Below are 112801 nucleotides of genomic sequence, written 5' to 3' on the forward strand. Positions count from 1 at the left end.
CAGGGGAAAGGTCAGGTCGCCTTGGGATCTGGCCTAGCACTGAGTGCAGAGGAAGAGAAGCTTCTGAGATCGAGAGGCAGCGGCCACAGGAGGAGGAGGAAAGACGGGGAAAACCAAAGTTCAGGAGAGCATTTGCAGGAGGGGCGCCCCGGATCAGACTCGAGTCCCGCCGCGTGGGGACGGAGCGTACAGCGGCCCATGCGAGGGACAGACACAAAGGCCCTGGGAGCTGCAGGTCAGGCCGCTGGACAGCGCGGCCGCGGACTTAACGCCCCTGCAAGGGGCTTGGGGGGAACTCTCCGAACGAGAGGACCACTGAAGGCCACCCTGGCAGCAGAGGCGGAACAGACAGACGTGGGTCTGCCCGTCCCAAGAGCGGCCAGGGGCCAGCCCCACGCTGCCGGGGGGGCGGGACATGTCGGCTGTCCATCAGTGCCTGCGGCCAATCCGCAGGCGGCCCCGCCCCCGCCCCTCTCAGGAGAGGGCGCGCGGAGAACCCGCTGCCACCGCCGGTGTGAGGCGGCCCGGCCTGGCTCCCTTCGCCGGGAAGCCCGCCCAGGTAACTGGGTTTGGCCAGGCATGCCCGGAGGACGCGCCACCTCCTCGCGTCCCGTCCTGGTCGCTGCATGGGCGGTGTTCGGGACGCGGGGGCTGCGTCTGTGTGGGACCGCGGGCTGGCGGACGCCCGTGCGAGTACGCCTGACTGACGCGCCGGCTGCGGGGCCTGCGGCCTGTGGGCGGGGCTGCCGTGCGTGACAGGGCCGCTCGTGGCCGCCGGGCTGTGTCCGGGGCCGCGTGAGAAAGCTCTGCGGGACTGAGGGCTGGGTGGGTCGACCGGGAACGGCGCGCGCTCCCGCCACCATCGCGCCTCCGTCCCCGCCTGCGGCCTGTCTGGGGGTCGTGGGGCGCAGGCGCAGCGGGCCGGCGGGCGGGGGTCCTCCCCACGGGTGCGCGGGCGCCTTTGTTCCCGACGCGCGAGCGGGGCGGGGCCTCAGGGCCGCCCCGCCCCGCCGCGCTCAGGCCCCGCCCCGTGTCCGCCTGCAGGAGCCGCCGCCGGCTCCCGCTCGTCGGCCGCCTCAGCCTCAGCCCCAACCTCAGCCGCCGTCGTTGCGCCTGCTCCCGGGCCGTCCCGGCCTGTGCCGTCGCCGCACCCAGCGTCGGAGCCATGGCGGGCGCCGCGTCCCCCTGCGCCAACGGCTGCGGGCCCGGCGCGCCCTCGGACGCCGAGGTGCTGCACCTCTGCCGCAGCCTCGAGGTGGGCACCGTCATGACTTTGTTCTACTCCAAGAAGTCGCAGCGACCCGAGCGGAAGACCTTCCAGGTCAAGCTGGAGACGCGCCAGATCACGTGGAGCCGGGGCGCCGACAAGATAGAGGGGGCCAGTAAGTGCGCCCCCTTCCTGCCTGGGCCCGCCGCGCGCTGGGGTCGTGGGAGCCCGGCCCAACTGCCTGCGCCCCGGCCGGCCGCCCCAGCGACTTGGGCAAACTTTCGGGCCTTCCCCCACCCCCTCCGGACCCCGCCCCCGCTTCGTCCCGGGTGGTCACTGGGGGCGGGGGGCATCCGGGTCCTCGGTCACCTGACAGGACACCCCCTCCCCCAGCTGGGGGGAGTGTTCCAGGAGCTTTGCCCTGAGGCCTAAAAATCATCGCGGGCTGGAGATCTGCGGTGCAGGCATCGGGCCCCCCCAGATTCTGGGAGTGGTGGCGGCCCCAACCCAGCACGGGAACCTGGGGCCTGACCAGACGTTCCCCGCCCACCACTCTTTTTCCAGAAAGAGCAGTCTGTGAAACTCCGGGCCCCCAGGCTGGGCTCTTGTTTGCAAAGGAACCTTTGGGTTCCCTAAGTAGAACTTAGGCAGATGTTGGGTAGGGCTGGTCTTGGAGCAGAGCCGGGCCTACTCATCTCCCTCTGGGGGAGAGGGAGGAAGGTGGTCTTGTTTGGTTTGGAGAAGCCTGAGAGAAGGCAGTGGCTGTTTTTTTGTTTTTAATGCTACTTTTGTCCCAAAGCTGAGTTTTGGAGGCCTATGTGGGTGGGCAGACACTCAGTGCCAGAACAGGGACTCCCCTTGCCCTGGGAAGCACGTTCCCGGGAGATGGGCCCCATAAAGGCCTGCCCTAGCGCCTTGGAGTCAGGTACTCTTCTCAGGAGTGCAGCTAGTTTGGAGTCTAGCCCTTTGTCCTCTGTCCGGTGGCTTCAGGGAGCGGGAGCGGCTTCTCTTGGTTTCCTGCCTTTTCGCCTTTCCAGGCCTGAGCTTGGCTGCTTTTGTGCTGGTCTCTAGTGGAAGAAGGTAGTTGGGGGATGTTGAAAAACCCCAGATCTTTGAGAGTTGTTCCACTTAGCGCGTGCCTGTGCTGTGGTCGGATGGGCACTCTGCTTTGCCCTCCATTCCCCCGCTTCTCAGTGTGAAGAGATGGTGTGTCTGCAACTCCAGACTAGGTTGCTTCTTGCAGGGACCCCCGGAGACTGGGGTTAGAGAGACCCGGGCTCAGAACCAGGTCTGTGTGAAGGAGGGGGATCAGGAAGTGACACCCCAACGGAGGGTCCTACAAACCTTCGTGGGTATGGTGTGCATGTGTGTAGATGGTTGAGGAGATTGGGAGGAAGGAAGGTCTTGTGGTGAGGCAGCCAGCCATCCTCAGCTACAAACTCCAGATCTGACACAGATCTAACGCAGCTGCTCAATTTAGAAATGGCAGCCGCCTTCCTCAGTGCCCCCACTGACCCCGTCAGCCACTGGGAGAACATTTTAGTGACTTGAGAGCCTGTGGATTCCAAAGTAGAGGAAGGACAGGCACTGCAAAGAGCTGAGATAACCCTGGGAACATCACTCAGGCATCAGACTCCAGGCATGGTCCCCTTCCTTGCTGTCTATGCTGTGTTGAGTTGGTGGCACTGGCTGGAAGTTCTCAGAGGTCTCCTGGGTAACAGACTGCATTTTAAATCACGCATATTAGCAGGCAATAAATGTAGCACAGTGGTTGATGGCAAGTCTGGATTCGAAGCCCATGTATTTGTTGTATGTTTCCCAGCCAGTTACTTACCTTCTCTGAGCCTTGATATCCTCATCTGTAAAATGGGGGTAATAATATATCCACTATATATGGTTGCTCCAGGATCAAATGAGACAATTCATGTAAAAACATCTAGCATTGTCTGACACATAAATGTTTAATAAATGTGAGCTGTTATTAGTAATAACATTAACAATAGACCATGGCTGCCCTTGAAGACCCTCAACTGGGAATGGTGAGGGGGTGAGGTGTGGCTGGAGGTGAGGGTGAAGGTGCAGGAAGGAAGGAGGACGGTGACCAAATTCACATTTCACTTAGATTGCTACTCAGAAAAAGGCAGGAAACGGTTTTGTTTTGCCTCAACCCATGTGCCCACTCACCCACCCACCATGTAAAACAGTGTTTCTGTAGAGAAAGTGTTTGGAGTTGTGCACATTTGACTCCTGGATGTGACCTTTCTTGTTTGTAAGTTGGGGCCTGAACAGAAAAGGGGTGCAGAGAGGGGATGATCTATCATGCCTCAGGTCTTTGGGGGATGGAGGCAGGCCTACAGAGGACCTGATAACCCCCTACCCAGGAGTGAGCAGGTGGGTCAGCCAGAGGTGTACACATTCAGTGATCTCATCAGTTAGCTAGGATTTGACAGGCCTGGAGGGTAGGCAGAGGATGTAGGAGGACCCTGGGTCTTGAATTTTGGGGACTCAAATTGAAAGGAGCCTGGATGAAAAGTCTGGTTGATGCCTGTGTGTTCAGACTTTACTAATGGAGGCTTCCACTGAAGCCTGCCCTGTTTCTGTCCATTCATGGGCTCTCCTTGTTGGTAGGTTCTGATTCCTGTGGCCTCTGAGGAGGTTGGACTGCCAGCCGGGTTTTCTGCCACCTGGACTCTTGCCCAAGTGCCTCAGGTATCTGGCCTTTCCTGCTGAACCTACCAGGGTACCAGCAGTGCCTGAAGCCCGACCAAATAGAGAGACACTGTGCTACCTTCAGGGTGTCAGTGGACCTGAGGGAGAGACAGTGTGGTTTAAGGAGCACTCATATGTAAGACCTACTTCTGCCCTGACTCTGTGCCCTCTCGCATCAGCACTTGTGAAATGGAGGTGACACCTGCTGATTTCTAGGGTGGTCATTTGGCTCAAAGGCGGGGTGGGGAAGTGCTTAGGTGTTGACAAGTTTGGTTGTCCTGGTGATATGACAGGAACCAGGTTGGTGTTTGGCCTTTTATGTTGCAGATACTGACATAAATGAATAAAATGCAGTTATGTAGAGTTCCAGCTGAGTGCAATCGAGACCTTTCCTTTCGTCCCATTTTACAGATGAGGAAATGGAAATGGAGAATCGTTTGTGCCCAAGGTGTTGTAAGTGTCAGTGTGTGCCAGGGCCTCAGCTGGGGCCAGCTCACTAGTCAGTAGCTGACTAGCAACCCCAAGACCATGTTCCCTGTGATCCACGTGGCTCCTCTGTGAGACACCTTTGTGCTCAGGCCATGCATTACAGGGCAAAGACCGCTTTGGCTTTGGTATCCCAAGACAGCCTCAACCTCTCTAGGCTCTGGCTCCACACTTTTTCTTCTGGTGTCTTCTGAGTTGAGATGGTTCAGACTGGTGTTTAATGAGGTTGTCCATTTGAGGGTCTTTGTGGGCCCAGTAAACACTGGTGTAGACACTGGAGGTACTCTGTGAATACTGACTGAGCATGTCCTTGGGGACTTCTAGGGCCCAGTCTTCTGTCTTTGGCTGATTCTTCACTAGATACTTTTCTAGATGCCAGGCCCTCTCAGATGAATGAATATGGGTGCTTGCTTTTAGGGAAACGAAAACAGGCAATGACAATTGTGAGCAGTACCTTTGATGAAGTGGGTGAGGGTGGTGGAAGAAAACAGCTAACTGCCTTGATGAGGCAGGCGGGCTCAGAAGGGAGGTAGTAGTGGAACCAGCTGGCTGGGGCTTGACCCCTGTGGCTGGGGAGCAGACCACACCAGGAGGTCTGCTCTGAGGGCTAGGTCCACAGCACGGGAGAGGGCAAGGCCCAGGCCGGTGTCATCAAGGGTTTTCTTTGTACTGACTGTTACTCCCAGTGGGAGAGGGGCAAGAGCACATGTCCGGATCTCCAGAGCTAGCCATCCCTGCCTGTGTGTTTCCTGTCTGAATGTAGTTTTTTCCAAGGGAAGTCAGACCTTTTAGTGTTTCCTCAGCACCCCAGGCTTGCCCTGGTGTGTGGGTTTCCAGGCCCCCCGCCCAACTGGGATCCTCTGTTTCCTGTGAACCTAGGAAAAGGGCCTGCTTCACAGATAACTGGAGGAGCTGAGCACACCCAGTCCTGGGACCCACAAGACCTCCAGCTTCTCTCCGGCCTCTGCGTGTATGTGTACACAGATGCACAGGATTCAGTTGGAGTTTAGAGATCTTGGCTACCAGCTTTGCTCTGGGTAGCTTCTTGGAATGAGGCACATTTATTAATATTTGCAATAAGTATTATTATACCTCCAATTTGCCCAGTGCTAGGCACCAAGGATTCAAAAGTTTATTAAGACATGGTTTGTGCCATTGAGGAACTCTTGGAAGAGACAGATGTAGAGGCATGTGATTATAACCCTGTGTGTTACATACCATAATATAAAAGCCTCTACCAAGAACTGTGAGGAGCTCTGCCAGGAAGGCATTAAAGGAGAGGTGACCTTTGAGGTGGGCCTTGAATTACTGAGGCACCTGCCTGTGCCGAGGCTGAGGAACTGGGAATCACTCCCTGCAGGGGTAGGGAACAGAGTTGGTGAGGTAGAGAGGAGGCTGGGACTGGTTGGAGACAGCTGTAGCCCTGGTGTGCCGTGCCCAGCAGATTACACTCAGTCCTGGAGGCAGCGGGAGTCAGCAGAGGCTATAGTGGGACTGATTTGCCTCTGTCTGGGAGACCACAGTGGCAGTGGTTTGTCAGGCAGGTGTTGGGGAAGGAGGCCAGTGAGCTTCTCCAGTTTGCAGGAGAGAACTGATGAGGGCCCAGACAAGACCTTCTTGCTGATGCAGGGTGGGGATGCCATGGTGGTGGATGGGAGAAGGGCTGGGTCTTAAGGGGTGAGACAGAGCTTAGTAGTTAAGCATTTGGGCCCTAGACTCTGCTTGAATTAAAATCCTGTTGTGCAGCTTACTTGCTTTGTGACCTTAAAGCATATGGCTTTACTTCTCTGGGCTGCTTATCTGTAAAAGGGATAGTATCAAATGGCGTTTATTTTATAAGGTTTTTGTGAGGATTTGATGAGATAAAGTGCTTAGCATGATGTGTGGCACAGTGTAAGTGCTTACTATGTAGGAGCCCTGACAGGACAGAGTTGAGGATTAAGTTCCCAGGAGGACCTAGTGGGGAGGAGAGCAAATGCACCTGTTGTCCTAAGGGACTGGTGCCTGGCCACCAAGCCCTTTGATTCAGAGGCAAGGAGGCCTGCCCATCCTCTCTTGTCGCTCTCAGCAATCCCTCTATTGTCAGGGCTCTTTCCCACTGCTGGTTTTGCAGGGAGACAGGGCAGTTGGCTGGAAGCAGCTGCTTTGGGTGGTAACCCTTTCTGTGGAGTGAAGGTATGATACTGTCCTATTTCTAAGTGCCTAGCCCAGGACGCTATCTGGAGAGACCTTGTCTTCCAGGAAGTGCTCTAATGCCACAGCCTTGATGTGGTAGGGCCTGCCTCTGCTGTCACTGTTCTGTGTCAGTCTCCGTTAACTCACAGCATCTCTTCTCACTGTGCCTTTTCCTGTGGGACGTTGCTTCAAGGAGACCACAGATGATAAGTTGGAGGGAGGGAGTGAGGCCTGAGATTGCAAAGGCCTGGTATTAGAAGACTGATTTTTTCCCTTTTCCACTTGCTTTGTTAGAACTAGAGAAGTCGGGCCGGGCGCGGTGGCTCAAGCCTGTAATCCCAGCACTTTGGGAGGCCGAGACGGGTGGATCACGAGGTCAGGAGATCGAGACCATCCTGGCTAACACGGTGAAACCCCGTCTCTACTAAAAAATACAAAAATCTAGCCGGGCGAAGTGGCGGGCGCCTGTAGTCCCAGCTACTCGGGAGGCTGAGGCAGGAGAATGGCGTGAACCTGGGAGGCGGAGCTTGCAGTGAGCTGAGATCCGGCCACTGCACTCCAGCCCGGGAGACAGAGCGAGACTCCGTCTCAAAAAAAAAAAAAAAAAAAAAAAAAAAAAAAAAAGAACTAGAGAAGTCGCTGCAGACTTTGAGGAGAGTCCTAGGAGAGATGAGTGTGGGACAGGAGGATGGGAATGTTCTGGTGCCCGTTGTAGAGTGCTTTCTTTAGAGGAGCATGGGAACAGTGCTTCCTTGGAGGGAATCTCTCAGAGCAGCATGTTTACAGGTGGCAGGACTCAAGGTGGGGCCATGGGTGAGGATTGGCTGCGGGCTGCCATTGACCACATAGTCCCACCTTGCTGGTAATTGAGCTTAAGTGCCTGGAGATTTGTGGCTAGAACTGGTCAGATTTGGGTTCAGGTCTCAGCTCTTACTGTGACCTTGGGCAGATTACTTTTCCCTGTCTGAAATTGATCTTTAGCTGTAAAAGTAATTTCTCCTCACAGAGCTGTATATTAATGATAAGGGAGATTGTATATGAGAGTAAGAGATTTTATGTGAAAAGTACCCAGCACAACGTTTGTCACTTTGTGACCACTTAACAGTATTCATGGCCGGGCGCGGTGGCTCAAGCCTGTAATCCCAGCACTTTGGGAGGCCGAGACGGGCGGATCACGAGGTCAGGAGATCGAGACCATTCTGGCTAACACGGTGAAACCCCGTCTCTACTAAAAAATACAAAAAACTAGCCAGGCGAGGTGGCAGGCGCCTGTAGTCCCAGCTACTCGGGAGGCTGAGGCAGGAGAATGGCGTGAACCCGGGAGGCGGAGCTTGCAGTGAGCTGAGATCCAGCCACTGCACTCCAGCCTGGGCCACAGAGCGAGACTCTGTCTCAAAAAAAAAAAAAACAAACAGTATTCATTTCCTTTACTCTCACCTTCGTTAACTACAGAGCTCCAGTTCTTCACCACTAAGCTCGGCCACAAGTGGCTGCTCCAACAACCTGGGCTAGGAGTCTGTTTCCTACTTGCTTTCTGTGTTCCTTCCCTGAGTCTGTACACAGAGGACTGGGGCATCAAAAAACTCTGGAATTTGAACAGTATATTGGGAGTTCATGGAACATTTTCTCACCTGTTGTGTTGTTTGAACTTCACAGTAGCTCCATGAGTCCATGGAGGACAGGAGTTACTATCTCTCTCTTACAGAGGAGAAAACCAAGGTCCTGAGGGTAAGGTCACATAGCAAGTTCATGGTAGATCCTAGGATTTCTGATTCCTGCTATAGTATTCAGTTTATTCTCCCATTCTGGTGCAAGTGACAATAAGATGGACTGTTCTATAGGAACAGAGGGTTATTTTTTTTTTGTTTTGTTTTTCTTCCCTCTGGCCACATGTGTTTGACCAGCCTAGGCTTCCATCTGTGGACAAGCTGGACTCAATTTCAAAACCCGTCCTGCACTCATCCTTGCCACAACCCTGGTGTCAAGATGCTTGGCCCACCCAGACCTTTCCCACACTCCTACGTGAGGGTGAATGTAGCCTCTGTTTAGGGATGGGGTACAGAAAAGCCTCACCCTCTTGACTTGCTGGTTCGTGGTGACACTTCGAACATGGGAACCTGGGGCTCCGTGCCCCAGATGTCCAGAGAAGGGCTTTTCCAGGATTCTGTATGACAACTCAAGAGCGTGCATTCATTCATATGTTCCTTAATTTGTCATACATTTATTGTGGGCCTTGCTACTGTGTTTTGGGCATGCTGAGTTGGATGTGATTACTCCAGCCTCTGACTTTTTCATGGTGGCAGTAGATCTCTAGCCTGGTTTGTGTTTCATCTCACCATAGCTACTCTCCTTAAAAAAACAAAAAACTAGCTTTCTTGGGCCTCAGTGGCTCATTGAATAAGTGAGACACTACTTGTGCTTCCCTGGCTTTAGACTCTGGCATTTGCTAACTGTGCCAAGCACTGTGTAGACCAGAAGTAGACATAAGGTTAGGGTAGATACAGCCAGAAAGGAGATAAATAGCCAGACAGATAAAATACTTACAGGATTCGGTGAGTTCTATGAAGGAAATAAGCAAGAAGCTGCTCTGTCAGGGTAGGTGAGGGTGTGCTGTGATAACAAAAGGTGCCCACATATCAATGGCTGGCAACAAGGAACGTTAATTTCCCCTATTTGCTATGTGTGCTGACCTACACCACCATCCCTGGAGAGTGGCCTCAGTGATTATGGGTGAGGCCTCTTGCACAGAGCCTGAACACCCTGGGCAAACTAGGCTGGAGAGGGATTTGGAGTATGGAGGTTTAGAAGGAATTAATTTCTATGACTTAGGATGCATGTGGTGAGTGTGGCTTTGCTGTTATAGAGTAGAGTGCTGCATGTGTGAGTCAAGAGACTGCCTTGGCTGACATCTTTGAAATAGGTATCTTTGTGTGGCCCTTGCCTAATTGTCATCTCTCTGCCATAGCTGCCCCCCCTTCCCCACCGACCCATGCCCCTACTTGAGCTGCCCGCTGAGCCTACTCTGTTGTGGCCACAGTATCCTGCTGCCGCCCAGAGTTTGAGTTTCTCGCTACTTCTGCCACTCATCACAGCTGCTTCCCAGAGCTCTGCTGGGTGTGCTGGAGTCTCCAGAGAAAGTGGGGAATATGGGTGCCTAGAGACCTCTAGCGGGTGTTTTCAGCCCCTGGAGAGTAGAGAAAGAAGTGTGAGAAGGGGTTCGTCCCCGAATATTCTGTAGTTTCGGGGAAGAAGCAGTGGGGACAATGGAGTTGGTTGCCTTAAGAGAGGCTATGGTCCCAAGAGATGGGACTTGGAGAGTCTCTACTTGCATTCCTGGCTAAGCCCTTAATATTCTCCCACCCCTCCTTGCAAGACTAGTTCCTTTTGAGGTAGTGTTTGGCTAGCTTTTGAGAGGCTGCAGTGGCTATGTGCCCAGGCTTAAGTCCTAGCTTTCTCCCCACTCTTTACCTCCTAGGAACCGGGCCCATCCTGGGGGAGGCAGGGAGGAGCTCCTTTTTATAGTCCACATGTAGGCTTTGTGTATAGGCCCTGCTGCTTCCTTCCGGCCCTGGCCCTTCCTGGTGTTGGCCGGTGGCCCTGGCTTCAGCAAGACTCAGGATGCAGAGTAAACGGGGCAGAGCGTGCTCCTGCAGAAGACTGGCATCCCTTTTTACTGAGCCCAGACCTGGCACAGAGGAGGCTGGAGTTGGGAAGCAAGAAAAGGAGGTGACCCAGTCCTTGATCCTGAGAAACTTGTGATCTGGACCATGCAGAAAACCACTAATGCCCAGGGCTGGCAGGAGACAGCTGTGCCTAAAGTGCTGTAGGCTGAGCCTGAGGGCCAAGACAGAATCGCCTTTCTCCCTGTAGCAGCCCTTTCTACCCCCTGGGGTCCCTACACCTGCCAGCTGGCACACAGGTGTTGGGTAAAGGATCTGTACAAAGGCTGTAAGGGGCCTGGGTGCAAGGCAGCAAAGCTTGGGTATGGTGGAGAGTGGGCGGTCTCACTGATGTTCTGAGCCCTGACATTGAACAGCTGGCCAGACTGGTGAGGGGTTGGGCCATGGCGAGTTTGGCCACTTGTTTGTGTGTGTTTAGTTCTTCCTCGGCACAGGTGGGGAGTTCACTTTGGGGTTGGCTTCCTGTTTTCTTGGACACCTGGGGATATGGTTGAGTTAAAATGTCCTGAGGGAAATGATTGTTGAGGGCATGGGCCTGGGTTATAGTGTCCTTGGCTTGGCCTTGCCCGTGGTAGGAGTCGGGTATTGACCACACTGGGTTCTGGCTGTGTAGGTGTGGGAGTGTGCTGGGAGAATTCCAACCCCACCTTGACTTCAGCATAAGACCCAGAGAGGGTGGGCCTGAGTTCACAGGGTGACTAACCCTAGGAAGGAGTAAAGGAGAGCTCTAATTGGCCATAGGTCCCACAGGTTTCTCAGCTTACTTGGGGGCAGGAGGTGAGCTAAGGAATACAACTCCATTCCCTCAGTTGGGAGGTTGGGCAGCAATGGGGGCAGGGGTGATGGTCCTTCTCTGAGGTGCTGAAGACCCACTTTATGGTCACTCTGTCCTGCCTGATAGTCCACCAGCTGTTTGGAGGCAGCTTCCCTCTTCCTGCCCTAGTCACTTCCTCCCCCTTCAACAGTAATTGAGTATAATGTGCCTGTGTTAGCTTGTTCATCCTAACTAGGACTGTGGCCTTTTCTTGGGAGTTTTTAGCATATCCACCAAGGAGGTTAGAAAAGGTAACATGTCACTTTGTTAAGAATTTTGCTGAGGGCCTTTTGAGGCCAGCAGTGAAACACAGAGCATTCCCTCCAGTGAGAACAGAATGTCTCTTGCCAGACTGATTCCAAGAGGATGGCCTGGTTCTGGCCTGAGAACTGGTCTACACTGGAAGCATGAAGCTCCATACAATCATGTGTGCTAGTAAAGGTTGGGAAAGCAGCTGTCCTAAGCAGGTAAAACCATAGGGTATTCAACTTCAACTTGGGAGAAAGAAATCCAAGGTAGTCTTCTCTCTCAATAGGGGAGATGAGCTCAAAGAATTTAAGCTGGGCTGGGCACGGTAGCCCACACCTGTAATCCTAGCACTTTGGGAGGCTGAGGCAGGTGGATCACGAGGTCAGGAGCTCAAGACCAGCCTGGCCAAGGTGGTGAAACCCCATCTCTACTAAAAATACAAAAATTAGCCAGGCGTGGTAGCTACTTCGGAAGCTGAGGCAGGATAATTGCTTGAACCCAGGAGGCAGAGGTTGTAATGAGCCAAGATGGCGCCACTGCACTCTAGCCTGGGCGACAGAGCAAGACTCTGTCTCTTAAAAAAAAAAAAAAAAAAAAGAATTTAAGCTGGGCTTTCTGGGCAGGCAGTGAGTGAATGAGATCCCTGGCACCTTGGAGTGAGGTCAGAGACTAGATCACTCACTGGGGCCCTATTTTCCAGGAAGCAAAAAGGGGACAGGAGAGTGGCTTGGCTTGGGCTGGCATGGCCTAAAGGGAGTGCAGCCAGTTGCTGTGGCGGCTGCGTCAAGCAGCTCTAAAACAGGAGAGCCTAGTGGATTCTGTTGAATGAAGCAGGATGTCTCAGCAAGCAGGCCTCTGACCTGATGACTTCCAGTCATTATTTAGCACGTCTCTAACCCCACAGATTTACTCTGTTGGAGGCTTAAGGACTAAACCCACATTTACCGTCCAAGAGGTGGCAGTAACACAGAAACCAAAGAGGCAGAAGCCAAGGTTGGGGTGGTGAGACATCATGGGATTCAGGGAGTGGCAGAGGGGAAGGCCTCGATTCTCCCTCTCCCGCTCATCTCCCTACCTCAGCCCCTATTGCTCTGACGCTTCCTCCACCACTATGAGTCCTAGGCCCCTATTGTTTCCTTGTAGGAGGGAGACCCCAGATTTTTATTTCTTCTCCCAACCCATTCCATTTCCTCTCCCTTGTGAGAGGGCTCTACACAGACAGGGCAGCAGAGAGAGACTTGGAGATATGCTGGGCTGTGGTCAGTAGGGCCTCATTTATCTAGTGAGCAGGAACAGGTTGTATAGCAATGATGCTTTCATTATATTTTTCTTGAATAAGGTCCCCAAAACCTTATTAAGTTCCTGGTAGGCATGGGGCATTGAAGATGACAGACATGGTGCAGTCTCTCAAGGAGTTTGCACTCTAATAGAGAAGACAATCAGACGGCCTTAAAATACATGTACGGCCACTCCCGTAATGTATACCGTGAAGCAGGAGTGCACCACGCAACCTGGAGTCCTCTCCGTCTTCCCCTTCTATCTGTGCTGGCCCTGCTTGGCCACTTCCAACAAGGATTCTGAGGCATTACAGAGCACATGTCTAGGGTACAGGCAGTCTTGGCTTTGAAGTATTGTTGGCTTTGCCACTCACCAACTGCCACCTTAGGTAAGTTAATTAACCTCTTTGTGCTCAGTTTCCTCACTCGGGAATCGGGGATCCTCATACCTACTTCATAGTGTTATTTGCAAGAATAAAATATAAGGCAGTTTTTATCCTTGTAAGGCAATCTTATCGAAAGCTTTACACAGTGTCTGTGCAAAGTAAATATGCAAGAAATGAGTGTTAGGATGCCAGATGCTGCTGTTGCTCATCGTCTCTTCCCACCCAGCAGAGGTAGTAACTACTTCATCCTCTACTTCTCAGCTTCTCATAGTATTTGTCTGTGGACTCTGTTTAACTTAAGGTATCTAACATAATACTCATATCTAATTTTTCCTTCCACATTCAAGCTCCTTGAGGTAGTTGTATTCCAAGTACCTAGTTTAATGTCTCTCATGTAGGTGCTTAGAATATATGGTTAATTTTGAATAATAAAGCCAGTAAGACGTGTCAGAGGGCTGGAATGGGGGTTGGTGAAAGAGAAGGAGATGCGAAGGATCAGTCTGAAGTTTGGAGTTTGGGTACCTGTTGAATGGTGATGCTCTTAGCTGACCCAGGGGGTATGGCAGGAGGCCTGAGTTCTGGTGAGAGAAGACAGTGTTTGGTTTTGAGGGGTTGCCTTTGAGGTGTTTCAAGATAAAGAGTGGAGATAGCAAGTAGGCAGCTGAATTGAAGGATCTGAAGCTTAAGAGGAGAGGACTAGGCTAGAGACCTGTTTGTGAATTATTTGTACATAGGAGGTAATTAAGGGTGTGGGCATGGCTGACACTGGAAGAGGAAGAAGGCAGAGCACTGGAAGAGAGTACCTTGGCGTGAACCTTAACCAAAGCCATTGCTAAATGCAGGTAAGCCTGTAGCTCACAAAGAATCATGACAACCAGGCAAGGTTGTGCAGGAGAAATCAAGGACAGAGCTTCAAGGAGAGAGGGTGTGATCACCCGTGTTGATTGCTCTGAGGGATCAGGAAGGAGGATCATAGATAAGTGACCGATGGGTCAGGCACAGTTCTTCATGCCTGTAATCCCAGCTCTTTGGGAGGCCAAGACCGGCGAGTCATTTGAGCCCAGGAGTTCAAAAACAGCCTGGGCAACATGGCAAAACACCATCTCTGCAAAAAATATAATTAGCCTTGTGTCCTGGTTTGCCTGTAGTCCCAGCTATCCAAGAGGCCCAGGTGGGAGGATCATCTGCATCTGGGGAGGTAGAGGCTACAGTGAGCCCGGGTGGTGCCACTGCACTCCAGCCTGGACAACAGAGTGACTTATGGACCAGGCATGGTGGCTTACACCTGTAATCCTTGCACTTTGGGAGGCCGAGGCTAGAGGATCATTTGAGGCCAGGAGTTTGAGGCAAGCTTGAGGAACATAGCGAGACCCTACGTCTATAAAATATAAAAAAAAAATTTAAAAGTGACTTATACCCAGTGCTCTGGTTCTCCAAGTAGCCTGAGTATACTATGTGGGGGAGCAATTTGTGAGGGACTTTTTTGGTCCTGGGCATTCCTGAGACATGGCCCTGGTGGGTCCCCAGTCTCTCTCCTGTAGCCAGGAGCCTGGCATACACAGGCCGTCTAGAAAGAACTTAGGCAGCATCAGTCTGCAAGGGAGGCAGAGTTTGGAGCACACTAAACTACTGACCCAGAAGGCTGACCCATGACTGCCTGGAGAATCTCTGGGCTTGTGCAGAAAAGTTGGGGAAAGCCACTTTTCCCTACTGTGGCAGTCAAGGTTGGTATAGGCCATCTTCCCTCCCTTCTCATCCATGATACTCTGAATGCCCTGTTTGTGAAACGTAGTGGACTCCTGCACCACTGTCTTATTTTCCATGAACCCCTCTGCCCAATGTGTGCTTGTCAGCCCTCCAGACTTACCTTTTACAGAGCACTCCAAGACTTTGCTACACACACACTGGGCTCCACAGACACGTCCCTGTTGTTCTACTTTTTGCATTACCTCATAGTTATCTGCTTCCCCATCTGTTTCCTCCATCAGGCAGGGGTTTTCTCAAAGGCAGGAACTCAAATGCCTTATTGATCTCTGTTTCCCTAGGACCCAGCCCAGGGCCTGACATGAAGTAGATAGATGCCTGATAAATATTTGATCAGATGATGGAATGACTGGATAAGCCAAATAGATCACTGTTGAGTGCTCTTCCAGCTTTGATTTAGCTGGGTGGGACCTCCTTTCCCTTCCTTCCTTTAGATTCTGTTAATATCTCTGAAATAGGTAAGATTAATTTAGAGTCCTAGGGAAGAGGGCTGCCTGCCTGGATGATACAAAGGCTGGCTATGGCTGCTCTGTGTGTCTCTGTATACCTAGTGTCGGAGATAGCAGCTGCTGTGGGGACACTGCAGAGTGTCCCAGTTCTGCCATGACTCACCATATGACCATGACAAGACCCTTTGGACCCTCTGTTTCCTCATTGTTTCAAAGAGATTTGTCTAGAATCTAGACGAAGCTTGTCCAACTCGCTGCCCACGGGTCTGGTTTGAAGGCAGCTGCCGCACAGGAGTGGGAAGGACAGTAAGCCCCACCCACCATCACCTTCCTTCCCTTTGCCATATAACCCTGTGACCCTGGAAGTCCCTGAACCCAGATCCTTGTTTGTAAATTGGAAATGGATAGCTACCCACCCCTCCACTTTGGCCTTCCTTTGGTGGCAGCCAGATGTGCTCAGGGAAACCTCAGATTTGTGAGTATGTTTCTACTGAGAGGCAGAAGGAGGAATATTATAGTCTCAGGAAGAGAGAGGAATGAGAGGGAGAGGAGAACTCTCACTCTTCCCACAGGCTTTGGGCATACACAGCCAGCTTGGGAATTGCTGACCATCCTGTGGCCTGGCTACTACTGCATCAGGCTTTCTTCCCACCTGTGTCCAGGTTCTATCTTTGTCTCTTCTTTGGCTACCTCCATCCTTTTCCTTCAGAGCTGCAAAAACCTTGCTAAAGCCGTATAGTCCTGATGGGTGCAGAGCCCCTGTGCCTCTGGCTCCCTGTGAAGGGGGACCTGTAGTGCAGTGTCTGCCTACCCCACAGGGAGTTGTATAGGAACTTGAGGAGGGGTGACTGAGGTAGGGGGCCAGAAGTGGCCCAGATGATAGTCACTTCTGCTGGAACTTTTCTTTGTCCATCTTGCAGCATCCTCTGGTGGAGAAGGCTTAGCTCCATTAATGCTCTCCTAGGTCTGGGCTGTGTATTTTCTTTGGTACGGGAGTGGGGAACTGGGAGGGGCTCATCTGTTTGCCACATGCTACATGTGGAGAGGGTGATTGGTGAGAGGTCATTTTGGAGAAGATCTGCACACCTCTTCTGACCCCTGGGACCGCTCTCCTAAATCTCCTGGTGGTCTTGGCTTAGGGCCCAGCAGGGCGTGAGTGCTCAGCATCCTGCTGCTTTTACTGTTCTGTTTTTCCCAAAGCTCTGTTGGCTTCCCATGGTTCCCACTGGCTATAGGAATCTTTGTGTAGGGACCTCCCAGTGTTTCCAGACTGTATGCCACCCAGGGGTCACATTGCCCTCAACTGTGCCTCCTCCTTCTTTTTCTGTTCCCATTGTTACCTCACTGACCACTGCATTTTCAGTATTTGTTGTAGCCCCACAGCCTCTGTGGCCCACTGTGCCACCTCTTCCAGGAAGTCATCCTTGATACCATCTTTCTGGTACCATGTTTGAGCATCTGTGGCCTTTGCTGCCTGTTAGATAATTAGCTCTGGAATCTAACTCCCATGTGTTTACTCCTGCTCTTAAGTACTCTAAACATTTTGAGGCCTCTCTAGGCCCTGGGTTTGTGTTGGACTGGTAGGGAATGGAGAGAAGAGTCAAATGTGGTTTCTTCCTTGGAGAAGCTCATAGGCCAGTGGCCTAAGACACCAGGGAAGCACCAGTAGGTGTGACAAGTGGTGACACACAAGGGAGGAGGGGGCACCTAGTGTGCCCCTGGCCTGGGCCTGGTGGGGGCTTAAGTGAGGAGGTGGGAGTGGCTTGTGCACAGACTGAGGCAGGAGGGAGTATGGGGAGACATGGGCTGGGGTCTATGTTGTGTTAATTGAACTTGGACCCTTTTGAGTAGGGCTGGGCTTTTGCTGCCTTCCTCCAGTGCTCTCTGCAGAGTGGGGCACACAGGCCTTGAGGGGTTCTGGGGTCCACAGCCCACAGGTAGGGGCAGTAAAAACCCCCAGAAGGGAAGGAACCTGTCCAGGAAATCTTCGCTTACCTCTTTCAAGCTCCTTAGATTTTAAAGAGACCTTTCATACTTACTATGAGTTGCAGTTTTTTTAAGTTATAAAATTTCTTTACTCCATGCTTGTTTAAATGGATAATTTTTGCTACCATTTACATCAATTAGCTTATACACTTCGCGTTTTGTGTTTTTGTTTTGTGTTTTTAGAGAAAGGGTCTTCGTTGGCCAGGCTGGAGTATAGTACTGTGATCATAGCTCATAGAGCTTCCTACTCTTCTGCAGCCTCAAACTCTTGGGCTCAAGTGATCTTTCCCACCACCTCCCAAGTAGCTGGGAGTACAGGCATGTGCTACCATGTCTAGCTAAGTTTTTTTAATTTTTATTTTTTGCAGAGGTGGGGTCTTCCTCTGTTATCCAGACTGGTCTTGAACTCCTGGCCTCAAGCAGTCTTCTTGCGTCAGCCTTCTAAAGTGAGCGTATGCACTTTATAAAGGGTAAACCCTCTCTTAAATATTTCAGACAGGGCATGGTGGCTCATGCTTCTAGTCCCAGCACTTTGGGAGGCCAAGGCAGGTGAATCACTGAAGTTCAGGAGTTTGAGAGCAGCTGGCCAACATGGTGCTCTACTAAAAATACAAAAATCAGCTGGGCAAGGAGGCATGCTCCTGTAATCCAAGCTACTTGGGAGGCTGAGGTACAAGAATGACTTGAACCCCGGAGGCGGAGGTTGCAGTGAGCCGAGATTGCACCACTGCACTCCAGCCTGGGCAACAGGGTGAGACACCCAGACCCAGAGAAATATTTCAGTTAAAGCTTGTTTCGTGTTCAGAAATTTGGGGTACTTTTTGTTATGGTTTTCTTGGCCATATCTTCATCAGTTGGTGGGTTTAGTTTTCAGTATGTCCTCCTGTCCCTTTCTGATTAAATCACTTTTGTATCTCTAACCTCGTTGGCATCTCACTGTAGTCCAGTGAAGGAGGTGCCAGGAGTGGTGATTCTGTTTTGCAAATGAAGAAAATGAGGCTCAGAGAGATGGGTCCAGGCCTCCTGCCCACCTTGCCAGTGCTTTTGCTCATAATACCTCTCTACACCCTTTTTGCCTGATGAGTGGTTAACAAGCTTATAAATTTGGGGAACCTCTGTGGGGCTATTTGAAAGTGGATTTTTTGAGCACAGGGGACACTAGGACACAGGTTCCAACAAGAAGATTAGGTCTAATTTAGGGTCTTAGATTTGATGGTTGGGCTCCCTCTCCCCCTTCTAGGGTCTGCCATGTGCCTTTCCCCTAGGGCAGGATTGGCTGGCTCTCACTGGCTGTGCTCTGAGGAGCCCTGCGTTTGCTCTTCTCTTTCTCTTCCCTAGGGTTTCCACTGTCCTTGAACTCTGTCTGGACAACAGGAATACTGCCCTTATGCACATCCCTGTGGTGGCCAGACAGGGTGATTATCCCACTTTACTGGAGGGGAGCTGGTGACAGGCCTGCAACTTGGCCTGATGTCTCGGGGGAGTTGGGGTGGGAGTCAAAGACAGGAAGCAGCCTTACCTTCAGAAGAGCCAGGCGCACAGATGGGTCCTCTGTGGTTATTGTCTTCTCCCTTTCCCAGGTTCCAGACTGGCTGCCCACCATATAGCTTGTCCCTTTGACAGCACCCTGTCTCCCCAGTCAGTGGATTGGGTGCTGTCCCAGGATGGGGGTTTACTCTCCTGCAGAGGCAGGTTCTCAGCTGGCCCTGAGGGTTGTATAGCTTCACAGCTCCCAGAGTGCTTGGGCATAGGGTGGCTCAGGTGAGGAAACAGGCTCCTTTTAAAGGGAAAGCAACTGCCATTACTGGCATGTCCAAAAGGTGGATGCTCTCCAGGACTGCATGGCCCAGAAGCTCCACTCTGAGTAACTGCTGGTCTCTAATATCTGTGGTATTAGGCCAGGAGTCTGTCCCTGGGCTGAGAAGGGAGGGGAGAAGAGGGAAGAGATGGAAAAGGAACATTGACCTTCCCAGTCTTCCTGGCCTCATCATATAAGCTTTTATTTTACAAATTCAGTCTTGTGGCATTTTGCCTCAATGCTTAGAGCTGGCCCCAGGTGCCAGGCAGCAGGCACATTTCCTTCTGCCCAGAAAACAAAACACAAATGAATTTGAGGTTGGGCGTGGTAGGGCAGGCCAAGGCTGACCTTCCTATGTGGGTATCTGTGAGGTAGTGTGCCTACAAGTAAGGGTCTGTTGTGTGTCTACTCCCACGAAATCCTTCATCTTATGATGAAACAGAGAGGACTGCAGACTTGCCAAGGCCTCGCTATATGCTTGGAGCCAGGATTTGAAACTTGATCTTTGGGGGTGCACATGCCTCAGACTATTGGTGAGTGTGCAGGTGGGGCACTGCAGGCTCAGGAAGCAGCATGTCTGCATATGCTTATCTGTACACAAGTCCATAAGAGTCCCCCTTCTCCCCATACATTGCCCCCATCCCTGCCAGACTTCTTTTTGAGCTGGGGAAATAGCTGCTTGTATTCTTCTCTTCATGGACCAGCTTTATTTCACCTAAGTTTGGGTTTGCACCTAGTGGGGCCCTGGCAAGTGGCCTTATTTGTCCCTACTATTGTCAGCTTTTGTAGGCTCCATGTCAATGGCACTAGGCACACAGACAGGTGGGCTGTCTCCAGACTTCTCTATTACCAGCACTTCCCAGCATGGCCCCCACAGCAACCATGTGAGGGAAGAGGAATTTCCAGTTTCCTGATGGGGAAACTGAGGCCGAAAGAGTGAGGGACTGCCAGGGCCTTATACCTAGAGCTTAAGAGCTATGTGGTTCTCCTCACTAAGCTGGGAAGGGGATGGTCAGGGAAGGCTTCTTCAAAGAGCAGGAGAAGGCAGATCTTCACCAGGGCAGGGAACAGAGCAAGGCCCCCAGAATTCTGCCTCGGGCACTGGGAAGCCTGGCTTGTGAGAAGGTTCTCAGTCCTCTGAGCCGACATGTGATATACAGGCCAGGCACAGGTGTGTGTGGTCCCTCACTACTTCAGAGCCCCTCAAGAAAGACAGTCTGTTTCTTCATGAGAGTTTGTGGGCAATTAAATATAAGGGACTAAATCCCCCTCACTGCCCCAAGCAGCTTATCTTGTCACTGTCTACCATAGCTGCTTTTGAAATGGTAATGACCAGGCGGCATTCACTGTGGGCTTGGGGACATGGTGCCATTCCTGAAGCCTGGGCAGCTGTCGCTATGGGCCTGGGGACCTGGTGCTGGGCAAAGTGAATATGCTCCAGCCCTGATGGGCTGTGCTGGCTGGGCTATGCCCTCTTGGGTCACGGTGAGCCTGGGCATTAGGCCTTTGTCGTCATGCTACACATCAGGCCTTTGGGCTGCTACTTGGGGGATCCTGCCCTTGTTCTCGAAGAGTTCCTCCTTCTCACTGCCCCATCTTCTTCATAGTGAGGGCCTCTTAGTACCCCTGGCTTTTCTTTTCCCCCAGAGTTCCCCTGAATGATGTTCTCTCATGGTTCTGAGTTGGGGAGGAGTGCTAGGTCATGGATTTCTGGATATAAGGTGTGACTCTCCTACTCCCCTAAGTAGTACTCCCCTTCTCAAGCTCCCAAGTTCTGGGAAGGTCTCTTTTCCTGCCCTCCTGACTAATGGCAGGGAGGTCTAACCCAGACTGTGCCAGACTGGATCAGTCTCTCTCTCACCTGCAACCAGGGCAGAGGCCATTCCTCTCTGGGGAGTCTCGTGAATTCCTGGGGACCAGCCCTGGCTCTCTCAGGAAAGAAGATGCTGCCATATTTGTTCTGGGAGGCAGGAGGATGAGGGGTGAGGTTGGGAGGTAGCACAGGATGTGGCTTTCAAGAACCTAGTAGAGCATCTCACTGTGCTGCCAGGACCAGGCTGGTGCCTCCTTATGAAAGATAGTACAAGGGACCAGGTGTGGCCAACAGGAACTTGGGAGCGTTGGATGCCTGACCTGGAGCTGCACTGTGCCCACCTGGTCCCTATCTCAGGCACCTGTTCTGCCTTCAACTGATCTCAATGGAAATATGCGCAGGAGTACAGGCCTGTTGACTGTGTGTGTGTGTGTGTGTGTGTGTGTGTACAGTCACACTCACCTTTGCAAGAAGGTGTGGGAGGGGGATGACAGCCGCTCCACACCGGAAAGAGCAGACTGGTTTCTCTTTCAAAAGGCAGAGTTTGTGGTTGTTCTGCAGTTTCTGATCTAGCCATTTCCCCTGATGGAAGCTCCTCCTTCTGTCCTTGGAAGCCCTGTGTTCTCGGTTAGGTCTTTTATGGCCCAGTTCTCCCTGCCTCTATTTCTACCTGAGTATAACTATTCATTTTTTTTTTTTTACTATCCCTATTTGATTTTCCCTCCCTCTGCCCGTGTACCTGCTTTTTTCATTTCTTCTTTCAGTCATTAAGCAAGCCCTGGAGGGGTCCTACCTGGCCTTAAGTGTATGAGCAATGTATGTACATGTTTGTATACAAGAGGCATCAAGTGTATGAGTACCACAGGAAGAAACTTCTCAGTTGGGCCCTTGGTGAAAGAGAAGGGAGCCTGGGAGGTGGACATTTCCAGACTAGGAATCAAGATGAAATAGGGATAGGAAGCAACAGCTATTCTTGCCCTAGGTATGGCTTAGTGCGGATGGAGCAGAGAGGGTGAGAGGGCAAAAGCTGGGGAGGTAAATTCCTGAGCCCTGTCACAAAGAGCCCTCAAGGCCATAGAAGGTGTTTGTTCTCCTTAGACTGGCAATGGGCAGCCTCGGGAGGGGCTTAAATGAGGTCTAAGGGGGTCAGAATAATGTTTTATGAAGAGCCAGAAGACTGGGGAAGGATGGCTGATTGGTGAGAACTGGGGGCAGGGAAAACAGCAGGAAAGGCAGGACTCTCAGCTGGAGGACAGGCTGGAGGGGTTTGCTGAGGGGACAGGTGGTTCCCGGTAGAACCAGGAATGTGTCAGGGATCTAGGGTTAGGGCCAGAAGCAATGCCCACTGTTCCTGGTGGGATAGATGTGGAGTTCTGTGGCAGTTGCTAGAGGGACAGGACAAGAAGAGAACATCTGGGGGAGTTGGGCTGTTAGGACATTCCAGCTAGGTTGGTGTGCAGTTTGGGCTGGAAGGGCTCCTGGGGTGGGGGCTGGCCAGACAAATGCTGGCACTGCATCTGGCTCCAAAGTTACCAGGCCAGTCTGGGTTTAGAGCATTTAAAGAGGCTTCAGAGCTTAGGGAATACTCAAAGAAAGTCATCGCTGTTGGCTAAGCCAAGCTTTTTTCCTTTGACCTAATCTACCTTAAATTGGTGACTTCTGGGCTGGAATGTCTGCCCTCCAGCCAGCGGGCAGCCCCTCCCTGTGCTGGAGAGTGTGTCAGAGCCTGTGTACCTTTGCTGAGGGAGCAGAGGAGTCCATTGGATGGGCTCCCTCCATGTCCCATGTGCAGCGCTGAGTGTTTCTAGCTGTTATAACTTTTGATCTTACCAACATCTTTCTGATGCTATTGTATGCTACTCTCTTACGTTACTCTCTTCACAAGTGTAGCATTGAGGTCAGAGCGGCTGTCACTTCATTGAGATCACATAGATGTGAGGTGGAGCTAGGATTTTAGTTCAGCCAGTCTCGCCCAGAGCTTGTGCATGTTTTTTCTACCACCCTGCCTTCTAGAGAAACTCAGTCAAACCCTTTGTTTACAGGTGGTAAAACTGAGACTGTGAGAAGTTAAATGAGTTAACTCGTCATTGTCTCAAGTTTTAGTGGCTGAGGCAGGTCATCAGCTATTCAAGCCCCTGTACCTCTCTGACTATGCCCTGTGAAGGCCAAGGGAGCATGCAAGGGCCTTGGATAGCTAAGATAAGGAAATGGTCCCAGGCAAAACGGTGGTCTCAGTCCAGGATGACTGTTGCTCTTGGACAGCCGATGCCTTGGTCAGGGGATGGGGTGGGGATTAGGTCCTTTGCTGAGACTTGTGTGGGGATGTCTTAAGCAATTAGGCATTTCAGGGATGCACCAGTCCTCTGGGCCTGAGCCTACTTCCCAGGGATCCCGAGGCCCATCTTGACTTACCCAGCCCTGCCTCTGGGACTTTATGATTTGATTGGTGTGTACCTCGTCTCAGGAAGTGGTCCTCATGAAATAGGGCCTTGGGTCCCTATTTCTCCTTCTGGAGTCCCCCTCTTTCGCAGGTCAGAATGTCTCAGGGAACAAAGATAGGGAAGGGACACCCCACAGAACTGCCTTTGCCCCATATAGGCCTCTCTGACGTCTCAGCCCTTACTTAGCAAAGGCCTATCCCTAGACTCAACCCAGCCCTCTTATTACTCAGAGTGACTGAGTGGTCTTGGCTCTGCCTCTGGGGTTCTTCCCTGAAAGACAGCGTAAGAATGAGGAAACCGGCCGGGCGCGGTGGCTCAAGCCTGTAATCCCAGTACTTTGGGAGGCCGAGATAGGCGGATCACGAGGTCAGGAGATCGAGACCATCCTGGCTAATACAGTGAAACCCCATCTCTACTAAAAAGTACAAAAAACTAGCTGGGCGAGGTGGCAGGCACCTGTAGTCCCACCTACTCAGGAGGCTGAGGCATGAGAATGGCGTAAACCCGGGAGGCGGAGCTTGCAGTGAGCTGAGATCCGGAGGCCACTGCACCCCAGCCTGGGTGACAGAGCGAGACTCTGTCTCAGAAAAAAAAAAAAAAAAAGAATGAGGAAACTAGGCTGCCCTCCTTTCGGTATTGACTCTGGGAGAGCCCAGCTTGATCTGGGCCTCTTTGCTACCTTCCTAGTTGATATTCGTGAAATCAAGGAGATCCGCCCAGGGAAGACCTCACGGGACTTTGATCGCTATCAAGAGGACCCCGCTTTCCGGCCGGACCAGTCACACTGCTTTGTCATTCTCTATGGAATGGAATTCCGCCTGAAGACGCTGAGCCTGCAAGGTGGGAGTCAAGGGGGTGGAGAAGGTAGGGGATAGTTAGGGGAATGCCTGCTCATTCCTGCCCAGTGGGAGGTATGTGCCCTCGGTGCAGCTGTTGATACCTTGCTTACAGCCACATCTGAGGATGAAGTGAACATGTGGATCAAGGGCTTAACTTGGCTGATGGAGGATACTTTGCAGGCACCCACACCCCTGCAGATTGAGAGGTAAGAACTACTCCTGAAGGGGTTAGGGCTGGGAGCATTAGGGACCAGGGGGACAGGAACAGCAGTCCCTTTGTGTGCCCAGGCATCTCCCAGGCCTGGCCGTAGATGGAGTAGTGGCCCTCACCTCAGGCTTCTTTCTCCAGGTGGCTCCGGAAGCAGTTTTACTCAGTGGATCGGAATCGTGAGGATCGGTAAGTACTGAGCCGTGGCTCTAGCCCAGCAGGGTGGGGATGGGCATCCAGAACCTTAGCCAGGCCTCTAATTAGCTGCCTGGAGAGCCAGAGGACCCAGGGGACCTTAAGCGGGGCCAGGGTGGTGGGCAGAAGGTTCTGCCACATGTAGCTTTCTGCACAAAGTCCTCTGGTGGCCTTGGTGTGAGCTAGTGAGAGGAGCCAGCCACATGCTGTGTGCCCTGCCGCTGTGGGCAGAGACTGGATATGTAGAACTGCCTTTGGGTGTCCTGGAGGTGAGGGTGGCCAGTAGTGTGTGAAGGGTGCCCTGAGGCTTATGGCTCTGAGGCCTGGTGTGGCAGCCAGGGGGGCCAAAGAGAGAAGGGGGAGCAAAGACCAGATGGTGTGGGTGCTGCACCGTGGTGAGATCCTTTGACCTGAAAGAAATGGGAAGCCATGGAAGGATTCTGAAGAGAGGAGTGATGTAACCTGATGGGTTACTCAGGATCACTCTGGCTGCTGTGTGAAGAGCTCAGTTAGGAGCTGTTTCCACACTCCAGGTGAAAAATTAGAATGCTTGGATCATGATGGTAATGGTAGGAAGTGGCTGGATTTTGGCCATGTTGTATTTTGAAGATAGAGCCAGAAAGAATATCCTTAACAGATTGATTTTGGGGTTTGAGAGGCATTGAGGATAATAGTATGCTCTTTGGCTCGAGCAGCTGGAAAACAGAGTCGCCATTGACTGAGATGAGAAGATCATGGGACGAGCCCATTTGGAGGGAAGCTCAGGGGTTCACTTTGAGGCATGTTAAGTTTTCTGATGCCTATTAGCTGTTCAGGGAGAGATGTTGAGTAGGCAGGTGGTTAGACTGAGTTTAGGTACATACACAGTGGGGGCTGCAGATTTTAACTTGGGAGTATGTAGATAAGACTGAAAGCCACAGGGCTGGGTGAGATCACCTAGGGGGCAAGCAGACCAAGAAAAGGGCAGGGTCCAGTGGCTGACCCCAGACCACCCCCATATTAGAGATTGGAGGGGTTGGGGACAAATAGTACGGTAAGAGGAGAACCCCCAGAGTGCTGAGTTCTGGCAGCCCAAGGAAGAAGACAGTGGTGAAATCTGACCGTTGACCCTTGGGTTTAACATGGTGAGAAGAGCAGTGTCAGCCAAGTGGTGAGGGGCTCAAGGGAATGAAAGGGAGCAATATGACTCTTGCAAGGAGCTTTGCTGTGGCGGGGAGCAAAGAAGAGGGCAGTACTTGGAGAGCTAAGCAGGGGCAAGACAGGTGTTTTTGGTGGAAGAAGTACCAGGCTGTTCGTATGCTGATGGGAAAGAGACCACAGAGGGCAAGGTTGGTGATGCAGGCAGTTGCAACCAGAAGGCCTCTGTTTCCTCACTGGAAAACAAGGACCCTGATAGCACCTACCTCCTGGGTGACTGAGGATCAGAGGAGGTGGCACCTGTACAGAGCCAGCCCTCCCTCCGCAGCGTTTGATCCACTCAGTGTGGCGCTCAGCCCCCTTGGGGAATTTTGGTGCCTCCTCCCAGGCTCTTGGGGCTCAGAGGAGGTGACCCCACCCTCCCCTCCCCTCCTTGACACCACCTTCCAGGAGAGAAAGCCCCCCTTCCCCCTTCTTGTCCATCCTGTTGCCAGGTCCAGCATTGTCCCCAGCTTCACATCCTGGGCAGGACACCCCTGGAGAGCAGGGGCGCTTGTTCTCTGAGCTTCTTTCCTGGAGCCAGGCCCTGTCTAGCCCGAGGAGGTGCCCAGTTGCCAGTCATTGTATTTGGTGGAGCATGCACCTCCTCCTCCCTCCCCTTCATGGGTTAGTGGGTTCTGAGGACCAAACTCCAGCATCCCAGTGGGCAGCAGGTAGGGACCCGCTGCCATGCTGCCCCCAGCAGGCAAGTTGTGAGTGAGCCCTGCCTTCAGTCTTGGATGGGCTGACTGCCACCTTGGCACAGGCCTGAGCAGTGCCAGTGGGAGGGGAGGCCTGGGGAGTGGTTTTTCTTCCTCCCATGCCTGACCCACTTTACTGAATCTGTTCACATCTTCCTTGCCAGAATTACAGGCTTTTTTTTTTTTTTTGCTCAGATGAGGAACTGAGGTCCAAAGAAAGGAAGGGACTAACCTTGGTCACCCCATGGGTTCTGATCCAGTCTCGCCCTCAGGACTCCAGGTTCCCAGAATAGTGTTGTTTACCTGTCCAGCCCCAGGTGGGCTCGACCCACAGGTCAGAGGTCATGAGAAGCTGGATGAGACCACTGGGGATGTCCCTGTTTTCTCAGTATATCAGCCAAGGACCTAAAGAACATGCTGTCCCAGGTCAACTACCGGGTCCCCAACATGCGCTTCCTCCGAGAGCGGCTGACGGTAAGTGCCCCCCCAGGGCTGTCTGTAGTTGGGGGCAGGGGAAGCCAAGAGCCCTGCAGCTGGGGCCCTGACTGCCTGACTGGCACCCCCGCTCTATACCATGCAGGACCTGGAGCAGCGCAGCGGGGACATCACTTACGGGCAGTTTGCTCAGCTGTACCGCAGCCTCATGTACAGCGCCCAGAAGACGGTGCATGAGCCACCTGCCCTCCCTCAACCCCTGCCCCTGCTCCTCCACCCCACCCCCCAGCTCTGCCTGCCTCAGCCCTGCTGCCCTGCTTAGGGGCTTTTGGGTGCCATTTCTCCAGTTCTTCTCCTCTTGAGGCCTACCCCCATCTGCTGCTCTAGCCTGTCTTCTTACTAGCCCCTTTCCCACATGGCCTCCCAGGGGCTCTTGCCCTGACCAGGTTCTGTTTTCTGCAGATGGACCTCCCCTTCTTGGAAGCCAGTACTCTGAGGTTTGGTTTGGAGTGGGGAGGTGGGGTTTTCCCTGGGCCCCCTTCATCTCGCCACTGGGCGATTTCTGATCCAGGTGGGAGGTAGTGGGAGTAGGGAACCATGCTGGACCATTCTGGGAAGCTGTGCTGCCTGGGAGTTGGGTTCTGCCTTCCATGGGGCACCTTGTTGTCTGTTGACCATGCTAGCTAGCTTACCTTCTCTCCCTGCAGGGCTGGGGAGCGGCCGGAGCTTTGCCGAGTGTCCCTTCCTGAGTTCCAGCAGTTCCTTCTTGACTACCAGGGGGTATGGCTGGGCTGATATTGGCCCAGGCTGTCAGGTTGTTGGGGGTGCTGGGCTCATCAATGACTGGAGGCTTCTCTCATTCCCTGCCCTCCCCACCCCAATCAGGAGCTGTGGGCTGTTGATCGCCTCCAGGTGCAGGAGTTCATGCTCAGCTTCCTCCGAGACCCCTTGCGAGAGATCGAGGAGCCATACTTCTTCCTGGATGAGGTGATTCCGACATTTCACCCATTTTTTGTCAAGAGAATGGGTAGAGGTGACCAGAACCCCACCTGGGCTTCAGGAGCTAGACGCTTCTTAGGGATGCCACCTTGTTCCTACCTATTATGCATCTTGCCCACCCCCAGTTGGGACAGAGCACTCTCTCTCTCCTACCCCCAACCCACCATCTTGGGTTGGACCGGGCAGGGACTCACTTTCTCTTCCCTTCCACATGTTCCTGGACAGTTTGTCACCTTCCTGTTCTCCAAAGAGAATAGTGTGTGGAACTCGCAGCTGGATGCAATATGCCCGGACACCATGAACAACCCCCTTTCCCACTATTGGATCTCTTCCTCACACAACACGTGAGTGTGGCTCCTTCGGGCCCACCCAGCTTCTTCCCAGGAGGGCCCATCTGACCATACATGCCTCTCCTTGCCTATCCAGGTACCTGACCGGGGACCAGTTCTCCAGTGAGTCCTCCTTGGAAGCCTATGCTCGCTGCCTGCGGATGGGCTGTCGCTGCATTGAGTGTGCGTGGGGTCCGGGGCTGGGGGAGGGAAGATGGGAGGCCTGCCCGCTTGACCATGATGATGTTGCTCCCCAGTGGACTGCTGGGACGGCCCAGATGGGATGCCAGTTATTTACCATGGGCACACCCTTACCACCAAGATCAAGTTCTCAGATGTCCTGCAAACCATCAAGGAGCATGCCTTTGTGGCCTCAGAGTGAGTCAGAGGCTGGAGGACCCAGGGGTTAACTTGGCTCTAGCTCTCTCATTCTAGAGGGACAGAGGGCAGCAAGACTCCTCGAATACCCTGTCCCCTCTCCCTCAGCCTTTCATCTTTGTCCTTCCTCTTGGCCTCTCCTCGTCACCTGCTTCCTGTTTGAGCTGTTGCTTCCCAAGTTACACTTTCTGTTTCCTACATGTTGAGCCCACTTTCTTTTTCATGGGCCCTTTAGACTATACAACACATGCTCTTCTCATCTTCAGGAAACATGCCCTGCTTTCTTTAGGCCAGTGTCCTGCCAACTCCTTTGCCCTCACAGCCCAAGAGATTGTCTTCCCTATATCCCATTCCTTCAATTCTGTTTACTGCTTAAACTGTGGTCACTGGTCTCCCTTAGCTCCCCAGGGCTCTAACAGCTAACTTTGGAGGCTTCTCCTCTCTCCTGGCCTCTTTGGTGGCCTGATTTTTCTTCCACTGCTGAGCAGCCTCCATAATTGGGCCAGCTCGGGACTGCATCAGTGGCCACCCTTTGGTTTCCACTGCTGCCACAGCTGTAGAACCCCCGCTGCCCCGCCAGTGGCTATGGCCTGGGATAGTTTTTATAGACAAGCCCCCAGGCCCTTGGCTCCCAACACCTCACTGTGAGGGGCTACTTAGACCCCAGAGAATTGCAGAATCTGTTTCACTGTGCTTGTCCCCCACCCCGCAGGTACCCAGTCATCCTGTCCATTGAGGACCACTGCAGCATTGCCCAGCAGAGGAACATGGCCCAGCACTTCAAGAAGGTGCTAGGGGACACACTCCTCACCAAGCCCGTGGAGATCTCCGCTGATGGGCTCCCCTCACCCAACCAGCTTAAGAGGAAGATCCTCATCAAGGTGGGGGTGGTGGGCTTATTGGGGAAGCCCCACACTTCTCAGTGCCTTGCCCAGGCCATGGCTTCAGCTATTGGGCCTAAGCCTGGGTGAGGAGGTGGGGTGATGACTGGAGTCTGCATTGCCCTGTTCTGGTTGCCCCTCCAGCACAAGAAGCTGGCGGAGGGCAGTGCCTACGAGGAGGTGCCTACATCCATGATGTACTCTGAGAACGACATCAGCAACTCCATCAAGAATGGCATCCTCTACCTGGAGGACCCTGTGAACCACGTGAGGACTGGGCCGGGCTGGGGGTGGTGGGCCAGTGGGTGTGAGGACCCTGGCTCACAAGTCCCTCTTTGGTCCGTTCCAGGAATGGTATCCCCACTACTTCGTTCTGACCAGCAGCAAGATCTACTACTCTGAGGAGACCAGCAGTGACCAGGGCAACGAGGATGAGGAGGAGCCCAAGGAGGTGAGGAACCAGCTCAGGTCTGGGGCTGGGCCAGGTCAGGCCTGGGCCAGGGTCCCAGTGTCTTTGCTGTTGCCTTCCCCTGACAGGTCAGCAGCAGCACAGAGCTGCACTCCAATGAGAAGTGGTTCCATGGGAAGCTAGGGGCAGGGCGTGACGGGCGGCACATCGCTGAGCGCCTGCTCACTGAGTACTGCATCGAGACCGGGGCCCCTGACGGCTCCTTCCTCGTGCGAGAGAGTGAGACCTTCGTGGGCGACTACACGCTCTCTTTCTGGTAACACTTCCCATGCAGATTCACATGTTCAGTCAGCGTGTGTACACAGACATGACATCACCCAGAGATAATCAGTTAACATTTGAGCCTTTGATCCAGGACAATAATTATGCTTTACATGGAACATAAATTTCTCTCTCTCTCTCTCTCTCTCTCTCTCTCACCCCCCCACCATACCCCTCCCTTTTCGGTTCATTTGAAGCCTTTCAGTGCGACTGCCCACACCTGAGCTCCTCAGGAGATTGGCCTCCCTCCTTGAGGCTTGGTGCCTCATTTGGGGTGGAACTTGGTCTTTGGGGCCCTGGCCTATTTCTCCCAGCCTCCCTCACGTTGTGTCTTCCACAGGCGGAATGGGAAAGTCCAGCACTGCCGTATCCACTCACGGCAAGATGCTGGGACCCCCAAGTTCTTCTTGACAGACAACCTCGTCTTTGACTCCCTCTATGACCTCATCACACACTACCAGCAGGTGCCTCTGCGCTGCAATGAGTTTGAGATGCGACTTTCAGAGCCTGTCCCACAGACCAATGCCCACGAGAGCAAAGAGTGAGGGAGGGACCTGGGGGTGGGCAGGGCAGGGCAATGGGTGGTGCTGGCTGGGCCTGACTCTGCCTGTCCTCAGGTGGTACCACGCGAGCCTGACCAGAGCACAGGCTGAGCACATGCTGATGCGTGTCCCTCGTGATGGGGCCTTCCTGGTGCGGAAGCGGAATGAGCCCAACTCATATGCCATCTCTTTCCGGTGAGGGGTGTGGCCCTGGGTTGTGGGACCTTGCTTGGGTCTGAGTTGCCCTGACCCTGTGTGACTGTTTTGTCCTTGTGAAGGGCTGAAGGCAAGATCAAGCATTGCCGTGTCCAGCAAGAGGGCCAGACTGTGATGCTAGGGAACTCGGAGTTCGACAGCCTTGTTGACCTCATCAGCTACTATGAGAAGCACCCGCTATACCGCAAGATGAAACTGCGCTATCCCATCAACGAGGAGGCGCTGGAGAAGATTGGCACAGCTGTGAGGGGCTGTGGTAGACGGGGCATGGCAGGGGAGGCAGGAGAGACCCAGAATCTTAGCAGTCACTGGATAATCTGGATATGTGTAACAGCAAGGCCTAGGGTGTTGTAGGAGTTCATAGGAAGGCCCCTGAGTCCAGCTGGGAGCCAGTGTGGGTACCAGGAGGGTGTCTGGAGGAGGGGACACCTGAGCAGTGTCTACAAGGATGGGGACAGGCACATAAGCAGTGGGTTCCCCATGAGCCAGGGTGAGGAGTGAGGAGGTTCTGGGGCTCACGCTGGGAGAGGTGCACCCAGTGGAAGCTCATCAGCCTGGGCTTGGCCTGGACTCTGTCCTAGGGCAGGTAAGAAGAGGCTACCCAAGAGTAGTTGTGGAGCCTCCTCATGGATGGTATGGAGGGCAGAGCCACAGGAGGTGAGACCACTGAGGGAAAAAGTCAGGACTCATAAGGGCCCTGGACAGAAGAAAGGGGTCTAGGACCAGGAGATCAGTTGAGAGACTTCTGTCCTCAGTAGACAGGGCTGGCTGGGGAGAGGCCTGTTGTCCACTGGCACCAGGGGCTCAGGTGATGGAGAGGAGTGGCAGGAGGAGTGTGGGGAGTGGAAAGGCTCTTCCTGACTTTGGGCTCAGCAGTGAACCAATGAGCCACTGAACTAAAGCACTGAATATGGGTAGTCTGTGAAGGGCCCACCTGCACATAGCTCAGAAGTACTTGGGAGTTTGGGCATTTTGGACCTGAGAGATTTTAGAATCCTGGACTGGGCCTCACGTATAAGAATGTGAAGAAAAGAAAGGGTGAGACCCGACCTGAGGCCTCTGAAGCCTTCTCCACTGAGGTTGAAGGATCCCTGTGGACCAGGTGCTAGTGGTGGTGGCCGCCTTGGTGGCCTGATGAGGAAGGCCAGGTAGAAGTTTGCTGCACTGGGGGAAAGGGAAGCTGCTGCGGAAACCAGTAGCTGCTTTCTACCTCTAGGCTCTGGGGCATTAACATATCCCATTGTGTCCTGTTTCCAGGAGCCTGACTACGGGGCCCTGTATGAGGGACGCAACCCTGGCTTCTATGTAGAGGCAAACCCTATGCCAACTTTCAAGGTACAGCTCAGGCCTTTGGGCACAGGAAGCTGGGGAGGGTCCCCAGCTGCTTAGCTGCTTGGGGCTTCATTCCTGTGTTCTGGGCCATCTGTGGTCTTTATGGAGAAGTGGTGGTTGTGGTTTTCCGAGGCCCAAGAGGTTGTGAGAGATGTGTGGTTGGTGAGCGACCGCAGGTCTTCCACGGCCAACCCACTCCCTAGCCCCTACGCTTTAGGTCAGCAGTGACCCTTTAAAACTCCTGTGGATGATCCCCGTTTCCTCCCTGGGCAGCAGTGGGGTAGGAGCTTGGAGGCACACTGGCCACTCATTCCCCAGCCTCATGGAGCTCTGTCACACAGTTTCTTTTTCGTTTTGCCTTTTTCTCTAAAAAGGCCTGGGCCCTGTTTTTCACCCCCTCCCCTCCACAGCCAGGGGATCTGGAAGGAGGTTTTTCTTTCTACTTCACAGATGAGTGGTGGGGTCCCATCCAGGCCCCATATGCTTCCAGGTCCCAGGGAGGCATTCAGGGCAATTGTAGGCCCTGCCTTCCTGGCCTGCCAGCCCTGACTCCTGGAAGCAGACTCAGGGTTCTCCCTGTGGCCCAGGGTGGGGCTTAAGGTTCCACCTGGGTCCTGAGGTACTTCACTGGCAGAGGCCCTGCCTCTCTGATCATATCTGTCCTGGAGCCTCCCTGCAGGGCAGTAACAAGAACTATAACTGGGGCCTGTTGATGGCAGTGTCATCTCCCACTGGCCTGACCCCAGGCTGGGAAGCCCAGGCACACGTGTGTGTGCACGTGAAGCCCCAGGTCAGCAGTGGCAGGGAGAGCCTTTCTGCTCTGACTGGTGCTTCTCACCTCTGCAGTGTGCAGTCAAAGCCCTCTTTGACTACAAGGCCCAGAGGGAGGATGAGCTGACCTTCACCAAGAGCGCCATCATCCAGAATGTGGAGAAGCAAGAGGGAGGCTGGTGAGCCAGTGGTGTGGTAGGCCTAGAGTCCAAGGGCCCCAGCAGAGCTGGGGCCCCAAAGACATGCATTTGTGATGTGCTTGTCTCCTGTGTGCACCAGCAGTGCCTGCCTCAGCCTGGCTTAGGCATGGGAGCCCCTACCGAAGGATACCCTCCTCATGGGAGTTTGGGGTGGTTGCTGGAGGTCAGCACCCTATGGCTCCCACAGGTGGCGAGGGGACTATGGAGGGAAGAAGCAGCTGTGGTTCCCATCAAACTACGTGGAAGAGATGGTCAACCCCGTGGCCCTGGAGCCAGAGAGGGAGGTAAGACCAGAACCACCTGAGGAACAGCATTCCCTATCCCCAGATTCTCCTTGGCATGCCCCCATCACACAGTCCCAAGCACGCACATGCATGCACAGACACCTGTCACATGGACTGGTCACACAGCCCATGTGGCCATGCTCGTAGTCTCCCATATACCTGTGCTGCGTTTGGCAGTCACAGGTACACCCACAAGATGTATTTGTCCCATGCACACAGATATCCCCTCACAAACCTGCAGTAGCCATGCTGACCATTGGGTGGGCTTTGCTTTCCACAGCACTTGGACGAGAACAGCCCCCTAGGGGACTTGCTGCGGGGGGTCTTGGATGTGCCGGCTTGTCAGATTGGTGAGCTCCTGTCCGTTTCTCTTGCCCACTGTTCCCTAGGGTGAGGTTCTTTGTATCTCTCTCCTGCTACTAGGGAGGAAGCTGATGGCTGAACCCCAAAGGCTGCCCTCACTCCAAGCTCTCCCCATGCTCTGGACATCCCCTTGACACCCTGGGCTCCCTTTGTCACCCTCAGCTTTGACCCCTGCATGTTTACCCCATGCCAGGCACTGGGGAACCCGCCAGAATCGGCAAGGATGATGCTCCTGGTTGGCTGACGTCCCCAGGCCTAATGGGTTGCACCACAGGGATGTAACAGAGGCTTGGAGATGGGGTGGAGAGGGAGACATGGCTTGAGGGAAGCAGCATGAGTCAGAGCTAAGTTGGAACACTGGCTCCACAACAACCAGCAGTGACTTATTTGAGTTGCAGCATCGTCATCTGTAAAATGGGCCTGCAGAGCAGTCCTTCCCCTCATGGGGTGTGGGAAGGAGGAAATGGGATGAGATAGAACTCATTTGAGCCAGTGCCTGCGGTGTGAAGTGGGGTGGAGCGGGTGAGATGTCTGTTCCCAGCTTTTATCTGCTCTCGCCCTCCCAGCCATCCGTCCTGAGGGCAAGAACAACCGGCTCTTCGTCTTCTCCATCAGCATGGCGTCGGTGGCCCACTGGTCCCTGGATGTTGCTGCCGACTCACAGGAGGAGCTGCAGGACTGGGTGAAAAAGATCCGTGAAGTGGCCCAGACCGCAGATGCCAGGGTGAGATCCTGCTGGAGCCTGGTGGGGGGCAGTGTGTGGGCCTGTCAGGCAGCTAAGGCCTCCAGCTCCCAGCACAAGCCCCCTCAGAGCAGTGGGGCAGCCAGTGGCCTATGCTAGATAGGCCACAGCCCCTGCCTTAGCTAGGGATGGAGAAGAAACAGACACATGAGATGCAATGTGGTATGTTTAGGTCATGTTGAGGTTGAGATACTGATGGGTTGTTCAAGTGGGTCTGCTTAGTGGGCAGTTGGATACACAAGACCAGAGCTAAGAGGTGAAGTCCTGGGCTGGAAGCAGGAGTAGAGTGGGGGCTGAGGCATAGAAGGGATGAGGTGGTGTCGAATAGGAAGAGAACTTGGGATGGATTGAGAAGCTCAATATGAGAAGGCATGGGCAAGAAAAGGAGCCCAGGAAAGGCAGGTCAGACAGACTGCAGGCCACTGGTGAGGGAGGGGGTCTGCTGTGTTGAGGGCTACAGAGGTAAAGACAGGCACGATAAGAACTTGTAAGTGCCCTTTGGATTCAGCAGCAGCAAATAGCCCTGGTGAGACTTTTGAGCTGCATCAGCAGCATGGCTGGGGTTGGATGGCAGTGGGCAGTGGGGAGTCTGGAATGGCAAAGGCAGAGCCTTTGTAGGGCCTGTCCTTGAGGGAGAGGACAGGTGGCTGGGGTTTGAGCAGGCTTTCATGCAGATAGCTGTGAAAGGAGCAAGCAGGGTGTAGGAGGAGACGGAGCCCAGGCTTAGCTGGTAGGACCAGCCTTCTGGGGAAGGGTGGCCTCTTCCACTGAGCCTGGGGGAACAGAGAAGTATTCTCAAGGGTTAGGGAATTCCTACTTGGTGGCCCTTTCACCAAGTGCATTTGGTAGATGGGTCTGTAGCTGCTTTGGAGAGGGCAACTGCAAGCCAAACAGAGAAGGGATAGGGTGCTTGCCAGGCTGTCCCCTAGAAGAAAAGGAGCTGGCATACCAGGTGGTTGAAGGACTGGATCCGGGGGTCTAGCTGAAAAAGGAAGAGTCTGAATATAAGTCACTGAGGCCGGGTACGGTGGCTCACACCTATAATCCCAGCACTTTGGGAGGCCGAGGTAGGCAGATCACAAGGTCAGGAGTTTGAGACCATCCTAATATGGTGAAACCCTGTCTCTACTGAAAATACAAAAATTAGCTGGGCATGGTGGCGGGCACCTGTAATCCCAGCTACTCGGGAGGCTGAGGCAGGAGAATCGCTTGAACCCAGGAGGTGGAGGTTGCAGTGAGCCAAGATCATGCCACTGAACTCCAGCCTGGGCAACAGAGCAAGACTCCGTCTCAAAAAAAAAAAAAAAAAGCCACTGAAAGAAGAAAGTCCTCCAGGGGTGAGAGGATAGGATGGGGTGCTTGTGAGTAGGCTTCTGTAGAGATTTGGCATGGAGATTTGCCACGAAGAGTGGGTGGTTATATTGGAGTTGGGGGAGCTGAGGCAGTGAGGATCATCCTTAGGACACAGATGGAGACCAAGCCAGGGGCCTACATCCCCAGTGCAGTCACAGGTGACACAGAAGAATCATTTTTACCCTGGGATGAGGCTGAGTAATGAATGGTCAGGAAGTGTCACTTGGGAGTGTGGCCAATTCCAGGATCCCTGGAAGGCCACTGGGAACATGGGTGGTGATGAGGAGTCTGTATCCCCCACCCCTCTAAGAAGGTTGGAGGGCAAATGTGTCCTCTGGGACAGAAAAGAGGAAAGATGATTCCAGGATGAGGCTGAGGACAGAGCTCCTCATTTACCGTTGGGTGTGGTGTCTGGAATGTACAGGGGAGGGTGGGAGATGGGCCCAGAACACCTGCAGTGTGGGCACACCCAAGGTTGGCAGGGGCTTCCTTTTCCTGGGCAGGGCTGTAGCCTGGGGCTACAGGGCCTTGTGTGTGTCACCAGCTCACTGAAGGGAAGATAATGGAACGGAGGAAGAAGATCGCCCTGGAGCTCTCTGAACTTGTTGTCTACTGCCGGCCTGTTCCCTTCGATGAAGAGAGTAAGGGCCAGGGCCCAGGCGGGGTGTGCGTGTGCCTAGAGGGCCTGGTGGATGCAAAAGGAGTATTTAGTTATCCCCCCAACACTTCCTGGGTGGGCGGGCTCTGTAAGTGTTCTCCCTGTTTGGCCCAGAGATTGGCACAGAACGTGCTTGCTACCGGGACATGTCATCCTTCCCGGAAACCAAGGCTGAGAAATACGTGAACAAGGCCAAAGGCAAGAAGTTCCTTCAGTACAATCGACTGCAGCTCTCCCGCATCTACCCCAAGGGCCAGCGACTGGATTCCTCCAACTACGATCCTTTGCCCATGTGGATCTGTGGCAGTCAGCTGGTGGCCCTCAACTTCCAGACCCCTGGTGAGGAAGTCCCCTGTGAGGAGGGTGGGGAGGGGTCCAGCTGTGGGGCAGCTGGACTGGAATACACCATAACCTGCCTCTTCCAGACAAGCCTATGCAGATGAACCAGGCTCTCTTCATGACGGGCAGGCACTGTGGCTACGTGCTGCAGCCAAGCACCATGCGGGATGAGGCCTTCGACCCCTTTGACAAGAGCAGCCTCCGCGGGCTGGAGCCATGTGCCATCTCTGTTGAGGTGGGTGCTGCTCATCTGGGCTTCAGGGTGGGAAAGGGGCTGGTTGCCGTTGGAATCTGTTTATGTTGGGTTCCCCAAAAGTGGGCATTTTCAGGCATCAAGGTGGTCAGGGTGGATGGGGCCACCCTGAAAGGGTGAAGATAGCTTGCACTCACTCTATGCATTTAGGACGTGCAGAGCCATGGGGTGACTTGTTCTGATGAGATCTTTTTTCCCCTAAGGGGAGGTCATTTAAAAGATTTCTGTGTTAAATAGACATGGATTTAACATGAAGTGGATTGCAAAACTCACATGGAAATTTTGGCTAAAGCTCAGACTTCAAATAAACTTTGGGCAGCAGCTGCTCTGGACAGCTTAGGTCCCCGATGTCAGGAGAGACTCCATGGGCAGTGTCCTGGGGGCCCAGCAGAGGGCGCACCGCCTCCACTTCACAAATCCTGCCTGAGCCTCCGCAGTCGGGGATTGGAGGGAGCAGGAAGGACAATCCCAGGCCCTTCTGTCTGCCTACAGGTGCTGGGTGCCCGACATTTGCCAAAGAATGGCCGAGGCATTGTGTGCCCTTTTGTGGAGATTGAGGTGGCTGGAGCTGAGTATGACAGCACCAAGCAGAAGACAGAGTTTGTGGGTCAGTCTGTCCTCCCATTCTCCTGGGGCACTGCAAGCCCCTCCCCACCAGTCATCCCATCCTCTCCCAGGGTGACCTGAAGCCTTTTGTCTTTGCCTTCATAGTGGACAATGGACTCAACCCTGTATGGCCGGCCAAGCCCTTCCACTTCCAGATCAGTAACCCTGAATTTGCCTTTCTGCGCTTTGTGGTGTATGAGGAAGACATGTTTAGTGACCAGAATTTCCTGGCTCAGGCTACTTTCCCGGTAAAAGGCCTGAAGACAGGTGAGGACCATTCCTGGAGGCAGTGCCCCTGCAATCTTGCTGGCAGGATGGGGCTGGGCCCCTTGCTGTCCCTCGTGGGCTGAGGGCCAGGCTTTTCCTCCTTATAGGATACAGAGCAGTGCCTTTGAAGAACAACTACAGTGAGGACCTGGAGTTGGCCTCCCTGCTGATCAAGATTGACATTTTCCCTGCCAAGGTATCTGCAGCAGGGGTGGGCTGGCATGGGGTGGGTGGGAGGAGAGCCAGACAGCAGCCTCGTGAAGTGCAGAGGAGTCATTGACCCTCTTGTGCACCTGCCTTCGTTGAAGCAGGAGAATGGTGACCTCAGTCCCTTCAGTGGTACGTCCCTGCGGGAGCGGGGCTCAGATGCCTCAGGCCAGCTGTTTCACGGCCGAGCCCGGGAAGGCTCCTTTGAATCCCGCTACCAGCAGCCATTTGAGGACTTCCGCATCTCCCAGGAGCATCTTGCAGACCATTTTGACAGTCGAGAACGAAGGTGAGGGAGATGGAGGGGTGCCAGAGCCAGGAAGGCAGTGGCTAGGTCCTACTTCTTCAGTGTTTCTTTCTCCTGGGTAGAAAAGTTGTAATATTGTCTGGCTTTGGGCTGCCTGATTGGGCTACAAGGCCCTGCCTGCCAGCAAGGACACTCTTCTCTTCTGTCCAGGGCCCCAAGAAGGACTCGGGTCAATGGAGACAACCGCCTCTAGTTGTACCCTAGCCTCGTTGGAGAGCAGCAGGTGCTGTGCGCCTCGTAGAATGCCGCGAACTGGGTTCTTTGGAAGCAGCCCCCTGTGGCGGCCTTCCGGGTCTCGCAACCTGAAGCCTGGATTCCAGCAGTGAATGCTAGACAGAAACCAAGCCATTAATGAGATGTATTACTGTTTTGGGCCTCCATGTCCCAGCTCTGGATGAAGGCAAAAACTGTACTGTGTTTCGCGTTAAGCACACGCATCTGGCCCTGACTTCTGGAGATGGAGCCTTCCATCTTGTGGGGCCAGGACCATGGCCGAAGCCCCTTGGAGAGAGAGGCTGCCTCAGCCAGTGGCACAGGAGACTCCAAGGAGCTACTGACATTCCTAAGAGTGGAGGAGGAGGAGGAGCCTTGCTGGGCCAGGGAAACAAAGTTTACATTGTCCTGTAGCTTTAAAACCACAGCTGGGCAGGGTGAGAGGCTAGATGCCCCTGCAGTTTGGCCCTGGAGCCAGGGTAGAGGAATGTAGGGCCTGCATGGAGAAGGGCTCTGCCCTGCCTGAGGAGGAGGACACAGCACAAGGGCACATTGCCCATGGCTGGGAACATGACCCAGCCTGAAAGATACAGGGGATCATGTTAAAAATAGCAGTATTATTTTTCTTCTCAATGGTATTGTAACTAAGTTATTTACTCCTCCTGCTCCTCACCCTTGTAGGGAAACCTTGGAGTAGAGCCTTGGCGAGGAGAGTGGCAGGTGGGCTGCCTGCTGTGTTAAGAGGGCTTAGTTTGTGTAACGCACTGTCAGGAATGGGGGGCGGCGGGGGGGAAGAGAAGAAATAGCAGAGCCTATTTTGGTGAGGTTGTTTTTAAGTCAAAGAAGACTCAGTATGCTTTCCCTGAGGAATGAAAAAGCGACTGAGGAGTTGCCTGCCTCCTGGGTGGGTGGGGTACAGGCAGTTGGGTGCTGAATGAAGCTGCCATCCTTATTGCAGCTTCTAACCAGTAAAAAAGATCCAGGGATGGAGATGGGAAGGTTAAAAAGGCAGCCCGCACCTCAGGACAGAGGCCGGGGTCCAGGCCCGTGGGCGCAAAGGTGCCTCATAGCATAGCCAGCATTCAGCACACATAAACCTACTGCCCACATTTGGGCTCAGGGTTGGCCATTTGCTAGTTCTGCTGCCCTCTTAAGATCTGACTGCCAAATAAATCATCCTCATGTCCTTTTTCCTTTGACTTGTCTGCTCTTTGGGGGGCTCAGGAAAGCCTGTTGCGCGGGGACATGCTCAGTAGAAACAATCGCTGGATGATTCTGCAATAGAAGCAGGTGGGAAGTTTCTGGAAACTTCTCAGGTTAAGCAGCCCTTCCCTCCTTTGGGCTAACAGGAGTTGTGGGTCCACTCTCTCCCGCTCATCCTCTGAGGGTGTGTCTGAGCAGAGTACATCCTGCCTGGGTTCTTTGTGGCCAGCCAGCTTTGTTGGTGGGCCGGAAACCACGAGAGCCCCTTTCCAGTTCCACAGAAACCTTGACTTCCAAAAATACTGCATTCAGTTAACACTGCCAGGTGCCATTCTGGTTGTCTCCAGGACTTGGCAGCTGAAATCTCTGTGCCCAGAACACAGTTGAAAGGCCCTTCTCTTCCTGAGGCGCTGGTTTTCATAGTGGGCTGTGCTGGGATGGAACAAAAATGATGCCACACAAAAAATTTTAGATAGAGCCGGTTCCATGGATGACATGAACATGCCAGTATCAAACAGCGATGGTGCTCAGGTTCGTGTGTGACTTCCTCCTACAGCTTCACAGTCCCAGCTGGGAGAGGAGGGTGGCTTTTTCCCCTTCACCTGCCCTCATGATCCGTGCTTCCTCTCTAGATGTTTATGGCCTGGAGAGAAAGGTGTCCTATCAGAGAAGGAAGAGGACTGTGCAGGCCCTTCTGTTAGGCCCACCTGCGTTGGTTAGGACATCCTTGGCCTGTTGGTGTTGACCCTTTTAATTTTCATCAATACATCTATTTGCTGAACAAGTGTCTTTCTGGAACACAACCTGGGGAACGGACAGCTCTGCCTTTCTTAAGGCAGCTTTGCAGACCTGAGACTCACCTCTCTTGGGCTCTGTAAGACATTGCCTTTGCCTCTCACTGCAAATGTTTTGATTGTTCTTCCTAGTGGAAAACGTGCCACTTCTCAAGCAAATTTAAAGATCATTTTCACTTCAAGACTCCTCCAGACAGATCTGACAAACGTTGATTGACCCAGAAGGCGGAGTGTTGGTGGGGAAGACCCTCACTTGGGGCCGAATGCTTTGGCATCAGGAGTTGTTTGCCCCGTCCCATGCTTGTAGGCCATGTGCCTACAGTGCGACAGCTCAGATTTATGACCTGCGGAGTCTCAACCCTAACAGCACATGAGCACCACTTGGGAAGTGTCTGAAAAATGCTGGTACCTAGGGCCTTAGCATAGGTATTGTTCAAAACCTCCCAAGGTGATTTAAATGAGTTAGAGGGTTGAAAAACACTGATTTTGGCAGGGCAAACTAAAAGAGCAGGCAGGGTTGGGAGAGGGAAGTCAGTGGTACCAAAAGGCAGATGGGCTCCCTTGCGGGCTCCTTGCTCTCCTGTCATCACCGGTAGAACTTTCTGGCTGACACACCAGAGACAAGTAGACTGGGTTCAAAGTGACAGACCTTCACTTTCAACAGCGTTGGCCCAGCAGACATGTACACATACAGGGCAGAGCCTACAAGGTCAGGGGCATTCTGCCCCCTGCCACAGGAAAAAGGCTGCCCTGCGGGAAGATGGCAGGAGCCGTTTCTGACCTCAGTTGAGTATGGCCATGAGCAGAAAAGGCAGGGGTCTCCCTCCTGACCAAGCACAGCTTGAACATCACCTGAGAGCTGGGCCTGGACCTAGAAACTTGTCTTTCAACTTGAGCCCATCACTCACCATATGAGTTCTGTTGAGGGCGGGTAGAAAGCCAAGTAGGTTTAGGTTATCCCACCAGACTAACTCGGTGAATGAAAAGGTCGTGCCTTCTTCACATTTTAATTAAATGGATCAAGCACAGTCTCAGCCTGCGACTCCTGTCTTCTCTGGGTACTTTAGTAATTCCCAGGGGACCTGTGCTTAGGGGTTACCTAGGCATTCTGTTCTCTGCCTGGAGGAACCCCACAGCAACCCCCTGGCTGGCCGCTCCTGTGAATCACCCACAGTGTCCCAAGTGAGTCACTGCCTGAGTCTACCCACTACGGCATTCGGCTGATTGGCTCTGCCAGTTGCATGCCAGTTTGGTTTAGTTTCCAAGGACCTGGCTTTTGGGGTTCAACACACACTGCTTCCCCATGACATAAGCTGGACTCCTATTCTGGTGTCCAGAATCACCGCCTGGCTCCACTGTAGGTGATTTCATTTCAAAGGACCCTTTTTCCTTCTGCGCCAGGCCTTCAGGGCCACCCCAACAAAATTCAATGGCTTTGGGTCTTAAAAGTATGGGCTTCAGTTTTGTTCCTCCAGAAGGCCCCTGGGTCCTTATGCATATTCACGAACACTCAACCCCGCGCCAGCAAATGACAGGCTCTGCTTTTCAGCACTCACAGGAACAGAAAAAGACTCGCTAGTGTCCTCTCACCAGATGACACCAGCTTTGACTGTTTGCCTTTGTCTATTTAGCATGATTTCTAACATATAACCGTTTTCTCATGTAGAAGCCAGTGCAGTGAACTCAGCAGTGCAGAAAACAGTGAGTTGGAACTTCTCTAGTGAGCCGAGGGAAACTGCCCCACCCATCCACTGGAGTTTAAGATCCACAGAAGTGGGCAAGAAGAAGTGAAATGTTTTTGACTTTTTTCCTGACTCCCCCACAAAATAAGTCAGCAGATGTGAAATATATTTATGTTTTTATTTAGGAATAATCAAAAGGTTCGAAGTACCATTGAGGCCCATTTCAAATTGTACAAGCAATTTGTCCCTGTTCCCCTCCTTTATCCAAATCCAGATACAAAATCTAGGAAATGTGCAATTTGCATCTTAGAAATAGCAGCATCCCCACAGGGGACCTCATGAGGCCTGGAGATTCAGCCCCGAGAGGGAAACCCCACTCCTGCCTCGGCACGACCACAGTCCAAACCAAAGTTGGGTTCATTTTTTTGTGAAAACATTTACCCAGGGTAAAGAATTCCCATTCTACCAAGGCTTCCGTGATAGAGTATGCCGTTTTCGCGGTTTGGTCGGTCACCTGGCCATGACAGGAGAGGGGACCCTCTTGCAGAGTTTGGCTAAAGTTTCATTGTGCCTCAGAACAAACAAACAACAGGGCAGTTGCCTCTTGTTTAGCACCAAGATGATCACCTTTTCAGCCATCTCTCCTGACAGCAGACTGCTCAACAGTCACTCCCCAGTCTTACACAGGGAACAAGGCTTTGTGCTGAAGACTAAAATGCAAATGGGTGCTAGAAAACCAGGAATCAAGACCTTGCCAGGAGGCATCCACAGGCCTTTGGCAACCTCCCTGACTTCCACAAAGGCTGCGCTCAGTACAACTCTCAATGAACAATGGCCAGCAGGGGAGAGAAGAAGGTAGGCGTGTTTTCTCTTTAATAACAATTATGGCACAATCTGACCCTCCTAACACTTCTGAACAAAGCAACTGCTCAGAAGCGCAGCGGGAACCCTCTACACAGGGGTGACTGCTTCTCCCCTGGCCCTGACCCAGTCTAACAGGGAACAACCCAGTTGCTGTGCTGGGTCCCTGATGGGGCCAGCGCCCGTTCCTCACTCCTGCTGACAAGTCTCATGTGGGGCTCTGGCCCTGTTTCAAGCAAACTGCAAGAATGAGACAAAACTGTATGGGCAGGAACCAGGGATGAGTGACAAGATCTCCCTAAACAAATTATAGGATTCATAGGTACCATGTGGTAGATTTTTCTTTTAAATGTATTTCTACTCGGGTTTGACTCTTGGGAAAGACCAAGCACTTGTAGCTCTCTGAATTCAGTGACTAAACAACCTGACATTTCACCTTTAACTCCAGTTACATTCATCTTGTTTTTTTCTTTTTTTTTTTTTTGAGATGGAGTCTCGCTCTGTCGCCCAGGCTGAGTGCAGTGGCACGATCTCAGCTCACTGCAACCTCTGCCTCCTGGGTTCAAACGATTCTCCTGCCTCAGCATCCTGAGTAGCTGGGATTACAGGCGCCCGCCACCATGGCAGGCTAATTTTTGTATATTTAATAGAAACGGGGTTTCACCATGCTGGACAGGCTGGTCTTGAACTCCTGACCTCAGGTGATCCGCCCACCTCGGCCTCCCAAAGTGCTGGGATTACAGGTGTGATCCTGTAATCCCACTGCACCTGGCCAAGTCACATTAATTTTGAATCATCCACTTATGGAAAGGAACAGAAGTTAAAAAATATTAACCAAGAAAAACTATTCATTAACACATACAGGTGCTCATCTGTGTGCGCGCGCGCACACACACACACACACACACACACACAATTTCAAGCCAGTCTCCTGAAGGAAGAGACACTAATGGCAGGTGAATGCTCAGGCTCCTCTCAGTACCCTGGGGCTCACCACCTATCCAAGTGGACAGCAGGGAAGGTGCCGAGTCCCCACCAGAGCAGCTGCCTTCCTCCCTTCTCCCTTTGCTCGGCACCTGCCAGAGCAGCCACAAAAGCCAGGTTCTGAGGGCTGTGGAAGCTTGGGACCAGGAATGACAGGCTAGTAACTACGTTCTTCACCATCCTCAAAGTCCTGTGAACCCAGACAGGACTCGCAAAAACTGAGGAAGGGGGTGCTTTTCCCTGTCCTTGTCCCTATGATAACCAGGGTCTGCCTAGTCTCATCCCCCAGCCTCTGGGTCCCTCCCCTGCTCTAGACTTCAGGGCAGTTAGAATGGATGACTCCTGCTGGATCTAGGGCTAAATAGAAACTTCTCTGTCATATCTTCAGTCTGATGAAGGACTGGGCCCCCATTCAAAGAGGTCAGATTTGTGGGTAGGCAAGAGCTCAGGAATGAAGAACCAAAAAGGAGGCTCTCAACCCCTCTCCAAGGCCAGATATTCTATGTACTCCCATTAACTTCACAACTAAGTGCAGATGCTCAGTGAATTCAAAGACAACTTGGTTAGCCCTGCCCTACCCTTCCTGGTGTCACCTGGCACTGGAACCCACAGAATGCAGCAGAAACCTGTTGGTTCCATTTGCACTCAGAGCAAACCAAGCAGCACCTTGATTGCCACGTTTCATCCAGCCACTCTGTCAAAATCAAAACTGGTTGTCTCACCAGCCCTGGTGTGGCATGGCCCAACCATGTCCCTGCCCCATTTAAATGGCCAGAGAAAACTACATGGTGAGTAGATTAGGTTGAAGCCTTGCTTGGGGAAGGGACTTGAGCACAGAAGAAAGGCTTGAGCTCCACAACTCCCTGCTTGCTCAGACATTGGAGCCTTTCAGAGATCAAGTACTCCCCAAGCTACACAAGAACGGCCCCCTGTGGTCTGGGCAGGCTGGCTGAGTGAGAGAGGTCTGTGCTCTCAGGAAAAAGGAGAGAAGGAAGCTGGGTCAAGAGACCCTGAAGGGGAGGGTCCATGTCTGGAGTGCGGGGAACTGAGCCCTGCTGGCTCCTTGACCTGGGTGGGCTGCTGGCTTTGCCCTGGAAGAGTTGACTATGTGGGCCTTCATGTGTCTACAGGATTTTTCTTCGCCAGCATATAACTACCTTGAGAATCGATGTGATATGTGAAAATTTAAGCTTAATACAAAAGCACGTCTTCTGCAAATGGTGAGTCAAACTGGTGAAATCTCCCAGGTAAACTCTGAGCAAGAAAAAAGAGGACATGACTTTAGGAAAATCCCAAACTAGGTTTGGTTTTAAAATTTTCTTCTTGGCTGGCTCTCCTCTCCTGCAAGTTGCCTTTATCCACTTGGGGTGTGATATCTGAACTGAAAAAGCTGCACCAGTCTGAGGATACTGGTCCAAGAAGAGACAAGACCAGAGACTATGAGGCTCAAGCATCCACACAGCATCCAACCAGAAAGGCCAGTGTCCTTCCTCTATAAAAGGCAGCCAGGGACAGATGTCCCAGAGCCAGGAGGGGGAGGGAGAGAACACAGCACCTGCCACTAGGCCACCCACTGAGCAGGATAAAACCCACAAGGACCACATCTCAGGCTAGAGAATATACGAATTTCCTGGTGGGGCAGCCTCCCAAGGCCAGCTGGAGATGAGCCCACTAGTACATGTGGGAGCCCACAAGGCACTACCCAATGTTCTGTCCAACTTCCTCCTTGTGCTACTAGAGAGCAGAGTGTGGGGTCCTTGTCAAGGTGCTTTGGTCCACCTGAACAGCCGCCTGTCACTCAGCCAAGAGAAAGGAGCTTTAAGTTGTACAATCACTGCCAGACCTCAAGGCCCTGGCAAGCCATCCAACTAGGGCATTTTCAGGAACCCAAGATTCTCAGAAATGATACTCCTCCCCTCCCCAAATAAAAAAGCTTCTTTATAGTCAAAAACGAAAACAAGTAATCAAAATATACAAAGCACATGTATCAAATTTAAATTTCCTTTATCAGAATGATGATCTGGTTCACCTATGAGAACTGGATCTACAACCCCATGTAAAAAACAGGTACAGGACATCAGCAACAACAAAAAAAAACAATAAAAGATGATTTTACTATCTCTGACGAGTCCAACTGCATACAAAGAAAACGGATAAGATTAGCCACTTTTTATAGGCTTTTTCTTCAGGAGAGACTAACCTCACCCACCTCTCAACTCTGCAGCCCACAAATGCCTTCTACTGAAGGCAACAACAAAAGTTAACCCTTGGCAGTGTGCAAAACCACAATGAGCTGTCCTGTGACAGGGCTACATACCTGGCTGCTGCCATCCCACATCCCCCACTGCCACTGGGCTAGCATGGGTGTGTCTCTGTGCACGATTGGCTGCATTCAGGGTTTTGCCCCCAAACCCTTGAGTACCTCCTACAATGTCCCTTTAAGCACCTGCGTGGTGATGCCTCCCTCATCATCGCTTTTGATCACCTTTCAAGGATAAGGTCCAGACCATACTCACTCACTCTCATCCAAGAGCAGAGGAAGAAGGATCTGTCCAGACTGCTGGGCTCCTTAACATGGGCATTCTTGCCTTTTGTGGTGTAGCCCTGGCTGCTGGGCAGGGCTAACATCTGTAAGAAAAACATACCAGGGCAGGCAGCACTGCACTTTTCCACCTGAAAGATGAGCTAGTGCCCATGGCTGGGTCACTCTAGGTCCTGCATGAACTTGTCCACCAACTGTGTTTTGCTGTTTGGGTTGTAAGTTAACTGTGAATACAAGTAACCAAGAAAATCCTCTCCATAGACCAACTTCAGCCAGTGCATGCAGGGCTCTGGAGGTGATGCCAGCAGGATCTGGAGGTGAGGCACTGGGTGGTTTCTTAGACACCTGGAGATGGCTTCGGCCTGGGCCACCCCAGACGCCTAGTGCACTGGTGCACCTCCAACACAGGCTGCTTCCCCAATACCCATGTGCCACCAAGTTTCTCAACTGCACATGCCAGATGCACATTTTATGAGAATCAAATGAGTATTTATACTGTGTGTGTGTATATATATATATAAATTAATCTGCATGTATATAAACATTAAAAGGAGAAATTCCAAGTGTCTGTTCTCTGAAGGAAAGCAATCACTCGCCATTCTTGGCAATTCCTCAAAGGTTTTTGAGACCAAAAATCTTCACTCCCCAAATTAAGAATACAAAAATAGGCTGCGAAACTTGCCAAGTATTCACAAGTCCCTGTTTGAGACAAATAAGATGTGGTCCCTACTGGGACAGGGAGGGCAGAAGATGACACTTTAGAAGAACACGATTTTGGTTTCCAAAGCCAGCCCTCTCCTAGAAGGCAGAGGGGCCACCGCCACGCTTGTCCTTGGAGCCACATGAGCACGGTGCCCTGCCAGGTCCAGTTCCCTGGGTGGGGGAGGACAGTCCCTGAACCACCATCAGTGCTTCTTGCCCAAAGCCCTTGCCCTCTCTCTAGGGTCTTCTAGCATTGTCACCCAGTCCAGCCCAGGAGGCATCTGTGCCCACGAGGCCTGGTACCTGTGGCTTGGCACTCTGGGAAGCAGGTGGTTTCTAAGACGTGAGTGGAGCTACAGGTGGACAGGTCTTTAGTTCGCCCCTCTTTACCAGCTACTCTCAGAGCAACCGGTCTTGGGGAAATTGAGGATTTACCATTTAGTACAGCTCTGTAAGCAAGTTTTCTAATTTTCAAAGGCACCCTTTCCTGTAATTTTCTCAATTCAAAAAAGGACATGAGGGTTAGGCTAAAGTAGAGTTCTTGTTTCCAAGTTTGGGGATATAAATATAGAACTTTAAAAGCATCCTCACAAGGACCAGTGATGCCCAGCACCCTCGGGCGGGCATCCAGCACACCGGCCAGACCAGGGTGGGAGCCAGGGGCATTCTGGGTGTTCTGCCAGGGATCCCTGCCTGCAAGTCTTTGTGCTAAAGACCACCCTATCTCTGATAATTCCAAGAAGTCAACAAATCCCTCCAGCCTTCACCCTTACTAATGGGCCAGTGTGTTATTCCTTCCCAAACCATAGGAGGCTCTGAAATGAGTGTGGAGAAAGGGCTCTGAAAACTGCAGAGGTCAAATCTACAGGCTGTGGCTACAGACTTCCACTTACATCCCTACCCCATTTCTTTTTTCCATATTTCTCTCACTCCAAACATGTCTAGATAAAAAAAAAAAAAAATCCAGGCACATAGGTCAGCACATTAGGCTTAACAACAAATGTTTCTTTAGTTGATCTGATAACTGAAAAGTTATGGTCCACGATTCAAACTCCCATGAAAAAGCAGAATTACAGTAACAACTAAAGAGAGCGGTAAAGCATCCAACACTACTCACATTACCAGTCCATTTTCTGAGCTGACGGGTTACAGCAGGTTCTGAGTAGCCCACAGGCAAAGCAAGCCTGGCATGAAAGGTAGCCAGTCACCATTTAATGCAGCAGAGATCTCTTCAAAGGTATTGCTTCATTGAGGAACACAAAGGGGGCACAAAGGGATTCCAGATATAGCTTTGTGTCTATAACCTCCCTGTCTGACTGTGGAAGGTGAGGGGCATCTGTGACCCAGCAATCCCCAGAGAACAGACACAGGTCATTTTTAGAGATGACATAAATGACAATGCACTGCTTGGCTAACCAAAGTTTCTACGTAATGACAGTGTTGATAATCTGATGTTTTATTTAACATATAGAGGTGGATGTATATGTTAAAAGCTTGATTCTGTGTCTATGAATATGACTATGAAATCTGAACTATTTTATCCATTGGAAGGTAAAGGAAAGGTCCTACATTGTGGGAGGAAGAACTGATGAGAACCCCATCTTGCTTGCTGCTTGCTTGGTGGTGGACAGGCCGAGGGTAGCGGCAGGCTCTGGGCTGTCAGCGAGGACTCCGGAAGCTCTCCCAGGTGCTCAGCAACCAGGCATGGGAACAGCATGTGGCAGCAGAGAGTTGGGCTTGGCTCTTCCACATGGCAGGCGGTTTCCCAGACTGGCCAGTCCTTCACATTAATCAGACCAAATTCAGTCTGTTTCTGAGAAGAAAACACATGCCTATCACTCCATGGCAGCTGCCACCTGTGTAGCCCCCAGGGCAGCCTGGTCCTTGCTATACCAGGGTGGCGTCACTGGCTTTGAGGACGTCTTAATTCCATGAGCAATGCCCTTCTGCCACCCACTCCCCCACCCTCCAGCCTGAGGGAATGTGGGTTAAGGAAAGGATGCTGGCTCAACCTTGTAAGGCCATCAGACTCTGACAGACCCCGCTAAACCCTAGGCCTAGCAGCTGGAGCAGCGGTTTGGCCTCTCCAGGCCCACTAAATCCCCCTAGCTCCCCAGGCTTCCGCCACCACCGTGTCTCTGGAGTCCTGTCCTAAAATGCTTCATCCTGCCCTCTCCTTCCAGGCTCTCCAGAACATACTGTTCTAATATAACAGCAGCTGGGTCTAGTTCTGATATGTATTCTACATATGTCTTCACTTCAACCCTAAAGTCAAAGTCAAAGTCAAAGGCCGATATCCGAGAGGTCCATCATCTGTGATTCATACAGAAGTGGTCTTTAATTGCAGCTGGCTGAGAAAGCCATGAGAAACCAGGTACAGATAAGCAGACCAGCCCTTCCTGTACCCACAGTTACCTGTCTCAGACAGAAGAGGACAATGCCAATGGCATGGCCACCCCCTGCCATTCCTGCTCTGTCCCACAAAGGACAGCAACATGTCACTTTGTGTTGGATTTAGTAGCTGAGGGGAGCCAATGCTTGTGATTCAAATCCACTCATCACATTTCCATGTTGACTTTAAGAAAAAAACCATGGTAAAATATAAACAACATAAAATTTACCATTACAACAATTTTAAGTGTACAATTCAGTAGCATTAAGTATATTTACAATGTCATGAAACCATCATTCTATTTCCAGAAATTTTTCATCATCCTAAACAGAAATTATATATCCATTAAACAGTAACTCCCCATGTCCTCCTCCCCATAGCCCCTGGTAACCTCTATTCTACCTTCTATCTCTATGAATCTACCTGTTTTAGATACCTCACGTAAGATGAATGGTACAATATTTGTCTTTTTGTGTCTTGATAATTCACTTAGCAAAAATGTTTTCAAGGTCCATCCATGTTGTAGGATGTATCAGAATTTTATTCCTATTTTGGCTGAATAATATCCTACTATATGTATACATACCACATTTTGTTTATTCATCTGGTGGTAAGTATTTGAGTTGTTTCCACCTTGTGGCTACTGTGAATAATGCCACTAAGAGCACTGGTGTACATGCATATGTGAGTCCCTGTTTTCAGTCCTTGGGGTGTATATCTAGGAGTGAAATTGCTGGATCATATGGTAATATTCTATATTCACCTTCTTAAAGAACCACAAAGTTGTTTCCCAAGGGGCTGTACCATTTTATATTCCCACCAGCAATGCACAAGGGATCCAGTTTCTCCACATCCTCCCAACACACGTTTTCTCTGAGTGTGCGTTTGTAACAGCCATCTTAAGTGTGAAGTAGCATCACACTGTGGTTTTTATTTGCATTTCCCTAATGCCTAATGTTTGTCTTTTCATGTACTTATTGGCCATTTGTATATTTTCCTATGAGAAATGTCTATTTAAATCATTTGCCCATTTTTGAATTGATTTTGTTGTTCAGTTTTAATTCTATACATATTCTGAATATAAATCTCTTATCAGATGTATGATTTTCAGTTATTTTCTCCCATTCTGTGGGTTCTTTTCTTTCTTTTAACAGTGTTCTTTGAAACACAAAAATTTTAGATTTTGACATAATCCAAATTATCTATTTTTTTCTTTTGTTGCCTATGCCTTGGGTGTCATACATACAAAATCATTGCCTGGCCAGATGGGGTAGCTTGTGCCTATAATCTCAGCACTTTGGGAGGCTGGGGAGAAATGCTTGAAGTCAGGAGTTCAAGACCAGCCTGGGCAACATAGCGAGATCCTGTCCACACACACACAAAATAGTAATAAAATTAGCCAGGTGTGCACACTTGTAATCCTAGCTACTCAACAGGCTTAAGTGGGATGACTGCTTGAGCCCAGGAGTCTGAAGCTGCAGTAGCTTTGATTGTACCACTCCAGCCTGGGCAACAGAGCAAGACCCTGTCTCAAAAAAAAAAAAAAAGTAATAATTGCCTAATCAAAAATCTGGAAGGATTCTGTTTTCTTTCTTCTAAGCGTTTTATAGCTTTAGCTTTTTTGTTTAGTTCTTTGACCTATTTTAAGTAAATTTCGGTATATAGTACAAGGTAAGAGTACAATTTCATTCTTTTGCATGTAGATATCTAGTTTTTCCAGCACCTTTTGGTGAAAAGACTCTTTTCCCATTGAACGGTCTTTGCGCCCCTGTCAAATATCAATTGACCATTACGTGGGGATTTCTGGGCTTTTTATTTTATTCCATTGGTTCTATGTCTCTCCTTATGCCAGTACCACACTGTTTTGATTACTGTAGCTTTGTAGTACAATTTGAAATCAAGTGTGTGTGACTCCTTCAACTTTGTTTTTTCTCAATTTGTTTTGTCTATTTTGGGTCCCCTGAGATTCTATATAAACTTTAGGATGGATTTTTCTTTTTTAATTGATAGTTTACATATTTATGGGGTACATGTATTTTTTACATGCACAGAATGTGTGATGATCAAGTCAGCATATTTAGGGTATCCATCACCTTAGTATTTATTATTTCTATGTGTTGATAACATTTCAAGTCCTCTCTTCTAGCTACTTTGAAATATACAATATATTGTTGCTAACCATAGTCATGCTAGTCTGCTATTTAACATTAGCTATTAAACTAACATTTGTTTCTTCTATCTACTATAAGTCTATATCCCTTTATCAACCTTTCTTCATTTCCCCCTTCTACTCTCACACCCTTCCCAGCCTGTGCTATCTATCATTCTATTCTCTATCTCCATGAAATCAAGTGTTTTAGCTGCCACGTATGAGTAAGAACATGTATTTGTCTTTCTGTGCCTGGAATATTCCAATGAACGTGACCTCCAGTTCTATTATTTTTTGTCTTTTTAATAACAGTCATTCTAACTGGGATAAAATGATATCTCATTGTAGTTTTGATTTGTATTTCCCTTTTGTGATGTTGAGCATTTCTTAATATACCTATTGGCCATATGTATGTCTTCTTTTGCGAATTATTTATTCACGTCTTTTGCCCCCAACCAAGCCCCTCCCCCCCACCTTTTTTTTTGGAGATAGGGTCTTGCTCTGTCACCCAGGTTCTGGAGTGCAGTGGCACAACCACAGCTCACTGCAATCTCAACCTCCTGGGCTCAAGTGATCTCCCCACTTCAGCCTCCTGAGTAGCTGGGACTACAAGTATGTGCCACTACACCCAGCTAATTTTTGTATTTTTTGTAGAGATGGGGTTTCACCATGTTGCCCACTGGTCTCGAACTTCTGGGCTCAAGTGATCCACCTACCTCGGCCTCCCAAAGTATTGGGATTATAGGCATTAGCCTCTGTGCCCCGCCTTTTGCCCACTTTTTAATATTTTTTTGTTGTTGTTGAATTCCTTATATATTCTAGATATCAGTCCTTTGTTGGATGAAGAGTTTTGCAAATACTTTCTCCCATTCAACATGTTTTCTCTGTACTCTGTGATTATTTCCTTTGCTATGCAGAAGATTTTTAGTTTAATATAGTTCCCTTTGTCTATTTTTGTTTTAGTTATGTTTTTCAGGTCTTAGCCATAAAATCTTTGCTCAGACCAATGTCCTGAAGTGTTCTGCCCTAAGTTTCCTTCTAGTAGTTTCATAATTCAAGGTCTTATATTTAAATCTTTAATCCGTCTTGAGTTGACTTTTGTATATGGTGAGAGATACAGGTCCAGTTTTATTCTTTTGCTTATGGACATCTAATTGTCCCAGCATCATTTATTGAAGAGGATGTCCTTTCCTCATTGCATGTTCTTGGCACGTTTGTTGAAAATCAGCTGGCTGTAAATATGTGGCTTTATTTCTGGGTTCTATTTTCTTTTCCTTTGGTCTGTGGGTGTATTTTTATACCAATACCATGCTGTTTTGGTTACTATAGCCTTGAGATATATTTTGAAGTCAGGTAATGTGATGCCTACAGCTTTGTTCTTTTTGCTCAGGATTGCTTTGACTATTTTAGCTCTTTCTTGGTTCTGTACAAATTTTAGGGTTTTTTCTACTTCTGTCAAGAAAATTACATTGGTATTTTGATAGCAATTACATTGAATCTGTAGATTGCTTTGGATAGTATGGTCATTTTAATGATATTAATTTTTCCAATCCATAAGCATGGGATGTCTTTCCATTTGTTTGTGTCCTCTTCAGTTTCTTTCATCAGTGTTTTACAGTTTTCCTTGCAGAGATCTTTCACTTACTTGATTAAATTTATTCCTATCTTTTTTTTTTTTATTTTTGGTAGCTGTTGTAAATCAGATTAACTTCTTGATTTCTTTTTCAGCTATTTTATTATTGGCGTATAGAAACTCTGATTTTTGTATGTTAGCTTTATATCCTGCAACTGTGCTGAATTTGCTTATCAGCCTTAAGAGATTTTTGGGGGAGTCTTTTTGGTTTTTCTAAGTATCAGATCATGTCATCTGCAAAAAGGGACAATTTGACTTTCTCTTTTCCAATTTGGATGCCTTTTATTTCTTTCTCTTGCCTGATTTCTCTGGCCAGAACTATGTTGAATAGGAGTGGTGAAAGTGAGCATCCTTGTCATGTTCCAGTTCTCAGAAGAAGGACTTTCAGTTTTTCCCCATTCAATATGATATTAGTGGTGGGTTTATCATTTATGGCCTTTACTATCTTCTTTCTATGCAATTTTCTGAGTGTTTTTTTTTTTTTTATCATGAAGCGATGTTGAATTTTATCAAATGCTTTTTCTATGTTTATTGAGATGACCATACAATTTTTGCTCTTCATTCTGTTGATGTGATGTACCACATTTACTGAATGGTGTATGTTAAACCATCCTTGCATTTCTGGTACAAATGCCACATGATAATTTTTTGAGACAGAGTTTCGCTCTTGTAGCTCAGGCTGATGCACAGGGGTGCAATCTCAGCTCACCGCAACCTCTGCATCCTGGGTTCGAGCAATTCTCCTGCCTCAGCCTCTCCCGAGTAGCTGGGATTACAGGCATGTGCCACCATGCCTGGCTAATTTTGTATTTTTAGAGATGGGGTTTCACCATGTTGGCCAGGCTGGTCTCAAGCTCCTGACCTCAGGTGATCTGCCCACCTTGGCCTCCCAAAGTGCTGGAATTACAGGCATAAGTCACCATGCCCACCCAAGGATTACTGACATATGAGGTTCTATTATTGTTATACTGTTGTTTTCTGATTGTTTTATGTATTTTTTGTTTGGCATTGTAGTTTGGTGGTTTTCTGTAGTGGTAGCATTTGAGTCTTTTCCTCATCTGTGTGTTTGCTTTGCCAGTGAGGTTTTTTTTTTTTTTTTTTTTGAGACGGAGTCTCACTCTGTTGCCCAGGCTGGAGTGCAGTGGCCAGATCTCGGCTCACTGCAAGCTCTGCCTCCTGGGTTTACACCATTCTCCTGCCTCAGCCTCCCCAGTAGCTGGGACTACAGGCACCTGCCACCTCGCCCGGCTAGTTTTTTGTATTTTTTAGTAGAGACGGGGTTTCACCAGGTTAGTCAGGATGGTCTCGATCTCCTGACCTTGTGATCCGCCCGTCTCGGCCTCCCAAAGTGCTGGGATTACAGGCTTGAGCCACCGCACCCGGCCCGCCAGTGAGTTTTATACTTTCGTGTGTTTTACATGATGTTAAATGTTGTGCTTTCACTTCCATGTTTAGGACTCCTGTGAGCATTTCTTGCACTGCCAGTCTAGTGGTGATAAATTCTCTCAGCTTTTGCTTGTCTTGGAAATACTTTATTTCTCCTTCATTTATGAAGAATAATTTTGCTAGACATAGTATCCTTGGCTTACTTTTTCCCCTTCAGCCCTGTTGATATATCATCTCATTTTCTCCTGATCTGTAAGGTTTCTGCTGAAATCCACTGTGAGTCTGATGGGGCTTCCTTTATAGTTGCTTAGACACATTTCTCTTGCTGTCCTTAGAATCATCTGACTTTAGACAGTTTGACTATAATATGCCATGGATAAAACCTTTTTGCACTGTATCTGTTTAGGGGCTATCAGGGCCTCCTATATCTAGATGTCTAAATCTCTTTTGAGATTTGGGAAGTTTTTCACCTATTAATATTGTTTCATTAAACAGGTTTTCTCACTCTTTCATTTTCTCTTAACCCCCTGGGATCCCAATAATTTAGATACATAGTTGCTTTATTGTGTCCCATATGTCACAAAGGCTTTGCTCATTTTTCTTTATTCTTTTTTATTTCTGAGTTATGTCAAAAGACCCGTGTTTCAGCTCTAAGATTTTTTTTTTTCTGCTTGATCTAATATATTGTTGAAGCTTTCAAATTGTTTTTTGTTTTTGTTTTTTTTTGAGACGGAGTCTCACTCTGTCGCCCAGGCTGGAGTGCAGTGGCCAGATCTCAGCTCACTGCAAGCTCCGCCTCCCGGGTTCCCACCATTCTCCCGCCTCAGCCTCCCATGTAGCTGGGACTACAGGCGCCCGCCACCTCACCCGGCTAGTTTTTTGTATATTTTTTTTTAGTAGAGATGGGGTTTCACCGTGTTAGCCAGGATGGTTTCGATCTCCTGACCTCGTGAAGCTTTCAATTGTATTCTGTACTTTGTTTCATGAAGTCTTCTGTTTTAGAATTTGCTTATGACACATATCTCTTTGATAAAAATTATCATTCATTTCCCAAATTGTTTTCTTTTTCACATTCTCTTACATCTCACTGAGCTTCCTTACACTCAAAAATTTGAATTCTTTTTCTGGGATTTTGTGAGTTTATTTTTCATTGGAATCTATTGCCGGAAATTTATTGTGTTCCTTTGGAGGTGTCATATTTCCTTGCTTTTTCATGTTTCTTATGTCCTTATGTTGGTATCTGCACATCCAGTATAACAGCTGCTTCTTCCAATTTTCGGCATTTCCATTTGTAGGGGAGGACTTTTTCCTAGACGTATCTATGGTGTCCGCTGGGTAGGACACTTTGGCTTTGATTCTTGGTATGTGCAGTAGTGTAGTCTCTGCATGATTTCTTTGGCTATAAATAGCCTCAGTGGTGTCTGTGATATCCTCAGTGGCTCAGTAGTTATTAGTGGAAGCTATGGTAAAATTTTGCTAAGGATTGGAATGCCAGGTGGGCCATTCTCCAGGCACCAGTGGTAGCAGCAGTGGGCTAAGCATGCCTGTCTTTGGACCCCAGAGCAGCATACAATGGCACCAGTGTTAGTGGGTCCAAGCAGGCTGATTCTTGGGCTTTCAGGTGGCTTACTCGGATGTCAGTAGTGGTAGCAGTTCCCAGGCATGTGGGCAGGTTCTCAGGCCCCTGGGCAGCTGGCGTGGCATGGGAGATGGCAGTGACAGTGTTGAAATGACCCTCTGGGTCCCAAGTGATATGTGCTTGTGTTGGCGGTGGCTGCAACAGGCTGGGCAGCCCATTCTCCAGGCCCACAAGTGGTACATACAGGTAGTAGTAGCCAGGTGGGTAAGCCCCAACAACCTCAGGCACCCAAAAAGAGCATTCAGGTGCCAATGGTAGTGGGCTAGGCTGGGCAGTCTAATCCTCAGGCTCCCTCTGAGGTGTGCAGCTGCCAACCAAGGTGGGCAGGGGCAGGGCAATCCCTAGACCACCTTCAGAATGCTTGGATAGGGAGTGGCAGTGCTGTACTACTGCCTTCCATTGAGGAGCACGGGGTTGCTGGCCAGTGGGGAATGCATGTGCCACTCACATCTCACTCAGCTCCAGTGGCACTGGTGCCTCAGCCCCTGCTATGGTAGTTGGCACCATGGTTGTGCCTCAGCCACAACAGCAAGAGCATATGCCTTGTAGTGCTTCAGCCTCAGCTGCAGTAACTCACAGTCACTTGCACCTCAGCTCTGGGGAAAACAGTTTGCAGTTCTCTTACATCTCAGCCCTGGCATGCAGGGACTCCAGGACAGTGTACAGTCTTTTGGGGACTGGGCTTTAAATGGCATCTTGCTGTAGCTGTTTAGTTCTCAGGAAGTGTGGGGGACCCAGTGCAAGCTCCCTTCTGGAGTAGTGCCATTGAACTATCTCCTGACACCTCGCATGTGAAATTTCAGGGACTGCAAGGGCTGAGGAGCTCTCCCATGGCTAGAACTGCAGAATCCTTTCACGGTAGAAATGTGGACCACTGAGGGTCTCTCACTTACCTTTTCCCCATGCTGGGGGGTCTCTCTCAGTTCCCCACCAATCCCAGCTGAACAAGCTGCCTTGCTTCTTTTTCCTTCCTTGTTTCCTGTCTCTTTTCTGTGATTTCCAGTGTTCTGTCTTGGATAATCTATTCAAAGTGTGATTACTCTCTATTTTTGTTCTTAATGGAAGAGGTGAGTACAAAATGCCTTTAGTCAGCCATTTTGGTTGGGTCTTCCTGGATTTTCTTATTTCTGTAAAAATGTGACTATGCTTTTGATAGATTTTACATTGACTCTGTAGTTGGCTTTGGGTTGTATCTACATCTTAATGTCAATCCATGAACATGGGATATTTTTCTATTTATTTAGGTCGTCTTTAATGTTTTTCAGCAACATTTTGTAGTTTTCAAGACACAATTCTTTTGCCTCCTTGGTTAAATTTATTCCTAAGCACTTTTTCTTTTTGATGCCATTGTAAATGATACCATTTTTTAAATTTTCTTTTCAGATTGTTCATTGGAAGTGCATAAAAATACAACCAATTTTTTTAAACAGATAGGGTCTCACTATGTTACCCAGGATGGCCTCCTTGAATTCCTGCCTCAGTGTCTCAAGTAGCTGGGACTACAGTTATGTCACTGTGCCCAACTAAATACAACTGATTTTTTTTTTTGTGATTTTATATTCTGCAGCTTTGCCAAGTTCATTTATTAGCTTTTTTTTTTTTTTATTAATGGATTCAAGTTTTTTGCTTGTTTTTTTGAGAAGGAGTCATACTCTGTCACCAGGCTGGAGTACAGTGGCACGATCTCGGCTCACTGCAACCTCTGCCTGCCAGGTTCAAGTGATTCTCCTGCCTCGGCCTCCTTAGTAGCTGGGACTAAAGGCGTGTGCCACCATGCCCAGCTAATTTTTGTATTTTTAGTAGAGACGGGGTTTCATCATGTTGGCCAGGGTGGTCTTGATCTCTTGACCTTGTGATCTGCCTGCCTTGACCTCCCAAAGTGCTGGGATTACAGGCATGAGCCACTGCACCCGGCCTCAAGTTTCTACATATATGACCATGTCATCTGTGAACAGAGATCATTTTACTTCTTCCTTTCGAACTTGGATACTTTTATTTATTTATTTTTGCCTAACTGCTCTGGCTAGAACTTCCAATACTGTTTTGAACAGAAGTGGCAAAAGTGGGCATCTTTATTTCATTCCTGATTTTAGGGGAAAAGTTTTCGGTCTTTCACCACTGTTGAGTATGATGTTAATTGCGGGCTTTTCATATATGGTCTTTATCATATTGTCGTATTCCTAGTTACTGAATGTTTATCGTCATGAAAGCATGTTGACTTGTCAGACACTCTTTCTGCTTGAATTAGGATGATGTGTTTTATTCTCTTTATTCTTTTAACGTGGTGTATTACATTGATATTCATGTGCCAGGCAATCCTTGCATTGCAGGGATAAATTCCACTTGGTCGTGAGGTATAATCCTTTTAGTATGCTGCTGAATTTGGCTTGCTATTTTGTTGGGGATTTTCTTATCTATATTCATAAGGGATATTAGTCTGTAGATTTCTTTTCTTGTAGTGCCCTTGTCTTGCTTTGGTGTCAGGGTAATGGTGACCTCATGAGTTAAGAAGCGTTTACTCCTCTTCAATTTTTTTGGAGGAGTTTGAGGAGAAGTGCTGTGTTAATTCTTCTTTCAACATTTGGAAGAATTCACCTGAGGTCCTAGACTTTTCACTGTTGGAATGTTTCTGATAACAGATTCAATCTTCTTACCAATTATTGATATATTTTGGTTTTCTATTTCTTCATCAGTTGATTTTGGGAGAGTGTGGGTTTCTAGGAATTTCATCTAGGTTACCCAATTTATTGGCACATAACTGTTCATAGTAGTCTCTCATATTCTTGTGAAAATATATTCATGTGAAAATGTAACATCTCCTCTTTCCTTTCTGATGTTAGTAATTTAAAGTCTTCTCTTTCATTCTTATTTAAAGGTTTGTCAGTTTTGTTTTTTCAAGAACCAACTTTTGGTTTCATTGATTCTCTATCTCTGCTCTAACCTTTATTTCCTTCCTTCTGGTAACTTTGGGTTTTGTTTGCTCTTTTCTAGTTCTGTAAAGTGTACATTTAGGTTACTGATTCGAGATCTTTAAAAAAAAGTTTAAGACATGGGGTCTCACGTTGTCACCCAGGCTGGAATGCAGTGGTGCAAGCATAGCTCACTATAAGCCCAAACTCCTGGTAAACAATTCTCCCACCTCAGACACCTGAGTAGCTGGCACTACAAGAACATGCCACCACACCTGGCTAATTTTTTTTACTTTTTTTGCTGAGACAGGATCTTACTTTGTTACCCAGGCAGGTCTCAAACTCCTGGCCTCAAGTGACTCTCCTGCCTTGGTCTCCCAAAGCACTGGGATATAGGTGCAAGCCACCATGCCCGACTGAGTTTTATTTTTTATTTTTTGAGACGGAGTTTCGCTCTTGTTGCCCAGACTGGAGTGCAATGGTGCGGCCTGTTCACTGCAACCTCCGCCTCCTGGGTTCAAATGATTCTCTTGTCTCAGCCTCCCTAGTAGCTGGGATTACAGGCGCCTGCCACCATGCCCAGCTAATTTTTGTATTTTTAGTAGAGACAGGGTTTCACTATGTAGGCCAGGCTGGTCTCGAACTCCTGACCTCTGGTGATCCACCTACCTTAGCCTCCCAAAGTGCTGGGATTACAGGCATGAGCCACTGCGCCCAGCATGAGATCATCTTTTTTAATGTATGCACTTACTACAGATTTACTTCTTAGGATTGCTCTCACTATGTGCCGTAAGTTCTGGTATGTTGTGTTTTCATTTGTCTCAAGGTATTTTTTAATTTCCCTTATGATTTCTTCTTTGACCCACTAGTTTTTAAATAGTGTGTTCATTTCCACATATTTGTGTATTTCCAGTTTTCTATTTTCAATGTCTAGTTTCATTCCACTGAAATTGGAAATGTACTCTGTATAATTTCAGTCTTTAAAAATTTATTAACACTTGTTTCATGGCTTAACATATAGTTTATCCTGGAGAATATTCCATGTGAATTTGAGAAGACTGTGTATTCTGCTGTTGTTGGGTGGTATTCTGTTTATGTCTACTTCGTCTAATTTGCTTGGAGTGTTGTTCACATCCTGTTTCCCGACTGTCCTATCTGGTTTCTATATCCATTGTTAGACATCGAGTATTAAAGTCTCCAACTATTTTTGTATCTCTCTCCCTTTAATTCTGTCATTTCGGGCCGGGCGTGGTGGCTCAAGCCTGTAATCCCAGCACTTTGGGAGGCCGAGACGGGCGGATCATGAGGTCAGGAGATTGAGACCATCCTGGCTAACACGGTGAAACCCTGTCTCTACTAAAAAAAAAAATACAAAAAAAAAAAAAAAAAAAAACTAGCCGGGGGAGGTGGCTGGCGCCTTAGTCCCAGCTACTGGGGAGGCTGAGGCAGGAGAACGGCGTAAACCTGGGAGGCGGAGCTTGCAGTGAGCTGAGATCCAGCCACTGCACTCCAGCCCAGGCGACAGAGCGAGACTCCGTCTCAAAAAAAAAAAAAAAAAAAAAAAAAAAAATCTGTCATTCGGTTTCACATGTTCTGGAGTCCTGTTAGAGATATATAGTATATCTTTTATCAATATAATATCCTTCTTTGTCTCTTGTAACCTTTCTTGATTTAAAGTTTATTTTGTGTGTCTTTTTCAAAGAGCACACTGGAGGTGAAGAAGGAAGCTCTTGGCTTTCCTAAAGCTGATCCCAAAGTGAAGACTCTGAAGGCCAAGAAGGTAGTGCTGAAAGGCATCCACATAGCCACCCAAAAAAAAAAAAAAAAAAAAAAAAAAACAGATCCACACATCACCCACCTTCCTGTGGCCCAAGACATTATGACTCCAAAGGCAGCCTCAGTATCCTCAGAAGAGCACTACCAGGAGAAATAAGTTTGACCACTATGCCATCATCAAGTTCTCACTGACCAGTGACCACTGAGTCTGCCATGAAGAAGACAGAAGACAACAATACACCTGTGTTCACTGTGGATGTTAAAATCCAAAAAGCACCAGATCAGACAGACTGTAAAGCAGCTCTATGACACTGATGTGATCCAAGTCAACACACTGATCAGGGCTGATGGAGAGAAGAAGGCATATGTTCAACTGGCTCCTGATTACAATGCTTTCTATGTTGCCAACAAAACTGGGATTATCTCAGCTGAGTCTGGCTGGCTAATTCTAAATTATATATTTTATATATATATATATAACATGCATATGTTAACACATATATAACATACGCAAGTTATAGATAATATATATAATATATAATTGCATATATTTACTATATATTATATATATTTTTTTCTCCAGGAAAAAACAGATTATTTTGTCTAGTGATAACATAGCCACCTCAGCTGTCATACGGTTACTATTTTCTACGTGTATCTTTTTCTATCCTTTTGCTTTCAACCTCCTTGTGTCCTTATATCTAACATGAGTCTCTTAAGATAGCATATAAACACTTTATTTTTTTTACTCCAATCTGCCAATCTTTGTTTTTAATAGAAGAGCTAAATCCCTTTACATTTAATGTGATTACTGATCAAGGATTTACTTCTGCCATTTGGCTATTTGTTTTTCATTTGTCTTATATGTTTTTGATTCCTCAATTCCATTACGACTTCCTCTTGTATTTATTTGTTCATAATGTACTGTTTTGATTGTTTTGTTTGCAATGCACTAATTTGTTTTATTACACAGATTACATCTTACTACATTCTATGCCCATTAATACAGATTTATAATTTTTTAATGAATTTGTCTTTTAAATTATAAAGCACAAAGAGAAAAAGTTATAAACCAAAAGTACAATAGTACTGGCTCTTATATTTACCTCTAAAGTTATCTTAACTACTGCTCTTTAATTTTTATTATGGCTTCAAGTTTCCGTTCAGTATCCTTTCATTTCAGCCTGAAGGACTCCCTTTAGCATTTCTGCTAGGGCACGTCTACTAGTAATAACTCCTTCAATTTTATTTCAAAATGTCTGGATTTCTCTTTCATTTTTGAAAGACAGTTTTGCCATATATAGAAATCTTAGTTTAGAGGTTTTTTTTTCTTTCACGACTTTAGATATGTCATCTTGCTGCCTTTGGGCTTCCAAGGTTTTTGATGAATTGGCTGTTAATCTTGTTGAAAACTCTTTGTATATGACGAGTTGCTTCTCTCTTGCTTTCAAAATCCTGTCTTTAGGTTTTGACAATTCTAACATGTCTTGTTTGTGGACCTGAGTTCATCCTGCTTGGATTTTATTAGCTTTTTGGATGTGTAGATTCATGTCTTTCATCAGGTTTGGGAAATTTTCTATCATTTCTTCAAATATTCTTTCTGTCCCTTTTCTTTTTCTGGGATTCCTATATGAGTATATTAGTATGAATATACTAATGAATATAATAACTGTATGAATATATCAGTATATTAGTATGTTTGATGATGTCCCACAGCTCTCTCAGGTGTTTTTTCTATATTCTTTTTCTTTCTGTTCCTTTGGATAATTTCAATTATTTTCTCTTCAAATTCACTCCTCTCTTCTTTTGCATGCTCAAATCTTTGTTGAATCCCTCTAGTATGTTTTCCATTTTAGGGATTATACATTTTAGCTCTAGAATTTGTTTGGTTCCTTTTTATAATTTCTATCTCTTTATTGATATTCTCATTTTGTTCATGCATGGTTTTCCTGATTTCCTTTAGTCCTTTGTCCATGGTTTCCTTTAGCTCATTGAACATACTTAGGATAGATGGTTAAACGTCTCTGGGTAATAATCCCAATGGCCTTCCTCAAGGATGGTGTCTGTCAATTTTTCTCCTGTGAATAGACCATATTTTTCTATTTCTTTTTATGTTTTATAATTTTTTGTTGAGAACTGGACATTATGAGTATTACATTGTGGTAACTGAGAATCTAATTCTCTCATGCCTCAGAGATTGTTGATTTTTGCTTATTGAGGGCTAGAGCCAACTATTTGTGACTTTTCCAACTATTTCTGTGAAGTGTGTATTCTTTGAGGTATGAGGTCAGTGAAGTTTCTGTTGTGATATCTCTGTGGTTAACCAGTGACCTAAGATTTCCTTAAATATCTGGCTTGCCAAAAGGAGGAATAAAGAAAAAAAAAAATAGGTACTGTCTCTTTAAAACCCCTTGTGGCTAGAAAGCTCCTTCTGCCCAAGGGAGCTGAGACAATGATCAGCCTCTGCACTGGCCTCCTCAGTGATTAAATGCAGTAATCAGCAATCAAAACATAAAAACTTGATATATATGTTTTTTTGAGATGGAGCCTCACTCTGTTGCCCAGACTAGAACGCAGTGGTGTCATCTTGGCTCACTGCAACTTCTGCCTCCCAGGTTCAAGTGATTCTCCTGCCTCAGCCTCCCAAATAACTGGGATTATAGGCACTCACCACCATGCCTGGATAATTTTTGTATTTTTAATAGAGACGGGGTTTTACCATGTTAGCCAGGCTAATCTCAAACTCCTGACCTCAAGTGATCCACCCACCTCAGCCTCCCAAAGTGCTGGGATTACAGGTATGAGCCACCACATCTGGCCACAAAACCTTGACTTTTGGAGGACAAAGTTGTTATTGCCCACCCTGGTACCAACAGTCTCCACCAGGAACATCTTCCACAGTTGCCTGCTGCAGAGCTTGGGGATGCTGCTATGTGAAACAAAAAAAAACCCATCAAAATTTATAAGCCTCTCCATCAAGCTCTTCCCTGGATGTTGTGAGTTCAAGTAGACTTCTGAGTCCCAAAACAGTTGCTTGAGACAATTACTGCCAGTTCAATTGTTTTGGTGGAGGAAAGGATTCCTGGTGCTGCTACTGCCATCTTCCATAACATCCCATCCTCCATGTCAGCTTTTGTAATAAACTTGTTCAAATATCCTCATCTCTCTTGAGCATGACACCCTGGCCTACTGGTATATCACAAGCAGCACAGAGCTGGGTATAACATAATGGCCAACTTAGCAACTTGGACAAGACTTGCAGGAGAGACTACCTGTTCTGCATTATAAAAAGGTCAAACCAGCCATAAAAACCTGTTGTACTGACTCCAGCGTGTGCCATCAGCTACTTTATAAAGCAAGCTGTGAGCTGTGGACCCCAAAGGAGGAGAGTGTTTTGTTGTACTCTTGCCCTACTGAAAACATGTCTGGAGTTGGACGAGGCCATAAGGGAGCCAGTGGCCCTGTGTACTCCAACCCTAACTGCTGACTAGTGACTTTAGGCTCCACCAGGTGTTTGCTCTCACTGTGGGCTTTGTGGAACTGGATTTTGCCTTAGTATGTGAACATGAGAAGAATAGGCTTTCTGCAAATGCTAAACCGATGGATGACGTGGTACTCCCCGCCCCCACCACACCACCAAATTATGGGCCAACAAGGAAGTCTCTTTTTCCTTAACTGAGTAAAGAAACAACAGCCTAACTATGTTTCAAATTGTTGTGTTCAAATGAATTTAAAATATTCAGAGAAAGAAAAAGAATTTTGTCCTTTTTAAGACATCCTAAGTAGAAAGCAACTGGGGTGGAGGAGCTGGGATTTGCCAGGCCAAAATAAACAAACAACAATAGTTGGCTATTGTACGGAAACAATGGAACAACATCCAGGAAATTCTGTGGGATTTCTGCGGGACAGGGCACTACGGTTGGCCCTGGGGATGAGGTGCCAAACACCAGGCCCCACACTGAGGCAGCTCATGCCAAAGTCACCAGGGAACCATCACATTGCCCAACACCACAGATACTGTCTCCTGTACCCCCTCCCACCATTGCCAACTCAACTAGCAATGCTGCCATTTTGGAACCCCCAATCCCTTCAGCTTCTACAACACTCCGCCCTCCTGGCTCTCACCTGAGCTTCTGGCTGCCCTCTGATGGGGTCTCTAATGAGAACACAAATGTCAAAGGGTAAGGAGGGAAGGGAGAGGCTGGGAACTCAGTGACCAGGAACCTAGAAAATCAACACGTAATAACATGACTTGTCTGTGGCTTCAAAACTATGTCTTAAATAAAAATAACCTTCTATAATACATTTTGCTTTTGAGTATGATCTAGAGAAACTGAGGAACAAAATTCAAGCCTTTAATTCCATATGTGTCAAAGAAGGAAGGTGATTTTCCATTATAATAAACATTTCTTCTACATCAGGAATAACGAGAGAAACACAAGACTTTCATCATTGGAAAAAAGCACATTATGTATCTAAGGACAATTAAAGGCTCTCTTTCCTTTTGTTCATCAATTTGAGCTGAATTTCAACTCATGTCCTATTGCTCTCTCCTACCCAGTGGCTGTGGATCTGCCTGACTCAGAGGATGTTTTGACCTGTTTCCTATTGCTAAGAAATGGCTAGAAAAGCTTGGACCCTTTAGGGTCACCATGTTCCTTCCCCTGCGCAGGTTTTTAAAAACACATGAAACAAAAAACAGCTCTCAACCATTTATCATATTATGTTCCTATGGCTCCTGTTGCTAGTTGTCCTCTGAAGCAGCCAGGCAGTTAATGCTGCTGCCAGGCAGTCTTAGAGACAGCAGATGCCCCTGTGCAGTAAATTCAGCATCCAACCATAAGTGCATCCTCCCCTTACCCACACAGGATAGCCATGACCCCTGTTGACTCCTTACCGAGCTGACGTCCAGCCTGGGGACTCGATGTGTCAAAGGGCTCTGAGTTGGCCTCAGGGACACTGGGCTCCCACGACTCACTGTTCTCAGACACCTCTGAATAGGTGTCACCCATCCCTTTGTGAACTGCTGTGAGCTCACCAGTACCAGAGCCCTGGTCCTCACTGCCTGTGTCTGCCACAGCTCTGGTCTCCTCCCCCATTTTCTCAGCAAACCACTGCTTGACCTGCTGGGAGCTCATCTGAGTCTTGTCACAGAGGTTCTGCAGGTCCTCTTCATACAGCATCTTGTGTGTTATGTAATAGTCCTGCAGGAGCTCCCGGTTGCCAGGGGCAATGACCAGTAGACCTGGTGGAAAGTTGCCTCGCTTATAGTCTTCGTACCACTTGAGTTGGCCATTCTTCAGTGCGTACCTGCTGTCTCCAAACCAGCGCACCACCTCTGGCCGCGGCAGACCCGTCTGGGCCATGATGGAGTCATAGTCCTGGTTGCTTGGCCACTGTGTCTGGACAAAGAGCTGCCGCAGCAAGTGCCGCTGCTGGGCAGTCTTTTTGCAGCTCACTTTGCCTGGGAGCTGCTCTGCCAGTTTGTTTGACCCATCATCCTCAGGGTCACAGGCACCCAGCCCTGGAATCTCGTTCCTGCCATTGGCTTCAGTGACCCGCAGGTTCTTCAGGTTGATTTTAATGGGGCTGACTTTGCGCTCTGCCAAGATATGACTGCTGGGCATTTCCAGAGAGCCATTTTCACCAGAGACCCTTAGCTCACTGGCCAAATCCTCTTCTCCACCCTCATCCTCAACAGCCTCCTCTTCCTCCTGAGAGGCATTCTCCTCAGCCTTCTTGGTCTCCTCAGCATTCACTTTTTTCCGTCTCTCTGAAAACCAGCTATCAATTTCTCGTCGGGTCATTTTGGTTTCACTTCTCAGGCGGTCCAGTTCCTCATCAAGAGGAAGAGGGTTTTGTGCAAAACTGCTCTCCAGGGCTCTGAGCTGCTCAGGGGCTCTCTCCTTGTATTTGGTTGGTGTGAAGTCAGGAGTCTGGTGCCAAGATTGTCGTTTGGCAGAAGTGTGGGTTGCTAGTGTGGCTGTTGTCGGGATGCAGGTTACCTCAGGGACCTTGGACGATGGGGAGAAGGACACCTCTGGTACAGAGTCAATGATCATGGAGCTGTGATCTCCAGGCATCATCACTCTGGAGCCCTTCAAGTTCCGGCAGTGGTATCTACGGTCACTGAACCATTTCCGCACCTCTCTGGTACTGAGGCCCGTCACTTTGGTGAGATGCTCAACTTCACTCTGCCCTGGGAACTGGTTCCGACAAAAGCTCCCTTTCAGAGCTGACAGCTGTTCATGAGATTTCTTGTTTTTGTAGATGCTAGCATCAAGGAAGGCTTGGGAAGTTATACTGGGACAGGCCGTGAGGAGCGACTGGGCCGCATTGACCACCTTCACAGCTGACGTTGTATTTGAACACACAGTGTTAATGGGTGCCACACCTGGCTGCTTGGGCACAGATGTCACCGTGAGGGGGAGAGAGGAACTTGTTGCTTGCAACCCATTGGCCATCAATGGCTGAGTGACCAGAAGTCCCCCTCCTGTACCCTCTGGCTGCCCCACAACATGACCTGGGAGAGCGGCCTGGATGAGATGCTGTACATTGCCAGCACTGGCGACGAGTGGGGTATTTAGAACCGTAATTGTGGGCTGAGGCACAGACTGGATGACTGTATTGAACATCTTTTTCCGGGCATCCTCAATCTCCTCAGGGGACCAGCTGATCCCCTGCTTCAGCCTTTGGGCTGTGAACCAGATCTTGAGCTGTTCTTCTGGATACTTGGTCACCACAGTCAAATAGCAGAGCTCGGCTTTGGTGGGGTAGGGGAACTTGTGGAAGGAGTTCTTCAGGAAGCTGTTAGAGTCCATGGCTGCATTGTACGTTGGAATGCTGCTCAGGGGGATCATTACTTTGGGAAGGGCCTTGGCTGTGGGCAGTGGCTGGTGGGCATGGTGTTGGGTATGCACTGGGGGCTGCTGCTGGAGGGAGAGGAACTGTGCTATGCCAGCTGGCAAAACTGGCACTGTTCCTATCAGGGGCCCGTTGGCAGCATGGGGGTTTTTTGCAGAGCTGGCAGATGCCTGGCTGACTGGAACTGCCCCATTGATGAAGGAATGGTCCCCCTCTCTCACCTCCATTTCTCCAGTCGACAGCTTTGGTAAGGCCTCACCCACAGGCTGGCTAGGGACATTCTCCTTGAGTGTATGAATTTTTTTGGCTTCAGCTTTGCCTTTCATTATCTTCATGATTGGAGTTTTGGTAATGATGATTTCTGCCTGTCCATCGGCCCCTTCGGCACTGGGCTCACCTGCTAAGTCAGGAGTGCTGGTGCTTTCAGGGACGCTCTGCTCCACAACCACATGATTGTCTGGCTTGGCCACATTCCACACAAAGCTGGCTTCCCCGGAGTGACACGTGGCATTGTGCAAGGAAAGCCCCTCAGGGGTTTTTGCCAGAAAACTGCACCCACTGCATACAAAAGTTGGGTCTTTATTAAAGTCTGTGTGCTCTGAGTTTATATGTCCCACAAATTGAGTCATATCATGGGATCTGAAATCGCAGTATTTACAGGAATATAAATAGCCATCTAAAGTGCTCCGATGCCCATTGGCCAGTGCAGAGCCATCAGTACTGCTGGGGTTCTGTGCTGCCTCACTGCTGGCAACAGGTGCTTCTGGGGGCAGATCCTGCTGGGGTCCTTCAGGCAAGGTCTCAGCGGGCTGGGCCTCCATGCTGGCATCCTGCACCACCACCGTCTTCACTGGGATCATGCATGGTGTGGTGGATTTCCTCTTGCTGGCCATGGTGACAATCACTGGGTGATCAGCAGCTGAGAGCTTGTCCCATCAGGGGCCTCACAATACAAGTTCCGGCTTCTCGATGAGGGCCAAAGAAACAGTTTCTAAGTGCAGCCTTTTCAGTTGTTTGCAGAAAGCAGGTTTTCCCTATTCAATCTAAGGAAAGGGAGAAAAAAATGATTAAGTTCTCCTAAGTGCTTTCTGTATATTTCTCAGATACCCAGAGATATTCCACTGCTTGCCTTCTACCATCTAGGTGTTTTCACAGTAAGTTCAATCAGCAACTTGGATGAGAAGTCTGAGTTAGGAACCCCCAATGACAAAAACTGGACCCCGAAGAATGACCTGGGGATGGTCCAATACCAACTGATAGACTTAAGCAACGTATTTTTGTTTCTTTCCCACCACCCACTACATATCGTTGCATTAAGCAACTCAGATTAAAAAACAAAAACACACTCTTTTTGGACCTCCAAATTAATTCTGACCATGTCAGAGTGAGAACAAAAGATCCTAGTGTAATTCTTGTTTACATTTTGGACCAACATGGGTTTTTCTTTTCATAGCCTTCCCACATATGAGAACAAGATGACGCCTCTGTCTCTTCCAAGCCAGGCCCAGGGACCAAGTTAGCTGCAGTATGTGAACGGAAGGGGTGGGGTGGGCGGGGGTGCCTGGGAAGACTGGCTGCTGTAAGAGCCAGGCCTCTGTGGCCTTTCCTTGCCTGCCACACTTATTCCAGGCCACAGAAAAGCGATCACCTTACAGTTACTGGCTGTACATACCCCAGATCACTGTTACTCAGATGAAACCAAAGCTGAATCCAGGGAATCCGCAGAACCACTTTGTGGCCCAGCAAGCTGTACATTCTCTATCTGTGTACAAGAACTCAAAGTGTGGTCTCACCTTGAGTGCCCGACCTTGTAACTGAGCTTTTTCTTATTTTTTTTGGGTACCTTTATTGTTTCATAAAAAACTATTACATCTCTGAGCTCTTTGAAATGTATTTCATTTTATTTTACTTTTTCAAACAAGGTCTCCCTCTGTTGCCGAAGCTGGAGTGCAATGGTGCGATTATGGCTCACTGCAGCCTTGACCTCCTGGACTCAAGTGATCCTCCCGCCTCAGCCTCTCGAGTAGCTGGGATTACAGGCATGTGCCAACACACCTGTCTACTTTTTTTTTGTAGAGACAAAAAATAGTAGTAGTGAGGGTCTCTCACCACATTGCCCAGGCTGGTCTCGAACTCCTGGGCTCAAACAATCCTCCCACCTTGGCCTTCCTAAGTGCTGGGAATACAGGCATGAGCCACTATGCTAAGCACTCTTTGAAACTTATTTCAAAAGCTGAGTTGATTCATTTACTTATGTATAAAGTAATTGTAATAATTGTTTCACAGGGAGGTTCCAAGATGGCCGAACAGGAACAACTTCAGTCTGCAGCTCCCAGTGTGAACGATGCAGAAGACGGGTGATTTCTGCATTTCTAACTGAGGTACCAGGTTCATCTCGCTGGGGCTTGTCAGAGAGTGGGTGCACCCCACGGAGCAGGGCAGGGCATCGCCTCAACCAGGAAGCACAAGGGGTCGGGGAATTCCCTCTCCTAGGAAAGGGAAGCTGTGACAGATGGTACCTGGAAAATCAGGACACTACTGCGCTTTTCCAACGGCCGTAGCAAATGGCACACCAGGAGATTATACCCGTACCTGGCTCGCAGGGTCCCAAGCCCACGGAGCCTTGCTCACTGCTAGCACAGCAGTCTGAGATCAAACTGCAAGGCAGCAGCGAGGCTGGGGGAGGGGCATCCGCCATTGCTGAGGCTTAAGTAAACAAAGCAGCCAGGAAGCCCGAGCTGGGTGGAGCCCACCGCAGCTCAAGGAGGCCTGCCTGCGTCTGTAGACTCCACCTCTGGAGGCAGGGCATAGCTGAACAAAAGGCAGCAGAAATTTCTGCAGACTTAAACGTCCCTGTCTGACAGCTTTGAAGAGAGTAGTGGTTCCCCCAGCATGGAGTCTGAGATCTGAGAATGGACAGACTGCCTCCTCAAGTGGGTCCCTGACCCCCAAGTAGCCTAACTAGGAGGTATCTCCCAGTAGGGGCTGACTGACACCTCATACAGCCAGGTGCCCCTCTGAGATGAAGCTTTCAGAGGGAGGATCAGGCAGCAACATCTGCCGTTCTGCAGTATTTGCTGTTCTGTAGCCTCCACTGGTGATACCCAGGCAAACAGGTCTGGAGTGGACCTCCAGCCAACTCCAACAGACCTGCAGCTGAGGGTCCTGACTGTTAGAAGGAAAACTAACAAACAGAAAGGACATCCACACCAAAACCCCATCTGTACGCTACCATCATAAAAGACCAAAGGTAGATAAAAACCACAAAGATGGGGAGAAACCAGAGCAGAAAAGCTGAAAATTCTAAAAATCAGAGTGCCTCTTCTCTTCCAAAGGAACACAGCTCCTCACCAGCAACAGGACAAAGCTGGACGGAGAGTGACTTTGACGAGTTGAGAGAAGAAGGCTTCAGACGATTGGTAATAACAAACTTCTCCAAGCTAAAGGAGGATTTTTGAAACCATTGCAAAGAAGCTAAAAACCTTGAAAAAAGATTAGACAAATGGCTAACTAAAATAAACAGTGTAGAGAAGTCCTTAAGTGACCTGATGGAGCTGAAAACCATGGCACAAGAACTATGTGATGCATGCACAAGTTTCAGTAGCCAATTTGATCAAACGGAAGAAAGGGTATCACTGATTGAAGATCAAATGAATGAAATGAAGCAAGAAGAGAAGTTTAGAGAAATAAGAGTAAAAAGAAACGAACAAAGCCTCCAAAGCCTCCAAGAAATACGGAGAAAAGACCAAATCTACATCTGACTGGTGTACCTGAAAGTGATGGGGAGAATGGAACCAAGTTGGAAAACATTCTGCAGGATATTATCCAGGAGAACTTCCCCAACCTAGCAAGGCAGGCCAACATTCAAATTCAGGTAATACAAAGAACATCACAAAGATACTCCTCGAGAAGAGCAACTCCAAGACACATAATTGTCAGATTCACCAAAGTTGAAATGAAGGAAAAAATATTAAGGGCAGCCAGAGAGAAAGGTCAGGTTACCCACAAAGGGAAGCCCATCAGACTAACAGCAGATCTCTTGGCAGAAACTCTACAAGTCAGAAGAGAGTGGGGGCCAATATTCAACATTCTTCAAGAAAATAATTTTCCACCCAGAATTTCATATCCAGCCAAACTAAGCTTCATCAGTGAAGGAGAAATAAAATCCTTTACAGACAAACAAATGCTAAGAGATTTTGTCACCACCAGGCCTGCCTTACAAGAGCTCCTGAAGGAAGCACTAAACATGGAAAGGAATAACTGGTACCAGCCACTGTAAAAACATGCCAAATTGTAAAGATCATCAATGCTAGAAAGAAATTGCATCAACTAATGAGCAAAATAACCAGCTAACATCCTAATGACAGGACCAAATTCACACATAACAATATTAACCTTAAATGTAAATGGGCTAAATGCTCCAATTAAAAGACACAGACTGGCAAATTGCATAAAGAGTCAAGACCCATCAGTTTGCTGTATTCAGGAGACCCATCTCACATGCAGAGACACACATAGGCTCAAAATAAAGGGATGGAGGAAGATCTACCAAGCAAACGGAAAACAAACAAAAGCAGGGGTTGCAATCCTAGTCTCCGATAAAACAGACTTTAAACCAACAAAGATCAAAAGAGACAAGACCATTACATAATGGTAAAGGGATCAATTCAACAAGAAGAGCTAACTATCCTAAATATATAAGAATCCAATACAGGAGCACCCAGATTCATAAAGCAAGTCCTTAGAGACCTACAAAGAGACTTAGACTCCCACACAATAATAATGGGAGACTTTAACACCCCACTGTCAACATTAGACATATCAATGAGACAGAAAGCTAACAAAGATATCCAGGAATTGAACTCAGCTCTGCACCAAGCGGACCTAATAGACATCTATAGAACTCTCCACCCCAAATCAACAGAATATACATTCTTCTCAGCACCACATCACACTTATTCCAAAACTGATCACATAGTTGGAAGTAAAGCACTCCTCAGTAAATGTAAAAGAATAGAAATTATAACAAACTGTCTCTCAGACCACAGTGCAATCACACTAGAACTCAGGATTAAGAAACTCACTCAAAACCACTCAGCTACACGGAAACTGAACAACCTGCTCCTGAATGACTACTGGGTACATAACAAAATGAAGGCAGAAATAGATGTTCGTTGAAACCCATGAGAACAAAAACACAACATACCAGAATCTCTGGGACACATTTAAAGCAGTGTGTAGAGGGAAATTTATAGCACTAAATGCCCACAAGAGAAAGCAGGAAAGATCTAAAATTGACACCCTAACATGACAATTAAAATAACTAGAGAAGCAAGAGCAAACACATTCAAAAGCTAGCAGAAGACAAGAAATAACTGAGATCAGAGCAGAACTGAAGGAGATAGAGGCACAAAAAACCCTTCAAAAAATCAATGAATCCAGGAGCTGGTTTTTTGAAAAGATCAAAATTGATAGACCATTAGCAAGACTAATAAAGAAGAAAAGAGAGAAGAATCAAATAGACGCAATAAAAAAGGATAAAGGGGATATCACCACCGATCCCACAGAAATACAAACTACCATCAGAGAATACTATAAACACCTCTATGCAAATAAACTAGAAAATCTAGAAGAAATGGATAAAAACCTGGACACATACACCCTCCAAAGACTAAACCAGGAAGAATCTGAATCCCTGAATAGACCAATAACAGGTTCTGAAATTGAGGCAATAATTAATAGCCTACCAACCAAAAAAAGTCCAGGACTAGATGGATTCATAGCCGAATTCTACCAGAGGTACAAAAAGGAGCTGGGACCATTCCTTCTGAAACTATTCCAATCAACAGAAAAAGAGGGAATCCTCCCTAACTCATTTTATGAGGCCAACATCATCCTGATACCAAAGCCTGGCAGAGACACAACAAAAAAAGATAATTTTAGACCAATATCCCTGATGAACATCGATGCAAAAATCCTCAATAAAATACTGGCAAACCAAATCCAGCAGCACATCAAAAAGCTTATCCACCATGACCAAGTTGGCTTCATCCCTGGGATGCAAGGCTGGTTCAACATATGCAAATCAATAAACGTAATCCATCACATAAACAGAACCAAAGACAAAAACCACATGATTATCTCAATAGACGCAAAAAGGCCTTCGACAAAATTCAACAGCCCTTCATGCTAAAAACTCTCAATAAACTAGGTATTGATGGGACATATCTCAAAATAGTAAGAGCTATTTATGACAAACCCACAGCCAATATCATACTGAATGGGCAAAAACTGGAAGCATTCCCTTTGAAAACTGGCACAAGACAGGGATGCCCTCTGTCACCACTCCTATTCAAAACAGTGTTGGAAGTTCTGGCCAGGGCAATCAGGCAAGAGAAAGAAATAAAGGCTATTCAATTAGGAAAAGAGGAAATCAAATTGTCCCTGTTTGCAGATGACAACATGACTGTATATTTAGAAAACCCCATCGTCTCAGCCCAAAATCTCCTTAAGCTGATAAGCAACTTCAGCAAAGTCTCAGGATACACAATCAATGTGCAAAAATCACAAGCATTCCTATATACCAATAACAGACAGAGAGCCAAATCATGAGTGAACTCCCATTCACAATTGCTTCAAAGAGAATAAAATACCTAGGAATCCAACTTACAAGGGAAGTGAAGGACCTCTTCAAGAAGAACTACAAACCACTGCTCAGCGAAATCAAAGAGGACACACACAAATGGAAGAACATTCCATGCTCATGGATAGGAAAAATCAATAGTGAAAATGGCCATACTGCCCAAGGTAATTTATAGATTCAATGCCATCCCCATCAAGCTACCAGTGATTTTCTTCACAGAATTGGAAAAAACTACTTTAAAGGTCATATGGAACCAAAAAAGAGCCCATATTGCCAAGACAATCCTAAGCAAAAAGAACAAAGCTGGAGGCATCACACTACCTGACTTTAAACTACAAGGCTACAATAACCAAAACAGCATGGTACTGGTACCAAAACAGAGATATAGACCAATGGAACAGAATAGATCCCTCAGAAATAATACCACACATCTACACCCATCTGATCTTTGACAAACCTGACAAAAACAAGAAACGGGGAAAGGATTCCCTATTTAATAAATGGTGCTGGGCAAACTGGCTAGCCATATGTAGAAAGCTGAAACTAGATACCTTCCTTACACCTTATACAAAAATTAATTCAAGATGGATTAAAGACTTAAATGTTAGACCAAAAACGATAAAAATCCTAGAAGAAAACCTAGGCAATACCATTCAGGCCATAGGCATGGGCAAGGACTTCATGACTAAAACACCAAAAGCAATGGCAACAAAAGCCAGAATTGACAAATGGAATCTAATTAAACTAAAGAGCTTCTGTACAGCAAAAGAAACCACAATCAGAGTGAACAGGCAACCTACAGAATGGGAGAAAATTTTTACATTCTACCCATCTAACAGAGGGCTAATACCAGAATCCACAAAAAACTTACACAAATTTACAAGAAAAAATCAAATGACCCCATCAAAAAGTGGACAAAGGATATGAACAGACAATTCTCAAAAGAAGACATTTATACAGCCAACAGACACATGAAAAAATGCTCATCATCACTGGTCATCAGAGAAATGCAAATCAAAACCACAATGAGATACCATCTCACACCAGTTAGAATGGCGATCATTAAAAAGTCAGGAGAGGATGTACTGGAGAGGATGTGGAGAGAGTGCTGGAGAGGATGTGGAGAAATAGGAACACTTTTACACTGTTGGTGGGACTGTAAACTAGTTCAACCATTGGGGAAGACAGTGTGGTGATTCCTCAAGGATCTACAATTAGAAATACCATTTGACCCAGCCATCCCATTACTGGGCATATACCCAAAGGATTATACATCATGCTGCTATAAAGATACATGCACACATATGTTTACTGCAGCACTATTCACAATAGCAAAGACTTAGAATCAACCCAAATGTCCATCAATGATAGATTGGATTAAGAAAATGTGGCACATACACACCATGGAATACTATGCAGCCATAAAAAGAGTGAGTTCATGTCCTTTGCAGGGACATGGATGAAACTAGAAACTATCATTCTAAGCAAACTATCACAAGGACAGAAAACCAAACACCGCATGTTCTCACTCATAGGTGGGAAATGAACAATGAGAACACCTGGACACAGGGTGGGGGAACATCACACACCGGGGCCTGTTGTGGGGTGGGGGAGGGATAGCATTAGGAGATATATCTAATGTAAATGACAAGTTAATGGGTGCAGCACATCAACATGGCACATGTATACGAATGTACCCTAGAACTTAAGGTATAATAACAAAAAAGAATTGTAAGTAATCTTCACATACGCTTTTAAGTATTTTTTAAAAAGAAAGGAAAGGAGAAAGAAGAGGAAACCAGAAACAAATAATCATTACAGTATCCAGACATTACATAACATCTCTTACTTGTGAATTTAGATGTATTGAACTTTTTTTTTTTTTTTTTTTGAGACGGGGTCTTGCTCTGTCGCCAGGCTGGAGTGCAGTGGCCGGATCTCAGCTCACTGCAAGCTCCGCCTCCCGGGTTCACGCTATTCTCCTGCCTCAGCCTCCCGAGTAGCTGGGACTACAGGCGCCCGTCACCTCACCCGGCTAGTTTTTTGTATTTTTTAGTAGAGACGGGGTTTCACCGTGTTAGCCAGGATGGTCTCGATCTCCTGACCTTGTGATCCGCCCGCCTCGGCCTCCCAAAGTGCTGGGATTACAGGCTTGAGCCACCGCGCCCGGCCGAACTTTTAATAAAACAGATTGACTTCACACTTTTAAAATGCTAAGAAAGAAAACAGCTAAGGCAGAAAACTAACCTGAAAACAAAATCAATGGTTTTATATATAAAATACCTAAATTAAAGAGTTGATACCTCAAAAAGAAAATAATAATTTGTTTCACAGAATGCCATGAGAAAAGGGCTTCTGTGAGCCCTATTACTAATATATAATGACAATCATCATTACTACTTTTCGTTTTAGCAAATTATAATGCTCTAATGACCAAAACAATAGTAATTCTAATACTAAAATCAAGTTATCAGTATTTGGATTTGATATAAAAATGTAAAGAAAATTAAAATATCTCTAGTTAAATTCTCAGTAAACAAACACGGCTACTGTTTTTTAGATTTATAAACCTAACTTTCACAGTCATGATAATGAAAATAATTTTTAAAAATCTGAAGGGGAGGGTAAACATAAACCCACTCTAACAACTTGTCATCCCTTCCCCCACCAATGTGAAATATGCACACATTTTTTACTTAATTTTTAATTATAAAGATAAAATGTAATTTAAATAAAATTTAATAAATCTGTAACTTTGTATACCTTCTCATTTAGTCCAGATATTTTATACATATTTTTATCACAGTGAGCACACACTTGTGCTTTTTCACCAAACACTACGTTATAAACGTTTTTGTTACACAAGCTTGATAATTACTACATTTAATAGCTACCTAACAATGTAGCACAATGGGTTTGACTTATCCACCCCTGCTGTTGAAAAGCATGCCAATCTCATGGGTGACAGTGAAATGAACATCTCTGGGCATATAGGATGTTTTTCTTCTATCACGTTATTTCCTGAGGTTAAGTGCACAGGAATGGGCTTACCACCTCAAAGAGCATCAACATTTCTAAGCTCCTTTACATATACATCACTGGCAAACATTTTAAATCAAGTGCTTTATGATCCTAAATCAGGGAAACTAAGAATAATACAGTTATGGACCCAGTGAGCAAATCAGATTTTCAGACAAGTTATGGAAGACATTAAGTAGAATATCTGAAAGCACAAATGACAAAAGAAAAAACAGATAAATTGGATGTCATCAAAATTAAAAATTTATGTTCTTCAAAGGTCACCATCAAGAAAGTGAAAAGACAGACAACCCACAGAAAGATTTGCAAACCATGTATCTGGTAAAGTATATCCAGATTATATAAAGAACTCTTACAACTCAACCACAGAAAGATAATTTTTAAATAGGTAAAGGATTTGAATAGACATTTCTCCAAAGAAAATATACAAATGGCCAGTAAGCACATAAAAAAGTGCTCAACATCATTCGTTATTAGGAAAACACAAATCAAAACCACAATGAGATACCACTTCACATCCACCAAGATGGCTGTAATTATAGAGACAGATAACAAGTATAGGTGAGGATGCAGAGAAACTGGAGCCCTCATGCATTGCTGATGAAAATGTGAAATGGTGTAGCTACTTTGGAAAACTGTTTGGCAGTTCCTCAAAATGTTAAACACAGAGTTGCCATAAGATCCAGCAATTTGGCTGGGTGCAGTGGCTCACGCCTGTAATCCCAGCACTTTGGGAGGCCAAGGCAGGCGGAATACCTGAGGTCAGGAGTTCAAGACCAGCCTGACCAACATGGCGAAACCCCATCTCTACTAAAAATGCTAAATTAGTCAGGCATGGTGGTGCAAGCCTGTAATCCCAGCTACTCAGGAGGCTGAGGCAGGAGAATTGCTTGAACCTGGGAGGCGGAGGTTGTGGTGAGCCAAGATCGCGCCATTACACTCTGGCCTGGGCAATGAGAGCTAAACTCCGTTTCAAAAAAAAAAAATCCAGCAATTTAATTCCTAGGTATGTACACAGGATAAATAAAAACATGTCCACCCTAAAATATGTACACAAATGTTCATAGCAGCATTATTCAAATAATGGCCAAAAGGTAGAAACAACCCAAATGTCTATCAGCTGGTGAATGGATAAGTAAAATATGATATATCCATACCATGGATTCTTCAGCCATAAAAAAGAATGAAGTTCTGATGCATGCTGCAACATGGATGATCCTGATGCTAAGTGAAAGAAGTCAGATAAAATGTCACATAACTGTATGATTCCCATTTATACGAAATGTCCAGAAGAGGCATATCCATAGAGGCAGATAGTAGATTAGTGGTTGCCAGGGACTGACGGTAGGGGAGAAGGGGGAGTGGCTGCTAATGAGTCACCGGGCGATGAAAATGTTCTGAAATTAGATAGTGGGGATGGCTGCACAACTCTGAATATGATAAAAACCTCAGGAAGGACATCGAAACCAAGAAAGGTAGAGGACAGCAAATTATAGCACTCTGTTCTATAGAAGAGGGTCAGCATTTACATTTCTAAGGTTTCAATATAGGCGACACCATTCTTGCGCTGCTTCCTGACTCACCTTGGAAATATTTACTGCGGCCCTAGAAAAGCTGAATGGCAGTGCCTGTGAACATCAGGTTTGCCAGAGGAGAGGTAAGAGAGATGCAGACCTACTAATCTGGAAGTAGCACCAACACAAAGGAAAAAGAGCATGAGCACACCAGAAGGCCAGGCAGCATCAGGAGACGCTAATTGCAGAGCCCTAGCGACACAACACAAGCACCCCAGGCACAGGGGCCAGAACTACTATTTGTAATGGGGACTGGGTTTCACTGAGGAAAAGGTAAATAGTGTTCCTGATATGTTACTTACTAAGGCTGAGAAGTGGAAAACATGAAGATGGATTTGATTTTTGGCAATGGTCCCAAAATTAAGTCTTGGCCAGGCACAGCAGCTCACGTCTGTAATCCCAGCACTTTGGGAAGCCAACGTAGGAGGATCATTTGAGGCCAGGAGTTCGAGATTACCCTGGGCAACATAGGGAGATCCCATCTCTACAAAAAAATAATTTTTTTACATTACTCAGGAACAATGGTGTGCGCCTGTAGTCTCAGCTACTCAGGAGGCTGAGGTGGGAGGATCACCTGAGCCCAAGAGTTCAGAGCTACAGTAAACAAGGATCATGCCACTACACTCCAGCCTGGATGACAGGGCACGACCTTGTCTCTTAAAAAAATAAAAAGTCTCAAAGTAGCCCTAAATTATCATTCGAATAAATGACCAAGGAGGGTACCACCACTAACCATGTTCTGGGTAGGTGGACCATTGACAACAGGCGATGACAAAAACGCAGTAGTGGCAGCAGTGGCAGCCACAGCCAGTGTTTACTGAGTGTTTCATATTGTTGGAAGTGCTTTTATACACATCCCCTCATTTCACTCATAATAAACCCAAGAAAAGGCACTATAATCATTCTCGTTTTACAGACAAGAAGGACAAGGCTCAGAAAAGCACAGTAACTGCCTGAAGCGCACACAACTAGGAGGCAACAAAGGCTGAATAAGAACCCGAGCAGTCTTGCTCCAGAGCCTGCAACTTGAACCACTCCACACAGTGAGCTCTCTGAGAAACCTCCAGATTGTTGCAATAAAGGCTACAGACCTTTTGAAGTAATACTTTCCCCCAGCATTTATTAAGAAAAATTTCAAACAAATGGCAAAGTTGAAAGAGACTGACAATGAACACCCATATCCCCATCACCTGGATACTTACTAAGGTGGCTGTTTTTAGCAACATTACCCATTTAGGTAAGCTTGGGTTTATTTGTTATGTGTTTTTAAAGGGGTTAAAAAGTGGTGCTTAAATAGCAAAGTTCTAATTATCCAGAAATCATCTATCCAAAAGACACTCATGGAGCATGTCTGATAAATGAGGTACTACCATGTGGAAACATGCTATTGTCTAAGTCAAGCCCTAGTGAAGTGAGCTGATAGAAATGTAAGGTGTGGTCAAAACAGATTTAGAAGGAAAGGCCAGGTGACGTTTGCATTTTGTCATTCTTTGTACAATCCTTTACATGCCCCATCTTGAAACTTTCTGCCTTGTAAATGGATCTTTTAAATGGGGCCGGGTGCAGTGGCTCACATCTGTAATCCCAGCACTTGGGAGGCCGAGATGAGAGGATCACTTGAGGTCCGGAGTTCGAGACCAGCCTGACCAACATGGTGAAACCCCGTCTCTACTAAAAACACAAAAAATTAGCCAGGTAGTGGTGATACCTGCCTATAATCCCAGCTATTGGGAGGGCTGGGGCAGGAGAATCATTTGAACCCAGGAGGCAGAGGTTGCAGTGAGCCAAAATTGCGCCACTGCACTCCAGCCTGGGCGACGGAGTAAGGCTCCATCTCAAAAAATAAATAAACAAACAAATACATAAATGGGAAAATAAAAACAAGAGTGCATAACTTTTTTAAAAAATCTGTCTTTGGGAATTGGTACTTGCTCAATTCACTAAATTAGCAAAGCTGCAGTCAATTGCCAGTATATTTCAGCACTGCAGTATAAATATTAAAGTATTTAGCTTTAAATTATGGACTGAATTAGGAACTTAAAAAAATTCTGAGGAGTGAATTGGAAGAATAAGAACTCAATGAAGGAAATCAAATATTTAGAAAGCAACTCTCGACAGACTCTTTCCAAGCATTATGATAGTCAGCCTGCAGTCCTCTTGAACATATATCACCCAGGGTTTATCATTAAAAACGGAAATAATGGTAGAAGCTGACAGAATTACAGAAACATAACTGTAGTGGGAGATTTTAAGATAATACTTTAAAGATTAAGTAGAAAAAGAAAAAGGGTGTAAAGAATGTGATTATGAGGTTGACCTGACAGATATGAATATAGTCTTGAGTATTCTATAGTAATTGACTTCACATTCTACACCATGAAACGCATTTAAAAGTTAATCATGGTGTATAACAGACCATACATAAACCTAAACCCATTCCAAAATAAAAATCCATAGGTAGCATTCCACTATGTATTGCTAGCAACAACTTTGAAATTGATCCTTTTTACTTTGTTTCAAATTAAGCTCTAAGTGGAAATTTCTCTCTCAGAAGGAAAGTGCAAATCCTTCCTATTCACCTCCAGAGATAAACCATTGTTAACAGTGGAGTATATATGATTTCAGGTATGTTTCCCAGGCATAGCTTACTATAATTAATTCTTTTAAAAAACCAAAAATGGAATTGTGTTTTTACATCCTATTTTGTCTCTGAGTTTTCATCTCACAATTATTTAATTTCAATATCTTTCCATGTCACCATCTCTAGTTTACCTCAGTCTTTTAAACAACTTCAGCATTCTAGGTTATGGATGAATCATGATTTATTTAACCATTCTCCTGTTAAGAGACATTTACATTTCTCCAGGTTTTTAACTATTACAATGACTCGGTGACCACCCCTGCACATGTTTTTATACATTTGAGAATTTCTGAAATACTGAATTTCTTGCAAGTAGCATTGCAGTGGCATTTAAAATATTGTTAGCAAAATACAAAATTGTGTTTCAAGTAAACTGTACTGATTTTCGCTGTTACCACCACAGAACTGAGGATGCACTCGCTATCACTGCATATTCTTGCTATTTTTAGTCTTGGTTAATTTGATATATAAAACACTAATTACTGTTATTTGGAACCTACATTTCTTTATGGACAAGGCTGAATATCTTTTCACATGCCATTGATGATTTTGTATAAAATTATCTTTTGTCCCTTTTCCTATGGGATTTTAAGTGTTCTCTATAGATTAAGAAAATGGGCTATTCTTTACCTGTCATAGATGAAGCTGGGGTTGCATCTCCATTTTTTGGAGCCCATCTACCACAGGAGGCAGTAAACGACATTAAAGAATTACTGTTAATATTGCTATGTATGATAATGGTATTTCAGTTATGTTACAAACAAAAGCCTTAATCAGTTGGTGATGCACACTCAAATATTTATGGGTAAAATAATTTGTTATATAGGATTTACTGGGAGGAAAACCCAACCCCCCAGAAAAAAATGAGGGATGGGTAGAAATAAATGAAATAAATTTGACCATGAACTTACAATTGTTCAAGTTGGGTTGGGATATATATGGCTCATATATATGCTCTTATGTACATTTGACATTTTCATAATTTAAAAAACATTAAAAGCTCGAGATATTTTAAAAAGAAATCTTGTATCATAAATGAAGCTTAAATTTATATTTTTGAAAAACATTGTTTTAAATGTTTCTCTCTTCCCTTCCTTTGGAAAACACTGACCTTGGAAACAAAAATCAGATGCAGCCACCCACCCTACTGCTGCCCCGGCCAATCCTAAGTAAATGAGTTGGCTTTCTGGGAAGTTTCCATGACCAAACAGAAAACAGATTTCACTTCAGTTCCATCATCAAAGTCCACGAAAGCCTGCAAAGCACTTCTATATCCCTCTCAATCCGTCCCCATACTCTCCTGAGTTGGTTATTACCGGCCTTTTCCCACTGCAGCATTGAGGAGCTATTGAGCAAGAAAGGAGAGGTGATATGACCAGTCACACACAGCATATTTTTGGCAGAGCCAGATATTCTGATTCTAAATTCAGTGTTCTCTTTTAGACTATATTCACTCTGAATACCAACTAAACAATAAATCCACTACCTGTAACTATTTTGACATTTTTTTCTTACAGAGGGTTCAAAGATTTTACAACCTGAATTATTCTAGTGTTTTGTTTTGTTCTTTAAAAAGGCTTGACAATGTAGTCCTAGCTACTTGGGAGGCTGAGACGGGAGGATCTCATGAGCCTAGGAGTCTGAGGCTAAAGTGAGAGCTATGGTTCTGTCATTGCATTCCAGCAATGTGGGCAACAGAGCAAGATCCTGTCTCCTAAAAACGAAAAAAGAGGCTGGACCAGTGGCTCATACCTGTAATCCCAGTACTTTGGCGGCCAGGGAGAGAGGATTACTTGAGCCCAGTAGTTTGAGAACAGCCTGGGCAACATAAGGAGACTCCGTCTCTACAAAAAAATTTAAAAATTAGCTGGCATGGTGGCACGCAAGCTTGTAGTCACAGCTAATTGGGAGCTGAGGCAGGATGACTGCTAAAGCCTGGGAGGTCGCAGCTGCAGTGAGCTGGGATTATGCTATTGCACTTTAGCCTGGGCAACAGAGCAAGACCCTATGTCTAATAAATAAATAAATAAATGGTAAAAGGCTTGACAGTTATTATGATCCTTAATATTTATAACACTTTTATACTGTCAGAAGAGGGTCTGTATTACTTATTCTTATGTATTAATAGAGAACTCTTTTAAAGTGAGTCTTAGTGATTAGGCCATGGTAAGTCAGTAGGACTCTATAACAAAAAGAACATGTAGAAAACTGTCCCTCCTCAGGAATGTGTGTGAACAGGACCTTGGCAGTTGAGTAAGTGGATCTGCTGGTTGGAACTGTCAGATTTCTGCTGAAAACAAAAAAGTTACAAAGAACTCAAGTCTATTTCCAACCCCAAATCCTCAAGCATCAAAGCAATGTCAAGGCCAGAGCTGACCTCAATTTGCCCTCTGGTTACTTAAGGGTCACAATAATTTCTGCATTTAGTAATCACCATCATCAGCCAAGGGCTCAAGGCTAGAGCTCTCTACTTGTTTTTCCCCCTCAAACAATCTGTCACCCAGGCTGGAGTGCAGTGGCACAATCTCAGCTCACTGCAAGCTCCGCCTCCCAGGTTCATGTCATTCTCCTGCCTCAGCCTCCCAAGTAGCTGGGACCACAGGCATCCACCACCATGCCCGGCTAATTTTTTGTATTTTAAGTAGAGATGGGGTTTCACTGTGTTAGCCAGGATGGTCTGGATCTCCTGACCTCGTGATCTGCCCACCTTGGCCTCCCAGAGTGCTGGGATTACAGGTGTGAGCCACTGCGCCCAGCCTTCCCCCTCAAACAATTCTAATTTTTGTCTAGTCACCAACAGAAATAGCCTGCTCTAGTTAGATATCACCTCTCAAGTAAACACTAATTTGTTCTTTCTCAATCTCAGAAGGTGATTGTGATATAAATACAAAGGCCTCAGAATTAAAGAGACTTCAGAGATCATATATTCTAACCACTCACCTTTGCATGAATTTTACCTTAAGTACCACTACCAGGTGGTTAGGATGGCCTACACCTGAACATCTCCAAAGATCAGAAGCTTGGCACCTATTGACACTAGAAAGATGTCTGAAATGGTTCCTTGCAGTAAGCACCAAAAACAACAAAACTTTCCTGCAAGTTTTATTTGCTAAATTTGTTTTTTCTCTCAAATAGAGTTGAGGACTTACTATGTGCTAGGCACTGGGTATACAAGGATTTTTGAAAAGATGCTAGCTAGCCCTATAACTCAAGAAGCTAATAGTCTGTTGTGGTTATTAAGCTATCCACCAGGGCTCTGGGCCTTTCTCTCCACTGGATGCATTGGATTTCCCTGCCTATCTGAAGTTAGGTGAAACTAATGAAATGTGAACAAATGTATCACCTCCAGGGCAAAAGTTTTAGGAGAAAGTATATGCTTTGCCTCACTATTTATTCTTTGGCCTGCAACTGGTTATGTTCCAGATGGCAGCTATTCTATTAGCCTGAGTCCTAAAAGAACAATAGCTGACCCACCATGTACATGCAGTATGAACAAGAAATAACCTTTGTCACTTTAAGCAACTGAGGTTTTTGGAGTAGCTTGTTACGGCACCCCAACCTGACTGATACACAGTCTGAAGACAGATAAACAAAATCATCAGCAAAATGATCTACAAAGTCATCAACAAAATGATCAACACCAATCAGACAATAAGCTGAGTGTTGTAGTGGAAACATGCACAAAGTTCTGTGGGGCATAGGAAAAGACTTTCTACCCAACTCTGTCTTCCGGGAACTTGGGGTAAGGCCTCATAGAGGAGGTTGTTTTTGGATTAGAGCTTGAAGGATGAATAAATACTACCAAGTAGATAAGTTGAGAAAAGGGTGTTGTAGACAAAGGGAACACTTTATACAAAAATCGTAGAGGGAGAGGAAAACACGGCATGCTTAGAGAGCTAGAAGGGATTCAGTTTTGCTATTGTACAAATCTGAATGTGGTAGATTTCCTGTGAAGCTACTACAGCCGAAGCTTCGGGGACCCTCGCTTCTCATGCACAGGCACCTTCCAAAGCCTGTATCTAACTTTGTATCTTTATAATTTTATTCTTAGTTTTTTTTTTCTTAGGAGGGTCCCCCTTACTAATGTTCAAGTTCCAAAAAAGCTGGATCTGCTTGTGATGGATGAGGTCACAGGAATAGGAGGTGATTCTAGGTATACAAACAAGATATTTGACTTTCTACATGATACTTTTTTTTTTTTTTTTTTTTGAGGCAGGGTCTCACTCTATCACCCAGGCTGGAGTGCAGTGGTACAATCATGGCTGTCTGCAGCCTCAAACTCCCAGACTCAAGTGATCCTCCCACTTCAGCCTCCCAAGTAGCCGATACCATGCCCAGCTATTTTTTCGTAGAGATGAGGTTTTGCCATGTTGCCCAGGCTGATCTTGAACTCCTAGACTCAGGCGACCTGCCCGTCTTAGCCTCCCAAAGTGCTGGGATTACAGGCGTGAGCCACTGTGCCCAGCAGACACATTTTTCAACTGGAAAAATGTGATTTTTTTGGAAAAAAAAGAATCATGTTCCCTAAAAGTCTTCTCTTCCCCTAAACCAATAATCCTCAGTTCCTGCACTTTGTGTGACTGGGACAGAGACTCCGCACCACTCTCCACTGTTCCTCTCTGAATGTGCTCTTATTTGTCTATAGCCTTCTCAAGAGTAGCATCTAAATCTAAATCTAATTCCCCAGATACAGTCTAAGCACATTTATCACCTTCCTTAAACTTACTCATGTCATATTTAATCTTTCACAAAGGTTTTTACCCAAACGATGCCACATTATTTCTAATGTGAGATTCCCCAGAAAAATATGGATCAATGCTCTTGGATTTAATCCACATTACCAGGACTGGTACCAAAATACAAGACCTGCTTGTTTCAATTTAGATTTGGCAGAATTTGAGGAACAAGTTTGTAGAGAAAAGATAGTTAATTCATTTAACAAATGTTTACTAAGTGCTTTTCCTATGCCAGACATGCCAGTATATGGGGAAGACAAAAAAGACAGAAATCTCTGCCTTCCTGGAATTTACATTCTAGTTTGGGGGAGAGAGATAATAAATAAAATAAGACAATGAAATTATGTGTCAGAGTAAAAAGTAGAAGAAGAAAAGTACAGCAGGGAAAGGTTGAAGAAGTGTGGAGCATGGGAGGGGTGAGACTGCAATTTAGATATACAGTGGTCAGAAGAGACCTCACTGAGAAAGTGACACTGGAGCCAATACTCAGAGGTGTGGAAGTGAGCCATCTGGGTATGTGGGGAAGCACACTTCAGGCACAGGCATCAGCTGGTACAAAGACCTCGAGGTGAGAATGTGTCTGACATGTTCAAAGAACAGCAAGGAAGCCAGCAGAGCTGGGCGGCAGTAGTAGAGAGACAGTAGTAGAAGACAAGGTCAAAGAGGCTGGGATGGGGAGCAGTGAGGGGATTCGTGCAGGGCCTCACTACATGCCATGATCTGAGTCTCTCTGAGATGGGCAGTGCCAAGAGAGGGCTTTGAGCAGAAGGTTGTTGTGATCCGACACGTGTCCTTCAGCATGGCTCTGCTGGCTGTGTTGAGAATAGACTGTAGGAAAACAGCGGAGAAGCAGGGAACCCTGTCAGACATCAATCTAGGCAGGACATCACAGCAGCGTGGACCAGGACGGTAGAGATGGAGGTAAGGAGAAGTGGCTGGATTCTGGATACGTTTTGAAAGGAAAGCCGAAAAGATTTCCTAAAGGAATGGATAGGAAGATGTGAACACTGTACCCACAGGAATCAAGGATGACTCCAAGATTTTTGATCTAAGTAAGGATAACTAGATCCTTGATTTTTGATAACTAGAAGGATAGTGTTGCCATCAACCAACCAACACAGGTTTGAACCTGGGAAGCTATGTGAAAAAAGCAAAGCAAATCTGTGCTGCTAAAACTCGAAGGTCCTTTTCCAGAGGAAAAACTGGATTGAACTGGTTTGGTCACAAGTGTTGCAGGGAATTAATGGGTCAGACTGCTAATGAGCAAGGAGGCTGTGTAGTGCCAATGTTCCCAAAGAAAAGACTCTGGTCTTTGCCAAAATCTGCTCAAATCTACAGAGAAACTACAGAAAGTGGGGGTTGGGGGGAGGCTGGGACCAAATCTAGGGTATTATAAGAGCCAAGTAGTTAGAAATTGCACTCTCGGAGGTGTGAGACAGTGCCTTTCAGAGTTAAACATGTTACTTTAAATGTACTTGTATCCTAAATTTTGTTCCAAGTACAAAGTAAATTACTTTATTAAATTTAAAACTAAACAGTAAAAAAGAAATTGTTCTGGATGTGGTTTTACTTCTGAGATGACATTTGTTTTGTTTTAATTGAAATTTTCCAGTGTGGGCCAGATAGTTTACAGGTGAGCTCACTCGAATCTCTCAAGAACATTTGTTAAAAAAAAAAAAAAGAAAGAAAGAAAGAAAAATTCTCTCTGGCTCACCACTGTGGATAAGATGTTCCTTTTCCCTCTTCCAGGCTTAGTCTGTATTGACGATTTTCTTCAATGGCCTCACTACAAAGTCCAGCAAGATCTTACACACAAGAAAAAACGCTCAATTTCACTCACAGTAAGAGAAATACAAATGAAAATTACTCTGATTATTTTTCTTTCACTTACTTTGGAAAGGCTTGAAATGTTGGATAAAAATATCCTGAGTTGGCAAGGGTTTGCAGAACTAGGCACTCTCACACACTGCTTGCTGGAGTGAAAACTGGTAAGACTTCTATTAAGAAATATTTAACAAGAACAAAATTATAAATGCTCATTCCCTGACTCACCAGGCTCTGCCTCTAGGAAGGCAGCCTGCTGATATATTTTGCACACATATGAAGTCATACATGTATAAGGTAATCTACTATCAGCATGGTAATGGCAAAGGACTGGAAATAACCTAATCACCCATCAAAAGGAGATAGTCAAATTGATTATGGCACATCTATACAATAGAGTAATACGCACTCGTGAAAAAGAACGAGGGAGGTGCTTTTTATGCTGCTACGATTAACCTTCAACGTATCTTGATTTATGTTAAGCTTTTAAAAAAGCAAAGCGCAGAATAAAAATTATACACTAGAAATACCTCTAGAAAAATATGTGAGAAACTAATAATAGTGTTTGCCCCCTGGGGAGGGGAAGAGGGAGATGTGTTTGAGGGATGCTTTTCCCTGTAGCTCCTTCTAAATTCTGAACAATGCTAATGTGCTATGTATTCAAAACAAAAAGTTAAAAGTTGAAGAAATACATAAGTGGAAAAAATGTTAGCACATTTCCCAAAATACATGGGTTGTTACAAATAACAAGTGAGAAAGTGAGAAGCTAATGATGTCAGAGTAGAGGTCCTTACAGAGTATGTAACTGGGTCAAATACCAAGTAGTGCTCCTTTACATTTCAAACTTCTAATAGCTACAGATGAGCTTTTGGTTTAACTTCTGTAGGGGTACACATGAGCACTTTACTTAAAACTATATATTATATATTCTATTTGCCTGTGGCCATAAAGCCATAGTTCTAAAATAACTTAGAGATATCCAACACATAAAACAAAAAATAAAAAAATAAAAGAAGAAACAAAACAAAAAAATACCCAATATGGAGGAATGGGACAATATATGCCGTCCAACTTCTTTCCTAATTAAAAAATCCTCCAGCAATCTGTTATCCAGTCTCCAGTTGATTATCAAGTCTAGGAGCTCATTATCATTTATGACAATTTATTACAAAGTCCCTTTCTTAGTTGGACCTGGTTCCCAGCTTTTAGATTTGTCTTTTGGACATAAATCAACTCTTTTTACTAAATGACGAGTCAACTCTCTTTTCTATGTATCAGCTTTTCACACAGTTGAAGATCATTTCCCCTTTCAGTATTTACTTCTGCAGCTAAGTGTCCTGAATTATTGCACATTCTCTCTAACGAACTTCTCCTCGAATACATTCTAATTCATCTGCATTTCTCTAAAAATGTGGCAATTAGAACTGAATAAAGCATTCAAGATGTAGCCCAACCAGAAGAGAATTAAATGGAAGCTGTGTTTTCATCATCCTATTACCATTAACTAATACAACCAAAAACTGATCTAGATAAAGTTCTATTTTTCCCCCACAAAAAGGAGGACTTTGAGGTGAAGTGGCCCGCTGGGACAAGGGAGCACTGCTCGAATTAAGCAGGACTAGGATTCTTTCATCACAAGGCCATTCGGATACACATTTTCAGACACTCATTTATAACTGCAACAGAGGACTTCTGAGCTATCTTCCCCTTTGCCTCTTTGAAATCTACCTTCTTGTCTTAAGAAAGGAATGTTAGACTTTCTCTGAACATCCTATCTAAATGTCTTTGTTGGCTCCCCCAAATCCAAGCTGAATTATTCTCTATCACAGCATCCTAATTGTTTCTTTCATAACATTTATCAAAATTTGTCTGGATCTTCATCTGATTCTTTTCCTGCTTACTGTCTTTCACTTTGGCTAGGCTGTAAGCTCTGTAAGTAAGGTCAGGGCCTATATCCACTGTTTCCCTAGCATATAAGCACAATGTCTAGCACATAATAATCATTTTCAGTGACTGAATGGGTGAATAAACAGTAGCTGATAATGCAGTTAAGACCCTAACATCAGACAGAGCTGGGTTTGTGTCCTAGAGCCCTACCACTGTGGACTGTGTATTCCTGGGCAAATGACGTAAGTCCTCACAATCTATTCCCTCATTGGTAAAATGAGGAGCTATTAATGCCTACCTACCTCATACAGCTGACATGACATTCAGTGAATTGATAAGAAGTACACAAAAGGATTTAGCATGCTGTCTGAGATACAGGAAACACTCAATAAATCATAGTTGCTGCAGCTACTGTTGCTGTTCTAATTACCACCACATCCCACTCAGAGGCTGGCCACTGAAGGATGACAATTAACTGTTAACAACTAGAGGTACATCAGCTGTTGTATCCAGCCTACCTTTATTTTTTAAACATTGTGGTTAAAAAAAAAACAAAAAAAACAAAAAACAAAAAAACCATAACATAAAATTTATTGTCTCAGCCATCTTTTTCTTCTTTTGAGATGGAATCTCACTCTTGTCACCCAGGCTAGAGTGCAGTGGCGCGAATTGACTCACTGCAACCTCTGCCTCCCAGGTTCAAGCGATTCTCCTGCCTCAGCCTCCTGAGTAGCTGGGATTATAGGCACCCATCACCATGCCAGGCTAATTTTTGTACTTTTAGTAGAGACGGGGTTTTGCCATGTTGGCCAGGCTGGTCTCGAACTCCTGACTTCAGGTGATCAGCCTGCCTCAGCCTCCCAAAGTGCTGGGATTACAGGTGTGAGCCACCGTGCCCAGCCTGTCTTAACCATTTTTAAGTGTACAGTTAGGTAGTGTTAAGCACATTCACACTGTTGACCAACAGATCCCCAGAACTTTTTCATCTTGCAAAACTCAAACACTATACCCATCAAATAACTATTCTCCTTTCACTCTTCCCCCAGCCCCTGGCAACTACCATGCTACTTTCTAAGAGTTTGACTAATTTAGATACCTCATAAAAGTGAAGTTACATTTCAAGATGTAGCCCAACCAGAAGAGAATGAAAAGTACGCTGTTTTCATCATCCTACTACCACTACTAAAACTACCAGAAACCTAGCTAGCTAAAACAAGTACTTATCTTGGGCCGGGCGCCGTGGCTCACGCCTGTAATCCCAGCACTTTGGGAGGCCGAGGCAGGTGGATCATGAGGTCAGGAGATCAAGACCATTCTGGCTAACACAGTGAAACCTCGTCTCTACTAAAAATACAAAGAATTAGCCGGGCGTGGTGGCAGGTGCCTGTAGTCCCAGCTACTCAGGAGGCTGAGGCAGGAGAATGGCGTGAACTCAGAGGGCGGAGCTTGCAGTGAGCTGAGATCGCACCACTGCGCTCCAGACTGGGCGACAGAGCAAGACTCTGTCCAAAAAAAAAAAAAAAAAAGAATTCCTTTCCATTTTAAGGCTAAACAATAGTCCATGATACGTATATATCATATTTCATTTATCCATTCATCCACTGATGGACATTTAGATTGCTTCCCCCTCTTGGTTATTGTGAATAATGCTGCAGTGAATATGGATGTGCAAATATCTCTTTGGGATCTTATTTTTTATTCTTTGGGGTATACACTGTTTTTTCTTGTTTAAGCTCTCCACAATCCTATGATGCTGGCAGCACAGCAGAAATCACAGAAGTCATCAGTTTGTCTTCACCTTTTTTGATTCTGTCATTCTGAATCAAATTGTCATTCTGTCATCAAATTATTGTCTCTAGCTCACTTCCTACTCCTTTCTGATAACCTCCTGGTTCCTCTATTTTCAAATGAATTCAACAGATCAAATTTAAAATTTATTTTACTTGTACAAAAGGGAAGGAAGCTATTACACCATTCCTATCCCTTTCTGTTAGAAGAACTGTAGGTCCCTCATCCATAGAAGGGTACTGCCCCAGGCCTGAGCAGAGTGAAGCTGCAGGTACCCAGGGCCTAGCCCCCTGGAACAATTGAGGGCCATGGCTCTACCTTAGTTGGCCCAGGACAGTTTCTAAAATGTTTACTTTATGAGCAGTGTTTTGAAAGCTATTAGTATTTCATTGGGAAGTATCAGTTTCCCGTGAGATTAAGTCCTATTCACTGGGTTGATCAGCCTTATCATTAGAGCCAGGATATTTCTCTGCAAATCCCCTTCCAATCTTATGCTGCCCAACTAACGGGACCAACTGCATTTGCTCAATAAAGTTCTGTATTTTCCAACAGCTCTTCATTTTCACATTATTGTCCTGGGGTGGGGGGCAGCAGAACAGAGATATTGACAGCCAAATGGAAGATGCACTGGGAGGCTTCTGAGGATACTTGCTCTGTCTTTGAGAAACCTTAGAGCATCAAGGTGAAGCAAAAGGAATGGAGAGGAATAGTTCTCAGTACCGGAGACTTCTCTAATCTAGAAAGCAATAAAGTCAATCATAAATCATGAAAATGAGAGTGGTTGTCATGGTGCAAAATATAAAATTCCAGCAACTATTTATCAGGAATGAAGTAGATATCATCTCCCTGTTCTCATTCTCAGCCTTCTTCCTGCAATATGTGAGTGCATGTGCATGAACCCACACTCACCAGTGATACACTCAGCAGAGTACTGGGGGAAGAGTTAACTTCTGCTGCAAGATAATTAGCATATTTATTTTCCTTTCTGTGAGACTTCAGGAGCCTAAATCAGAAGTTTCTAAGAGCTTCTTTTGATGACATATATTCTGAGAATGGATACATCTAAGAATAGATGTAATGTATCTGCCATTATGAATTTGGTAAAAGCAAAAGGACTGCTTTAATATTACATATTGGTTTGTTACTGTTGCTTCTATGATACACTCGGACAAGACAATTTCTAGTCCAAGTGTATCACAGTGGTATTACATGAAACACCACTTAAATCTCATAAAAAATAGAAAAGATCCCCTAACTGGCCTCTCCCATCTTCCCCCTCCCCCATGGAGCCAGACTGCCACTGTCCCACTTATTCAACTTCCTTGCTCATCAATCTTTGGTGCATTGTAGGCCCCATTCCTTCCTTCCCTTCTGCACAAACCACTTGCACCAAGGTCATCAGTCAAGTGGCTCTTTCCTACTCCTTCTAGTCTCAAACCACTCAGAACCCAAAGGAAGTTAAGACCCACACCTCTACAATCTCTCCAAAGGGAGCAAAACCCACACCCAGGACTTTGCAGTCTCCTCTACTCAAGAGATTTCCAAATCACCCTTGCCAGCCCTGACCTATCTGCCAAGTTCCAAACCCATTACTTCCAACTGCCATTGATCCCTGCAGGTTTTAAAAAACTACGCACATAAATATCTGGCTCCATTAACCTTGGCACTCACCCTTCAAAAAAACGAAACAAACAAATAAAAAATACAGCCTTGGGTCTACTTCCTAAATCTTCATCTCACCTCTCACCACCTGTCTTAGTCCGTTTGGGCTGCTATAACAAAAATACCATAGACTGGATGGCTTACAAACAACAGAAATGTATTTCTCACAGTTCTCGAGACCAGGAAGTCCAAGATGAAGGTGCTGGCATATTCAGCGTCTGGTGAGGGCCTACCTCCTCATAGACAGACAACTTCCCACTGTCCTCACATGGCGGAAGGGACCAGGGAGTGTCTGGGGTCTCTTTTATAAGGCCACCAGTCCCATTCATGAGAGTTCCACCCCATGACCCACTTACCCTCCAAAGGCCTCACCTCCTAAGACAATCACATTAGGGATTAAAATTTCAACACATGAATTTTAGGGGATACATTCAGTCCACTAGTACCATACATCCAGATTTCCAAGCATACTTATTTTTTTTTTCCTAGTTTCCTTTATTCACATCTCTCTTCTTTTTCTCTTTTCCCATATGAAAAGTTAATGGTCTCAGAAGCACTTACATCTTTCTTGGTGGAGGGACTTTTAGAAATTGTGGTAAAATATACATAACATAAAATTTACCATCTTAATCATTTTCAGGCGGAGAGTTCAGTAGCATTAACACAGTCACATTGTTGTGCAACCATCATCACCATCTGCCTCCAGAATTCTTCACCTTACAAAACTGAAACCCTACACCCATTCAACAGTAACTCCCATTTCCTGCCCACCCCTGACTTCTGACAACTACTATTCTGCTTTCTGTCTCTGTAGATTTGGCTACTCTAGATATTTTACATAAGTGGACACATACAGTATTTGCCTTTTTATAACTGATCAATTTAACTTAGCATAGTATCCTCAAGGTTCATCCATATTATAGTGTATGTCAGGATTTACTTCCTTTTAAAGGCTGAATAATATCCCCCTGTACGTATATACCACATTTTATCCATCCATCTGTCAATGAACACTTGGGTTTCTTCTACCTTTTGCCTATTGTAAATAATGTTGCTATGAACATGGACATACAATCTCTTTGAGTCCCTACTATCGACTCTTCCGGGTATCTACCCAGAAGTGGAATTGCTGAATCACATGGTGATTCTATTTTTAATTTCTTGAGGAACTGCCATACTGTTTTCCGTAACAGCTGCACCATTTTACATTCCCACCAACAGTGCACTGAGTTCCCAAGAGTTCTCCACATCCATGCCAATACTTGTTATTTTGTTTTTTGTTTTTTCTTTTTCCTTCAGAGCTGCCATCCTAATGGGTGTGAGGCTGTATCTCACTGTGGTTTTGATTTGTATTGCCCAATTATACTAACGTTGAGCATTTTTAGTGTGCTTATTGCTCATTTGTGTATCTTCTTTGAATAAATGTCTATTCAAGTCCTCTGACCATTTTAATCAGGCTGTCTGGGGTTTTTTGTTGTTCTTGTTGGGTTGTAGAAATTATCTGTATGTTCTAGATACTACCCCTTTATTAGATATATGGTTTGCAAGTGTCGTGAAGCTTTTCTCCTGTTTTCTTCTAAGCATTTTCTAGTTTTAGATCTTTTGTTTAGGTCTTTGATTCATTTTGAGTTAACTTTTATATATGGTGTAAGGTAAGGATCCAATTCCATTATTTTCCATGTAGCTATCCAGTTTTCTCAGCACTATTTGTTGAAAAGACTGTCCTATTCCCATTGAAAGGTCTTGGCATCCTTGTAAAAACTCATTTGACCTTATGTGTGAGGGTTTGTTTCTGGTCTCTCCATTCTACTCCATTGGTCTATATGCCTTCATTAATAATTTTTAATATTGAATACATGTTGAAATAATATTTTGGATATACCAGGTTAAATACATTCTTAACTTCATTTTGCTTTTTTTTTTTTTTAACTGTTTCAATGTGGCTCATCAGACACTTATCATCACATATTGACTCTCATTACATTTCTGTTGGACAGCACTGCCTAGATGCTTCAGACTGGAGCCACCGGGCAGTGTGGAGAGCAACAGCTAACATCATAGGATTAGATGATCATCTGAAAGCTCCTCTCCTCTTGTGTTTATCATTATAGTACTTAGGGAGCAGGATATCACTGTGGCTGAGAATTGAGGCTTCTGAGTCAGGCAAGTCCAGGTTTCAAGACCTGCCCTGTCCAACACAGCAGCCACTAGCCATACGTACTCATGAGTGTACTGAGTATCTGAAATGTGGCTACTGTGAATTGAGATGCACTATAAATGTAAAATACAGACCAGATTTCAAAGACTCAGTATCAAAAAAAGTAAAATATCTAGTTAATAACTTTTATATCAATTACATGTTAAAATATTAGTATTTCTGATAAATTGGGTTAAATAAAATGTATTATTAAAATTAATTTGACTTGTGTTTCTTAGCAGGCTATTTTTTAGATCAGGTTCACAGCAAAACTGACCAGAAGGTATAGATATTTCCCATATACCCACTGCCCCACACATGCATAGCCTACTTCATTATTGACATCCCCCACCAGAATGGTACATTTGTTACAACTGATCAGTCTACACTGACACATCATTATCACCCAAAGTCCACAGTTTACATTAGGGTTCACTCTTGGTGTACATTCTATGGGTTTGGACAAATTTATAATGATATGTATCTACAATTAGTTATAATATCATACAAAATAGTTCTACTGCTCTAAAAATCTTCTGTGCTCTGCCTGTTCATCCCTCCCTCCTCCCTAACCCCTGGCAACCACTGATCATTTTACTGTCTCTATAGTTTTGCCTTTTCCAGAATGTCATATAGTTGGAATCATACAGGTATGTAGCCTTTTTGGATTGGCTTCTTTCACTTAGTAATATGCATTTAATCTCCCCCCATCGCTTTTTTATTGCTTTGATAGCTTATTTTTTGACTTGTTAATTTTGATTTTTTTAAAAATGTGGCTCCTGGAACATTTTAAATGACACATGCAGCTCACCTTATGTTTCTGTTGAACATTTCTCGGCTTGGCAAGAGCAGTTTTTCTCAGCATTGCATCTTCCTGTCTTTCCAGTCACTCAAGTCCAAGCCCGGCATACTTGGTTTACTGCAACCTAAACACACCAGCCTCCTTGCCTTCCCACATACTAGAGTCCCTTCATTAGAGTTTTCTTTAACCCCCTCCCTCACCTGAAGATGAATTCATGCTCAGACCCAATTCAAATATGATATCCTCAGTGAAGCTTTTCTAAACTTCCACTGTACCTAAATCATTTTTTATAGCACATTCTACCTTTAATTTTTTTGTATGTGGTTCACTTCCTCTCCAGAGTGTGAACTCCTTGAATTAGGCCCCATGTTTTGTTTATCTCTGGGTCCTCAATCCCTAGTACAGAGCCTGACACATGGTAGGCAATCAGAGATAAGTTAATAAATGAGTAAAACACAGGAAAATTAATATATCCTCTAATAAGAGATAACATACTCACTTACAATCAAATAGCTTAGAAAAGAACCTCAAACACCATAAATGAGGCTGTAAAATTCTATTAGCCAATAGCTAAAATTATTTACAAGCTAAAATTTGTATTTTCAGTCAAAGCAACACATTAATCAACAATATTTATAAAGTAATCACAATGAAAGATGGTAAAGCAGCTCCTAATGGTTAATGATAGTGATTGGCCTGGAGATGTGGAAACTAGCTATGGAAACTAGATGGTTAAAACAACCACATTCCATATCCATTAAGTGCTGACAGCCCAGAACCCACCAAAGTAGAGGCAGTGAAACAGCCTTTGAAGTAGTTTTCAAAGGAAGCCACCAAGATGATTAAAGGGTTGGAAAATGAGATTTATGGGTAATGGCCACAGAAATGAAGACAATTTTGCCTAGGCAAGAGAAGAGGCCGAAGGGTGACTTAATAACCATCTTCAATCATTGTTATTACACAAAGGATGATGACCAGATGGTCTCCATTTTCATCAAAGACAGAATACTGAAAATGGACTTAAGCTGCAGCATAAAAAAAAAAAAAAACGATGGTCTAGTTTTAAACAAAGAACTCAATGGTTAAGAACTAGTATACAGCAAAGCAGACCTGGGTAGTGTGGTGTAGCTATGTCCGAACTCATCTATTATGCTGGGAAAGCAGCAAGTGGGTAGGGTGTGTTCAGGTCTTCAACAGTCCTTTGTTGAGGGCAAATTCTCAACTGGCTAGTCCTCAAATGAATCACGTAGCATACAACCACAGGAGTGGAAAAGAAAGAGATATGAAAATTGAAACACAGCACCCTCTGGTGTACATAGTTGTCTTTTAATCTAGGAAAATTCTTGATATGTATCAGTATTTTTCAAAATGTAAGGTCCAAACCATGACAGAGTCAGGAGAAACTTACGCAAGGCTGGTCTTAGGGTTCGTTTAATCACTACATTCATCTTTATCAAGCACCTGTGATAGATTTCTCCCTGTTACCAAGAAGTACCAGGAAGGCTGTTACACAAGCAACCTCAACTTCTGCCTATAGCAAACATGGATACTTCCCAATCACCTTTTGAATGCTGAATTCAGACTTTGATACAACTAGTTGGCACACGACCACGCCATGCTGAGACATGATAACATCTGCCAGATAATGTGAATTTTGCCCTGTGTTCAGGAGTATATTACATATAAAAGTTAAGAAACACCTAAATGGGGGTGTTCCCTTAGACATTCTCCCTGCTATGTTGTGGTGTATACACCCCTCTTTACTGATCTCTGTCTCCCAAATTCCAGCAGGCCACTTTTTACATCCCCCTAGGCTTTATCCTGCAAAACCTTCCTCATATCCTTTTCAGTACAAAGGACATTCAATGAGCTCAAAAAGTCTGAGACCCAATCAAGAATCTTTTGCAGCTCTCTCGATATCTTTAGCCATCTTGGTGCCAGATGGGAACTTCATTCACATGACACACATAATTCCTTCATGTGACTCACCATTGCTAAGCAACTGGTATGTCCTAGGTGAATAAAACATAGGCCCTGTGTCTGAGATTCACAGTGCAGTGGGGGAACACAGATAGATACGGGGGTCAATAGATGAGTTGAAGCATAAGTTGAAGCTCAAGGCTCTATATGCTAAGACGAGAGGAAAAAGGCAATGGAGACACCAGACAAGAACTATCAGGACATCAGGGCAGAACTTATAAATGAGGCAGGACTTATGCTAAAAACAAGTCTTAAAGGATGAAAAGAAGTTGTCCAGGTAGAGGAGATAGGAGTATGTATCATCCTAGGCATAAAGGTCCCAAGGCATATCACCTTTGGGAGGATGGAGCCATGTGGCACACTGGCTTCTGGTCCCAAAGTTCTCCTTGAAGAGACATGAAAATCCCACCTGAAGAACTGACCCTTGCAGATCATACATAGCATAGACCTAAATGGCAACAAACAAGCAAACAAAAAACCTAACACAGGCTAGGCATTGGTCTCATGGAAGCGAGACAGGCTGGAGTAGCAAAGGGTCTGAGTAAGAAGCTCAGGAGGAATTCCTCCGATACCCTTCTTAGTACCCCCTCCCCAGCAACATCTAACACCCTCACTCAGGCCCAACTCCATTGCTGCACTGGCGGCACTGCATTGTAATTGTGGGTACAAGATTCCTCCCCCACAAGACTGTGGGCTGAGGCAAGAGCTCTACCTTTTTATTACTATGCATCTGACACCCAGCACATATGAAGCACAAGCAAAATTTGATGACTAAGCTAAGTAATTAGTTCATATGTGTGATTAGGGTTTGAAAGGGCAGGACCTTGGACCTATGATCCCAAATACCTTTCTCTATCTAGTTCACCAGGTTTTGTTCCTCCTCAGAAGCCATCTATCCTTACCTTGGTTCATGTTTTCCTATCTCTCCATTTTATACACATAAACCAACTTCTACCCTCAAATCAGGGAAAAGGGACAGACAGATATTCCTGTCCTCAAGTTAAGAGGGACCTATGTGAAAGTGAAAAACAACCAAGCCAAAGAGGTAACAGGGAACTGGCTTCTCGAGCACTCAGAAGAATTTGAGATTACTGCCCCACGAGGGAAAAAGAGAAACCCAACCCGATTACAGTGTAAAAATAGGTCACTGCTTGAATACAGCCCTTTGGTTACTGGCTGCAAACCCCTTTTTGCTTTTGACTCCAGTGTCACAAGAAAGTGGCAGCATAGTCTTAGAATAAGGGCTCCACAGCCAGCTGGCTGCTCAGCCTGGCCTTCCCGCTGGCAGTCTAGAAGGAGCATGCACGGCCAGGCACCTACTGGGGAGCTCAGTGAGCCTTTGTCACTGCTGACATGAAATACCAGAGTTGGTAAGTTTCTTTGGTTTTGTTTTGAACAAACTGGGAGATAGTTCAAGGTTGTCCTTGTAAGTCTCTCTCACTTGCATTCAGCTATACATTGTTTAGTACGAAATAAATGAGTACAGTTCAGCTAGTTCACTTATCCCGACGCCGAACCAGCAGGCAGCCTCTTTTCCATGAGAGACAGTTATAATTTTGAATTATTGTAATGCTGTACTTGCAGCAAACTTGGTGTGTGTGCGTGCATGTGCACACATGGCTGAGAGTGGGGGGCAGTGCCAAAATGTTGGTTCTATGGCAAAAAAACAAAATAAACAAACAAAAAAAACCGCTGTGTATAGCTAAAAAATTGGCCAAGAAAAAGGCAGAATAGAATATGTTTTTATTAACAAACAGCGTATTTTATAATGGTGGTGATCAATATTTACTAAACACAAGGTTCTAGAGGGCTCTTCTGGTAGGATAATTCTAAGAAAGAGGTTCCAGAATGTCAACTTATGTATTCCTTTATAAAACACAGCCCTGGCTTACACAGTGTCTGGTGTACATGTCTCTTCTCTCCAATGAACTATAAGATCTTTGAGGTAAGGGTTCAGTGCTGCACCACTCAGCTACACTAATGGCAATGTGCACACAGTGAGTGCTCGTTAAATACATCAATTACAGGAGTTCACTTGCAGTTTCTTGCTTACTACAAAAAACAGGGTCAATCATTATAAGCATTCCCATCCAACACCCAATTTGTTGCATGCGGAATGAACTTCAGTTTGGGTCCCTTGCTATTAAAGCACTCAATACCCATTATTTGTTTGCATTTATGTAGAGTTCATCGATGCAGGCCCTGAAAAGTTAAATGAACCTTAACATAGCCATCCAAATAAAATTAATTAGAATTTATGTCTCAACTATTTCTAACAGAGTTTGAGTAATAAGACTCAACAGAAGGAAAACAGGGTAATAACAGACATAGAGAAAGAGAAAAAAAGGAAGGGAGCAGGGAGTGATGGCAGGAGAAGAGAAGAAGGAAGGAAAGGAAGGAGAGACAGAGGGTGGAAACATCTATCTAAGCAAGGGCTTCTTCCTCATGTCAAAAATTTCTGCAAAAAAATCTTTTTGGACAAATTCATATCATGCTTCTAACATCTGCTCATTGTAAAAAATACAGGATACAAACCTACAAATTCAGTACTTTTATAGAAATTTACATTTCATCAAAACAGCAAGATAAATTTGAAAAATATTAATACATACATAGGCAAGACATTTCCTTACTTTGCATAAATATGCTCACATAAACAATCCATTCCTTGCCAAAATAGAGCCCTTCCAACCCCCTGCTCCCCAACCTCCAAGGCAGGGTCTTGATCCATGGGTTAGAATCACTAAAATACAAGGAAACTTATCTATTAAGCACCATTTGGATTCTAAGATGCAAGTAAGAAACCTAATTTGAAAGGGCTTACACGACAAAGGTGGTATGCTGGCACATGTGAATGGAAAGTTCAGCAGCTTCAGGTTGAGTTTGAGTCAGTTGCTCTATGACGAAAACAAGGGCCTATTTTCTTTCTTTCTACTTCGTTAACCACATCCTAGGGGTAGCTTCCCTCATGACAGCAAGATAACTCCAGCAGCCTCAGGCTTCAAGTCCCAAACATCCAGAAGGACACAGAGAGAAGGCTGTCTTGGGGAGGTCTATCAGAAGACTGAAGAGCCTTCTTTCGAAAGTCCTCAGCAAGCATGCTGATGGCCTACACAGGTCACATGCCCAGCCATGAACAAACCCTCTTGGCATGACTGCCACTGGGTTAATCACTGTTCAACAGGTGTGGGGTTTACCTGACTGGGCTTAAACAATCAAGATCTATCCCTGGAGCTGAGGGTGGGACCAATCCCTCTCCTACCAGAAGACAAAAACAAACATTCCCTGTTTCCTATGGAAGGGACTGGGGAGGGAGGGAGAAGAGACATTGTGAGAAGGGGAACAATTACAATGTCCTCCACCCTTCACCTGGCACTGAATTTGACCCTGCGATTCCCAGTATCAAGAGCAAATATGGAAATGTATTTTAAGGGACCCTATTTTTATCATTTAACAAAGACAAATGTTTATTCTTATACAGAGATAAATTCTTTTGAAGGGAAACTCAAGGAGAAGAATGTCTTGGAACTGTGTTTAAGAGAAAATGGGTAAAGCAGGAGGCTTAGTTTGGAAAGATGCAGTCACACACACTCAATAGGCCTTTTTTTTTTTTTTTTTTTTTTTGAGATGGAGTCTCGCTCTGTTGCCCAGGCTGGAGTGCAGTGGCACAATCTCGGCTCACTGCAACCTCTGCCTCCCAGGTTCAAGCGCTTCTCCTGCCTCAGCCTTCCAAGTAGCTGGGACTACATGTGCGTGCCACCATGCCAGTCTAATTTTTTTATTTAGTAGAGATGGGGGGGTTTGCCATGTTGGCCAGGCTAGTCAATAGGCCATTCCTACATGGATCCTCCAGAAGGCAGAGCATGGGAAAGTAAATCATAATCAAGTGAAGTTATTTTGGCAGAGGGCTGAGATGATAGCTCAGATGCTTTCCCTTCAAATCATCGAACTTACTGCAAAGATTAGTAACTCACATATATCTTAGAACCCCTTTTTAAATGTTTGTTTTTGTAGGTACATGGTAGGTGTATATATTTATGGGTTACATGAAATATTTTGATACAGGCATGTAGGCATGTGATACATAATCACATCAGGGTAAATGAGGGATTCATCACCTCAAGTATTTATCCTTTTAATTATACTATTTGTAAACATACAATTAAATTTTTTTTTTACAATAGTCACTCTGTTGTGCTGGCAAATACCAGGTCTTATTCATTCTATTTTTTTGTACCCATGAACCATCCCTATTTTCCCCCCATTGCTCACCCTACTACCTTTCCCAGCCTCTGGTAACCATCCTTCTATCCTTCTACTCTCTATCTCCATGAGCTCAGTTCTTTTAATTTTTAGCTCCAACAAATAACTGAAAACATGCTACATTTGTCTTTCTGCTCCTGGCTTATTTCACTTAACATAATGACCTCCAGTTCTATTCATGTTGTTGCAAATGACAGGATCTCATTTTTATGGTTGAATAGGACTTTATTGTGCATATGTACCACATTTTTCTTTATCCATTCATCTGTTGATGGGCACATAGATTGCTTCGAAATCTTGGCTATTGTGAATAGTGCTGCAATAAACATGAGAGTGCAGGTATCTCTTGGATATACTGATTTCCTTTTTGCAGGGTATATAGCCAGCAGTGGGATTGCTGGATCGTATGATAGCTCTATTTTTAGTTTTTAGAGGAACCTCCAAACTGTTCTCCGCAGTGGGAAATTCCATTCCCACCAACAGTGTACAAGGGGTCCCTTTTCTCCATATCCTCACCAGCATTTGTTATTTATTGCCTGCCTTTGGATAAAGGTCATTTTACCTGGGGTGAGGTGATATCTCATTGTAGTTTTGATTGGCATTCCTGATAAACGATGCTGAGCACCTTTTCCTATGCCTGTTTGCCATTTGTATGTCTTCTTCTGAGAAATGTCTATTCAAATCCCTTGCCCATTTTTAATGGGATTATTAGATTTTTTTCCTGTCGAGTTGTTTGAGCTCTTTATACATTGATTATTAATCCTTTGTCAGAAAGGTAGTTTGTAAATATTTTCTCCCATGTTGTGTGGGTTGTCCCTTCACTTTAATTGTCCCCCTTGCTGTGCAGAAGTTTTTTTTAACTTAAAGCAATTCTGTTTGTTCATTTTTGCTTTGGTTGCCTGTGCTTGTCCAGGTATTACTCAAGAAATCTTTGCCCACTTCTGTTTCACGGGTCTGTGCGTCTGTTTTTATGCCAATATCATGCTGTTTTGGTTACTGTAACTCTGTGTATAATCTGAAGTTAGGTAATGTGATTCTTCCAGTTTTGTTCTTTTTGCTCTGGATAGCTTTGGTTATTCTGGGTTGTCTGTGGTTCCAATATAAATTTTTGAATTGCTTTCTCTATTTCTGTGAAGAATCATTCATATTTTGATAGGGATTGCATTGACTGTACATTGTTTTGGGTAGTATGAATATTTTAATAACATTTATTCTTCCAATCCACGAATTATGTATATTTATAAAAATAAGCTCAAACACTTTAAAATCATGACCTCTAGAGTGTTGTAAATTGTCAGATTATCCTCTAAGAGTGTGTGTGTGTACATGTGTGTACCTGTCATTATTTCAAATTTTAAAATATTTGAGTGCTACTAGATGCTCAGCTCTAAGAGATCGCGTACAAAGAGGAAGAGTTCAAAACCATAGTGTCTCTGCCCTCAAGAAATGTAACGACTACTACTACCACCAACTGGATAAACCCTATGAGCTAAGTATCAACTTGAATTTCCAAATTGGGAAACCAAGGCTTGAATGACCAAGTCACTTGACTCAGTCACACAAGCAACAGACAACAGCTAGGATTCAAAGCCAGGTATTCCCAATTCCAAAGCCTAGATCCTTAACTACAGTACATCTGGCTGACAAGAAAACACAAACATCCATTAAGAGTGAGGAGTAGGGGCGCGGTGGCTCAAGCCTGTAATCCCAGCACTTTGGGAGGTCGAGACAGGTGGATCACGAGGTCAGGAGATCGAGACCATCCTGGCTAACCTGGTGAAACCCCATCTCTACTAAAAAATACAAAAAACTAGCCGGGCATGGTGGCGGGCGCCTGTAGTCCCAGCTACTCGGGAGGCTGAGGCAGGAGAATGGCATAAACCCGGGAGGCGGAGCTTGCAGTGAGCTGAGATCTGGCCACTGCACTCCAGCCTGGGTGACAGAGCGAGACTCTGTCTCAAAAAAAAAAAAAAAAAAGAGTGAGTAGAAAGAGTATATTTACAGTGAAGAGCTAAGTCCTGAGATGTGCAGTAAAGTGGCTTAGGAGAAATCAAAGAATGCAAATAGGGTGAGGAGCCACCTACACAGCTGTTAGCTTTGTGAACCCTGTCAACACTGATGCCTAACTGATCATACACAATCTGTCTGCTGGCCTCTGACCCATGACCTACTAGTGTACTATGTCTTTAGCAACTGACAGAATGGAAAACCAATGACATTTCGACAGGCCTTAAGACCTTTCAAAGTTATCTCCAAGGATGGAATCAGCTCTTTCCCTGATGTGGACAGACTTCCATTCTGTTTTAGAGATAAGGCCATATATGGAGGAAGTTTGAAATCCTCTGGCCAAATACTAGGTAGTACTTCCATTGTTTAATAATTAAATGATTTTTATAACCCTATCCCACAGAGTATATGGCAATTTTCTTTGCCCACAGGATCAATTGTCACTAATCTTTTAGCTTGGTGGAAACAGCTAAATGTCTTATAATGTCTGAACAAAATGTAATACCACTTCCTCTGTGCTTGTCTCCATGTACCAGAAAGTCGTGGGTCTAAGTGGATGTGGTATCCCTCTCATGCCTCAGCAGTCCCTTTACAAAGCAGCAGACTTCTGGGTACCCAGGTCAGGGCAGACCTCCCAATCTTCAGGGTATGATTCTAGGTTCCCAGTGTTCCAAGAGAGGGAGAAATATTTCCTCTATAAAATAATGGGGGTCAGAAGTGTATGCGATTTCCCTTTGCTTCCATGAAATTAGGAGAAAGCACCAACACTTTCTACTAATTCCACAGTGAATAGGATGTGCCACCAGCCCAGCATCAGTAGGGTTTCTCTTCATACTCATGAAGCGTAATGGTGAGGTGGCTGCCTGGAATTAAGATTGCTGCTGTCAAGGTAGTAAGAAACAGTTCAATTTTTCCCCATGAGCCAATTATTATCAGGGTCACATCTGGAACCTGGGCTTCATTTTCCCGATTCAATCCATATTTGAATGACCACTATGGACCAGGTTATATGCTAACATCTCACAGACTCAAACAATCTTAGGAAATGGATATTATTTCTGCCTTACCTATGTGGAAGCTAAATAAAGCTCAGGAAAGTTATATCTTTTATCACAGAGCTGGACAATTATAGTTGGATACCAGACTGAATCTCTTGACACTATGTTCTGGGCTGACTCCACTATGTGCCACTGACTCCCCTAGTGCTGAAGTTTGGGGCTTTATATTATTATATGATAATAACAATATATGGGATTTCAATGGTCATCCTCATAATCAAGCTCTTACTCTACTCTCAAAGGAGAAAGAACATATCATGTTGAAGGGGGCTATTAGAAGGCAAATGTGGTAAATGCTACAATGAATGGACACAAGCAGTTTAGAAACCCTATGGTGAGGATCAACTCTGACTGGAGTGAGAGTGAAGGAAAACTTAAGAGATGTGAAGTCATCCACTGGGAAGGAGATGCTTTTGAGGTTAACGAAAGCTCTAAACACAGAAATGGAAGCAGGCAAACACAAAGGGATTCGTGGACCACCCCTTACCATCAGGGTTTCTCAACCTTTTTATTGACATTTAGGACTAGATAATTCTATGTGCTGGGGGGCTGTCCTGTAAATTGCAGTATATTTAGTAACATCCCTGACCTTTACCCACTAGATGCCAGTAGAACACACTGTCTCCAGGTCATGACAACCAAAAAGTCTCCAGACACTGCCAAATATCCCCCGGGAGACACAGTCATCCCTAGTTGAAAACCAGTGCCTTTGGTGAAGATGTGCCAGAAACTGCAGATTGGCTAAATGTGGAGGCTGGGGAGGTGCAGAGTAAGAACAGGAAGCCATGAACCAAATAGGAAAGAGGGACAGATGTGTGACTCAAGTCCTCTCAGCAACGCCCTCAGGTATGGACTCTGACTACCTTAAAGCAGATGGAGAGCCAGGCACAGTAGCTCACGCCTGTAATCCTACCACCTTGGGAGGCTGAGGCAGTAGGATCACTTGAGCCCAGGAGTTCAAGACTAGCCTGGGCAATACAGTAAGGCCCTGTATTTTTTTTAAAACACATATTTTAAAAAAGACAAATGGAGGCAAATGAGATCCCATGATGGGGACCCTTTGATGAATGTCCAGTAGGACCCTGACTGGGAGTAGGACATCTATAAGTGGAGAGGATGGATTCTAGACCCAGACAGCTTGGAAGAGAAAAACCCTTACTCTCTTTCTCTTTTCAGTAAATCAAAGAAAGAGAGGACAACAAGGGGGAATGCTAATAGAATAGTCGTAATGAACCTGGAATTCCCACGCCTATTTGGGAGGACGGGAGGGGAACTGGATAAGGAGAAATACTGATTTGTGCTGTTTCTGTGACTGCAGTGCCATCCTTACCTTCTCGGGCCATCTCGTATTCCCTCACCTCTCACCCTTGGAAGGGTTTTGTCCCAGGAAAAGCAAAAGGAGTTGACATACTTAGTCCTGGGAGGGAGGAAGGAAAGAAGAGAAGGGAGTAAAGATGAGAGTATTCTGACGTTCAAAATTGATCTATTAATAGTGTTCACAAAAGGGACCATGTTTCCCAGTAAAAAGAAAACAAGGTAATGCTGGGGCTGGGGATGGGGGTTAAGGAAAGGGAAGGGGCCAAGAAGTAAATGTTTACAAAATGCCCACTGAGTGTCAATTCTGGGCAAGGCACATTGCATGAGTCACCACCTTCAATTTTCACAGCATCATGTAATATCTATGTATGAAGTGGTTATAACAAGCTCCTTTCTATACAGAAGGAAAGTGAGGTTCAGAGGCATCTTCACAGACTGAGAGGCTTCCCACCGTGGCCAGGGACTCCGGGCTTGTTTGGCAGACTCCTCCATGCTGTGCCGCCTCACACTTCAGCACCTACAGCCTCTTGCCCCCTGCAAGCTGTAGCTGCCTGCTTACTCGTCTGTTTGCTCTGAGATCGTCAGGGGCTATGTTTTGAGTTCTGTGACTCTAGCATTTCCTTATGTGCCAGGCACATGCTCCACTGATATAAAGAAGGGAGCAAGAGTTAATGCTGAGGTGAACAAAGGACCCGCAGAAGTCCAGCTGTGTGAATTTACAGCAGAACTAATGAGCACATCCAGTTACATAACTGCCTCTCCTGCTCTGCTCCTATGCTCAGCAGCCACTAGAGGAAAGCAGGGCTTGCTTTCTTTTCCTGTGCTACATATAATTCCAACTGTTTGGGCAGGGAAGTGTGCTACAGCTCCACAGCTCAGTTACATTAGATCTTAATTTTTTCTTAAAAACCTAGCAATTTCTACCAGTGATGCCACAAAGATAATAATACAGTAATCTTAAGATTGAGATACTTTACCCACATTTCCTGCACTTTACTACCTTGAAAACACTCATTATTTCTGGTTCTACTTTGAGAAGCAGCAAGCAAGGAAAGGATGAAAATGTGAGATGCTAAAGAGACAGCTTGCAACATTCCATAACTACAGCCTTCAGTGCTGGAACCTCAAGTCTTCAATATCAAATAGAACAGTACTTCCCCGTGGTAACTAACTAGGAGCTGATCCATTAACCAGGAATATATTTTTGATAGAGAGTAGGCCAGGTTTGTTTTTGGTTCTTTTGCATCTCCTTTTCTAGGCCCTAACCCCAGACTCCATGACCTCATGAATGTAGAATGAATGCTGCATAAAGAGAATCATTCATTTGTCCTGGGACTTCACCAAAGATGATTTTTGCTTAGTAAGCCTCTTCTTCACATATGAAACTAAAAGGTATGTTTTCTGAGACCTGTTAAAGCACACATTTACTAAACTTACATTAAGTTCAGGTCAGTCCTAAAAAGTTCTCTAATTTCTGAAAGCCATGGTCTGTTATTCTAATGTGAATTGTTACACATAGAGACACACCTTGAACATTTTAAAATTACATTTCTTTAAGTATACTCACTCACTCACACTTTTTGCCAATTTGGTTGGGCTTTCCCCTAAACCAATTCTTCTAAAATGGTGAGATTTTAACAAATAAAATGATACAACTGATGTTTTCATAGGGTAATAGGTTAAGAAGAAAAAACTCCAGGCTTTTGAAATACTAATTTTATTAGCTAGTACTAATATTAATACTAATATCTAGGCCAGGTACAGTGGCTCACACCTGTAATCCCAGCACTTTGGGAGGCTGAGGTGGGTGGAACACATGAGGTCAGGAGTTTAAGACCAGCCTGGCCAACATGAGGAGACCCCATCTCTACTAAAAATACAAAAATTAGCCAGGCGTCGCGGCACACACCTGTAATCCCAGCGACTCAGAAGGCCGAAGCAGGAGAATCACTTGAACCAGGAGGCGGAGGTTGCAGTGAGCCGAGACTGTGCCACTGCACTCCAGCCTGAGAGACAGAGCAAAACTCCATCTGAGGAAAAACAACAACAACAACAAAAAACTAGTATCTAAATATTAGCAGTACTATGATTTATAGACATGAACTCTTATAAAGAGTATGTATATGGCTGGGAATAGTGGCTCACGCCTGTAATCCTGGCATTTTGGGAGGCTGAGGCTGGCAGATCGCTTGAGCCTAGGAGTTTGAGACCAGCCTGGACAACATGGCGAAACCCTGTCTCTACAAAAATACAAAAATTAGCTGGGCATTGTGGCATGTGCCTCATCCCGGCAGTTCCAGCTACTCGGCACAGCTGAGACAGGAGGATTGCCTGAACCCAGGAGGTCGAGGCTACAGTTAGCCAAGACCATGCCACCGCACTCCAGCCTAGGTGACAGAGGGAGAACCTGTTTCAAAAAAGAAAAAAAAGTACATACACATTTTGAGACTTGCTTAATACTGGGCAGCTCAGTAATAGCAAGTACTAGTCAAGGGTGATATGTCACTGTGTTCAGAGTTGGATGAACCTGGGTTATAATCTGGACTCAGCTACTTCCTAGTGCAGGTCATTTGGGTCTTGGGCAAAGTACTGAACTTCCCAAACCTCAGTTCTCTTCTGCACAATGGAAATCATCTGAATACAGACAAGAGGGCCCACTATAAAAATTAAACAACAGTCTGTGTGGAAGTGTCTTTAACAGGCATTAAGTGCCTGTTACCTGTCTTTAACAGGAGAATTAAGTAGCAGGCTCAGGCTTTTTGCATCCTTCCTCTTCCCCTCCACTACCCGGTTACCAACTTGCGCCCTGAGTAAGGTTTACGGCGCACTATCTGTCTCCTGTGGCTTGTAAACCTCTGCAGTAATTTCAGCAATCTACATTGCCTGTACCCTCCCCTCCCTGTAGGCTCCCTTGAATCACAACCATATTTGCCTTTCCAGAACACAGATCATTGTCTTCAGTGATTCCCTGCAGGACAAAGTCTGCCCACTCCAGCCTGGTGTCATCATCCTATCGTAGTCTGGTCCAATCCACCCTTTCTGAACAGTTCCTTACAAACCCACATCTTCCCACCTCAACTCTGCCTAGGCCATTCCCCTGCTTCGAGCTCTTACAGAGCTCCCATGGCCTACAGTATAAATTCCTAACTGTCTCAGGTGGCATTTGAGACCCATGGTATCAGGTCCCCACACCTCCCCAGTTTCATTGTCTGCTACTCGTTTCCCTCCTCCTACTTTACACCCAAGCATAAATCTACTTATAGTACCTGAAGCCCCATGCTGGGTCATCACTCTTCAGCTTTACATATACTCCTCTCTCTGACAAGAATACTCTTCTCCTCTCATCCATTTGGAAAACTCTTCAACAGACTTCAAACCTCTCTCAAATGCCTCTACTTCTGTGATACAGTCTGTCCAGAACTGTGTCTTGTAGGTTTTTCTACTACTTTGCACCTGTGCCTGTCATACAATGATTTCTCAGGGTTTTTTGGGTTTTTTTTTGTAATTCACTGACCGTTATTAATGTCTTCTCTGCTAGAAGTATAACACTACTCAGCTTTGCACAGATAAGTTACTCGGGAAATGTTTGCATTGCTGAACAGAGGCAGCTTCCAATCTCATGGGAAGATCAGATGAAATGCAGGGGATACATGCTACAACACAGTCAAGAGGACGGAAAGCAGGCAGCAGGAGAATTTCTACAACATTCCTGTTTAAAATGTTAAAATGTTGGTGGCTGCCAGAGCTCAGGAAAAGAAAATTTTTTGATGTGGTTATAGCTCACTCTAACGAGTCAATTACATTGACCTAAAGCCCGTGGAGCTCAAAACTGTATTTCTCTCCCCAAGACCTCATTCTTTTATAAAGCTCCCTCCTCTGTGGAATGAATGTGGGCAATCGCTTTTGCAGTTTTTGACGATGCCAGTTTATGGCTATGTTTTTCTGTTCACTGAACTGGCTCATTTCTTCAGGAGAACAAACTGTTCTCCACTGAAGCAGGAATTGGCTGGGTTCTAACAAAAAGATTTTTCCCCCCGACAGTGTTTTTGCAAAAGACCCAAGTCAATTTATAGCCAAGTAACAAAAGGTCAGAAAGGTTAGTCAAGCAATGGGCGTAATTCCTGTGTGTCACAGCCAATAAAGGAAATGGGTGGGAATAAATAGTATGCAATTTTAACCTGAAATTATTTGTGCAAAACTATTCTTGTAAACTATACAAAATGACCCATGACTTCCACTATAAAGGATTTCTCACTCTGACTTTTTTAAAGGCACATTTACTTTGGAAGAACGGAGATGACCTCAAATTCCTCATTCACAAATGGAAAATGTTAAAAACTTTCTTCACACTAATATAAGAAAAACTTGGTCATTGCTTTGCAGCCCTGAAACAGAAATGTTCACATAAAAAAATAAATCTCATAGTTAAGTCACAATTAAAAACAATTTGCATGACTGAATTTAAAATAAATTGCAAAATTCCCTTGCCAAAAGGCAAACAATATTGACCAAAAGAATAGGCCAAGAAAAGACCCTACGAAAGTGACAGTTCATCTGTTTTAATCGTGCTAAAAGTGTAACAAACTACTGCATTATTCAGTGAGCATAAGAACAAGAAAAGCCTGCCTGTAAAGCAGACACGAAAAACTGACATCACCAGCCAAGCAAGCGGAAGGCAGATGAGTAATAGCCTGTACTGGGCGGCCAACCAGGCCCCAGCCCATGAGTCTGTGGAGTAAGAAAGCCTTTCAGATATCAAGGCCGTTGGGAGGCCTCCTTCCCCCAGTTCTCCAATACAAAGTCTAATCTACTCACCATTTAAAACAATCTTAGCATCCAAAAGATGAATGGTTAAATAGAACGCTGTCATCATTCAGACAAGACAGTGTAAACCCATTTCTCCCCCTACCTCATTGTAAGTACAACTCTAAATCCTTAAAATAACACAAAAGGCAACCAAAGGAGAAGTCTGAAAGAAAAAGGAAGGTAAATTACTTAGGGACCCAGGATTGGAGGAACAACATAGCAGCACATCTTATGACCACACCCCCATTCAATAGAAGAAGGTGGCCAAGGCTATTTCCCAACCCCCAACCTAGCAACAGAGGG

General features: G+C 46.2%; 2 protein-coding genes across 4 annotated transcripts; one reads left to right on the top strand and one right to left on the bottom strand.

Moving 5' to 3' along the window:
• Positions 1-466: 466 nt before the first annotated feature.
• Positions 467-39950, top strand: PLCG1 (phospholipase C gamma 1). Of its 2 annotated transcripts, none has more exons than XM_033186425.1 (33): positions 467-559; positions 1045-1382; positions 23922-24074; positions 24186-24279; positions 24423-24470; positions 26743-26827; positions 26934-27017; positions 27251-27285; positions 27496-27568; positions 27674-27775; positions 28013-28131; positions 28214-28299; positions 28374-28494; positions 29207-29375; positions 29520-29642; positions 29725-29826; positions 29913-30100; positions 30446-30646; positions 30723-30842; positions 30926-31106; positions 32121-32198; positions 33042-33145; positions 33354-33450; positions 33731-33800; positions 34380-34537; positions 36453-36549; positions 36681-36905; positions 36992-37140; positions 37651-37765; positions 37870-38031; positions 38139-38227; positions 38340-38527; positions 38696-39950. In XM_033186425.1, the coding sequence occupies exons 2-33, from the start codon at positions 1166-1168 to the stop codon at positions 38736-38738; spliced, it is 3876 nt and encodes a 1291-aa protein (XP_033042316.1). In that variant the 5' UTR covers positions 467-559; positions 1045-1165; the 3' UTR covers positions 38739-39950. The 2 variants fall into 2 exon arrangements, with proteins under 2 accessions (XP_033042316.1, XP_033042317.1); XM_033186426.1 differs by having other exon boundaries at positions 38343-38527.
• A 2646-nt stretch (positions 39951-42596) lies between these two features.
• On the bottom strand, positions 42597-69350 carry ZHX3 (zinc fingers and homeoboxes 3). Of its 2 annotated transcripts, XM_033186427.1 has the most exons (3): positions 66308-69350; positions 65536-65634; positions 42597-49339 (listed from the first exon to the last, which is right to left on the bottom strand). In XM_033186427.1, exons 1-2 carry the CDS (start codon positions 69165-69167, stop codon positions 65585-65587), a joined length of 2910 nt encoding a protein of 969 aa, XP_033042318.1. In that variant the 5' UTR covers positions 69168-69350; the 3' UTR covers positions 42597-49339; positions 65536-65584. The 2 variants fall into 2 exon arrangements, with proteins under 2 accessions (XP_033042318.1, XP_033042319.1); XM_033186428.1 differs by lacking the exon at positions 65536-65634 and having other exon boundaries at positions 46268-49339; positions 66308-69319.
• Positions 69351-112801: the final 43451 nt, after the last annotated feature.

Source organism: Trachypithecus francoisi, unplaced genomic scaffold (assembly GCF_009764315.1).
Source record: "Trachypithecus francoisi isolate TF-2019V2 unplaced genomic scaffold, Tfra_2.0 Lachesis_group21, whole genome shotgun sequence".
In the NCBI taxonomy this organism is placed as follows: domain Eukaryota; kingdom Metazoa; phylum Chordata; class Mammalia; order Primates; family Cercopithecidae; genus Trachypithecus; species Trachypithecus francoisi.

What these genes read in the sequence shown, in the direction of transcription:
- ZHX3 (XM_033186427.1), bottom strand. Translation starts at nt 69,167, where the DNA reads ATGGCCAGCAAGAGGAAATCCACCACACCATGCATGATCCCAGTGAAG. An exon ending in CCAGGCTGGACGTCAGCTCG is followed by an intron (nt 65,635 to 66,307) that starts GTAAGGAGTCAA and finishes TTGATTTTCTAG; the next exon opens with GTTCCTGGTCACTGAGTTCC.
- PLCG1 (XM_033186425.1), top strand. Translation starts at nt 1,166, where the DNA reads ATGGCGGGCGCCGCGTCCCCCTGCGCCAACGGCTGCGGGCCCGGCGCG. An exon ending in TTGGAAGCCAGTACTCTGAG is followed by an intron (nt 27,286 to 27,495) that starts GTTTGGTTTGGA and finishes CTCTCCCTGCAG; the next exon opens with GGCTGGGGAGCGGCCGGAGC. An exon ending in CATGCCTTTGTGGCCTCAGA is followed by an intron (nt 28,495 to 29,206) that starts GTGAGTCAGAGG and finishes CCCACCCCGCAG; the next exon opens with GTACCCAGTCATCCTGTCCA.